Source organism: Crinia signifera, chromosome 7, assembly GCF_055691185.1.
Source record: "Crinia signifera chromosome 7, ASM5569118v1, whole genome shotgun sequence".
Classification (NCBI taxonomy): domain Eukaryota; kingdom Metazoa; phylum Chordata; class Amphibia; order Anura; family Myobatrachidae; genus Crinia; species Crinia signifera.
Window position 1 is genome coordinate 40,862,944 of NC_139223.1, and position 144,179 is coordinate 41,007,122.

The window sequence follows — 144,179 nt, forward strand, 5'->3', positions numbered from 1 at the left end:
ATGTCTGATTTAAAAAAAAAAAATTGGTGAAACCCCTGGGGGTTTGAAATGTACACTATACCCCTAGATGAATTCCCTGAGGGGTGTACTTTGCAAAATGGGGTGACTTGTGGGGGGTTCCACTGTATTGGTGCAACATAGCACCCAGCATTCATTCCACCAAAATCTGTGCTGCAAAATCCAAAAATCACTCCTTCCCTTCTGAGTCCTGCCATGCACCCAACTGGTATTTTTTGGTCACATGTGAGGCATTGCCGTACTCGGGAGAAATTGGGGCACAGATTTTGGGGTGCTTTGTCTCCTTCATTCCTTGTGAAAATGAAAAATTTTGAGCCAGAACTGCATTTTTGTGTAAAAAAATGTAATTTTTCATTTTCACTGCCCAGTTGTATCAAAATTGGTGAAACCCCTGGGGGTTTGAAATGTGCACTATACCCCTAGATGAATTCCCTGAGGGGTGTACTTTGCAAAATGGGGTGACTTGTGGTGGGGTTCCACTGTATTGGTGCTTTGGGAGTCTTGCTAATGCAACATGGCACCCACCATTCATTCCACCAAAATCTGTGCTGCCAAATCCAAAAATCACTCCTTCCCTTCTGAGTCCTGCCATGCGCCCAACTGGTATTTTTTGGTCACATGTTAGGCATTGCCGTACTCGGGAGAAATTGGGGCACAGATTTTGGGGTGCTTTGTCTCCTTCATTCCTTGTGAAAATGAAAAATTTTGAGCCAGAACTGCATTTTTGTGTAAAAAAATGTAATTTTTCATTTTCACTGCCCAGTTGTATCAAAATTGGTGAAACCCCTGGGGGTTTGAAATGTGCACTATACCCCTAGATGAATTCCCTGAGGGGTGTACTTTGCAAAATGGGGTGACTTGTGGGGGGGTTCCACTGTATTGGTGCTTTGGGAGTCTTGCTAATGCAACATGGCACCCACCATTCATTCCACCAAAATCTGTGCTGCCAAATCCAAAAATCACTCCTTCCCTTCTGAGTCCTGCCATGCGCCCAACTGGTATTTTTTGGTCACATGTGAGGCATTGCCGTACTCGGGAGAAATTGGGGCACAGATTTTGGGGTGCTTTGTCTCCTTCATTCCTTGTGAAAATGAAAAATTTGGAGCCAGAACTGCATGTTTGTGTAAAAAAATGTAATTTTCCATTTTCACATCCCAGTTGTACCAAAATTGGTGAAACCCAATTTTAACGGACCCTTAATACGAGCCAACTGCAAAATAGTGTCCCGGTCCTTATAATGCAAACAGCGTGCAATCATGGTTCTAGCAGGTGAACCTGGAGGGAGCAAGCGAGCTGGGAGCCTATGGGCTCGCTCTATTGAGAATTGCGATGTAAATGCAGTTTTCCCGAACAGCTTAATTAACCAATTCTCAATAAAAAGTTCTGGAGTAGTTCCTTCCGCTTTCTCTGGGATCCCAATAAATCTGACATTATTACGTCTTAATCGCCCCTCTATATCAGCGATCTTAACTTGCATATTCGTTATCTGTACAGACATTTCAGTTACTTTCTTTTGCATGGGGGACGTAACATCTTCCAGTGTTGAGATACGATGCTCAGTCTCGCTTACCCTATCCCTAATTTTCTGCAAGTCCTGTCTCAACAGGGAGACATCCACCTGTACCTGAGCTATTTTATCTGTAACTCTTTGCTCCGAGGAGGTTATGGCCTGCAGTATCTGCTGAGTAGATTGTGCTGCCTCCACAGTTTTAATGCTTTCTTCTACCACCACCGATGTTGATAAACTGGTGTCTCCCTGTTTAGTAGAACCTGGTGTTTGTCGGGTATATTTCTCTAGTTTTGCTGCAGCTGCCGCTGCTGCTGCTGCGCCCTTCACCATTTTCAGTATTTAATATTTAATATGGGGTTAGGACTGCGTAGGATAATTTTCAGTTATCACACCCCAAAGGGAGAAGTAACCAAATAGATCAAAGCAATTTATCTCTTTAACTGAGTTATCTTTATGGGATATATATAACCCGGTCAGCTGGTGGATTTTATATTCAGTGGAGCAGATAGTCCATTACTTCACAGTAAAAGGGGGGGAGGGGGGTCTTGCAGTATACAAAGTCAATTTTTCCTCAAAAATTTATCAGACACCCTCAAACCCTCCAAAAAGAGAAGCCACTGAACTTAGCAAATGTCACCTCCAATCTATACCAAACCGGTATTTGACCCTTTTATCCAACAATAATCAGTCTCTCTTCAGGGTTATAATCATAGCAGTTTCCTTAAATTCAATAATTCATATATATTTAACTTCAGCTTCCAGGAGCATTAATACAGTCAGCATTATTACCTGCCTTCCAAGGCTCGCTCTTTCCAGCATGTACCAGCAACTGGGTTTAAACAATTTTTTCCCCCTATCATACGGCGTCCTCTCTCACAGGAGCCGGTGATAGTCTCTTGCTTAGAAGGGTCAATCACGATCTCACCCAGCCGTCACTTGCTCTCTGCTCCCCTGCGTCCTTTCTCACAGGCGCCGGTATTAGTTGTTGCCTGGAGGAGGGCAGCCGCACTTCCACCCGGCCGTATCTCGCTCTCTACTCCTCAGCGTCCTCTCTCACAGGCGCCGGTATTAATCGTTGCCTGGGGGGAGGCAGCCGCACTTCCACCCGGCCGTCTCTTGCTCTCTGCTCCCCCAGCGTCCTCTCTCAAAGGATACACTGGGCGCCGCAAGAGACTAGCAACACGCCGGTCAGTCACTCACTGCTTTAGGCAGCGCAGCACATATCGGGGATCCAGCAACACCGGGGTTTCTAGAGGGATGCCTCCATCAAAACTCTCATCGCATCACGGTATGTCAGAGCTCAGGATAATGCTATGGAAGTAAGAGAGGAGCTACAGCCCGTGGCTGCTTACTCCATGCTGACCCAAGCCACTCCCCCCCAATTGGATGGACAGAATGTGCTTGTCTTCCCAGATTTCGCACAGGAAGTACAGAAAAATCGCTCTCAGTTTATACAAGTGAAGAAAAAACTGCGGGATCGCAACATACAGTACTCTATGCTGTTCCCAGCCAGATTAAGAGTGATCTTTAATAATACGACATATTCTTTCACATCCCCGAAAGAAGCCGAGGACTGGCTGGAGAAACAGCTGTAGGCTACATTGAGTAACTTTGCAATGTATACTGGTGATGAATAATTAATGTTGTAGGGATATAATTCAGGAAAATAATATTGAGGATGTGAAGGGATCGGGTGGGATGGGGTTTATATTTTTTATTTTATTTTTTTTATTTTTTTTTTTTTCTCCATCCGACTCTGCCTTGCTCCTTTTAATCTTACTCATAACTCTCCGCAGTGGGGGATGTTAGGGCCAAAAATTACGTTTTTGTTAGGAGAGGAGATCCTGTTGAAGAGAGTGTAGTGGTTTTGTATACCACTATCCCCCGTCGGAACATGTTTTTTTTTTCTTATTTGTCTTTTTGTAAGGTTTTTTCTTTTTTTTCTTGGGGTACGGGTATACCTTAAATCTAAAGGCTATACAGGGAGGGTAAGGGAGGTTTTTTCTTTTTTTTTGATTGTACAATTTTCACTTATAAGCGAGTCTATGATAATCTTGAACGATGAAAGATACATAGGAGGATTTTTTGTTCTTTATTATTTTATATTTTCTCTTCTTAAATGAGTACTGGAGTAGGTGAAACTCACTTTCTTGGTTGGAATGTAAGGGGCTTAAGCGGTAGAATCAAGAGGTCATTGGTACTGTCGCAGGTAAAGAAGTACAAGGCAGATGTGATATGTTTGTTTGAAACTCACATGGTTGGTAATAAAGTGTTATCACTGAAAAAGCCTTGGATTGGGCATATATTTCATTCTACCTTTGCTAGTAATGCAAGAGGAGTTTGTGTTATGATTAGGAAGTCGGTACAATTCCAGTTGGAGCAGAGTGAAATAGATACATTAGGTAGATATGTTTTTCTGCGGGCATACATTAACCGTAAATTAATGCATATATTGGCTATATATATTCCTCCTCCGTATTCAAATGATGTTTTGCGGCAAGCAGCTAAGTTTATTGCTAACTCGCCCACAACCCCTATAATATGTATAGGAGATTTCAATAATGTAATGAATGCAGACATAGATAGATGGAGAGAAATAGATAAAGATGGAATAATATCCTCCCCTACTGCATTTGCACGTTTAGTGACAGAGATGGGTTTGGTGGATGTGTGGAGACAACGTAATACAGATGTTAGAAAATTCTCCTGTCATTCAGCATCATTTCATACTCTTTCGAGAATAGACCTAGCCTTAATTTCCCCAGAATTAATCCCAGATGTAGTATTAATAGATTATTTATCAAGAGGAATCTCGGACCACTCTCCAATATCCCTTAGCATTAGAACACATCCAGAACAGGGGATGAAATTATGGAAGCTTAATCCATTTTGGTTGACTCTTATGGGAGAGGGGCTAGACTTGGTATCATCATGGGAGGTATTTCAAATAGATAATTTGCCATATTCTGACCTTAGTATAAAACACGATGCCTTTAAGGCATATATGAGAGGTTCATTTATCAAACGTATATCCCAGATTAAGACTGCTAGTAGAAGGGAAGAGGAGAGATTGGAAAGAGTGAGTAAGCAGCTGGAAGCTCAATATATAATAACACAACTACCTGCAGATAGAATAGTATGGCAGGAGACACAAAGAGAATGGGTGGACTGCTTATATGAAAAATCAAGACGCCGGCTGCTTTTTTCAGGACATGAGAAATATTTGCATGCCGAGATAAACGGTAGCTATTTGGCATACCTGGCTCGCACGGATATTGCCAATAATAATATAATTCGAGAAATAAAGAAACCGGATGGACAATTATGTTACTCAGGGGTGGAGGTGGCAGGGGTCTTTCGGGACTTTTATGCCTCCTTGTATGTATCTAGGGCTACATACTCTGATATTCAGTTGGAGAATTACTTGGAGACAATGAAACTTCCACGTTTATCAAATGTGGAGGCTGAGGCTCTGGATGCTCCATTTACAATGCAGGAAATAGAGACTGCTATAGCATCACTTCCCGCCTCAAAAGCCCCTGGGTGTGATGGGTTCCCAGCGGAGATGTATAAATTATTTAGGAAATTTTTCGCTCCATATTTATTGAATTTATTTAATACACTTCTAGATGGGGGATGCCTCCCAGCATCCATGGCGGAGGCAAATATTATTGCAATATTAAAACCAGGAAAGGAACCCACAGCTCCCGAATCATATCGTCCGATTTCGCTGTTGACTACAGATATAAAAATATTGGCAAAAATATTGGCGGCTAGATTAAGTACAGTTATCGAGTCTATAATTCATCAAGACCAAACTGGTTTTATGCCAGGCAAATCCACCAGCCAGAACTTGCGGAAATTATTCTGTCATCTTCAGAGAGGGAACTCGGCAGAGTCAGGGGCAGTGGTGGTGTCACTTGACGCTGCCAAGGCCTTTGACTCTGTCGAGTGGAGGTATTTATGGGGTGTTCTTAGAAAGTTCGCATTTGGGCCAAGATTTATAAATTTTGTACAATTATTATACTCTAATCCCAGGGCCAGAGTGACTATAAATGGCTATACATCGGATACATTCCCATTGGAAAGAGGGACTAGACAGGGATGTCCCCTCTCCCCTGCATTATTTGCCATTGCTAATGAGCCTCTTGCATGTCTACTAAGAGAAGCAGAAGGGGTCAGGGGGATTAGAATAGGAGGAATAGTTGAGGTGGTGGCTTTATATGCGGATGATGCATTACTTTTTTTAAAAGATGTAGAAGGCTCGCTTAGAACAGCATTTCAGATAATAAAAGAATTCGGAAAATATTCTGGAATATTGACTAATTGGGAAAAGTCACATATATTCCCAATATCCGGTCGGATCCCTGAAATCGAACCCATAGTTCAAGATTTAAAATGGACGACTAGCTTTAAATACTTAGGGGTGTGGATTACACCCAAGGCTACTCAGTATATAACACAGAATATAGATCCCATAATAGCAAACTTTAGGGATAGAGCTATCGCTTGGAGGAAATTACCACTCTCGGTTCTAGGCCGTATTAATCTATTTAAAATGGTTATACAACCAAAATTTATATATGTGCTTCAAAATTCCCCAATATATATACCAAAATATGTATTTAATAAAATCGAAAAGGTATTATTGTCGTTTATCTGGAATAATGGTAGAGCTAAAGTTTCAATTAAAACATTATACAAATCACAGACAATGGGAGGGCTGGGTTTATCTAACTTGCGATTATATTATGTGGCTTCACAGTTAGCATACATGTCGGAATGGGTAAAGGGTAGGGCGGAATCAACACTAATAAATTTTTTAGCTGAACAGGTGGAGTGCTCCCCTAATTTTTCTTTTTCACCTTTACAATTTTTACTTTCTGGCTTGACATGTACTAAGCTTCCGCACATATTACGTCAAGCTATAATGATTTGGCGATTTGCCCATACGCTGTATGAATGGACAGCACAAGACAAACGCACCCCATTGTGGTTTAATAGCTCGTATCCAGAATTAGCTAAAATCTCTAAAGATAATCTTTGGGTTGTCCATGGTTTACTGGACATAGGCCAGATATATGGGGACGATGGATTCATAACCTTTCAACAACTCAAAAATACTCTGGGAATTCCAAATACTGCCTTATTCCAATATTTTCAGCTACGACACGCGGTAATAGCCCAGTTCTCCCAGGGCTCCCCGATATTAGTAGATTCCCCTGTAAAAAGAATGCTATTAAACGTGGGGCAGAAGGGGAAAATGTCCACTATATATGCAAGTATAAATGATAAAGGTATCCCGGATCAAATACTTAATCTTAGAGAGAAGTGGGAAAAGGATCTTGGCCTTTTTACTGATGAGCAGTGGAATCAGCTACTGGGTTCAATGAAACATACCACGCCATGTATTAGATATAGACAATTTTTTTTTTATATTTTACATAGAGTATATTGGACCCCAGCATCTCTTCAGAAGGCAGGTCTTAAAGATAATGCAATTTGCCCAAGGTGCCAGAAGGACAATGCAGATTTTTGGCACATGATATGGGAATGTCCAATTGTTTATGACTTTTGGAAGGCTGTTTGGAGGGATATTCGCTCCACAGCCCCGATGCTATCAGAAATAGATCCTCGGATATCTTTATTTTGTATAGATTTAGAAGAATTATACTCGAGCTGCATCTATAGATACGTTTTATGTCTTAGTACGATGGCAAAGGTAATAATATCAAGAGTTTGGCTCTCTCCAGATCCCCCTAGTATATATAAGTGGAGATCATTGGTGAATGAAGTGGTACGCCACGAGAAGTATATGTTTAAAACAAGAGGGACCCCATCTGGATTCTCTGAAAAATGGGATAGATGGTGTACATCGGGAATAGGTAGAGAGGAATGAGCATATATAAATGACCTATACCATAAAATTCTGATGTATAAGGTTAGAATTAAAAGATAACACTGGAAATTGCGGAAAAAAGGTGGAAAGGTAGCCATGTGGGTTTTAAAGGATTAGAAAGGAAGGGAAGAAAAGAAGGGAATATAGATATATTTGATGGAAGTGTATATAGACTGCATAAGTGATATAGGTAGTATAATATGAAATAATTGTATTTTGGTTTTTGGAAATTTTTTTTTTTTTTTTTGTTTGTTTTGTTGTTTTTTTTTTTTTTTTCTATGTACAGGGGTGGTTTTTGTCTCCTGAGCAATACCTCATCGGTAAACTATTAATTATTAGTTAGAAATGGAAAATTGATAGGTATGGGGTTCCCCCCCTCTGTATTGAATATCCATATTGATATTTATTTGTTGTGGATGTGTGTGTGTGTGTGTTGGTGGCATGGGGGCTTGGGGTTGGGGGGGAGGGAGAACATGGGAAGCTTTGTTATTACTAAAAATATTTTTTTTTTTTTTTTTTTTTTTCACGTCGGTAAACTATTTTCACATAGAAATACATCATAAGATCATGTTGAGTCACATAGTAACTTAGTACACAAAACACAGTATAGGCACAGTAAGTAATTATTTAATCATTTAAAATTTTTTTTTTTTTTTTTTTTTCTCCCAACACAATGGCAAATGCCCCTATACAGCAGTATATTATATTGCTGTCCTATACACATTAAGGGGAATTAAAGAGGTCACATAGTAGGTAGGTACATTAAACACTTAAAAATGCGAGATAGGTACACGAGATAGATACACGTAAAGGGTAGGTAAAAGTATAGACAAAAATATTTTTTTTTATTTTTTTTTTTCCTCTTCCCCTGTCTCTTCCTTCTCCTTTCCCTCTGCCACCCCCTCCTACATGCATATATGCAGAAGTAAGGGGATCATTATGAGAAAAAAAAAAAGGAACTAAGTAGATTAGATTGGTAAAGATTATTTGGATATTGTCTCAGACGGGTAAAAGCCATCCCTAGAAAGATTTATACAGTGTATACATTGTTATATACATTATGTTTAATTGTTTGTAAGTGTTGTGTTGTTAAAAAAAAAAAAGATGCAATAAAGAAATGTCTGATTTAAAAAAAAAAAATTGGTGAAACCCCTGGGGGTTTGAAATGTACACTATACCCCTAGATGAATTCCCTGAGGGGTGTACTTTGCAAAATGGGGTGACTTGTGGGGGGTTCCACTGTATTGGTGCAACATAGCACCCAGCATTCATTCCACCAAAATCTGTGCTGCAAAATCCAAAAATCACTCCTTCCCTTCTGAGTCCTGCCATGCACCCAACTGGTATTTTTTGGTCACATGTGAGGCATTGCCGTACTCGGGAGAAATTGGGGCACAGATTTTGGGGTGCTTTGTCTCCTTCATTCCTTGTGAAAATGAAAAATTTTGAGCCAGAACTGCATTTTTGTGTAAAAAAATGTAATTTTTCATTTTCACTGCCCAGTTGTATCAAAATTGGTGAAACCCCTGGGGGTTTGAAATGTGCACTATACCCCTAGATGAATTCCCTGAGGGGTGTACTTTGCAAAATGGGGTGACTTGTGGTGGGGTTCCACTGTATTGGTGCTTTGGGAGTCTTGCTAATGCAACATGGCACCCACCATTCATTCCACCAAAATCTGTGCTGCCAAATCCAAAAATCACTCCTTCCCTTCTGAGTCCTGCCATGCGCCCAACTGGTATTTTTTGGTCACATGTGAGGCATTGCCGTACTCGGGAGAAATTGGGGCACAGATTTTGGGGTGCTTTGTCTCCTTCATTCCTTGTGAAAATGAAAAATTTTGAGCCAGAACTGCATTTTTGTGTAAAAAAATGTAATTTTTCATTTTCACTGCCCAGTTGTATCAAAATTGGTGAAACCCCTGGGGGTTTGAAATGTGCACTATACCCCTAGATGAATTCCCTGAGGGGTGTACTTTGCAAAATGGGGTGACTTGTGGGGGGGTTCCACTGTATTGGTGCTTTGGGAGTCTTGCTAATGCAACATGGCACCCACCATTCATTCCACCAAAATCTGTGCTGCCAAATCCAAAAATCACTCCTTCCCTTCTGAGTCCTGCCATGCGCCCAACTGGTATTTTTTGGTCACATGTGAGGCATTGCCGTACTCGGGAGAAATTGGGGCACAGATTTTGGGGTGCTTTGTCTCCTTCATTACTTGTGAAAATGAAAAATTTTGAGCCAGAACTGCATTTTTGTGTAAAAAAATGTAATTTTTCATTTTCACTGCCCAGTTGTATCAAAATTGGTGAAACCCCTGGGGGTTTGAAATGTGCACTATACCCCTAGATGAATTCCCTGAGGGGTGTACTTTGCAAAATGGGGTGACTTGTGGGGGGGTTCCACTGTATTGGTGCTTTGGGAGTCTTGCTAATGCAACATGGCACCCACCATTCATTCCACCAAAATCTGTGCTGCCAAATCCAAAAATCACTCCTTCCCTTCTGAGTCCTGCCATGTGCCCAACTGGTATTTTTTGGTCACATGTGAGGCATTGCCGTACTCGGGAGAAATTGGGGCACAGATTTTGGGGTGCTTTGTCTCCTTCATTCCTTGTGAAAATGAAAAATTTTGAGCCAGAACTGCATTTTTGTGTAAAAAAAAGTAATTTTTCATTTTCACTGCCCAGTTGTATCAAAATAGGTGAAACCCCTGGGGGTTTGAAATGTGCACTATACCCCTAGATGAATTCCCTGAGGGGTGTACTTTGCAAAATGGGGTGACTTGTGGGGGGGTTCCACTGTATTGGTGCTTTGGGAGTCTTGCTAATGCAACATGGCACCCACCATTCATTCCACCAAAATCTGTGCTGCCAAATCCAAAAATCACTCCTTCCCTTCTGAGTCCTGCCATGCGCCCAACTGGTATTTTTTGGTCACATGTGAGGCATTGCCGTACTCGGGAGAAATTGGGGCACAGATTTTGGGGTGCTTTGTCTCCTTCATTCCTTGTGAAAATGAAAAATTTGGAGCCAGAACTGCATGTTTGTGTAAAAAAATGTAATTTTCCATTTTCACATCCCAGTTGTACCAAAATTGGTGAAACCCCTGGGGGTTTGAAATGTACACTATACCCCTAGATGAATTCCCTGAGGGGTGTACTTTGCAAAATGGGGTGACTTGTGGGGGGGTTCCACTGTATTGGTGCAACATAGCACCCACCATTCATTCCACCAAAATCTGTGCTGCAAAATCCAAAAATCACTCCTTCCCTTCTGAGTCCTGCCATGCACCCAACTGGTATTTTTTGGTCACATGTGAGGCATTGCCGTACTCGGGAGAAATTGGGGCACAGATTTTGGGGTGCTTTGTCTCCTTTATTCCTTGTGAAAATGAAAAATTTTGAGCCAGAACTGCATGTTTGTGTAAAAAAATGTAATTTTCCATTTTCACATCCCAGTTGTACCAAAATTGGTGAAACCCCTGGGGGTTTGAAATGTACACTATACCCCTAGATGAATTCCCTGAGGGGTGTAGATTGCAAAATGGGGTGACTTGTGGGGAAGGTTCCTAACTTTTAGCACTTATGGTGCCTAGAAACCTACATGGTGCCTAAAAAAAAATCTCATAAAAAGGAGGCTCCAAAATCAAGTAGGTGCTCCTTCTATTATGAAGCCTGTGGTTTGGTCAACGTGCACACTAGGGCCACATATAGGATATTTTTGAAAACACAAGAATTGGGGGAATCAATTTTTAGTCACATTTCTCTAGTAAAATCTACTGTATTTGTTAGAAAAATGTATTAAAATTGAAACTCTGCAAAAAAAAAGAAATTTTGAAATTTCACCTACACTTTGTTTTAATTCCTGTGAAACACCTAAAGGGTTAACAAACTTCCAAAATGCTGTTTTGAATACTGTGAGGGGTGCAGTTTTTGAAATGGCATCATTTATGGGGGTGTCTCACATACAAGTCCCTCAAAGTCACATCAGAACTGAACTGGTCCCTAAAAAAATCAGTGTTTGAAATTTTCTTGAAAATTTGAGAATTTGCTAGTCATATTTGAAGCCTCCTAGTGTCCAAAAAAATGAAAAGGGGGTTGAAATAATGATTGCAACATAAAGTAGACATATGGTCTTTGTTAGTTATTAACTATTTTGAGTGGTATGATTATTTGTCTCACAAGCAGAAAATGTGACATTTTGCATATTGCTAAATTCTCCATTTTTTCACGATATTTTGGTATTTTTCACAAAAAAACACAGACTGTATCGACCAAAATTTACCACTAACTTGAAGTACAATGTGTCACGAGAAAACAATCTCAAAATCACTGGGGATAAGTAAAAGCAAAAAAAAGTTATCCCCACTTAAGTGAGACATGTCAGATTTGAAAAAAAGGGCTCTGTCATGAAGGCACAAACTGGCTCTGTCATGAAGGGGTTAAGACTTGACCAAAACAAAACACTCTCCACAGCTGGCTAGTCATTGGGCCCAATGCTATAGAAACAGCAGATCAATACCTCCCAACAGGGGCAGATTGGGATAGAAATCCAGCCCGGGAACAGGGAGGGGGGGTGTTGACTCTACAGCCCAGGGTTCAGACTCACCATGCACTGACGCGCTTCCGTTGTCATCAGACAGCGACCAGCGGCCACTGCTGGTCACAAAGTGCAGCATAGCCCAATACAAATATGGCCGTCGCATATGTGCATATAATATATGCATATATGTGGCGGCCATATTTGATTTGGGCAATGCTGCCGTTTGTGGCCTGGCTGCGGCCGCTTGGTTACGGCAGCCCTGGAACCAAGGTAGGCGGCCCAGCCGGAGGGATATCTAGTCCGGCCCACCGGGAAATGGCCCGGTTTCCCAGTGGGCCAATCTGCCTCTGCCTCCCAACATGACCCAATCCGAGAGGGACAAGCTTGCTATGTTCCTGGGCTTCCATGCAAGTGGCATTTGCAGAGTTGCAGGGCAGCAGCACAGTCCAAAATTAAGATAGGGGAGCCCCAACAACTGCCACCCCAAACACCACAGTCTGGGACTCACTGGCAGGTGTGGCTCCCCTATTTGAAGTGTGGATAGTGGTACAGTCTTGTCACAACCCAAGGTGACAGTTGACACCCAATGTTTATAAATAGTTATCCTTAAAAATATATATATATATAATTATAATTTATTGGTTGTGTTATGGCAGAGCACTTACAGATCAGCAGTGGTTGGGCATGGCTGCCTCCCAACACAGAGATTATGGGTTCAACCTTAACCAGGCCCCTATGTGCAGGGTTTGTATGTTCTTCAATCTTTCCGACCACAATTCGAAACTATACGGGAATGATAACAGATTTCTGAGTCACCGTCTGCTGTAAATAAAATATAATAACCAAGCCTCTGATGTTTTTCAGACTCATGCCCTCTCATTACAATAGAAGTCGTGTTTGTCATGGGGCTGGATGCATCAAGCAGAGCATTTTGCTTGCAATGCATCCCACATTTAGTAATACCGTATGCCTGAAGAAAAATCCCACGCATTGGAAATTGGGTTAGTGCCATTCCTACTGATGGTGACAACCGGTGCTTCTTCGTTTGGGGTCAAGGGGTGTGGCCTCGTGCGTGGGGTCCGGGGGATTCAGGCTGCCCTGGGGACCAGTCTTTCGGCAGTACTGACACCTATACTATGGCAGGTTCCACAAGGCAGCACCTGGCTCCTATCAATGACCAGGAGTGCAGCAGCCAATCAGCTCCTAACTGTTAAGTTACAGACTGGGTTTGAAAAATGACAGCTAGGAGTCGGTTGGCTGCTGCATTATAACCTTCAATTGTATCTCTTATCCAGGCATAATACATCTGCTCCAATTTGTACTGCCTCCTTTACTCATTGCATTAGTAGAAGTGTTGTGATGGTAGCGATATACCACCTCTTGCCCTGGTGCTGTCAGGTGCTATTCTATAATATAATAACTGAACAAGGGAACATGGGTTACTGTAAAAAATGTCAAAGAGAAACCACCAGCCAATCAGCTCCTATCTGCCATGTCACAGACTGTGTTTAAAAAATGTCAGGCAGCAGCTGGTTGGCTGGTGGTTTAACACTCTCTATTTTATCATTTTTCTAGCTTAGTGCATCTGTCCCACGGAGAGGTGGCAAGAATGAGATGGGGCCCAGTAACAAGGTTAGATTTTCATCTTCATGTAGTTCTACAGGCTACAGTACTCATCTATGTACCCTCGAAAATAACTCCATCTCAACATGGGCAGAATACAGCAGGCTTTAAAATTGTACTTTTATTTTTCCATTCACTATGGAGAACCCCAACCTGCCCGATATGTCAACTTATTATCACCACTGTAAGAAGGGCACAAGAAACTAAGGAAGGTTCATTAATAGGGACAAGCAATATAAATTGGGCTCAAATATGAACATAATTCAGTGTAAGCAAACGTGCATGATATGCGGCATTCAATATTAAGTTAACAGCAAACTGATTTTCTCTTTTAGTTGGCCCCCATGCAAGGGCGTAACTACCATAGGTGCAAAGGGTGCAGCTGCTATGGGGCCCAGAGCTGAAGGGGGCCCATCTTTGCTGTCTAGTAATATGTTTTACATACATTTATCACCATCAGTTGCTAAATAGGGGGCCCTTACAAATATATAGGTACGCCTCTGCTCCCATGGCTGCCTCCAACAATGACATCAGCACCCATTTTACAGAATATGCTTTCATTTCTGTATAAAGATATTCCTATGAATTATTAAATATATTTATTGCAATGAATACATTTTATGTTTAATACTTTAGATCCAACACAATTAGCAACATAGCGTAACATGTTTTTGTGTTCCTGCAGTAAGCAGCGGTTCCCATTGGTCCATTGAGCTGATGTGATGTTATTCGGGATCTCACTTGCCTCTCATTTCTCTCCATTTGTCTCATAAGGACGCTGAATATATTGTTCTCATCTACTCATAAATATTTTCATTCTATGGGTCACATTATTCACGAGTTTCCCCGGTTTCATTAAATTTATTATATTATTCAACTTTAGTCTGGCTCTTTTATAGGCCGCATATCAAATATTTATTCATGTTACACACATTACTTATATTACTATTATTATTTTTTTATATACTTTCTCATATGGACTTATTTGGGAACCTGAATCTATGCAAACTAATTGGGAAGAAGGCTATGAATCCAGAAACATAAGATAGAGATGGTGCACCGCTAAGACTTTCATCTTATCCTTAAAACCATAAGAAATCATGGTACTTATATGTTAGTTGGGCGCCCACTAAGCTATTTGCTTAGTGGGCTATTCTGCGTACAGATGGGGCCGGGCTCATCTTTCCAGGGGATGGCGATGGCGACGCCATTCGCCATTCCCTGCTCCGGCGCCATCTGTGTGTCGGAAGGGGACGCGCGCGCACGAGGTGCGCGCGCGTCCCCTTCCGACGGTGCTGCCGTCCCATTCCGACGGGCGCCCGGTGCCCACACCGGGCGCCCGCACCCCCCCACAGCCGCCTCGGGTCCCCCCAGCCCCCCTCGAGCGGGAGGCGGACAGTATTGCGTCCGCCTCGCCCGCCAGCCGCCCGGATACTGAGACGCACGTGCGTGGGGGACGCACGCGCGTCTCAGTCAGATGGCGCGCCGTGTTGCTGGCGGATCGCCAGCGGCATGCTGCTGGCGATTCGCCAGCAAGCATAAGGCTTGCCCCATCTGTAAGTAATCGCATCGCATGTCCAGTGTGTTACAGGATGCAATGTGATATTAATAATTAATATAGTCAGTGCAATTTTCCAGGTCTCATCGCATCGCATTGTACCTCATGCATGCAATGCGATGCGATTTTACACTGTCCTGCCAATTGTACGTACCCCCCCCCTAATACTCACAGCACCTAATAGCTACCCCCCCCCCACTATACCCCCACTATCCACACCACCCTATAGCGTTGCAAGTGCAGTGTTGCCCCACTATCCAAGCCATCCCGAAGCGTGGCGAGCGCAGCGAGCCCCGTAAGGGGCGACAGAACGTGTCCTCCCAACCTTTTTATACCTCCACTATCCACGTCGGCGCGGCGTTGATTTTATATAGTGTGGCGAGTGCAGCGAGCCACTGAGCCCGAAGCGTGGCGAGCGTAGCGAGCCCCACGAGGGGACACGTAAAACATGTAAAGTAATACGCGTCCCCTCGCGGGGCTCGCTACGCTACGCTCGCCACACTATATCAAATCAACTCAACGCCAAGGTGGATAGTGGGGGTATGAAAAGGTCGGGAGGACGTGTTCCGCTGCACTCGCCATGCTTCGGGATGGTGTGGATAGTGGTGTGGTGCTTAAGTGTATTCACAAAACATAGTTACGCTACTTTAAATGCATACATCAGTACTATATGCATATAAAGTACTGTGATCGCATCGCACTAAAACGGGCCATGCGATGCGATTTCCTTCCGCAAGCGTACACAGGTAATTTGGGTGCCCAGCTAACATTAAAGAACAGAAATAACTTTGACAAAATAGCGTTGGGATCATTGGGTTGACCAAAAGTTGATTGACAGTCATTAGGTCGTCACGTTGGGTTCGACGTCCATGGATACTTGTTACCTCAAAACATACTAGATTTTATTGTATTCATTTGCTTTTGGCCAATACAGTTTGATTGACACCCACTAGGATCAGGTGCGTAGTTTCACCCCCCCACCCCCACACACACACACACCCAAACACACACACAACCCGTGGCTCCAGCTTGAACATATGCTGACATCCCAATGACTTGCCAATGGCACATCTGGGAGAATAAAGATTTATTACGGCAGTTACTGTAGTTGTAGCAATAAGGACATAGAGCACTGGGGGGCTCTATCAAAGCTAGAGAGATACTATTGCAAGATATAAAGTACTAATCAATCAGCTTCTGCCTTACATTTATCAGACACATTCCAATACTCTATAGCGGAAGGGGGCTGCAAATGGTGTTTATGAAGTTGGACAGCAGTCAGCAGTGACAAATCACTATGAAATGAGTGGAGAGACATCTGTTGTAGTTCAGCAGCCTGTTTTTCTGTTTTTTCTTGGTGCTGCTGTGACAGCTGGAGCCCAGTGGGCAGAGCCTCCAATGTCTCTGGGAGTTATGACATTGACTTGCATGTACACAAATATATACTGAGGGCTCCCTTTTTGGGCACATGGGGTGTCATTAGATGAACAAAACATGTGAAAGAAGAAAAATTGGGTAAATTTTGGAAAAGAAGGGGCAGTGAAAAGAAGAGTACTGTAAGGAGACTACAGTAGAATGAGGGTAAATGGAGAAAACTACAGTAAATAGAAGGACCAGTTAGGCAAGTCTGTTTCTAGGGTCTTTGGCTGGGGCTGTGACAGTGTCAAGAGGACAAGAGGGTTGGGGTGCTATATATTACATACAGAGGTACGAGCGTGCAGAAAAGGTTTACCCTTGTCATCCCTGTGATGTCACGAACAATGTCACCAATGCATGCTCCCCTGCTTTCAAGTGGCACACACCAAAGTTCTGTGTAGGACTTGGGGGCAGAGCCAGTCTAGAACCCATGGCCTTAGCACCAAAGTCTACCCAACATTTCCCTGGCACATGCTATCTGAGACTGTTTGCTTTACTTGTGTGCTTTACTCTGTATAATAACTTTAGAATTAAGCTTTTTTAACTATGCCATACTAATGAAATTAACTAATGGAAATCAATGTAAACATTGGCAAAAAGAAATGTTTAGCAAATCCTACCGAACTCTGCATCAATGTAATCTTGAACTGCATAAATTAAATTTCACATTTTTTTTTTACATGATCCATCAATCTCTGAGTCATCTCCTAGGAAAATGTTATAAGATAATGCCCTTCTGATGGTCTGTCGTTACAACTAGAGGGTTTGGTAAACAGCTTGGTCACAGAAAAATGGGGCTCTTAGCATTGTGTACTCTGTCATTTTTCCACAATTAACCAATCAGATTGCTTGAATTCATGGAGAGAAAGCATCTGTTGTATAATTCCATTAGCAATTTCTTGCTCCCTAATCTTGTTATCCCAAAGCAGGAGTTGGCTTTTCGCTGCTTAATTTCTACATTAAGGACCTTTCAGAAATAAGCTTTCTTCTGTGTTGTTCGATGATTAAAACTGAAAAAAAAAAAGAAGAAAAAAAAGACCATGAAATAAAGCAACAGAAGAATTATTTAAAATGTTTGTGAAAAAAGCATGCGCTCCATCCATGATGGTGAATACTGTACAATGTATGGTCCTGAAACACAGAAAATGTAATGTGACAGCAACGGACTTTGGGACTGATTCAGCATTTTTAGCAAAGAAAAAAGCTCACAACTGGGCAAAACCATGCTGCACTGCAGGTGGGGCAAATGTAACATGTGCAGAGAGAGAAAGATTTGGGTGAGGTGTGCTCCAACTGAAATTTAAATAACAGTTTAAAAATAAAACAGCCAGTATTTATCCTGCACAGAAAAAAAAATAACTCACTATCCACGTCACCCCGAAGCGTGGCGAGCGGACGCAGTACGCGCCCTTTCGACCTTTCCATACCCCCACTATCCATGTCGGCATGGAGTTTATTTTATAAAGTGTGGCAAGCGTAGCGAGCCACCGAGCATGAAGTGTGGCGAGCCCCACGAGCGGCCGTGGAAAACGGCCGTGGCAAGCGGCCGTTGAAAACAGGTCAAGTAATCTGCGGCCACTCGCCACGCTTCGGTCTCTTTTTACGCGGCCCCTCGTGGGGCTTGCTACGCTCGCCACAGTTCGGGCTCGGTGTCTAGATGCACTCGACACACTTTATAAAATCAACTCCACGCTGACGTGGATGTGAACAGGTCGGGAGGATGCTTCGGGGTGACGTGGATATTGGGGGTGTGCTAAATCGCATTGCATCGCACACGATAAAATAGCATGTGATCGTGTTGCGTTGCTATGCGATCTGCGATCTACTTTTTAAGGAAGGGGCTTATATAAAACTACGTGGAGGCAGAACAATCATACACAGAACTTCTGACAGTATAGAATATGGTGTATTGGATTGCAGTGCAGCACACCACACACCACAATGAAAAAAAAATACACTGACTGACAGCCTCTGACCTCTGCGCACTGACACAGCCTGCCCAACGCACAACACCCCTCTGAGTCTGCACAGACCCCTTTGCAACAGACCTGCAAAGACTGCACTGCAGTCTCTGCAGACCACTGCCAGCCCATTACACCCCCAACTGACTCAGACCCCTGCCAGGCAAGTAACACACCCCACAGAGACTGACTACACTGCAGAGCTGTGCGCAGCTTGGAAACGTGCAACTAAATGGCACCGAATTCTCCAGACGCCAAGCCTTTAAAGACTCTCTTCTTGCCAGAATCCAATGCGAGACTTCGCCGTTCGGGCGCGCTCAGATTTCTGAGCTAAGCCAGAAACTCTCGAGCGTGGCTCACCGCGGTCTCAGGGGGCAGTGTTCGGAGCGGTTCGGATTCCACGGAATCCGAACATTTCATCTCTAGTAATTGGGTGCGATATTTAGTCATATTTTAAAATCGCATTAAATCGCATGCTACAAAATTGCACATTTTGTGAAAAACTCGCAAATGTAATAGGGTGCTTTTTTTAGACAAAGTTGGAATTCGCATGCGATTTTGTGTGATTTTTAGTAAGGAAAAGTGCAGTTTTGGTAATGAAAAAGTGCAATTTTTTAGACATGTGTGTTTTTTTTACATGAAAGTGTGCAGTATTTAGCCAAAAAAAAAAAGCATGGTGTCCCCCCCACCTGAGCATAACCAGCCCCGGGCTCATTGAGACGGACCTGGTTCCAAAAATACTGGGGACAAAAAGCGTAGGGGTCCCCCATATGTCTGAAATCAGCCCGGACTCTCGATCAGTCCTGGTTCCGAAAATACGGGGGGACAAAAAACTAAGGGTCCCCCATATTTTGAAACCAGCACCGGGCTCCAACAGCCCACGGTGTCATGCAACTTTTTACATAAGTCCCCTAGCCATACCATGCGCACCATGGCTGGTCAGTCCTGGACTGGACCTGTGGGAGTGGGTAACCCCCCAATAAAGGGATCCCCCCAGGCTTCAGCCATCCAAAGCATGGTTTTGTCAAATTCATAGCATACAAAATCAGAGTAATTAATCACATATATACATATAACTCTGTAAATGTCAGAGAGCGCCACACATCTGGAAATTCAAAATTAAAAGAGTGCTTTTATTAGCTTGATCTAGTTAAAAATATAGCCTTAAAACAAAATTACATGAGGACTCAATATCGCATACAAGTCAACAATACAATATAATATATAACAGCTCCTCAATATATAAATAGAATAGGCAGATTGATGTTAAACTGCTCTAAACAACTCCGGAGTGGTACCACTTTAAGTAAATTCGTGCAAAAAGTCTCACAGATAAGGAAAGAATGTATATATCGGATTCAATCAATTGTAGGAAAAGGTGATGATAATAATGGGCAATTCTTAAAGTCTCAATCATTTGGAGGAGATTTTTAGAGATACCAATTCAGCAGTAGGTGAACTCACTTAATTTTAGTGGATAACTTGTGTAAAGAATAATGGCAGTGCCTTCAATTGGAATGTGACCGGATTGTTGGAGCAGCCACCTGATGGTATGACGCACGCGGTTCGAGCTACACCCGCTCAGCGGTCGGCTGTGTGTCGGCAGGCCGCTGTTAGATGATTCGGCAGGGAGCGAGCCGCGTACACCTGGACAAGGTTGCAGATTCTGTGGCTCCAAGCTGAAGCCGGTAGACGGTGCGTGCTGACAATCCACAATTAGTGATGAAGGGTGCCGTGAATTAGTGAAGAAGTGGTAGGATGTCCGGGCAAGTAGTATTGGGAGGTTAGGTGCCTCAAATCTTATCCTTGACGCGTTTCTCCGCTAAAAGTGCGTTGCGGTTTCATCAGAAGGGAAATTCTGTCAAATTTCTGTCAAATTCGCCTGTCAGAACAAGGTCTATTTTTTTGGGTGATTTTGGTAACGTTTAAAAAAAATCGCACCTTATATCATTTGCGAGTTGTATATTTTATAATGGGAGAACATCTGAATGCAAATTGAAGTGTGACCAAAAATTGCCAGGTCAAAATGTGCGATTTTCGCAGTAAAAAGTGGGAAAACTTGCAAATTCGGCTATCTTTTACCAAAAATTGCACATGTCTAGAAAATCACACCCTATTACATTTTCCCCAAAATGTCTTACCACCCCTCCCCCCCCCCCCCCTATCATTAAAATGTGTGTTTTGGAATGCACGCTCTGTTGCCAACAAATTGACATCCATCCACGACCTTTTCATTTAAAATAACTTCAACCTGCTGGCTATAACAGAAACATGGCTCATGCAATCAGACACTGCTTCACCTGCAACCCTGTCACACGGTGGCCTCCACTTCACACATACCTCCAGGCCTGGTAAAAGTAAAGAAGGTGGGGTTGGAATATTACTATCCCAATCCTTTACATACACAGTTCTTCCATAGGTTCTATAACTCACAATTACATCATTTGAAGTACATTTTATCAGAACGTACACTGCTTTCTCTTTGCATATTGCAGCTATCTATCTCCCACCTGGGCAACCCACACAATTTCTGGAAGATTTTTATGCCTGGCTCCCTCACTTCCTTTCCTCTGACATCTCAATTATCATCATGGGTGACTTCAACATTGCTATTGATAACCCAAAATCTGCTGCTCATGCCTCCAAACTACTCTCTCTAATCTCCTCTCTCGGCCTCTCCCAATGGACTGACTCATTTATTCATTGGGAGGCCACTGCCTTGATCTTGTATTCACTAAACTATACTCAGTCTCGGAATTCACCAATACTCCTTTCCCTCTCTCAGTTCACAACCATATCACCTGCATGCTATACTCTATTACTTCTACCTCAAAGACACTGAAATCCCTCAATCCATCTCAAGCCCACAGAAATCTTAATTATATTCATTTTCAAGAAACCTCCTCCTCTCTGCAAAAACAGCTTGCACCTACTCCTGAGTTGGCGGTATCACACATGAACCTAACTCTTAAAACAGCCCTTAATGAAGTTGCTCCAGTTACCCACCACACATAGCCGTAGACGCCAGCCATGGCACACTAAATTAACAAAACACCTACAAAATCTCTCAAGGAAAGTTGAACATACTGTTGCACGCCGCCGTCTGGGCTGCGATGCACCCGGACGGATGGCGGATGCGGCACGGAGTGACGTGGCCAGGGACGTTGCAGCGTCCCAAGCCTCACTCTGACACGGAGAGTCGGGACGTTGCTAGGCAACGTCCTCGAGCGTCCGCCCGGCAGCCGCAGATGCGCGCACCTGACGTCAGTCAGATGGCGCGAAAATTAAATAAATAGCCGGCGTCTGCTGGGCACAGACGCCGGTTATAGCGTTAGCCTTCCATAGCTAATTGCTTTCTGCCCAGTTTGCAGACAGCACTGCTTTCCGGTCCCCTTGGCTTCCCAGTCCACAGCCCTGTGTCCTGCTCCTGGTTCCTTCAGTGTCTGCTTCTCCCAGCCTTCCCTGGAGTGTCCTGTCAGTATCCTGCTTCAGCCAGAAGACCTGCTTCAGCCTGAGCCTGCGTTTGGCCCACTGTCTCCACCTTCTCGTGGGTCACGTAAGTGCTCCAGTGGAGCCTTGGTCTTTCTTTCTTTCTCCAGTGGCCCGCCGTGGCCGTGCCCCTCCGTGTGTTCATTCTATTCTCTTTACATCCATCTCCAGTGGCCCGTCGTGGCCGTGCCCCTCCGTGGGTTCAGTATTCTCTTTCCATTCACCTCCTGTGGTCCGCCATGGCCATGCCCTTCAGTGGGTTCATTCTTTCATCTTCTTTATTGTATCCTTCTTGTCTTTTTTAGCATCTTTCAGGCAGGGAGTGTCCTCTAGTGCTATCCTAGTTTTGAGGAGTCGCCGTTCCTGGGGCGTAGCCTGCTGGGGACTCCTCTTCCCATTTATTTGTGTCTGCGACTTGGTCGCATCCCGGTTTGGCCTGGTGCCGGCAGTCAGGGGTCAACTCCCAGCTAGGCCCTGTAGTTAGCGGTCCTCTTGGGTACCCTGTGGTGATCGTTTACCCCTTGTCAATACATAAGACCTGGCTGCATCGGGGTCGGAGCAGGCCTAACTCGCTCCTTCGGACGCGGTGGCCACAGGTGAAGCCTAGCTCTGCAGGGGTTTACCATCTGCCTCAGGGACTCAACAGAGTTAGAGTAGTATCCGCTGTGGCCGTCCTAACCGGCGGTCCCAGCTACGGGCTCGCACCTGACCACCTGTCTACATCCGCCAACCGTTGCTCCTTGTGCCACAGTAGGCACCGTAACACATACATGGCGTAAATCTCGCAGTCCAATGGACTTTGTCACATGTAAGACTATCTACCAGTCCTATAGTTATGCCCTGGAAACTGCCAAACAAACATATTTCCAAACTCTACTTTCTGCTCAAGCTTCTAACCAAAAACATATTTTTAATACATTGAAATCAATTTTCTACCCTTCCTCACCCAAGCCACCAGCCACTATACATGCACAAGATCTTGCTTCCAATTTCAGGGACAAGATTAACATGGTCCGAGATGAATTGGTATGCTTCGACTCAGTAGGTGATCTGCTCAATTCCCTACCTCAACCCTCTGACAAATTTACTTCATTTAATCACACAAATGAAGATGAAGTACAGTATCTGCACTTTTCTCTTCCTCAAAATCTACTATCTCTCCTCTTGAGCCTATACCCTCACAAATAAGTAAATCTCTGTCTCCTGTGCTCATCCCAACCTTAACTTATATGTAACCTCTCTTTCTCTACTGGTATCTGTCCTTCATTGTTCAAACATGCAGTTATTACTCTGATTCTAAAAAAACACAATTCTGACCCATGCTCTCTCTCCAACTACCATCCCATCTCCCAGCTGCCATGCACCTCCAACCTGCATGCCTATACTCGCCTGACACACTTTCTTAACTCACACAACTTATTGGACCCACTTTAGTCAGGCTTTCATTGCCAACATTCCACATAGACAGCACTGACTAAAGTTGTGAATGATCTGGTCACTGCAAAGTCTAAAGAACACTACTCCCTACTTATTCTTCTAGATATCTGTGCTGCTTTTGGCACTGTTGACTATGTACTTCCCATACAAACACTACAATCCCTAGGTCTTAAAGCCAAAGCCCTTTCTTGGGTCTCATCCTATCTGTCTAACTGCTCCTTCAGTGTTCGTTTCTCTGATTCCACCTCCTCTTCTCTACCTTTTATTTGGAGTACCTCAGGGTTCAGTCTTTGGTCCTCTGCTTTTTCTCAATCTATACCTCATCTCTTGGCAAACTAATCAGCTATTTTGGATTTCAGTATCATCTGTACCATCTGCCTATTCTCCCCGTACCTGCCTCCATCTGTATTGGGCCATGTCTCTGAATGCCTTTCTGCTGTTACATCTTGGATGTCAAAACCAGAATTAATTATATTTCCACCAATAAATAGTAGTTACCAACCAGATATCGCTATGGCTCCTACCACTCAGTCTCACTCCCTAGGTATCATCCGTTACTCTGAACTTTCCTTTGTTCCTCACCTTCAACCTGTCTTGAAATCATGCCACATATTCAAAATTCATGGATTATAGTTTTAGCAGTGTCTTGTATAAGGTAAGGACTTTACACAGCCACTGCTACTGTAAAACTAACCCATGATCTCATCATCTCACACATTGATTATTGCAATAGTTTCCTTATTGGCCATCCCCAATACAGACTCACCACTACAATCCATCATGAATGCAGCTGCGAGGCTAATCTTCCTAGCCATACGTTTATCTTCTGCAAAGCTACTCTGTCATTCACTTCATTGGTTTCCTGTATTCTACCGCATTCAATACAAAATACTTTTCTTACACACAAGGCCATAAACCAAACTACACCAACATACATCTCTTCTCTTATCTCAAAATATCTTCCAACCTCTTTGCTCCTCACAAGATCTACGTCTCTCATCCACACTCATTACTCACGCCCACTCCCGATTGCAAGCCTTTCTTCGGGCTGCACCCACTCTGTGGAATGCTCTCCCATGCACAATAAGACTCTCCTCCAGTCTCCAAATCTACAAGCGCTCCCTGAAAACTCACCTCTTCAGGCAAGATTATCAAATTCCAGAACCAGCCACTTACCTTCATATACCATTCCTATTAAATCACATCCCCACTGTACAGGCCACACATATCCTCTCTCTTTCTTTTTCACATTTTCCATCCCACTGATCCTTGGGCAAACTGCTGGGTCACCGTATCATACAGCACACCAGGAACCTTTGCATTCTGGTGGATTTTCTGCAATAAAGAATATCTATCATTGTGTATCAATGCCTATTTCCCTATAGATTGTAAGCTTGCGAGCAGAGTCCTCATACCTTTCACTGTCTGTAAATACCCAGTTTGTTGTATCACGGTCTCCTACTGTAAAGCGCAATGGAATATGCTGCACTATATAAGAAACTGTTAATAAATGAAAATGAATAAAATATGCACGCCATGCACTCACTTCTATGGAGAATTGACTTTATTGACTCCAAACTAGTGCCCTGGGGCCCTATTATTACTCCAACCTGGCACTCAATTACCACCTGGGACCTCTTTTTTATTCTGACCTGGAGCCTAAATACCACCTTGGGCCTTTTTCTGACAGTGACCTGGTACCCAAATACCACTTGGGAAATTTGTTTGACACCGACCTATAGGCCAAAAACCACCTTTTTTATATATCGACCTGGCACCCATAAACATAAATGGCATATGCACGCACCCACACGATCCAAATATCCAGTTACATCCAACTCGCTTGGGGCATGCGGGCAATCACACCAGGGCTGACAGACATTTCAAATGTGGAGCTGGTCAACAGCCAATTAAAGCTTGTGGAATCAGCAGTTAGCGATTGGCCGATGGACCACAAGCTTCGATTGGCTCACAAGCCAGTGCCATATTTGGAAGCAATGAAATTAGATTTCAGATGTTTCAGTGAGCAGTAGATGATATATGTAGCAGTAAGAGAACACAATGATCCAGATATGAAGGGTATCTGAGAGTAGAATGAGTTCTCCATCTGTTTTCCTCCTGTTCTTCTGATTAATTCCAGCTTTGATATACAAATTCTAATAACGCTTTGAAATGAGCACTTTGAATCTCAGCTATGTAGCCTGAAAATTACTATAGGCATCGCTGCAACCAGGTGTCCGCATTGGTCCACACAACTTCCTAAATCCCAGCTTGTTTGGTCTCTTGTTTACCTCTAGTTTAGAAGTATTCAAGATAATTGGGTGATTATGACATTACTGAATGAGATTACATATTTCAATTTGTAATCTGCATAATAATTCCTGGTCAGAAACAGCACATAATATTTACTTGATATTATGCATTAGATAGAGGTAATTATTAATGAATAATTACATATTTTATTTTTTTTAGGATTTCTGGCACTGTGCTTGTTAGCTGCTTTTGTGATTGTTTTTAAATACACATTAGCCAATTTTTACAGAATTAATTGTCTATAAAATTGCTTTTTATGGAAACCCCTTATTATCTGTACTGATTCATTGCCTTTCTCATACCCACTGTGGTTTACGTTACCTGACGTCTCATTTACAGGAAATCATATCACAATGCAGTGGCAAATGCAGGATTTTTAGAGGGGGGTTTCCAGATGTAATCTAAAATCTCCCAGTCTGCAGCGTACGTACAAGAGTAACTACAAGAGTAAGTACAAGAGTCTGGGGGAGCGGTAAAAGCCCTGAAAACTGGTCTTTATTATACACTGGACACTGTATGAAATACAGTATTAATATTTAAAAGTATAGATGGTCTATAGTTTAGCCTCTTTCAAACATTTAAATAAGATAAGTGGTCAGTAAAGGGTTAAACATATAATAAATAAATAAATGCACAAACATAGAACCTCTACGGCATTTTCTAAGCTCACAATCTCCAACTTTATGGTAAGGCTCCTGTCTGTTCCTCCTGGCAGCTGCTCTCTGGTCCATTGCTATGTTTGAGGGCTCAAAACCACACATACAGTAAATGTGGTAGAAGAAGCTGGTACACTGGGCATGTGCAGCAGCTCTGCTCTGTTCCTTACACTGTATGGAGTGGTGGCAGCTCTATTGATCTTTATCATATTATATACCAGTGCTATTGTCATAATTTAAGGCACTTGTCAAGAGGAGGTGGTTTCCGGGCAACCAGAAAACCCCCTGCGTTTGCCTATGCAATGGTTGCACACAGTAAACCAAACACCATAGAATGCATTGGAACTCAGTAATGTGCAACAGTAACTGTCCTAAGAACTGTTCTGGACCATTTCAAAGCTCAGGGGGGGGGGGTGGGGGGTGTGATTCAGGTTGGTTTACATTTCCCATACACCACCTATTTTGTTATGATCAGTGATCAATATTCACATTTTATACGGTTTTCATTTTACCACAAAGCAATTGGGGGGCTGTCGGCATAAATGCAGCTGTGCTTTAAAAAAGTTCATACTTATCCGGAGTGAACAAGAAGCAAAAAAATTCCACCTGTTTTAATGGCACAGAGCTGTGAAAGGAGTAACGTTGCAATATTTATTAATTTTCTGGCTGCTACCTATCCATCAAATAAGTTTTTAATTAGTGTAAAAAAGAGTAAAGACCCAGCTAAATATGGTGGTGGGTGCTTAGTGGCTCTGCATTCTGCCGCCACCTCAATGCTGACACTTGTCCCATTCTCTCACATTATAGGCACTTCCCTCCTCAACCAGACACAACTCTGCTCCTCTGCATCTTCTGACTCCAGCTGTGCAAGTCACACCACCAATACACTGTTCTCCTGCCTGAATGTCTCACCTGTTCTCCACAGCACCACCATGAGTGCACCTCCAGTACTACAAGCCTGCAAGCCTGCAATTGCCATCTTTTAATGGTGAACTGGAATGTGAACTTTTAAATAAAGTTGTTGTTTTTTTCAATTTGGTGTGAAAAAATCAGGAATTGTATTATGTGAAGGGGCATGCTATTTTTATTCATGTGCTCACAGCACATGAATATATATATATATTTTTTTTCTAGAGAGCCGCTCATTACATATTCATATATTCACTTCACACTGCTCCTGATCATTACATATGCACGAGCGAGAGCAGTGCAAGCGGCTCCCTACCCGCGTCCCCTGCCAGCTCTCCGGAGGGGGCAGCTTCTGCTGCCTGTGTCCCCGGGAGCCCTGCTTCTGCCCCACAGTGTCCGACGCAGGCAGGGAGGCTTCCATCTCCCTGCCTGCCGCCGCCCCCTGGCTATCTGCGGCAGGGGTTAAGAATCACCGTCAGGGGCAGCGAGCCCTGCGGCATTGAATACGGTGACAGGGAGTGCTGGCAGAGAATGCTCCAGCCCTCCGGAACACGGCGACAGTGCAGCCAATCCTAAACAGGATTGGCTGCACATGCCGAGTATTTTCATTGAATACTGCCCATACAGTATTATGTATTAGTATTATTTATAAGTTATAACTATAAATCTAACTAGAGCCAAAAATGTGACATTATTGCTGCGTAATTAAAACTTTGTGCAATATTTGGGTGTATATATACAAGTGATGCCTTTTTTGCAACTTAACCCTTTGAGTGCCAACCCAAAAAAAGAACAGTCGCTGTGAGCGACGTTTAGCAGATATTTTGAGGATCTCTCACAGCAGTGTTGGCTTCTAAACGGTTAATGAAAACATAACTGAATTTGGGACTGTGCCGCAATGAATTGTGTATCCAGTTCGTCCATGCAAGCCTATCAAAAAGTGAAGTCGGTAACCTTAAACACAAGACCTCTATCATTCATGGATCAGTACTACCATTTGAAACAAAGTTTTTCTTTCCAGTCTTTCTCTTCTGATGCGTCTTAAGTAAGAATAACCTCTAAATAACGAGCAATAAAAGTTTCTTATTAAACTCCTTCATTACATCCCATTCAGTTTTTAAGCGGTTACAGTAACAGAGTGTGACAAGGGCTTTGTCTGGGTCAAGATCTGTTTCCCTCGACATGCCCATGGGCAACTAGTGCGCGGCATTTGTTTAACGCGCATTGATTTGCCTCCATCCACCCACTGTGATTTGTGGAGAGTTCTTTCCTCGGTTTAAACTTGGGAAGATATTGTTCAAGGACGCAGCTTGATGTTTCACTAACTGACAGCTTTATGGAGCAATAGATGTTGATATGATGTATGTGTTCTGATAATAAGACCTTTCTATACAGTGTTTGTTCCCATAAAAATGATTGGTTTTAAGTTGTTATTGTAATATTGCTATGATTGTAACATTGAATGCAGCGTTCTATAGCTAGATGGCTATCACAAAACTGATTAATGGAATTCAGTGTTTTTTCTCAGCCAGACTCCGTGTCTGTAATCAAACGTTCTTTCAGGAACCATAAAATTCCCTCATAAGGCAGGAAATATATCTGTATTTAAATGTGTGCAGATAACATTGGCTGGCTTCAGCCCGTACTTATTTAAATCTGGCCCCTGGCTAACCGCTATTAGCGCACAATGTAAGTGAACACTGCTTAGTGTAATTAGAATGAAATGGCCTATATACAGTATAGCAACCAATAATCTGCTAATTAGGGGCCTGATTCAGCCCTGCTTGCTAGGCTGTGTGTAATCGTACCTGAAGAAACAGGTAGACGCTGCCCGACGCCCAACCAAATTCCCACAACCCCACCCACCTGTACACGAACACATCCCTGACTATCGAATGTTGTTTCACCCCTTCGGCCATAAAAGTCAGTCTACACTGACTCACCTTGTGGCCGTCATCCGCTGAACTCGGGGTGGCTGGCTGATGTCAGCATGGCCACACCTGTGTTCTCAAGGGAATGCGCAGTGGATATTATGGGGGCATTCCCTTGATGCCCCCCCTTCCCAGAGAGAGCAGCATGGCCAGTGTAAAACTCATCAAAGCTGCCCGCTCTCGAGGTTTGCACACGCGCATAATCGCACACTTGCATGCATAAACCCTGAACATCACGGGCAGCATGGGCGCCGGAACGGGGGGGGCGAGGGGGCAGTTTGCCCCCCCCCAAAATTACTGAGGCGCTAAAGTACCGTGGGCCCGTCTGTGTCTTGATGTATGTGTGAGGTCTTTTCTACACTCACATATCCTGCAGTGCTATGCGCGCTGGCGCCGCTGTGCCGGGTCTCTCCATCCGTCCTCCCTGTCAGACTCAGTCCCCTCCCTGCCGGCCGCCCTGCCCAGCGGTATTTGATTGACACTTACAGTGTCCGACGCCGCGGCCGCCCGCCCCCTGCTGCTTCAGCGACGAGCGTCGCATGGGCATGGCATCCAGCATCCAGGTCCCCAGCGCGCTCCAACCCCATCCTGCTGCGGCCAGCGTGTCTGCCCTGCTGTGTATGGGAGGGATCCAGGCAGCAAAACAAAAAAAGTAAGTTGAGGAGATCTCTAAACTTGCTCACAATTTGAGTTAATGTACATTGGGGATGTATTAAGTTATGGGGAGTGTGTGAACAATTGATATTCTGGGCATATGAGTGATGTGGGGACATGTGCTGGACATATGAGGGATGTGGGGGCATGTGCTGGACATATGAGGGTTATAGGGACATGTGCTGGACATATGAGGGATGTGGGGGCATGTGCTGGACATATGAGGGTTATAGGGACATGTGCTGGACATATGAGGGATGTGGGGGCATGTGCTGGACATATGAGGGTTATAGGGACATGTGCTGGACATATGAGGGATGTGGGGACATGTGCTGGACATATGAGGGATGTGGGGGCATGTGCTGGACATATGAGGGATGTGGGGGCATGTGCTGGACATATGAGGGTTATAGGGACATGTGCTGGACATATGAGGGATGTGGGGGCATGTGCTGGACATATGAGGGATGTGGGGGCATGTGCTGGACATATGAGGGATGTGGGGACATGTGCTGGATAAATGTTATTTTGTTACTAATAAAACTATAGTGTTTTTCTGTTACTCTATTACTATTGATGAAAACATATTTAATTAACTATCAGGGGGTAACATATAGCAATTTAGGGGGCGCCAAAATGAGATTATATCTTGCCCCCCCCAACCTAAAAACGCTCCAGCGCCACTGACGGGCAGGGATGAATTCGGCCAGTTACATATCATGTCCCCAGTAGTGCCAGTTACATAACATGTCCCCAGTAGTGCCAGTTGCATATCATGTTCCCAGTAGTGCTAGTTACATATCATGTCCCCAGTAGTACCAGTTACATATCATGTTCCCAGTAGTGCTAGTTACATATCATGTCCCCAGTAGTGCCAGTTACATATCATGTCCCCAGTAGTGCCAGTTACATAACATGTCCCCAGTAGTGCCAGTTACATAACATGTCACCAGTAGTACCAATTACTTAACATGTCCCCAGAAGTGCCAGTTACATATCATGTCCCCAGTAGTGCCAGTTACATAACATTTCCCCAGTAGTGCCAGTTACATATCTGTCCCCAGTAGTGCCAGTTACATATCATGTCCCCATAAGTGCCAGTTACATAACATGTCCCCAGTAGTGCCAGTTACATAACATTTCCCCAGCAGTGTCAGTTACATATCATGTCCCCATTAGTGCCAGTTACATATCATGTCCCCAGTAGTACCAGTTACATATCATGTCCTTAGTAGTGCCAGTTACATAGCATGTCCCCAGTAGTGCCAGTTACATATCATGTCCCCAGTAGTGCCAGTTACATATCATGTCCCCAGTATTGCCTGTTACATAACATGTCCTCAGTAGTACCAGTTACATATCATGCCCCTAGTAGTACCAATTAATTAACATGTCCCCAGAAGTGACAGTTATATATCATGTTTCCACTAGTGCCAGTTACATATCATGTCCTCAGTAGTGCCAGTTACAGTACATAACATGTCCCCAGTAGTGCCAGTTACATAGCATGTCCCCAGTAGTTCCAGTTACATAACATGTCCCCAGTAGTGCCAGTTACATAATATATCCCCAGTAGTGCCAGTTACATAACATGTCCCCTGTAGTACCAATTACTTAACATGTCCCCAGAAGTGCCAGTTACATACCATGTCCCCAGTAGTGCCAGTTACATAACATGTCCCCAGTAGTGCCAGTTACATAACATGTCCCCAGTAGTGCCAGTTACATACCATGTCCCCAGTAGTTCCAGTTACATAATATGTCCCCAGTAGTGCCAGTCCCCAGTAGTGCCAGTTACATAATATGTCATCAGTAGTGCCAGTTACATAACATGTCCCCAGTAGTGCCAGTTACATAGCATGTCCCCAGTAGTTCCAGTTACATAACATGTCCCCAGTAGTGCCAGTTACATATCATGTCCCCAGTAGTGCCAGTTACATATCATGTCCCCAGTAGTGCCAGTAACATAATATGTCCCCAGTAGTGCCAGTCCCCAGTAGTGCCAGTTACATAATATGTCATCAGTAGTGCCAGTTACATAACATGTCCCCAGTAGTGCCAGTTACATAGCATGTCCCCAGTAGTTCCAGTTACATAACATGTCCCCAGTAGTATCAGTTACATATCATGTCCCCAGTAGTGCCATTTACATATCATGTCCCCAGTAGTGTTAGTTACATATCATGTCCCCAGTAGTGCCAGTTACATAACATGTCCCCAGGAGTACCAGTTACATATCATGACCCCAGTAGTGCCAGTTACATATCATGTCCCCAGTAGTGCCAGTTACATATCATGTCCCCAGTAGTGCCAGTTACATAACATGTCCCCATTAGTGCCATATCAGGTCCCCAGTAGCAGGGGCTGGCTGGTAACTTTCAGCCTGGAGGGCAACACAAGCAAGTGGTCCCGGCTTTTCTACTAGTACACATATATACAGAGGTACGGTAGCTCTGTGCACCCTTTTGGCCTAAAAACAATATTGTGAGCTGTGAGGTGGCCAGAATAGACCGGAAATGAGTGCAAATAAAAAATACCTGAATTCTGTCATTTTAGCTTTTTTATGATTTCTTTAAAAAAATAAAGATCTAAAACCTAAACCAGGAAGGGTGGTTTTGGCAAAACCAATCCAGATACAAAACACAAAAGCTGGAATATGTCCACTTCACACCCCTACATGTTACTATTAAAGCGAGCAGCAATAGAAAGACTGGAAAAGACTTACTATGAATCGTATTAGAATTTTACAGCTTAAATAAATCACTTTTAAACTTTTAAGCCAACTTAATTTATGGCATCAGAGGTTTCCCGTGGTCCCACAAAGTAGTCTGATTTTGATATACATTACTCCCCCCTCCCCCACAATCCCATTCCTTCTCAGCTCTCAGTGATACTAGAAGGTCTGTTGTGACAAATTAGTCCAAGCTAAGGTTGTTCAAATGGATCGGCCTACACTATTTTCTTTTTATTTCAAAGGTCAGCGGTTCCTGCTACATGTTGAACATGCTTAATAGAATTCATACTGTCTTTAAGTATATTTTAGAGATATGAGGTAGTTTTTTTAAGAAATGTAGGGTGTCCGAGTCAAACAGAATCCCAGCTTTGATCCTTTTAACTTCCCTCGGTTCGGAACTCAGATATAAAATAGGAATCTTGCATTTTGGATTGCTCCTTCATTATTTCAGGAGCCATGCCATTTAGGAGTGTGTGGTTAACTGACGGGAAATTATGTTATTGAAGTTAATAAGGTCCGATTTACATGATTGTAGAAATGCAAAATAAAAACTAAGTGAAATAATCTAAACAAAAACATTTGAGGGTGTTTTTGCCAAAACTGAAAAACATTTATGGGCAGATTGTTCACAAGATGTGAATGTGATAAAATTGCCCCCCACCCCCCCTCCCCAATCCACAATGCCATAACTGAAAACTTTGCAAGGATTTATCAATTAGTATGTGTTACGATTGTGCCTGCTACCCCTCCCCCATCACAACTATATCCCTCCCCTCTCCCGTTGCCATGACCCACCCCCACCACTGCTTGTACTCGCTGTGATTGGAAGGCTGCGGGTCATAGTATTGTTAAGTAACCTGCTGATTTGTAGCATTTGCAACAGGAGTAACACAGCAGCCCAGGAAGATCACACTGGTCAAGTCCATGCACAGCTTTCTCTGTTAGCCGGCATGGAAATCTATGCAGGGGAGGCATATTGCAGTTAGCCCTGTGATCATGTTGAAGCCTGCGTTATTATCACTGTTCTGTTTTTTTTATTAATTTAATTTTGCAGATCGCATTTCCTATTACAAGTATGGGAAATGCGATCTGGTTGCGAACAAAAATATTTAATTAAAGAGTTCGGAGCAGTTTTTCACGAATAGTGTGAAAACTCCACTTTTCACATTGCTATAGTAAGTCATTCCAGTGGGTGGTTTCGGCAAAACCAATTTACAAGACTCCAAAGAAACCTAAAAACACATTTACTAACACTTAGAAATTTTAAAAAAGTCTGTCCGTAAATGTGTGTTGTAGCCCCTGAACTCTGATTAAGATCGATTTGGATCAATTTAAAATTGAATCAAATCATAACAAAATGATGATAATAGATCTCTACTAAATATACCCCTGAGTGTTGCTTTTTATCTTAGATCATGGGTTCTCAAACTATTTCTCAAACTGGGAATGATTAAAATCACAATATGGCTATCTAAGAGCCTTCCTCAGGTGGAACAGGAGTTTGCTTAGATGACCATGTGGGATCCTTGATGTATGATGTGTCTGCTGACTAACTTTTGGATGGTGTTACCCAGGTATTAACATCCACCACCCAGAAATACGATCACAAATGCCTTATAATATAAGGCGCCATACGGTAACCAAGGAATAAGGACAGGGACCCTGCCTGTTTCTGGTCCTAAAAAGAACGTGATCAAGCCAGGCCTAGGAGAGGCCCCCTTCCAGTACGCAGTTGCACAAATTTGGTCTGTTTCCATGTATAAAGAAGTATACATTGGTAATGCACTATGAGCGTTGTTTCATTTTATATTTTTGGGGAAAAACAAAACCACCAAAAATATATGAATAAGGAGACATTCTGAAGAAAAATCATTGAAAGAATACTACTTTTGACTGACGGGGGATTGATCCAGGCCTAAAAGAAGACCATCTCTGGACCAGGACAAACCTTGACGTCAATACATGATATAATTCAGAGACTAAAAGGACCATATAGTGATTTTAATAATTCCCAATTAGGAGCGCTGGTTCCAATACTTCTATTCTGTCATTTATTGCACCTATTTTTTGAAGCGCCCGATAAAAATTATTTTTTTTATTTCTCAATCTATTTTGTTCTGGCACCCCGTCAGGAGGACCCCAGCAAGTTATTGCAGAATGTGTGGTCAGCAGACGGCACAAGCACAGTAGCATTGCAGAGGCACAAAACAAGTGAAGTGACAGCTAATGTGATGAGGAGATGGTGCGCAATGGCGGATGGAAGAGGGTGCATGGGGGATGGAAGAAGGAGGCATTGGGTAATGGGGGGGATGGAAAAGGTATTTACTTAAATGACACCCGACTCCCATATACTGCATTTACTTACAAGAGGTTCTTAACAGATTCAGGTCCAGATGTACTAAGCTTGAAAAGTGATAAAATGGAGAGTGATAAACCACCAGCCAATCAGCTCCTACCTGCCATGTCACAGGCTGAGCTTGAAAAATAACAGGTAGAAGCTGATTGGTTTGCGGTTTATCACTCTCCATTTTATCACTTTTCAAGGCTTAGTACATCTCGGCCCAGAGTTCTGCTTAAGGAGAGCTGGCTCCTCTATGTCTGACAGCAAGCTGATAGTTTTACCTTAAAGTTTCCTACACCTCAGAAACCTGAAAGAGTTCTCACTGCCAGCAGTGTGCCCCCTGTGGATATCTGCATGAGGGAGCCAGGAATGCAGCTTGCTGGTGGCAGTGGCAGCAGTACCTGTTCCAGGGCTATACAGAAGAGGAGGAGCACTGAAGTGGGGGCGGAGCTGCCTGATGACAGTGATACAAATAGGCTGAAGTAACAGACAATTTATTTAACTCATTTTTCAGACTCTTTGAATCCCTGGCTGAAAGATCAGAGGAGTCATTGGCCTAACTGTCAACAACATGGAGACGCAAGCCCATGCTGAAATGGTTGATCCCAACATTGTGGTCGTTGCCCAAAGTTTGAGAACCGCTGATATAGATTGCTGCATTCTTAAGTGTGTTATTTGTTGCTAACTTAGGAGGCAATAGAAGTAACAATTGGGAATCATATAATCACCAATTGGGGAAAATTAGGTAATGAAACTCGTTAATAATATTACATCAATGTGAACTTAATTTTTAAGACCTTTCCTTCCGATGCTACAATCTGCAGCATCCAGAGACAGCTCCCATGGTATTATATAACTGCAGTGAGGTGTCAACACACGGCGAATGAAAAAATATATATACTGTGCAGTAAGCCGACTTGACCCAGGTCGCTCAACAAAACAAGTCTTTGTTTGGAAAAGGCCTAGAACTCGGTTTAGTTAAGGGGATAAATTGTACTGTAGGTATAACTATGGAAACAAATTGGTTCCTTTATATAAAAAAATGTCATAACCATGGTAACCGGTGAAGAATAAGCTAGTTTTTAATTTATTTTTTGAAAGAAAATATTGTACTTTTATTCTAGAGTTTCACCCAAAGAATAGAAGAATGTGTAAAATAACTTCACGTTATAATAGCAACATATGTAACCACTTGTGGTCAAGGACATGATTTCAGCAGGATTTTTGTTAAAATGGTCTATAATAACACAATGTACAGTACATGTACTAATAGGCCTTCTGCTACAAGGTTTTGCAGCTACTGTATGTCCTGCCAGAAATACGCTTCTCCCATAGCAAAGAGTAAGGGCAGGATGTATTAAAGTAAAAATGCACCCAATTTAGGGTGTTTTATCGCATTTTCATATGCACTAAAGCCCGCATGCCGGGGCACTGTTGCGGAGGCAATTGCTAGCAAAAGCTGGAATTACCCTATAAAAGCCTATGGGCTTCTTTCCACATCACTTTTTGAGGGATCCTTCACAGATCCCTTCCAGCATGCCCTGCGGACAGTGCCGTCGCTCTGTGCATGTACCTGCCCCCTGAGCAGCAGCAGTACCAGCCCATTGGCTGTGTCCCCTTGTGCTCCCTGTCCCCTTGTGTGGGCGTTTCCAGCATCCCTGATAGTGCGTCCAGTGAGAAGCAAACAGCACGCCCTTCTGTGTGTCAGCCCGCCTTCCTGTCAGTCGGCGTGCCCAGTGTGAGGATACAGCGTGCCTGCAGAGTGTATGGCTCGCGCTGAGTCTGATAGGAGTGTGCGCAGGATTGCGCCATTATAGTAGAGTAGCACGTCCTGAGCCCCCGACAGTCCTGCTATCCCCGCCGGGTCCTGGGCTGTCAATCTCCGCCAGCCGGGAAAGTTCCTGCATATAGCGCCGAATTGCTAGCCCCGCTGTTGCGCTCACAGACTGCAGTTCCAAGTTGCATGGCTGTGCAAGACGTCTTCTACAGCACAGAGAGAACTCCATCATCCTCCTGCTGCTACACTGTGTACATTTGCCTGTTATATGTGCTACACCATATATATATATATATATATATATATATATATATATATATATATATATATATATGCAGGTTAACCCTTGACTACCCTGTTAAATCTGTGTTCACTATAATAAACCTACATGCCTGGTTAAGCCTCCAAGAGTGTGCCATCTAACAACACAACAAGCACCGCTATATACACTGCTAACACTCCTGACACTTTTAAGAATGTAATTTAATTTTTAATAAATCAACCCACAGTCTTATGTAAGGATCAACTTCAAATTAACAGCATTGTAGGCCCTGGGCAAAAATAAATTTTAACCCGGCGTCATTGTGGTGGAAAGCTGTTACACAAACGTTGCAGTGGTTCATTATGACCTGGGTATATTGTATGCCTGATTTTGATATTTTCAAGATGAAGATTATTAGTATATTTGGAATAATGAACTAATGAATAATGTGTTTTGATAAACCAAAGCGTTCTAGACAATAGAGAAGGAACTTTTTTATTTCCACGTACAGTAGTCTTCGAAGAAAATTTTTTTGAGAACTCCAATATTATTGCAAATATCGTAATATCGTTTCATTGGTTATATATAAGATACTAGTGACCAGGGCTGCCAAGAGAAATCCTGGGCCCGAGTAAACTGTACCTGCCCCCCCCCCCCCCCCCCCCCTTCGGCAGCCCTGCTAGTGAGCCGCCCCGGCTTCGCGCGGGAAGCACTAATTATCTATAGCCAGATGACTTCTGACCAATGTGACTGTAAACTCTTTCATGTCTCCCTACATTGTACTGATAACCAATTCTATGTATTTTATATGTATATCACTTTTACTGTACGTAAACCTTTAATTATTATTTTTCTAGCAAGCCACAACTGAGGAGGAGGAAATCAAATTTGCTTCTATGTGGCCACATAAACGGTTGGGATGGTAAATTGCTCTAGATGGTAAATGCATATATTTTTCAAGATGAGACAACAATAAAAAAAAATGACATTATTATTATTGCTTTTGTTGTTTTATTATTCTGCTGATAAAAGTAACCATCGCTGTGCGTCTGTACTGCAAATCTTTAACGCTCGGTATAGAGACTCCCACACAGGCTGTCAAAAACCAGGCGGATCAGCACAGACTACAAACCAATATGTTGCGACTGTCCCTGTGCACGTTATAAAGCTGCTCTACATTAATATTGCTCCCTAATCACACATGGCACCCATAGGCAAATCTAGGGGGTGGTCCGGGGGTGCACCGGACCACCCATTAGACTGCCCGGCATCTGTAGCTTTAAATAGTTAGTCACCGCCACTGCCCGGATTTTAAAACATATCTACGGGACTCGGAAGGGTTGCGCGCATGCCCAACTGCACGCAGCTCCTCCGAGTCCCATGGTCCTTTGCGGAGCGTGCCACCTGACCTTGGGCGGCTCCCTCCGTGTCCTCCTCCTCCGTCCTCCCTCCTGTGCTGCTGCTGCGGCGTCGGCTAGCGCGCACGCATGTGTGTGTTTGTGTGTGCGCGCAGCAGCCAGCCATCGGGTCACGCGGCGGTGGGGACTGACAGTCACGTCTGGGAGAGACTGTCACTGCTCCTAGGCTGAGTCCTGATTTGTCGCCTCTCCCTGGGGCCGGTAAGCTCACTGACAATGACACTGAGAGTGAGTCAATGAGTGTCACTGTGATTTTTTATGCAAATTGACTTGCCCTGCCTGCTGTGCCCCCAGTGCCCTCAATGGCTCTTATAAAAAAAAACGCTGGCCTGTAATCTTTCCCAGTGCCCTGCCCAGTGCCCTGCAATGACCTTTAAAAAAAAAACACGGTAATCTGTGTCCCGGAGCCATTCACTCACAGGGTTTGCTCTTGTACACATTCACACATGCGCAGACACCAAACATCGGGGAAGGGCCCGAATTTGGGCGAGTCTGAATCAGACCCATAATACCATAACTATGGTATGCAGAATGTGCCACCAATGCCACATTTTGGGCGGGATGTGCTAACCTCTGCCGCCAGTTACCGCCCCCCTCCACCGGCTACCGCAACAAGACTAATTGCATATGCGTTAACATATGCGATTAGTATAGCAACGCTTGTGATAAGAGCTGCCCGATGCGAAGCAGCCGGCGGAGGGTGAGCGGGTCCCCAGTGGCGACCCCTCCCTCCCTTACCTAGCTTCTGGCTACTGCAGGTGGGCTCCGCCTTCTCCTCCCTGCACGGTACATCCTCTGCCGGGTGCAGGGAGGAGTTGGAGGGAGGTCACTGGTCTGGGCAGCACAGCACTGTGCTGCCCAGACACAGGTGAGGGGGTCAGCAGGGGTTGGTGTGGGGCAGCAGGGGTCCATGTGGGGCGGCACTGGGTCGCATTAAGAAGCAAATAGCTCTTGCTGGCTATACCACCCACAGTGAAAACCCAGCTTGCAGGTGTTTCTGCATATCAAAATGTGGTAAAACCCTGATAACTAGTACTGTATAATAATGTAATAGTTAAGGTAAAATGAAGAAATACATTTACAGCACTGTAGCTAATGGGGATGTAGGAGTTCTCAAAACATGCCCACTTTGTTGATGGAGAATATGACGTGGATACTGGGTTGGAAATCTAGGTGCAATAAATATACAGAATTCCAGGCTTCTCACACATTTTGTGTCATAGACACATTTATCAAATGATAGACAACCTCCTGCCAACAGTGGTATATGTGTTACAAGTGGGATATTTAGGACCTTATTCTATTTCACATGCAGGGCACTCTTCCAGCCGCCTGTCCTTGAAGGAGGAATTTGAAAGTTGTAGGTTGAGTTGGATCACGGTTGCCTACCCTCCCGGCCCCCCGGAAAGGTGGGCAACCCTCCCGGATGGGTGCCGGATGGGGTACACCCGACGTCGGGATCCCAACTGTCAAAACACAGATAGCCGGGTTCCGACGGCCACCTGCTATCTTCCCTCGTGGGGGTCCACGACCCCCATAGAGGGAGAATAGAACAGGTGCCCGCAGCATGGCGAGCGCAGCGAGCCCGCAAGGGGCTTAGTTGCGCTCACCATGCTGTCTGGGTCTGGCCAGTTGGGATCCCTACGTCGGGATAATGACTGTCGGGATCCCGACTGTCGGACCCCTATACCACACCCCTCCCGGATACCGGCGGACCCCCGCAATTCCCCAGTGGCAGTGTTTTAAATTGCCGTGATTCGTGGCTTTTCGACAGAGGAAGCGGGGCTAAATATGCAAATTGTGTTTATTTAGCCCTGCCCCCCAAATTGCGGGATTTGCATTACTGGGTGTAGAGACTAATGATGTCTCCATCAGCCCTGCCCCCAGAAGTGCTGCTGACAGTCTCCTCTCCAGGGTTCTCCCAGAGAGAAGACTGTGAAAGTTGGCAACCCTGAGTTGGATATAAAGGTGCCCATACACTGAGCAGATTTGGTCCGATTTTGTCCGCTACACGGTCCGGTGTGCATCGGACCTGTCCAGGTGGTCAGATTGGCTTGCTGTCCAACCACCTGTTCTGGGACCTCCCTCCTGGTGGCGAGGCGGGTGGGAAGCAGGGACGCATGCGATCCTTCACAACAGATCGCATGCGTCCTTGTCGCCGGGAAGGTCCCGGCAGCTTGCAGGCTGTCAGGTGTCCGTACACTGCTGCGAGACATCACAGCAGTGTATGGGCACCTTAAGTGTATCTGCTATAAGTCTGATGTACACCTGACGCATGTGCTATTGTTACAGACCTGGACACATCCGACTAATCACATACAGTACAGTACATGGAAATTGATTTTTTTACATTCCTCTTTTACTGTATTTTTTGTGGCATATGTATCCAAGCCAGCAGGAACCCCTCATGCGCATTTCAGTTGGAACTGTGTTCTGTTATGATTCCCTCAAGTATGATTCCCTGCCACCAGGGTCACCAGGTTTCTTGTTTTGTAAGCTGCAGTTCTAGAATCTACCAGAGTTGGTGCTCTTCCAGACTTGTTCCTAAGCCAGGTGTCAGGTAAATGCTTAACCCAGGGGTTCCCAATCTTTTTCGAATCACGGCACCCAAGAGTCTCAACATTTTTCCATGGCAGCCCTAGGCCAAAAAACAGTATTGGTTTGTCCATAATTGATTGATCATAAATAATTTGTATTGGTCCTGTACCACCAACCCGTGGCAAACCTGCAAGTGTCCTAAGGCACCCCAGGCAGCCGCGTCACACCCCCCCCCCTCCCATCAACCCCCCACTCACCCCCTCAGCACTGCACCTTCCGCCACGCTGACAATCCGTTATGGTTACGGCTTCCTGGACCTGCTGTCAGTCCCGGCGATTCTTCTCTTTTTGTTAGAATGTCACATACAATGCCTTAGAGCAGACCATTATTTAGGATGCAAGAGGATATCGTCGCCTCCTCTAGCATCCTTAATAACTGTGTGCTGTGAAGGGGCGGCCATTTTACAAATTACATTCTAACAGGAGGAGCAGCAGGAGCACCGGGACTCAGACTGCAGAGATTCGGCGGCGGCGGCCCCATTAACAAGAGCTTCCACAGACCACGAGAGCCCAAACTTACCTAGCACCTCCAAGCGACCGCAGGGCCTGCGGAGCTATTGTTACACCACTGATTACATGATGCAAGTGTTTCTGCATTGCCAAAATTTCTATACTGACTTCCATTACCCGGTAATCCTGCCTTTGTTATAAGAACAAATATCATCTTGTTTGTACAGTATATTATCAAGCTTTCAGACTTCCATCTTTCCTGCACCTAGAAGGTTCATGACTCCCTTGCAGCCTAATGGTAGTAATTGAATGTTCGCACATAAGACAACTGTTCAATGGCCATGGAGTCAGAATTGCAGGTCTTCAGAGATGAGTGCATCCAACTGATTTCTCTTGGACCATGGGTAGGGCTGATGCAATTATCAACTAGTTGTTACATCCAAGTGAATGTATATGGCAGCATGCGAGTAATGTATCCGCATTTAGGGGCCGATTCAGACAAGCGGACCGAATTCGGGCCTCTTCCCCTATGTTTGGGGTTTGCACATGTGAATTTATGTGCATGTGCAAACCCCGGGAACGAATGGCTTTGACGAGCTTCACTTGTGCCAGGCCAGGCCGCTCACTCCAGAGGGGGCAGGTGGGGGTGATCAGGGGGCTGGAGCAAGGGAACTCCCAGCATTTTTATGAGCAACCCCATGAACGCTGGGCATTCCCTCGTGAACGCAGACGTTGCAATGCCTACTCGGGGCCGACGGCTGGCATCACATGACGTAAATCCCCGCCCCCTTTTTTATTGATCAGCAGCGGAAATATAAGTCAGATTAGACTGACAGCGGAGAAAAATCATTCGATTGTCACTAGGATCCGAGTATCTGCAGCCTTGGGAAAAGGTGTGAATCAGGCAAGGCAGCTGCAGTTGTGGCAGAAACAGCCCATAAGTAAGGTTCCATAAAGTTGACACAATGAACAATGAAATACAGAATAATTGCGTTTATTTTAAATTTTAGGGTACAGTTCATGTACTTGACTAAAGGCCCCCATACCCATATCCGATTTGGGACTATTTTGCCCGATTCCGACGGATCAGGCCGAGAAATCGGTCCATATCGGATGTGTTTGACACCTCACCTGACCCGATGCGCTGTCCAGTGATTATTGGGTCAGAACATACAGATCTGTTGGATCGGACCCATCAGCGACATATCGCGGCTGCTTTTTTAGCACCTGCGATGTACCAGTCCAATTTCAAGATGTGTGCCAGCGGTACTGCACCGCTGGCACACACTTTTCTGTGTGTTCTACCTCTGGGCGGCGGTTGCTGAGCGGCAGAGGGTGGTGAGGAGCAGTGGGACGAGGCGGTGATCAGTGGGACAGGCACACCAGGCAGCAGCGAGTATTAGAATAAAAAAAAAAGTGTGGCCTCTGATTGGCTGAGACCTCCTCACCCCCACTGCAGATCAGCAACCGCCCCACCACTCCTCACCACCCGCTGCAGCTCCCCGGTTACATGTGATAAACAGCATGCAATTTATCACATGTTAAAAAGTGCAAATCAAGTTCCAAAACGTACAGTATGTGAGCCTGCCGGGGAGCTGCCGGGCGGCTCACAGGAGAATTGGGTCTGACTTGTCCTTAGGACAAGTCGGCCTAATGCATGGGGGACTAAAAATCTGTATATTTCTAATAAACACAATATATAGCTTTAACAGATATCAAATATAGCAATTTCCTTCCTACACACATGCCTGTTTTGGTACTTGTGTAGTTTCACGGCGCCAGTATGGCGCCATGCGTCTGAGTCCCCTATCGGGGCTCGGTGGCTCGCTACGCTCGCCACGCTATTTAAAATCAATTCCATGCCAACATGGATAGTGGGGGTATGAACTATCCATGTTGGCATGGAGTTAAGTTACTTTTTTTTACATATTTCGTGGCGAGCGTACACCCGGAAGTAGCACGCCATGCTGGCGCTGTGAAACTACACATGTACCCCTGTTTTTTGGAAAATACTGTATAGTTTGCCTTATGGATATTTCTTTAGAGATACAACAATAATATTGTCAGAAATAAATTGTTAAAACATTTCTAAAATGTAGTATAAATATATTGCGGGGAACCGGAGGAAAAAAGTTAATTTATAAATGAATCCCTGGACTTCTAATTTCCGCTGCTTTAGCCATCAGATGAGATAGAATCTGGTTATATTTCAGGGCAGACATCTGATTATCCAGAACATAAATCATTTCTTTCAAAGTGAAAACCAATTTGAAAGCAAACCTTAACTCAACAATAAATGATGTATTAAATCTTGTTAAAAAACAGACTGTTCCTCACCTTAGATCTCTTTTAATTAGCGTAGTGGAGGAAGAAGGCTTACCAGGGCAAGAATGCAGAGTCGCTTTATAGAGATGAAAGTAACGTCTCCACTTACAGTACAAATTATTAAAACGGGGGTGTTATACAGAGCAGAGACACGCTATGAACTGTGAATCTGTATTCTGTAGGGTGGAAGCCGCGGGTTCACTTGCTAACATGATGGATAAATAGGGCAGCGCCGTAACAAGGGGTATTTAAGAGATGCCTCTGAACAGAATGCAGGGGGGCATCGACTCTGTCTTACAGTACCAGTATCTGCCTAGCAGCAATCTCTGCTGCCGCGCCAAGAGGAGGTGGGAGTCCTTTTTACCTGGGCCCGGGTCTGATGGAGGGACCCAGGCATTGGGAGAGAGAGGGGACAGCACAGCCTCTCTCCCCAGCCCAGCACACTCTGCTCAGTGCTGTACGCTGGGCTGGGAAGAGAGGTAGCTACAGCGGCAGTCTGTCCTCTCTCTCCCTGTTCTGCTGTGTGATCCAATCCACAGCCCGCCGCACCTGCTCTGTTTTTTTTACATGGGCGTGTTTATGTCCCCTCCCATTGGTCACACCCTCTCATTTCATAGGGCCTGGCGTGGTTACGTCCCCTCCCATTGGTCGCACCCTCTCATTTCATAGGGCCTGGCAGAACTGTCGATGGACCTTTCAGTGCTACCCGGCACTATGTATATGTTGTGGAAGCACAAGTTCCAGCGATCCTTGGTAGCCATTGACAAAATAAAAATTCCCAGATTTTTTTTCTTTATTTAAAATAAGTAATTTTTTTTCCAAAATATAGTTATTGAAGTCACTCGTAAAATAAGTGCAAGTAACTCTTAGAGAAGTTGTACCAAGAGTATACAAAGAAAAATAGGACTAGAGACAGAGATCTATCTGCACATAACAGTGTTACATACCTCCTAACTGTCCCGCTTATCGCGGGAACATCCCATTTTTGGGGGATGTTCCCTCATCCCTCCCACAGCTAGCAGTGTCCCGAGGTGGGGGGGGCAGTTGAGAGTCACAGCGTCTATTCCTTCTGCCGAAGGGGCTGGGGGTATAGCTAGCAGCTTACGAAGCTACTGGGCATGCCCCCACAGTGGCGAAGAGAGGCGTGGCCTCTTAGGGGAGCTCCGTGTATAGGTCACGCTCCCAAAATTAGGCCACACCCTCTTATGTCTGCCTTTTTACTGTCAACCCTCCCATTCTCAAGTTAATGCTTGTGTCGACCTTCTGACTCTGTCAACCTCAGCCATGTCGGCCTATTTCAGGTGTTGACTTAAGGCCTGTCGACCTTCAGTGGTCAAGCCAATGCATGTCTACCTTAATAGAGTCGACCAATTGACCGCATCCTGTTAGGTCAATGAGGGAAAATTAACCCAGGACTTCAGTGAGGTCAGTAAAGTATTCTTATCATGCAGACATTTCAACAGTGTTCATATGGTAAATTTCATCATGGTCAACTTCGACATGGCCAGTGGGCACATCGACATTGCAACCATGTTGACATTCTCACATCGACCAAAGAATGCCGGCAAATATGCATAGCCACGGACCAGATCTTGGGCCACATGCACTAAGCTTCAACAGTGACAAAATGGAGAGTGATCAACAGCTAGCCAATCAGCTCCTACCTGCTATGTCACAGACTGTGTTTGAAAAATGTCAGGCAGGAGCTGATTGGCTGGCTGTTTATCACTCTCCATTTTATCACTATTGAAGCTTGGTGCATCTGGCCCCTTACGCTTGCTTTATTCTACTAACAAGATTCCTTATTAAACATTCAGTGCGCCAAATCAGCTGTCAGATTGCTAAACTAGTCATGTTTTTTGATGATTTCATTTTACCTACCTGAACCAGTCAACGACGCAATGTGCAGAACGGTGTTGCCCATATGTTTTATTAAACATTTATGAAGCTAAATTAACACTGACTTATATAAATAAGATATTGTTTTTGTCCTTTACCTGAAAACTTTTCTAACTGAAAACTTCATAAGACACCGACAATAACATGTGATTTATTTATTGTATTACATTCCCTTTGTTCAGTATTATCCATTTCAAATAGCCACAAAAGTATCTTGGTGCAGTCTGCACAAACGGAGTCATACTGTACTGTGCTGTGCAAGGCTGATGCAAATACGGGATGAGGAGGGAGAGGATAATGATGACATATGGTAATATGAAGGCATCGATCCTTATTGGATGATTGAAAGATCTCCGACACAGCTGACAGCACTGCTTGCACTAAGCACACCTATATCGGCTGACTGAATGATTGCTTATTTGTGGCCGTATTGGCAGTGAGAGGATTCTGACAGCTAAGCAAATGTTTTTTAATTTGTTCCTACACAGTCATTCATTACACATACATGTCTCGCTGGCTGAGTGATTGTCCACAAAGAGTCATTCTAAGCCAATTTCATTCCTATTTTATCTAGCAAGACATGATTAATTTATACTAGTAATTATGTTCATTTATACTAGTAATTATGCTTATTGAGGTATAGGTTATGCTTTATTGATTCCATTCAATATGCTTTGTAGTATTTAAAATTACAATTTGATGTTCCTAAGCAATGATATATATATATATATATATATATATATATATATATATATGTGTTTCAATAACAAACATTCATTCATCGTTATAATGAGTGTTAATCACTTTTAGAAAAGCAGGTTTGTTATGTTTAGCAATTGTTAGTATATTTGTGTATGCCCGCCCCCTCTACCCGCCCACCTCGGTAGGGATGACATCATTGTACAGCGCCCACCCGGGTACCGGGGTGGGGTAAGGAAAGGTATATAGATGCATGTTTATTGTATTCACATTGTCTTCTGCACCTTGATAAAGAAGCCGCACTGGCTTGGAAACGTTGGTGATTTATCCAGTCTCCTGGTCTCAAGTTATTTGTTGAGTGCTGCTGCCATCCCTTGCCTCCTGGGAGTGCCGCTTTTCAAAAGAATATATATATATATATATATATATATATATATATGTCAATCATAGGCATCACTCTGGGTCTTGTGCAAAAATTTTTACTTTACTTGTGCTAACGGTAACACAAGTAAAGTTAATTTTTTTTGCACGAGAACCGGAGTGACGCCTATGATTGACCTGTATACAGTTGGTGGAAACTCCCACAGAGGAAGGCACTCGGGCAAGTTGGCAATAGATTGCGGGGATTGCCGGACCCATATTGGAATATATATATATATATATATATATATATATATATATATATATATATATAAACTATATACACAAACAGTTGTGGAATGGTGCCTTATACAGTTATGCAGTCTCCCATTTGGTTCCTGTTGCATATTTCTATTGTTGTTTTAATAGACATATAAAACTGAAGTCCATAAAATTATTTTTATTAAAAATTTTCTTTTTTTCAGAATTTCACAATTCAGTGCAGGTGCCTCAATGCAAATTTGAAGTTAGCAAGTGTCACCCAACGCATTTAGTCTCAGACAAGACTTCATCAGGGGTTAACTTCATAATTATACATAGACAATAATTATTAGATTAATATATACATATACAGATGTGGACTGGAAGGATGACAGCACCAATAGTGTAAAAGGGAAGAGGAAGGAGCGGACTGAAGTTATGTAATCGCAGATGGAATCTATGATGGAGATGTAGTGCAAAGGAGCAAAAGTAGGATTATTTATCTGGTGAGTACAAGAAAGCTAGGATTGGGAAGGGGACCGCTGAGGCTGGATTAACTACTGTGGCAGTAGTGAAGGCATGGCCAATTAGGGAACACTCTGTCACTGCTGCTCTGGATAGAGCTGCGGTGGATAAATGCCATGAATTTATAGCCTGGAGAGGCTGGGAACAGCCCAGCAGCTGCCAGAGCGTTTGGCCCGCCCCCAGTGTGATGTGAAATGTGGGCAATACCCACAAAACATCACAGCATAGAGGGATAGCCTAGCGGACAAGATGCCACACCCCCTTCCGCACATGCAAGATGCCCTTACCGCAGGATTCAAATACATAAATAAAAGCTATTACTTGGAGCACCACGCGCTGAGTCTGTGTACTTATATTGGGTTTCGGACCTGAGCTTAGTTGTTGCCTAAATTGGTCATGAAGCGTTCTCCAATCCATCAAACAAAACAATAAGCAGCTTATGAATCTCACTAACAGAACATGCAATCCTGTGCTTTCACAAATCTGTATTATAAATTCCGTAGGGTTAAATGTTAATTGAAAGTAAAATTATTACCCTGACTAATGTATGTTAATTGAAGACGGGTAATCAAGATCAAGTTATGTTTTATGGAGCAGAAAGAACAATAGCTCAATTTCTTGAACATTTTATCTGTATTTACTGCAGACTCCTCCGCAACAAATTATTCTAAGCATTCCATCAACAAACCGCAGTGAAAGGACAGAGAAATGCAAGCATTTATTTTGTCTCACCGTGCTCTGATATATCTCAGTAATTTCACTGGCCTGTGATGACATTCGCTCTGCTTTCCTATAACTTTATATAAACCCAATGCAAAATTTATCTCTTAAAGGATGTCTCTTGGCCAGAACGTATTTTGAGGCATTAAAAATGTATCCGCCACAATAGCAAAATCAGCACTTTTGGGCATCTGTGATATGTTTACAGTTATATTAGCCACTGATTAAGGCGGTCATTGCTTTTTACAGGCTAGCAATTTTTTTATGGTCCTATTTATCAAAGTTTATTTTAAAACAAAGGGTTGAATTTCAAATGAAGCACGTTTATTTAGCAGTGATACTTTTAGAATTTTTCTAATGCTTATATTTTTGGAGATAACTTGTTATATTTAATCGATGGATATTGGCTTTCGTCATTAGCAGAAGGAAAGAGTTAATCATGCCACTGTATATGTAATCGGTATGGCATTGTCTAGAGTACTGTGTCCAGTTCTGGAGGCCATATCTCCAGAAGGATATAAATACATTAGAGACTGTACAAAGAAGGGAAACTAAAATGGTGCATGGCCTACATCACAAAACGTACCTGGAAAGACTAAAAGATATGTATAGTTTGGAACAGAGAATGGAAAGGGGGACACGATGGAGACTTTTAAATATATCGAGGGTTTAACAAGGTCCTGGTGGAACATTTTTTTAAATAAAGACAAGTATTAGAACAGGAGGACATGCACTGGAGAGAGGGATGCTCAGGGGGTATCTGAGGAAAAGTGGAATACAATAGCCTTCCATAAAAGGTGGTAGAGACTAGGTCAGTGGTTCCCAAAATGTGTGGCTTGGCTCCCTGGGTTGCCTCGAGACACTTGTCTGGGGTGCCTTGGATTGGTGGTCCAGGACCAATTCAAATTATTTATGATCAATGTAAAAGGCAAAAAAATAGCTGGTGGGCTGCCAATAATAAAATATGTGGACATACAGAAGCTAATCCTGTCCCTCACCCATAATTAAACCTATGTATGACATATAAAACAATTTACTTAATTTCGGAATAAGAAACTTTTGGCCTTGGGGTGCCATGAAAAAAAATGCTGATGCTCTAGGGTGCTTTAAAAAGTTTGGGAACCGCTTGGCTAGGTAAAGTAGATCAATTTAAACATGCAGGACAGAATATCATGCTCTATATCAGTGTTTATCAACCCCTGGGGGTACAGTGCAGGCCGGTTGGGGGAACTTGAAAATAATATTGGTAATGGTGGAAGAAGTCTCCCATTGGCAGAACCGGGAGTCTCACTTCTGGTTCCGTCTGCAGCGTCATCAGCGTCTCCACATGCTTTTGTCTGACCGGCAATCCACTGGGAGCTACCCGCGCGGCTCTCAGACATCAGCGATCATCTGCCCTGCAAGCAGTGGCATTAATCCTACAGACATTAGCAGGAACCCCAGGAGACAGTACACAGCCAGCAGCTAGACACAGAGGGAGCCAATTCCTGGCTGCACACTACTTCTCAGCTACTCCCAGTGGCGAAAGTTCATCCCAGTTGCCCGGAGGCAAGATAAGTATTGGTGCCCCCCCCCCCCAAATAGCTCAATCAGTAAGGTGCCTGTCTCCAGGAAGGTCATGGAATCTATCTAATACAGGGTGTAACACTTGCAAAAATGCTGTTAGAAGGTGGAGTCAGCCACATTAGCATTATCAACTGCTTTCAATTAACTGATTCAAACTTGAAGGGGAGGAGAGGTGCCCCCTTGGGAGCAGGAGCCCAGCGACTGATGACTCCATTGCCTCCCAGAGATCTGCCTCTGGCTACTCCTTAATATAAAGACACCCACAAGGACACTCATACCCCTCACTTCCACTCCACTCTTAAGTACTGCGGATATTTCAAATTGAGGGGAGGGGGTACTCATAAATTAAAAGCCTAATCAAGTAGTATGGGAAAGAAAAAGGTAAAATGTTGCGAACCGGTGATCTACTGTATATGCAGAATACTTGTTCACTGGCAATAAACAAATTGGAAAGATAATATTTATCAATACTTATTCCCTACACATAGGAAAAGAAGAATAGGATACTTATTTATAAATGTCCACATTTGTGCCTGGTTAAGCCACGTCTGTTATCACCACTATTCGCAGCGATAACAGATGACTTGATGGAACCATTTATTATTAAAAAATTCTAAATTATTTGGCTGTGTACTTAAAAAGTCCCATGTCTAAGAACCTTTCCATACAATAAATAAAATGTATGATTCCAAAAACATGAGCATGAATTAAAAAATACACTACATGCGTTAAATAACCATAAGCTAGCAACTGGTGGCAATCTCAAATAAAAGGCGAAATGTAATAGGGTTAAAATTTTTAGTTAAAGTCAGAAATCATTTGCGATTTCTAGTGATTTTTTTAGTAACGGGAATGTGCGATTTTTTCTTAAGTAACGGTAGTGTGCATTTTTTCGTAAATAACTGGGACTCCTCAATCAAGCAGGAATGAGTTTAGCCCTGATTAGATGTAGCCATCTCCATGGAAATGGCTACATCCAATCAGGCGGGAAACTCCCCTGGAGGTCAGCCCTGATTGGGTGAGGGGAATCCCAGTTCCCGATGGAGACCCTGGATTTAATTTTGTGGTTAATGCTGTTACGAGACAACATTAGACGTGAAGTGGTTTGAGCTGCAAATAAACTTATTACGTGAGTTCTGAGAGATTAAAGTGATTATAGAGTTGTGTCTCTCAACAAATAAATGTTCCTCTAATTTTCTTCAATCAAAATAAACTAGTGATCATTATTTTCCTCAGTAGCAACTGTGCATCAGTCCCATGTTGCATCTACATAACATTTATTTTCCTGTTATCCAAAGTCCTTGTTCCGGGAAGTGAAGAACTGGATCTTAAAATAGGCGATGGCATCCCTTTCATGTTCAAATGACAAACAGGGAAAACAAGGCATGACCATGCATCACTGGGGCGTGGTCATGCACCATTGGGGTGTGCCTCAAGCCACAGCAGAGTGGTCTCATGGTACACCCGATCTAAGCATGCCAGCTAAGCAGTGCACCAAGAAGTAGAGCTGCTTGGCCTGGCCAAACCATCCCATCAGGTAGGTATGGTAATTGGTGCGGTCGCCATCAATGGTTGCCATATATAGAAATAGTGTAACCGACCATCGATGGTAACAGACTATGTGACGGATGTCCAAGATGGTTTTACCTATCGATGGTCATCCATTTTCTTTAACTGACTGGTCCATGGGCCAATCAGAACCAGGCTGTGGGGCTTCATGAGTGTCTTGGCACCTTTGGAAAAATAAAGAAATATAAGTATTCAGTTCTGCTGCACTTTCGATGGAGGAAGACCTTGTGGTTCCCTCCATCGATGGCAAAACTATTCCACATTGGCCATAAACCATCAAAAATGATGAATTATCGATGGTTTATGAATGGTCGATTATGAATTATCAATAATTGATGCCCATCTCAACTATCAGGTCATAGGCCCTTCTGGTACCCGTTAGGTCATGGTGAAGGTCACATCTTTCGTGATATACAGAATCGATATACAGATGTGTCCACGTACATCTTGGTTTTACTGCACCATGTATGGCGCAATATGGCACACCTTAGACTCTGTAAAAGTCACGCTTTGTGATTTTTCAAGAAATTTGCTTCTCTAATCTATTACTTTATACAAATTCTACTGCTTTAGAATTTTTTAGAATCTATCTACTTGCTACATTTGGAAAAACAGCTAAGCTGTGTTTTACATGTTGTGACAAATTGAGAAAAAAAGCCAAGATGTATGTGGACTCATCTGTATACATACTGTATATGGAATATTGGAGCACATAACCTAAAGCATTCGGTATTTGTAGCCAAACAGTACACATCCATTTACACTGTAGCCATACACATTCAGCCATATCCCCTTCAGCATTACATCTACAGACTTATACCACTTTCACACCAGCCTAATTTCCCAGGTTGGGCCCCGGAACAATCCACGACAAGCGCTGGTGTGTAAGGTTCCCGGGCCAAATCCCGGCAAAAATTGCTGGGATTTCAACCCTGCTATGGAGCAGGGTTGTTCCCGGGTTCAACTCGGCGACCTGGCCGGTGTGAAAGGTATAGGGGGTACTTACCCACTTTGCCAGTCCTCGATGTGCTGTCAGGCTGGGGATCCACACAGGCGGCGGGCACAAATGACAGGACAGGCAGTGGATGAAGATGATGCAGCTCTCCCACCCGCCGCCTGTGTGGATCCCCGTCCTGCACCGAGGACCAGCAACCGGGGTGAGTACTCGCCGCCATCAAGCCGCCTGCCCGTATATTCCCCGCCTCCTGACAGCATCCTCCCGCCTCCTTCCCGCCCCTTTCACACACCAGAAAATGCATGGACTTTTCTGGTGTGAAAGGGGCCAACCCGCCCGGGAATGGCCCGGCGTGATCCCTGGGCAATATTCCCGGGTCGGTCCCTGCATTTTCTGGTGTGAAAGGGGTATTAGAGGGCAGGGGGGGGGATGCCACTTCAACTCTGGTGAGGATGGGCACCCTGGAGGAGTAAAGTGAGAGAGAGAGAAAGAGAGAGAGAGAGTATATTACTCTATTTAAGTAAGGCAGAATCTGGTGGGTCCATCTTTTAGATATCCTGGCAGCAGCAGCAGCACAATTCAACCTTGTGATTATAAAATAACTACAATTATTACTGTCATTGTTGCTTATAAAAAGATGTATAAGTGAATATATATATATGTATATATATACATATATATATATATATATATATATATACTGTATATGTGTGTGTGTGTGTGTGTGTGTGTGTGTGTGTGTGTGTGTGTGTATTTGGTGTATTTCGCTTCCTATTGTGTAAGAATGTCTTTAACGAGAACATTCCTGTTAATGATCTATAATTATGGACATGTCAGCACTCAGATAGTCCCAGAACTGAGCTACAATGTACAATGACAAATGAATCGTTATCCGCGCCCATTATCCTAATAGTTTATAGCTCACTAATGTTGCTTATGAAAGGTTAATACTCAATATTAACTTATATTGCTAGGGGTGTGTTGTAGCAATTAGCACAACGTAAGCATTATGTCACATCCCATAACTTACAGCAGTTTCCAGAGCTTCCAATATGTAACCCTCTAAACCTCCTGCCTTTCATATTTTGGATTATTGACGTCTTCACCGGGTCTAGTAGATAACGCTCTTAGACCCTTATTTATGAGACAATGATTTTATCTCTGCATACTGTATATACCTTGGTGTACTGTTCTCAAATGTTCCTAGATAGGGGTTATAGTGCTCTACTGCAAAAGCTCGTGTAATAAGGATTTGGTTCATCTAAAGATATCCAGCGTTTAGCTCTAAGAATAAACCAGCGAAACTGTGGGAACTTTTATTTCTCTTCAGTTTCAAGAATGTGTTGTACAGTAGGTTATGGCTTATGCTGGCGGAAATATTGTCCTACAGAACTCTTATTCACTCAATACTAGGTCGACACCACTAGGTCAACAGGCAGGTAGGTCGACATGACTTTAGGTCGATATGACTTTAGGTCAACATGCAGGAAAGTCGACAGGATCATTAGGTCAACATGGTCATTAGGTCGACAGGGTCATTAGGTCGACATGAGGAAGGTCGACAGTCAAAAGGTCGACATTGGTTGTTTTTTTTACTGTTTTTTAAACTGACATGTCCGACAGGCGGTATTTCATACTCTACCATCCACTAGGGCATGGTGGGAGAATAAAAAAGAGTGCCGGAAGCATGGCGCACGCAACTAGCCATGCAAAGGGACGCGGTGGTACATTTCGGTGCCTATGTCGACACGACTCTGCCAGCGCAGGGGATCTGGGGGTTACCGGCGCTGTGTGAGAGGCGCTCACTAGGCTTGCCATGGACAACGGGGACAGAGCCATGGACGCCGGGGACTGAGCTATGGACCCCAGGGACTGAACCATGGATGTCGGGGACAGAGCTGGGCTGCCATGGTGTCACTACGCTAAGTACGCTAACTATGCTAGGGAGCCGTTGGGCTGCCGTGGAGTCACTACGCTAACTACGCTAGGCAGCCATGGGACTACACTGATAGCGTAGCTTAGCCTACGCTGAAAACGTAGCGTAGCCCGGTGCCATGCTATTGCACAAGTACCCTAAAACTACTACTCGCTCCCCCAAGCGGCAGCAGGGGCTGCCTTACTGTAGTTACACCACTGACTTAGATTATTTGCTAGGGGGTGACAGAAGGAGGGGGACAGGGGCAGCAGTGGGCCCCTCATGCATTTGCCAGATGGCCAGTCCGGCCAGGATCAGATGTATTTTCAGTTACTGAGCCATGGTTTTGCTGGAAATAATTTTTTTTCTTTTCTATCCGAACAAATTTTATATACTTTTTTTTCTGACAGTTAGAAGAATCTGTTTCAACTTATTTTTTATTTCTTATCCATTAGCTATGAAAAAGACTGCGGTAAAGAAAAAAAATCTCTAACGTACATACTTCTCCATAATTGTCCCTCCGTTGTTTTACATATTCAGAGCAATCTAAGAAAATTACTTTGGAATGTATTTTTCTAGTCTCAGAATACAGATAAGAAACAAAAGTAAAAGTTAAAGTTTTAAAGAACCATTGGGAAAGAAACAGGATTAATTATTTTTTACTTATTTCTTATTACTTTTTTCCCACTATGTTATACTGTTGTCTGTAGTAAGTGCGATAAGCCGCATATTTGTTATGTAGTAGGTGTTGTCTTCTGTGTGTACATTTGGGATGCTGTCAAAATCCCGCCGGTCGGAATCCCAGTGGTAGAAATAACAATGCCGGAATCCCGACCGCCGCAATGCCGGCCACGACACCCACAGAAGGAGAATAAAATAGTGTGCCGAGGGTAGCGAGGCACCGGGCCCGCTGTATGGGCCCTTTTTGGCATTGTGGCGGTCGGGATTCCGCCGTCGGTATTTTGACCGTCAGGGTTCAGAACGCCGGGATTTCATACTGATCCCGTACATTTGATACTGTTTGTTACCAGTGTTGATGTACATTTAACATTAGAGGCCAGAAACATGATGGATTTAGTTCACCTCCAATGTTTCCAGATCTGCGCATGCGCAGGATCTATACTGTGCATCTACCCTCTAAGCCACAGCATGATTGACGATTGCCGATGGGGAGCATTCCCGAAAAAGTATGTTGCCCACTTTTTTGGGGTTCCTTAAAGCCAGTTGCTGCTTCCTTGTATGCAGCTTCATTGGCCTCTGCTGTGTCATGATTTTGGATTTTTTGGATCCAGTTGTGACCGTCGTGGGCTCTGATGGATCCTGAAAGGTCCTGTGATGACATCTTAGTAAAGCAAGGTAAGCTGGAGACCAAGTGGTCAGGAATTGGCTGGGCAGATGCAGTGCCAGCACATATGCTGGATAACATGGGAGATGACTTAACTCATGAACAGAGGCGCGGAGTTTAACTACCCAACAGTGTTCTCCAGGGATCTCCGTAAGGAGGTTTGACTTCGCTGTGCCTGGGCAGCAGGTCGAGGCTGTGGGGAGCTACTCCAAAAATTGTGAGCCTCCCACAGCCTCCAAGAGGGTTGGCAAGTATGCATAAGAACCTTTTATCATTTTATTTTTTTTAATTTTAGCAATTGGACAAAAGCCGCAAGGGAGCCATGAAAATGATCTCTCTATTCCGCTGTGACATTACGCCCCTATTTTTACACAGTAATGTCCAGTTTTATGAGTAGTGACATGAGTCCAGTAGAGTATGTCTTCTTCTTATGTTGAGATGAGTTGGCCAGACATTGTCAGAAGGTAGGAAGAGCACAAATCAAGCGCTGGGGGTTTGGTATCATTGCAGCTGCTAGCAAAACACGGGATCACTCGCTCCCAAATAGAAACAAGACAAAACACGGTGAAGGCAGCGCTGGGAGTGACACAATTAGAAACCAGTCAAGAAAAATTCATAAATAACAATATATTTCATTACTAAAAATATACAATTCAATACATATACATGAAAATAAAAACTGCAAATATAAATATAAAAAGATTAACAACAAATTTGATGGTTCAATATAGTATGTGTACCGGCCGATACAGTAAAAGGAGAAAAAAGGAAAAATTACGTTTTGGTTAAAAAAGGATATAATTCATCCACTGATATTTGACTGGTCCTTGTTAATATTATTAATACAGTCGCAATGTTCCTTAGTATGTGCCAACCAGTTACTGAGATTGGGTTAATGGATTATTGTAACAATTAATAAGTATACTGTACCGGCAAAAAAGTCACAGTCTTGTTGAGATTTAAAACAGCATTTGAACCTCCAGTAAAGATGTAGGCGGGGAAACGCATCAGTCCAACCAAACTTGAGCCACACCGTTCTACCAAACCGGAGCCACACCAACAACTGCTGTCCGGCACATACTGAGGAATCCACTTAAGGTAGCAAATAGCTAATTTTCACTAATCTGCAGAATCACCTTACAGTGTGAATGGCGAGCTGAAAGCCAGTAAGCTGTGTACTACCAGTTCAAATGCTGTTTTAAATCTCAACAACTGACTTGCTTTATTTATTTTTCCTTTTTTCTTCTTTTGCTGTATCGGCCGGTACATACTATATTGAATCATCAAATTTGTTGTTAATCTTTTTATATTTGTATTTGCAGTTTTTTATTGTCAGGTTGAGTTGTTCAATTCAAGTAATTCAAACAGGAAATACAACTAAATGTTTCAATAGATGCCTCCACGTACCAAAAATAGGCATCTGCTGACCCTTTTAGATGGGCGAAGCCAATGTTATTATGTTCATCTAGGTCCAAGAGGTAACGTTGACTAAATTCCAGCGGTTTATTTTAATGAGATTCCTTTCCCAACAAACAAGCACAGTGTAAATGGAGCACATGAACCAATATAAAAATGTACCAGGACAAGATATTTGGCAATCCAATATAGTGGCGCTTCAGGTTTTAAATTGCATCATATTACAGACATAGCCAGATTAACAGGGGAAACATAGGGGATGCTGTACCCTGGCTCCCCTCTGTCAGGGTTTGCCCCAGACAAAGCATAGTGACATCACTAGCTCTCCTGATTCCTGACCCAGTAGTACAGAGGCAGCTGCTATTCTTGTATGTGACAATATAGATGATACAGTAGATTTTTATTTTTGTATGTGTATTTTAAGGTTGTTTAAATTGTCTTTGTTCCACTACAAGAATATTTTATAAGATAGCTGTCTCTCAATTAAATGGAGCTACGGTGTAAACAGTACCCACAAATGATTAAACTTTTAGTTTAGATTGATTATACTCCAATGTTTTATATGTAATATACTGTACACCATATTCTAATTTAATCTGGCCCTGAGGGTAAGTACTTTTATGGATGGAAATGTTTTCCTCTGCACGGATCCATCCAACTCAATTTTAATCTGGCCCTAAAGGGGTAAGTACTTTATGGCTGGAAATGTTTTCCTCTGAACGGCTCTATCTGACCCAATTTTAAACTCACCCTGATGGTAAATCTTTTATAGTTGGGAGTGTTTTCCATTGCACAACTCCATCCACCCCATTTTTAATCTGGCCCTGAGGGTAAGCACTTTATGGCTTGAAATGTTTTCCACTGCATGGCTCCATCTGCCCCATTTTTAAACTGGCCCTGATGGTACTGTAAGTCTTTTATAGTTGGAAGGTTTTTTTTCCACTGCACAACTCCATCCACCCCATTTTTAATCTGGCCCTGAGGGAAAGCACTTTATGGCTGGAAACGTTTTCCACTGCATGGCTCCATCCGCTTCATTTTTAATCTGGCGCTGAGGGTAAGTACTTTATGGCTTGAAATGTTTTCCACTGCGCAGCTCTATCCACCCCATTTTTAAACTAGCCATGATGGTAAGTACTTTATGGTTGGAATCATTTTCCACTGCACGGCTCCATCCGCCCCATTTTAATCTGACCCAGAGAGTAAGTACTTTATGGCTGAAAATGTTTTCCACTGCTCGGTTCCATCCGCTCCATTGTTAATCTGACCCTGAGGGTAAGTACTTTATGGCTGGAAATGTTTTCCACTGAACAGCTTTGAAAGCACTTTTCTAAAAACAACCCTTACATCACACGTGCTAAACTCCTGTAAGTGTGGTTCAATTTAATTTAAACCCCAAGACTGACACCCAACGTGACATGGGCTGGAATGCACCATCTATTACAACGAGGAGTGCTCATTTGTATGTGGGTCTATTCCTAGGTGTCTCTGATAAGCCTTGACCTTTGATTTGAGGATTTTATTCTTTAATTAACACTAGAGAGCAATTCATTTTCCAGCCAAGTAAATGCCTTTCTTGTGAGGTTTATTTACAAACCACTTCTTGTGTTTCAACACATTGATTTAATACAAGATCTAAAGCTATATAATTACAAGTTATTACTCTTTGTTTTATATTTTATTAATAGTTTCTGAGTGATTCACTTTTCTTATTTTGATCGCTGTGGAAATGGCGTGTAGGAGTTGTAATTAGCTTATCTGTTTGTTGATTTTCAGCTTTATTGGTTGGCTGCCAGTGAACCCTATAATCAAACTATTAAATCAAATTTCCCAGTGACAGGAATTGTAAAGAAGTCGGTTTTAAAAGCTTTCCATTTAGCACAGAAATTATGTTTTAGCTATATTACATATATTCCTTTCTCAATGTAAAACCATTGGCAGGAGTACAGTGTATACAGCGCACAATGCAGATCAAGGGCAAAATGCAGCCAGAACTGACAGCTGCCTTGTGTTCAATCAAGTTTGGGGGCACAGGTCCAATACCGGGCACTGGAAAAGTCACAGTTAGAGAGCAGTGTCATAAATCAGGTGTCAACTAGAAGGATATACGTGTTGATGGAGTGGCTTCAAGTTATATTCACTAAGCTGCACCTAATGGGGGCAATGCTATAATAATAATTTGGTACTCTTTACCTAGCACGGCGCCCGCGATTACAATCGCGGGCGTCGGGGGTAAAAAATCGCGGGCATCGTGGGTAAATCAAAAACGGGTGCGACGCGATGCCCGCGATTTTCCCATAGGGATCAATGTTAAAAGTCAGATTGGTCGCGATTTTAGCGTTAATTGGCTCAATGCCCGCGATTTTTACATAGGAAACAATGTTAAATGGGCCACAGAGCCCTAATAGTCCCCCTGAAGTGTGAAATGGCCCCCACAATTTTTAACGCCACCCCACGATCAACGTGAACCCGAAGTGTGGCGAGCGCAGCGAGCCCGCGAGGGGCGGCGGTACGCGTCCTCCGACCTTTTCATACCCCCACTATCCACGTCGGCGTGGAGTTGAGAATAGAATAGTGTGGCGAGCGCAGCGAGCCACCGAGCCCGAAGCGTGGCGAGCGCAGCGAGCCCCGCGAGGGGACGCGGATACCTTCACAGGTAAACGCGTCCCCTCGCGGGCTTCACAGGTGTCCGCGTCGCCGCGGACACCTGTGAAGCCCGTGAGGGGACGCGTATAACTGTGAAGGTATCCGCGTCCCCTCGCGGGGCTCGCTGCGCTTGCCACGCTTCGGGCTCGGTGGCTCGCTGCGCTCGCCACACTATTCTATTCTCAACTCCACGCCGACGTGGATAGTGGGGGTATGAAAAGGTCGGAGGACGCGTACCGCCGCCCCTCGCGGGCTCGCTGCGCTCGCCACGCTTCGGGTTCACGTTGATCGTGGGGTGGCGTTAAAAATTGTGGGGGCCATTTCACACTTCAGGGGGACTATTAGGGCTCTGTGGCCCATTTAACATTGATTCCTATGTAAAAATCGCGACCAATCTGACTTTTAACACTAAAATCGCGACCAATCTGATTTTTAACATTGGTCCCTATGGGAAATCGCGGCCATCGCGGGCATCGCATCGCACCCGTTTTTTAGTGCATGCGATGGTCGCGATGGGCGCCGTGCTAGGTAAAGAGTACCAATAATTTTATTTATAAAGCGCTCTTTCTCCAACAGGATTTAAGTCGCTTAACAGATATAATCAATGTAATACAGTACAGGAACAATAAAGTACAGAAAAGCTTTTCATAAACTATACTTAAGGGAATTACAGAAATGCTTGAGTAAACAGGAAAGTCTTTAGTCTGTTTTTGAAGGATTCTAGAGAGGGGCCTCTCGAACTGAAATGAGTTCCATAGATTCAGAGCTGCATGGCTAAACACTCAACCCCCAGATGAATTACAGGAGATTCGAGGTACTGCTAAAAGTCCTTCATCTACAGACGGCAGTAATCGGCTGGGACAGTATGAAATCAGAAGCTGCTTCAGATACCTTGGGCCTTGGTCATGTAGGGCTTTGAAACTCAGTAAGTTAATATTGAAGATGATTTGCCATTTTATGGGCAGCCAGTGAAGGATGTAGAGAACGGGAGTTATGTGGATAGTACGGGGCTGGTTGGGTAACAGCCTGGCAGCTGTGTTTTGTACCGGCTGTAATTGGCTCAGTTCTTTTGCTGGGAGACCAAGGTAGACGGCATTGGAGTAATCTAATTGAGACCATAAAAATGCATGTATGACTTCTGGCAGATCTTCAGATGGCATAGAGGGGAAAATTTAATAGGATGAGAGATTCAGAAAGTGAGAGATTTGGTAAGAAATCTCCAGTTTTTTTAAAGCGGCAATCATTTACAGATGGGGCAGGTCCCATCTTGGCTGGGGATGGTGACGCCAGCCGCCATCCCCCGCCAGCGCCATCTGCATAGTGAGAAGGGGACGCGCGCGCACGAGAGGCGCTCGCGTCCCCTTCTGACGGCGCTTCCAGACGCTCCCCCGGGCCGGCTAGTCGGCGGTAACCCGGGGTCCCGCCACCTGCCCGCACCTCCCCCTAACCCTGTCCGTCTTCCTGAGGCAGAGACGGACAGGGTTCCCGTTGCCCCGCCAACGGAGATTGAGACGCGCGTGCGCGTGAGACGCACGCGCGTCTTAGTCAGATGGTGAGGCAGGCCGCTGGCGGATCGCCAGCGCTGACGTTCTGGCAATTCGCCAGCAAGGAAGAGGCCTGCCCCATCTGTACATTGCAAAACCAGCTTGATTTTGCAGTGCAGATGATTGCAGCTTTAAAAAAACAACTGGAGATTTCTTACCAAATCTCTCACTTTCTGATTCTCTCATCCTAGTAAATTTCACCCTGTTTGATTCTGGTTATGTTCCTCAGGTGAAAGAATAATTGGTACTTATGTATTATCTGGGCTCCCATGTTAAATGCACCCCATTTTTTCATACCCCTACTATCCAACTACGCATGGAGTCGATTTTATATAGTGTGGCGAGCGCAGCGAGCCACCGTGCCCGAAGCGTGGCGAGCGCAGCGAGCCCCGCGAGGGGGCGCGGTCTCATAAGAAAAACGGAAGCCCAGATATTACATAAGTGCCGAATAATTTGATAAAAGAGATCAGAGAATGACATTTTTAAATCTCAAAGAGGAATAGGAAAATTGGGCAACATCTTTAGTTAACATAGGTCTTTATCTCTTAGAAGAAATCCCTGGCTTATTTATATGATCATGCGTGTGTGTTATACAGTATATAAAAAAAAAAAAAAAAAAAAGAACGTGCCAGACCAAAAGTAGAGATACTGGGTGGGAATGACTGAAGGTCAACATGGGGTTAGGGCTACAGGGTCATTAGGTTGACACAAGCATTAGGTTTTTAACTATGTGCTGACAGGTGGTATTTTATGCCATACCACCCACTAGGGTGGCATAGTGTGCTGAGCTTTGTGAGGCACCATGCATGAAGCATGGCGAGCCAAGCGAGGGGACGCGGTGCACTTTTTTAGTGTCCATATGAACGGTGTCTACTACATTCAGTGGGAAAAAAAAGAAAAACCTCATTTTGACCTTTTGACTGTCGACCTAATGCTTGTGTTGACCTAACCCCATGTCATGCATGTCGACCTAGAGGTGTCTATCCAATGATTTATACCCATGTAGCAGTTAAACTGGATACACACTATAAGATTATGTTTCAATCTGGCTGGATTGCAATGAAAATTTGGTCATAAGAAGGGGGGGGGTTAGTGTGGGTAATTCTAAATCTATAACCAAATGTAGATAAGAAAGGGGGGGTGTAAAAATGTTAAATTTTAAATTTTTGTGAAAATATTTTTTATTTATTTTGTTTGTTCCAGTTTGCTGTTTGTGATTGGATTTACATTTTAACATTTTATCTTATGGACTTTGTGTGAAGCCTATTTTGTATATTGTGGGCCCCCTATTCCTTGCATGGAAAAGGGATCCCCCCCCCCCCTTTTTTTTTTACAATTAAAATATTTGGTACTTGTTACCTAGAATGGCGCCTATTGCGGGCATCGCATGTACATCGCATGCCATTATAATGGCATGCGATTCGACCGGTGCGATGCCCGCAATTTCACATAGAAATCAATGATAAAAGGTAAATCGCATCGGTTGCATTGCATGCGGCCAAAAAAACGCATGCGATGCGACCGACGCGATTACCGCGATTTACATAGGGAACAATGTTAAATGGCCCAATTGACCCGATTTCACATAGGGAACAATGTTAAATGGCCCACAGACCCCAAATAGCCACCCTGAAGTGTGAAATGGCCCCCCCAATTGTTAACACCACCCCACGATCAACGTCAACCAGAAGTGTGGCAAGCGCAGCGAGCCCGCGAGGGGCGGCGGTACGCGTCCCCCGACCTTTTCACACCCCCACTATCCACGTCGGCGTGGAGTTGAGAATAGAAAGTGTGGCGAGCGCAGCGAGCCACCGAGCCCGAAGCGTGGCGAGCGCAGCGAGCACCGGGAGGGGACGTGGATACCTGTGAAGCCCGCGAGGGGACGTTGATACCTTTGAAGGTATCCGCGTCCGCTCGCCACGCTTCGGGCTCGGTGGCTCGCTGCGCTCACCACACTTTCTATTCTCAACTCAACATCAAATCAACAGAAGATGTCACCATGCTTCAAAATGATCTTGCAATTCTAGATGAGTGGGCAAAAAAATGGAAGATAAGGTTCAATGTAGATAAATGTAAGGTTATGCACCTTGGGAGACACAACCAGTGTGCAAGTTACAACCTTAGCGGAGAGGAACTGGGTAATTCCATACTTGAAAAGGATCTAGGAGTCCAAATAGACAGCAATTTGGGATGTAGTGCCCATTGTAATGTAGCTACAAAAAAGGCCAACAAAATTCTGGCATGTATTAAGAGGGGAATGGAAACTAGGGACTCAAGGGTAATTATGCCACTATATAAAGCATTGGTGAGACCTCACCTCGAGTACGGAGTACAGTTCTGGGCCCCACACTATAAAAAGGACATCATAGAATTAGAAAAAGTCCAAAGGCGAGCAAAAAAGCTTATTAGGGGAATGGAGAATTTAAGCTACGGGGAGAGATTAAGCAATTTGGGACTATTTACATTAGAAAAGAGATGTTTAAGGGGGGACATGCTCAACATGTACAAGTATATCAAGGGCCAATATAAGGAAATGTCACACACCCTCTTTTCTACTAGAAAGGAATCTAGGACACGAGGGCATGAGTATAGATTAGAAGAAAAAATATTTCATTCAGCTAGTAGAAAGAATTTCTTTACGGTCAGAACAGTCAAACTCTGGAACTCTCTTCCCAGAGAGGTGGTAACGGCTGGCTCATTAAATGCGTTCAAGGCAAAGTTGGACAAACATTTACTGGAGAAAAACATCCATGGGTACAAATAAGAAATATAATTTGTCTGTAAAATACCAGAACCTACCAAATCAGCAATGGATATCTATACCAGGTTGAACTAGATGGACGCAAGTCTTTTTTCAGCCTTACCTACTATGTAACTATGTAACTCCACGCCGACGTGGATAGTGGGGGTATGAAAAGGTCGGAGGACGCATACCGCCGCCCCTCGCGGGCTCGCTGCGCTCGCCATGCTTCAGGTTCACTTTGATCGTGGGGTGGCATTAACAATTGGGGGGGGCCATTTCACACTTCAGGGTGGCTATTTGGGGTCTGTGGGCCATTTAACATTGTTCCCTATGTGAAATCGGGTCAATTGGGCCATTTAACATTGTTCCCTATGTAAAATCGCGGTAATCGCGTCGGTCGCATTGCATGCGATTTTTTGGCCGCATGCGATGCGACCGATGCGATTTTTTCCCAATGCCTAGGATCAAAATCGTCGGCGCCGTTCTAGGTAACAAGTACCAAATATTTATTTTGAATCCACGGTGCATCAGGAACTTTTTAAGAAAGATTACTGTTGCAGTTACAAAGAAACCTTGATGCGCTTAAAAACAACTTCATCCTGAGTGAGTATATGGTACGCTGAATACCTATTGATAAGCATCTGTATATAAGAAGTGTGAAGCATTAAAGAAACTGCTATATGTGTTAATCTCCTATCGGCCTCAGTAAGTGTAGCCACCACCAGTAAGCCACCCTATTTTGATTTCTAGTAAGGGGATTGAAGGATAAAGAAAACCGTTATAAGTTTTGATTATACACAGTTTCCCATAAGGGGGGTACGCCACCCTATTTAATCTTATCGCTCCTAAAAGATACCTTTATATGTTTAATGCTCCCCATATTGAGGTGAGCAAGGTATGCTAACAGTGACCTACCAACTTATCAGTATAAAGAAACCTTTATGTGTATGGTTGAACCCTCTATCCATGTGAGTGGGGTACACTACTCAAATACCACATCAACAATATAGCACGGCATGCTTCTCAGCCCCTCCTATAGAGGTGGATGAGAGACATACAAGAACATTTGAATAAAATTCATTTAACAATTCATTAAACAAATACTAGGACACAGACTTATTTACATAACTGTTTTATTTATATTTTTCCACATATTTTGAGCACTGACCACTTGTCACCACATGGATCACTTACCTGGAAATCTGGAATACCACAGGATTTTCTGTGATCACCAAGATTGAAACACTCACAAGAAGGACGTTTATTCGGATTTATATTGATGGTTTTTGAGTGTGTACACTATATACACTATTTACATAATCTTTGCGCCACTAGATAACGTTGACTCCACCTCCTTTCTTTCAAAATCTGGTCATGTCTGGGAACAAATTACAATCAACCATTTGCTCTCAAAAGATGGAAAATTGACTAAAATATTTGCATAAATTGGTTAAATCAAAAGAATTTAACGAATTTGTCTGAATGGCCATTTTTGTCTATTTTCGGTGATTGGAAGCAAATGTAGACAATTGTCATCTGCTCCCAGAATTTACTAGATTTTAATTTCAACTAATCCATTTGGAAAGATAATCTTATAGTGTGTATCCAGCTTAACTTTAGATGGGTGAATTGCAAAGGCCACGAAATGTAGCGACTTAACCAAAAACAGGCAACATTTTATATTTCTGTTTTAACCAAAGCTGGGTACACACTGGCCAATATTTGTGAGCCTACTGGCGGGTGTGTACAACCGATATGTCTGTGAACAATGATGTTCACAGACGCACCGCGTCTGGTGTGCAGCACAGCCAATGTCCAATATCGTATATCTTCTTATATTTATCGTGCCATCTGGCTGTGTGTGTGCAGGGTCCGCCAGTGATTGACATTTCAACTGGGCGGGGACATTTAAATGCCTGCCCAGTTGTAACATCAGGCACGACACATCGGACAACTGCCAAGTGTGCATGCACTTACCAATTATCAGATAGGTCTGCTGATCTCTGTTTCATAGGTGTGTACCCAGCATTAGACCATTGACCATCAATTGGTTCAATGTAGTGAACTGGGCCAAGAATCCCAATAACGATGGGAGCAAGGCATTATAACACAATGGAGCACAATGGAGCGGAGCATTCTGATTTTTTTCAAATATTTTCATGGGTACATTCCGGCATTGCCTATTTTTATAGTCTTTCTGCCAGTATGGTTTAGAGCAGAGAGTCCCAAACTCCAGGTTTTAAAGATAGCCATGCTTGAGCACAGATTACTTAATTAGTACCTCTCTCAATTTGAGTTAACCATCTGGACTCAAGCATGGACTGTACTGGTGGAGTTTGAGAAACTATGGTTTAGTGCATTTGTATGTGATTTGGAATCAGTGGAAAAATATTTTCTAAAGTAAATAACTCATCTCAAAGTACAGCCTATCATCACACTTGGGTTATACATGACTACCCTGCCAGAAAATCACAAAAACTAAGTGGTACTCTATGCCCCCCCTGAAATGTGGGCAAATATAATCCTTTCCATTCAACTCCCTGCAACAACCAGCATCCGGCCGTTCACAACCGAGTAGTGGGTGGTCCAAGGGAGGATCCGATGACATGATTTGCACTGAAAAATTTCATCATAATCCCGCCCTACCTATACAATAACTTAATTGTATAGCGAGAGGTGGAGCCACTCTGATACAATTGTACAGCCACGCCCCTGGCCAGCCCACCTTCCCGCCCAGTCAGGCTCGATATCTGTATACTGCGTAGGTAAGTATGCATTTGGGCCAACTCCATAATTATCATAATTCATTTTTTTCTAAAAGTAATGTTATTTTTACTCTTAGCATTGTATTTTTAGATCAAACTATCCTTATTGGATTCAAATGGGTACATTTACAAAGATGGGAGTTCTATTGAAGATGGGACGTTGCTATAGGCAACCAATCCGATTCTACTTCTTATTTATATAGCACCTTCTAGAAGATAATAGATATGATCTCATTGTTATGGGCAACTTACCATGTTTAATAGACCTCAAATCTTTTTTTAAACATTTTCAAAAACTTTGTTTAATAAAATCGAATAGAGTAACCTCAGCATTACAGTATATGGCAGATAGTGAAATTAAGAGCTGGATTTATTCCAAGTGTCAAAATCAGTTTAGTTTATTTTTTTTTAAACTAGACTGCATTAGCTGCAGAAACAATTCTACTTCTTCTTGCAAAATGTATACAGAAATGGAACAACCTGTGGAGCCTGGCAGGACCTGCATCACACCAGATGTCACCCGGCCTGGTCAGGATGAACATTGGGGCCCCGGCACGACCCAGAGGCCAGCAGGATCACACCCCCTCATTGACTCCCCCAGCCTCATTGACTCTACCCCCCACCCCCTCCACGCTACCCACGCTGGCCCACCCTACAGGAAGATGGCGCCGCAAGTGGCTGCCTAGGAACTGTTCACTTAGCCATATGTAACCCTGTATCTCCCGTGTGATAACTGTACTGTCTCTGCTATAACTGCGATGTGTCTGTTACCTACCTGGTTGCGGAAATGACCAGTGGCGCCGCTGATGGCTGCCTAGGCGCTGCGCAGCTCGGCGGGTATGTGTCCCCTGTGTGCCACTATACTGTCCCTGCTTATATTGTCACCACCTGGCTGCTGCAATGACCAGTGGCACCGCTAATGGCTGCCTAGGCGCTGTGCAGCTTGGCGGTATATGTTCTCCGTGTGACACTATACTGTCCCTGCTTATATTGCAATGACCAGTGGCGCCGCTGATGGCTGCCTAGGCGTTGTGCAGTTTGGCGGGAATGTGTTTTCTGTGTGATAAACTGTACTGTCCCTGCTTATATTATCACCTGCCTGGCTGCTGCAACAACCAATGGTGCCCCTGATGGCTGCCTAGGCGCTGCACAGCTTGGCGGGTATATTTTCCCTGTGTGATAACTGTATTGTCCCTTCTTATATTGTTACCTACCTGACTGCTGCAATGACCAGTGGCGCCACTGATGGCTGCCTAGGCGCTGTGCAGTTCGGCGGGCACGTGTTCCCTGCATGTAATATCTTAATGAAATGTATGTAATGCCCCCCCCCCTCTCAACCCTGCTCGAAGCTGCACTGTAATCCACAAAAAAATCCTAGCGTGCACAAGAACACATGGTGAATAAAGTTGATTCTATTCTGTGTGAATTATCACCACATCCAAGAGGTTCTGTTTAAGGCCCATACACACTGGGCGACTTTGAGCTGAAAGCTGCTCAAAACAGCAGGTTTCAGCTCAAAGCCGCCCAGTGTGTATGGCCCTGTGATGAATGGTGAGCGCTGCTGCGCGCTCCCGCATCAATTTTGGGAAAGCCGTTCATCTGCTGGTAATACTTTGGCTTTGAGAGCAGCTTTACATAGCGCTGCACTATGCAAAGCCCTGCTGACAGCGCCGGGCAGGGGGAAAGCCGCTCAGTGTGTATACACTGAGCGGCTTTCCCCCCAGCAATGATCGCGATCACCACTGTTTATACACACTGGGCATAATCGCCCAGTGTGTATGGACCTTTAGAACAACCAAAATAGTTTCTAATAATTAAAAATGAGAAAGATAAGATTAAGATTACACTAATTTAATAAATAACCTACTGTAGATAGCATAAATGACTAAATTGGGGCAACACCTGGGTGTCCCTGTTTACATGCTTGATAAAACCCTTACTTTTGCAGGTTTAAATGACCTTTACAGGCACACAAAGTTGCACCGGGAAAGTAATCTGTAACTTGCAGGGTGTGTGTATAAGGAAAGACAGATTATCCTGGTAGATATTGATTCGAAAATTCACTTAATTTAAAAAGTCAATTTGCTGGAAATTCCCCAGGGACAAGTGCCCCATGTCTGTGACAGATAGTAATGTTCTGGAACATTCTCCAATTGGCAATTTCCTTCATGTGAGAATGTATAGTGGTCCGCCTGTATGGAGCTCTGCAGCGGCAACATCTGTATTATATGGGTTTTATGTCTTGATGTGAAGTTGTGATTCGGAATTTAAAATAAAAAATGTTCAATTATTTTAAAAACTAAAGAATTGATCACAACTTGTTTCAATGTCATCATTTTATTTATACAGGTCGGGTCTCCCTTATCCATGTATTTTCAGAATATATATATTATTTTTTTCCCCCACCCCTTTTTTTCATACTTACCTCGTCCTCCGATGTCCACGGCAGCCTCTGGGATCCTCTTCAGCTGCACCGGAGATGCAGCTGAAGAGGATTTTAAAGGCTGCTGTGGACGCCGGGGGACACCGTAGATGTCTAGGATCGGGGCACCACCAGCGGACCAGGTAAGTATGTAAAAAAATATATATATATTCCAGAATCCCAAAAAATTTCAAATAAGGGATACTCAACCTGTGTGTGTATATATATATATATATATATATATATATATATATAACACTGTCCAAGAAACAGGCAGAGGCACTCGGGAGGACTTGTAAAAACTTTAAATCACAAAAAAGTGGTTTCCAACGTTTCGGGGTTCACTAACCCCTTTGTCAAGGTGTTCACTAACCCCTTTGTCACACCTTGACAAAGGGGTTTGTGAACCCCGAAATGTTGGAAACCACTCTTTTGTGATTTGAAGTTTTTACAAGTCCTCCCGAGTGCCTCTGCCTGTTTATTGGACAGTGTTATGTGTATTTACCGAGAGGGCACCAGGGCAGCTGTCATATTTTAGGAAGAGTGCCGGGCTGAAATATACTCATATATATATATATATATATATATATATATATATATATATATATATAGTACCCCAGGTTGGGAACTGCTGATCTACAGTAATGATTATTGTCAGGCCAGTGACAATACAAACTGTGGAACATGAAGTAAAGCATTGGCCATGTACAGAATAGAAGACTTGAACTACTGTACATTTTATTATTGGTACGATAACTGTATCGCACCTCATTTTACTACTGTACTGTATGCCACTCAGTGCATGCAGAAGGTACAGCCACTACAGTAAGTTTGGCAGTACCGTAAAATGTAGCCACATAGAACATATTAATATCACATCTGGTCCCACTTTTTAATTGATCTAATTATTCCTTTCTTGGCCCAAATTCCTATAATTTCACAGTCAATTATATATTTTATTACTTTTGGCAGCAATTTTCCTGATTTATAGTACCATAACTATATATATATATATATATATCTATTGCCACTAGTGCAGTCAGTGATTCACAGACACTAAGGTTAAAGGACATTAATAGTTAGTATTTTGCAGGAAATCTGGAAACAGCAGATATCAGATGATTCCTGCAGAAAGGGACAATTCTGAGTCAGACACTATGTCATCTGTGTCTGCTTCTTCTCGTACGTCTGCCACTTTATGCAAATACCATGTCAAGCCGTGGAGGGCAGATGTGTATCTAAGGGTGCGAGGACAGAGACGCCAACTTTGAGCATCTTCAGACTCCTGCTTGGGGCATTTTTAGGCCCAATCATTGGGACACCAAGCTGGGTGCAGATTGTTCTGCAGGGTATTGGCTCCAATAGGAGGGATTATGTATCAGAGTTCCTAATCACTTGACTGGCAAGCCCATAACACATCTATAAAACTTATCATCTCTAGGCATCTTCACAGTCACCGGCCAATTCCTTTTCTAAGACATATCTGTTACCATTTCTTAATCTCAACTGCGACTCTGAGTATATACTCTGGGTTCAATGCTCTGTGGAAAGAAAACACTCAACTGAGTATGATATCTGCTGCAGTCCATCTATCTGCGATAGCAAAAGCACCTTGACCCCCGACAGCTACTATAATCTGTAGATGCCAACATTTCACTGAATTGTTTAGAGAGGGATCCAAAATTCAGACTGGTTTAGAGCCCTGAAATAGAGCAGGGGTGGTAATACTTTAGCATACTAATAGCCCAACCCATTGCGGTCTCTCCGCCCCTCTAACTGAGGATGTGCCAGGTTTTCCTATAGCCTATATTTAACAAAAGAGCTCAGATCTGCCAGTCCCTCATTAATGGGGATGTCAGCGGTCAAAATACTCAAGCCGGCATGCTGATGCATTAAATCTTGGCAGGGATCCTGTAAGTATACTAACCTTTTCCCTGCCCTCCCCTAACTCTTCCCCCCCTACAGTATAACACCATATGCCCCCCCCCCCCAACCTAACCCTCCTTGCTAGTGCCTAACCTTCCTACCCCGCTGCATAAACGTAATATTCCCTTCACACACATAACCCTAAGACCCTTCTAAGTGTCTAACCCAGATCCCCCTCCCCACAGTCTATACCTAACCGTCCCTCCTGCAGCCTAACCCTAAATCCCCCACTTGTGCCTAAACATACACTACATGCCACTCCGGCCTATTGCTAACCCGCCCTTCATACTTATGATCAGGATTTTGGCATGGGATTCCATGTCAGCTTCCTCATCGATGTTGAGATTCCGGCACTGGTTTATGGCCCCCAGTTGGAATTCCGGCATCTGTATTCTGACTGCCGGCATCCCATATGCCAGGATGTTATCCACATCCCTGGCCTATAGGTACAGTAACTGCATATTTTCCTACTATCCAAGGACTTATACCAATACTATATACTACTATACCAATAAGACATTTATAAAGTTGCGACACTGAATACGGACAGGTCAACATTGATGTGATTTCCCCCACCACCACCACCACCACCTCACCGATTTGCCATTTCCCGGTAAGTCGGTTAGTGTGAATTTCTGCTAAATAACGGTGTTGCGAGATTTGCTAGAAAGTGCAATTTCTTATAACTCTCCATAAAGCCATTTTCTCCCTATGCCCCAGACCTCCAAACAAATGAAATCACATACTCTCTTGGACATATCATTTGTACCTCAAAAATGTATGTTTGCACCACTTCATAAAATTGTACGTATTATCCGACAAATGGCGGGAAAGTGGAGATTACTACAGACATGCAGAGACAATCCCAAAGCAATTCGTCTTACTTGTAGGACATAACTCAGGTTCTACTATCACAAGACAATGCTACAGCGTACCCTGCTGTTCCACATCAAAGCAGCCGCAGTGTCCTAACAGCACGCTAAATACAATTGCCATTGCACAGAAGTAACCTTTTGCATTAATGATCGCGGGATCATTACTTTCCAATCTGTGCTCTGTAACCACCTATGAACCTCTTGTTTCATTAGTACACTGAATAATAAATGAAGACAGTTAAATAATAAAACCATCTGAAATATATTTCACGACGTGTTCCGAACCCGTTCAAAGCCGAGAAGAATTAAATAGAAGCTTGCAAGGGTGGCACATTTCCTATTTTCCTGACAGCTTATTTCATGGATCAAAGGGACTAAAATACAGCTGCTTATCCAAGAGAACACAGAATGAATCCATTTTTGTTCCTTAATACTCTATATAGCCAATTGTCTCCCGGTGTATTCATTTTATGGTGCTACAGTTTTTATTGGGTGCCGGTCTGGGCAGGGAGTAGAAATTTCAACTAATGACAAAATGCCCTACCCAACATCTCCCTCCAGCTGAACAACTTCTCGGCACATAATAACTCCAAATGAAAGATATTAGATATCACGGTTTGAATAAAATAGATGAACTCATTCTTTATATCAATTGAAAGGACATTTACCGGGGTGCTTCATTTCTAGCACTCCTGTTAAAAGAGCTTATGAAAGTCTAATATCATTGTCTCCGCTAATATCTTCATTTCGGTCTAGTCACATTTTCTATTTTTGATACTGTCAGGCAATGATTTTATTTTTAATATGCCAGCTGCTGTCAGGAGGAATCCTGCCAATGGCTTGGTGGGAGTAGGCTGTTCTGCTTTGAGCAAATGTAGGCATTACCATATTGATGTGACACGTTATAGAGAGAGAATATTGCCATGGGATGTTCAGCATCGAAATTTAAAAAATAAAAATCTAAAAATTGTTCATGTTAAAATGTATTTAAAGGTAGAACAAGTCAGATGTAATAACTGTACTTATTATAAAGGTGCGCTTGACACCTCAGTCTTCCTGAAGCAGTTTGAAAGGATTCTCCAGAGGGACTCTGGGATAGATTTATGACGCGGAAGCTTCTTGGCAGGTTTGACCTGGAAATTTAAAGTGGCAATAGTATTAAGTATTTTTTTGTGCTATTTTGCTGCTGCTTTAAATTTTTAGGTCAAGCTGGTCAAGAAGTAGGGCCGGTGTAAGGCTTCTCGACACCCTAGGCAATAATTTAAACTACTGTTCCCTTACCCACTCACCTCACACTTCCACCAATACCCACTGTCCTACCCTTCAAATGTGGAGGTGGCATCTTATAAGTTGCACAGCTGTCACCTGCATTAAGTATAAGGATATCTTCCCAAAATACAGCCTTAATTTGTGATTGGCAGACTCATCTATTGTCAAGAAGTTATGGGTTGGAATAGCCGTCACTTCATCAATCTTGCCCTCTTTGTCTTCCTTTATATAACTGTTAGTCTGGTGCTTTGTCCTTGCAGCTTCCCATTAGCTGTGGCCTTGCTACTCTTCACGCCTAACCCATAACCTCTTTCTATCCCTCCCCCTGTCAACCTAGTTTAAAATCTTCAACCTTCTAACCTTCCTATCCCTCTGCACAGCCGGTTCTTCAATGTTCAGGTGCAATCCCTCCTGACAGTAGAGTTGGCCTCTGACTGAGAAGTCCCTTTAGGTGCTCTAGCAACCTGAACCCTTTTACCAATCTTTAAGCCACGCATTTACCTCCCTAAGCTCTCTGCCTTAAGTTTATGGCCTAAATCCTTGAAATCCTCTCTAAGGACACCCCACCTACCTTTAGCTCTGTCTTTGATGCCACCGTGCACTAAGACCACTGGGTCTTTCCCAGCCCTTCCCAATAATCTATCTACCCAGTAGGGGATGTCACATCCCAAGCAACCGGGAGACAACTCAATGAACGTCGTTCACCGTCCTGGTAGAACGTTGCCCTATCTGATTGAATCCCCTGCTTGGGGCAGGTAGCTGACATTACATGACTTCAGCGCCTGCCCCGTCTTAGGCAAAGATCAAAGGAAATAAAGTCATTATAGACTGACTTTTATTACCGAAGGAGAGAGAAATCATCTGATGGTCAGTGACCATCGAATGATCTCTTTCTTCTTTGGCCACATATGATGGGATGTGTTCGCGTTCACATTCCCTCGCATGTACCGAGGGGATTCACCAGCGGGGGTGGCGGGCATTCAGCCGGGCTGCGGGGGACATTTATGGGCTCGCTAGGCAGCAAATGTACACTGCCTAGCGAGTCAACCTGAATCAGGCCCAAAGTGACAGTAGATCAGGGGGTGATATTCAATTGATGCTTTACATTGAACTGATCATGTTCATAAGGGTCGGATCTAGCTGCGTAAAACAGCTAAATATGACTAAACTAATGGGCTTGACATGAAAAGTCACTTTTCACTGAGGGCAGATTGACACTTCCGGGTGGTGTGGGCCGTAATGCAGGCAGTGGCAGACTACCAAATATCTCTGTTGGACGCTATCTGTTGGCTACCGATGCGCTAACAATTGAATAGCTCACAGGTCACATGAAGAAGACTCCTTTGGGAATTCTTGAGGAGTACACATTTACTATAAGTCAGTCCTAAGTCTGATTGTAGATTTTAAAAAGTTAAACCCCAAGGTCGTTGGAACCGTGAAACAATGAAACCTTAGGCTATATCTTATATTTATATTATAGATAATAATACTAGTTGTTAGCCAATAGTTGTAGATGGGCGGAGTTGTTTTTATTGTCATTGTCTTGCTTTAGTGGCAGAGAGTACGGCTGTATAGTTGTTATTTTATTGTATATTAGATGGGTTAGCTCTTCCCAGTAATTGTAAATAGTCCAGTTACCTCTGTTGGGAAATGGTGCCGTACAACGTGTGGGATGACTGTGTTTTGTTTTGACTTTTGTCTCTTCTGTTGCCCATGACACCTTCCCACTTTCACTTGAGGGACTGGAAAGTGGGTATTGGTGGCTGTGTTAGGTAGGGGGGAGTAGGTTGAAGTTTTGCCTAGGGTATCAGCACTTTCAATGGAGGTTATTCTGGTTAATTTGCTCGGATGCGAATTTGCATCCTTACAAGTCAACCAGATCCTGCCTTGCAAATGGTGGTGCGCCGGCCCATCATTCGCACAGCATGCAAATGGATGTCGCAAATGGATGTCGATAAACATCCATGAGTAGCCTGCGGGGGAACATCCACATCAATCGATGGTTGCCAACCATCGAATTATGTGGAACTTCCATGCAGATTTAAGGTTGCTCAGATCAACCTCAGATCTGCACGCACATTCTCAGGGAATAAAGCGGGCAGCTGACATCGCTGCCCACCCCCCGCACCCACATCATCTGCCCATTAGCATGAGAATGCCCAGCATTCTCATGGGAATGCCCAAGAACCGCTGCCACCCCACACACACACACACACCAGCCGCAAGGTTGGGTGCATGCACCCGGAGAGCATTCTGTTCGCATTCCTTAAAGCATTCCATGCAAACTGCCATGAATAAGGTCCTATATGTATATATTCTAGATATGCTTTTCTAGGTTTATTCTAGGTGAATAAAACTAGACTCAGCATAAAATAAATCAACAGCAAGAAAGCATTTATATATGTATTACTATGTATCAAAGAGCAACCTCAATCTTCTCACTCCACCGCAAGACCAACATGTCATTTTTGGCTATTAGGAAATGTGTATTCTAATGTAATACAATATCTCAGCAAGGAGCAGCCTTATTCATTTATTGTGTGAATTCACAAAACTATTTCGTGCTTGAGGGACAGGACAAAATATCAAAAGATTTAGCTCTTATTTAAAGAACACATTGATTTCCAGAACACTGTAAGTGACACAGTACATTGTGTATTTGTCCATCAATTTAGGAGGACTAAAATTGCTATGAAAAGGTTAACTTTTGTGACTGGAAATATGTCAGTAAATAAGAATTTTGCTACAAAAGCTGGAATTACTTTTTGCAGAGAGATGTGTATAGAAAGTTCAGTATTTTCATTGTTAGAATACGATAAGGCACAAGGAATCTTCTGTTTGGGTAAAATAACAGACACCCCAATAAAACACATCTGTATTTATCAGCCTGCTCTTCTCTATGACTTAAAATCCTGTGTCTGCCTTATGGACCCTTTGTTAGATTGGGGGGGGGGGGGGGGGGTAACTGCACCTCTGAGTCAACCTCAGCCTGGATTTCCAGAAGGCCAAAAAAAAAAAAAAAATGATGTGCAAATAGATTACGAAGAGATTGCTACAGCAATGCTACAGAAGATAGCCCATGAATTTGACATCTTAGTTGTACTGTTGGACACACACACACACAGCTAAATTAACCAGAGACACAGTCAGAGCACAGTTATCACAGTTCTTAGAACACATGACTTGTGAGTCAAATTCTTGGACTACTACATTGTTGACAAATAGTGAGTTCAAGTGCTACAGTGTAATTGGCACAAGATAGATCATGACATATTTGAGTGTAAGCAAATGAATGTGAATGTTACAGATGTTTATCCATCCTGAATGCATCCCATCTCGGTGCTCCGTTCACCGAGAATGGGTTGTGCATGCATGGGAGACTTTCCCATGCCCCATTCGTGGCAATGGGACGCTTGTGAGTGTGAGATACTCACGCGTCCCTGTCTCCGCAAACAGCGCGCCAAGACGGGTCACTCTGGTCCACTGGAGGGATAGATAAGCGCGGCCCTATCTGTATACAGAGAAGGAAATGTAATGCCAAAAATTAATCAGATCTGTTACAGATAGTCACGGAATATTGATTCAGCAAGGCATTTCAGCTGCCATCAGGACTGGTTTACAACAAAACCGGTTTACTAACCAAATGTGACCCGATAATAATCAAAAAGATTGTCAACAAGTACAAACAGCTAAAAAAAATTGGAACAATTATAGCCTACATGAGAGTTGGAACAAAGACAGAGAAAACCAAGCAATTTTCTCCATGTACCAAAGATGGGGCCAAATAGGTCATCATGGCAACATGTACAGTAGTTGCCAGACAGGGCAACCAGGACTGCAGTGCGGGGAGCTGTATGACATAGGAAGCAGTGGCCGCTAAGATTAACAGCATTGTAAAGCAGAGAGCGTGACTACAATAATGCATTTCAGAGCAAAACAAAAACGCAACATCAGGCGCAGACACCCCCCCCCCCTACCCCCGCCCACACTTGATCAGCCGCAAGACACCTCAGTAATGCCAAACAGGGGTGTTGCCAAGGGTATGTCAACATGCTCCCATTATTGTGGACCCACCCCCGCTACAAAATGCCAAATCACGTCTTTGGGCCCGGGAGACTTGTCCACTCTGCCAGGTTGGTGGGAGTGCCACCTGATATTTGTGAGCTTCCCACCCGTTCTGGAAGAGTAGGCAAATACGCTTCAGCACTCATTAGGAAAACATGTATTACAAGGAATAAAATACTCTCTACTGTAGATAATTATGAATATACTGTAACTGTACTGTAGCAGCTGCGGGTTTTATCCTGCAACCTATGGTCATAGGAACTTTAGTAACCTCTAATATCTTTAGATTTTGCAGTAGGAGGCAGATTTTGCCATGTGTTAATAGTACTTATGAAATTATTATACAGACTAAGTACAGATTATTGAGAAATTCAAAGACTAAATAACTATTTTGACTTTTTCATACCAACAAGCATTCCATAAAATGCGGTATTATCAGCAGTGTACAAATCTATACAGGTGGGATTAAAACTTCTCTTAACATTCAATTGATTGCACCATGTTGTTTAGAGAATACAGCCAATTATACGAAGGCTTACACCTTAAGCACCTTCCCTATAAATATAAACATCCCTGTGAGGAAGCGCACCTGCCTTCTGAACCAGAAAATGTGAGTTCACTAGTAGAGCCACCTCAAAGCAGTCAGGGCAAGTTCCCCATTGCTTCTACTTAACCTTGACCCACCCGATACATTCATCCAGACTGCTACAGAAACGAACAAGTAATTACACAACAATACAAAACCAGATCACAGTTACCAGAAGAGAGAGGTGGCGAAAAAAAAAATTATGTTTCTAACATCTAGAACAGGCCACAGTAAATATATTTCTTCACCACTGAATTATTTGCAGCTTTGAGAGCTATCCGTAAGAAAAATGATAAAGGGTGGCGAGAAAAATCAGTGGGGCCTCTGTATTTTCCATACAAAGTATTGTTAATGCTTCCGGACAGCACAGTGTGTCACTGTGTCCTATTCACGAGACACTGAAAGCTGCTTCGAGCGCTGACATTTGCACAATACAGCCCCAGCACGTACACACTCTTTTATTTGTTAGCAGGACAGAAAAGTAGAGCACAGTAAAAAAACAAACACCACAGCCGTCTAAAAATGATTGTTCGGTGCCGGTCACAAAGTTCTTGCGACGCAACAGTCAGGAAGCGTAATAAGAACGTCATAATGCTGGTGATGGGTTGTGTATAGTTTGTTCAAGAACAGCATCACAATGTACTGTGTAAGAATGAACACCTGGACATAATCGTGAGGATTTGATTTTTTTTTTTTTTTTTTTTTGGGAGTCTACGCTTAGCTCTGTAGGCTTGGGGGGTATTCAATGTTTGAGTTCAACTGTTGGAACGTTTCTGCCAGTCAGAAACATGGCCAATCCGACATCAAGTTGACCGTCAGTATTCAATGTTCTGACAGTCGGAAGCATTTTAAAAAGGCGGAATATGTGTGGATTGTCGAAATCCATGTGTATTTGGTCAAAAATGGCCCCTTTGGCCAGGGCCCAGCAGGTCCAAAATTGCCCCATAAAGATATCCGGATCTTCCAAAACGTTCCCAGAAGAGCATTGCGCGACTACCAAGTGACATCATGACATCACATGGACTTGTGCACACTCACAAAGTTCATTTGGGCACACAACATGGTTCCATACACTGTATGTGGGCAGTAAGGTTACTTTAAATGTGACACAGGTAGTAAGCCTACTTCCATACAGCTGATTCAGATTTGTGTATAACACCGATGTTCACACAGCTGAACATTTATTGGTAGACTGTGTACGTGACAAGGTACTGTGTCAATGTTGCCTGCAATTAGCAGCAAAAATACAGTGCTGTGGATTGGTTGAGAATGGCCCCAAACAAGTATCTTGCCTAGGGCCACATGAAGTCTAAATGAGCCTTTGCTCCACTGTGTATGAATCAGCCAATCTACACAATGCAATTATACCAAGCTGACAGTCACTGTTGGCGCTGCGGAATGAGCTACAAGGTTCTGATGTCACAAAACAGAGCTTATTCAGTTAGGTACAAGAAGAAACCTAGGCCCCATTCTGATTTGATCGGAACGGGTGGATTCGGCCCATTCCAATGTTTGTGGCTCTGCACAGAGGCAGAACTCTGGGAGGCAATGGAGTCATCTGCCGCCGGGCTCCTGCTCTCAAGGGGGCACCTCTCCACCACTGCCCGTTTAAATCAATTAATTGAAAGCCATCAAAATCGCTTCTGTGGCTGAGTTCTAAAAATATATGTGTTCTTTCTCTCTCTCTCTCTCTCTCTCTCTCTATCTCTCTCTCTCTCTCTCTACCTGTGTATATATATATATATATATATATATATATATACATATATATATATATACAGTATATAATATATATTTCATAAAAGACTATGTATATATTTTGAATAACGTGTGTGTGTGTGTGTGTGTGTGTGTGTGAGGGGGGGGGGGGCAATTTTCATCTTGCCTCCGGGCAACTGGGGCGAACTTACGCCACTGGCTCCGCACATGTGCATTGTTTATTATGCGCATGTGCAGGCCTCCTTTGCGAATGGCTTCGGTGACTTGCATAGTCGCCGAGCCATTTGCATAAAAATCGGGGTGGGCCAGGGATGGACGGCGGCGGGGACCGCGGTCGCCAATGGAAACCCCCAGCATTTTATGGTCATCCCTAAGGAAAGACTGGGCATTCCCATGGCTATGCGAGTGGGCTGATGCCTGCCAGGTGGAGGTGGCTGACCTCACAGGACATCAGCCGTCAGTCCCGTCTTCGGGCAGGCACACGCAAATATAAGTCAGTTCAGACTGGCTTTTATTTGCAAAGCCAGGAGAAATCATTCGATGGTCAGCAACCATCAAATGATTTCTGCTGCAGTGGAGGCATGCGGGGGGATGTGTGCTCGTTACACATGCCCTCGCATGGTACTGAGGCGATTCCGTGGCGGTGGGGATGCGGGGGCGGCGCCTCTGGTGCTCGGTACGCTGCGAGCTTACCGAGCAAACCAGAGTCACCATGTGACATATATTAATGCCAAACAGATAATTTAACTCTACTGAGTCCTATGTACAATACATGTATATGATTATTATTATTTTTTGGATGCCTTATTAGCCCTCATTATGAGTCAAGCCCCTACAGAAAGCACCGCAGTACATCTGCCGGAATATTATACATTATTAATCTGCCCTGAAGCCGTTAGCATATTTTATTTAGAAAGAAGATGAAGAGGCCTGATCAAAGTCATACAGATCTAAAAAACATGTCAGCTTGCACTCTTGTCTCGCCCAATCATTGTGTGCAATCCTTCATTGCATTCACCTTTGTCGCCTTTGCGGGAGGGACGTGGTTGCTATTACTGTACATATCCACAATTCCTATGCATGTAGAATACCGCAAATGTTTTTTTTTTTTTTTTTAAGGCGTTCCATTTTTTAAACACACTTGAGTTATTATTGCACCCTAAAAAGGGCAATTTTGGGCCTAATTCAGACCTTTTCGCTAAACTGTGTGCATTCGCAACATAGCCATCAAGTAAATGCCACCCGGTCAAACGTGTAATCCCCCCCCACCGCCGTGCGAATCCCTGTATTTGCATGCACGTTGATGTGTACGCTCACCATCAAATGATTTTTCCTCCGTATGTAATGAATAGTAAGACAGGACTTAAGTTTCATGCGAATTCTTGCCAGGCACTGACGTCATATGGCGTCAGCCAGGCACCGGCATGCCTTTGTCTTCTTTGGGGGGGCACACGCATTAAACGCTGGGTGTTCCCCTGCTACTGTGCCAATCCCACTATAGAGCGAACACCCCCGGAGGCACTCACTATGGGCAATGCATGTGCAATTCCGCACTATCGACCAGGGGAGCAAATTTGTTTCCGCTACAAGCGGGTCTGAATCAGGCCCAATATCCCCTTGCTAGAATTTGCTTAGGTTTCCCCCCCCCCCCTTCCCGAACATTATGATCTGCAGTACTTTAGCACTTACATCCCCGAACATGCTTGCACAGTAGCACAGTAGGCTAGGACTCTGATTTTGCCAAGGAGAACCAGTGGTGATACAAATATCTTCTTACCTCTGGCAGCAGAGATTAGGTGTCCCCAGTGGGAGGAACGACTGTGAGAATTACTTCATTATGGCGAATTGCATCTTCATGGAAAGGGGACAAGGCTATGAAGACAAAGTTCATTGAAAACTGTTGGGGTGGGGGGGGGAGGGGTGTCATGTTCTCCTGGGAGTCTGAGGGACATCACAAAGTTTAAGAGCCTCCTGGACATACCAAGAGAGTACGCAAGAGAACAGAATAACTAAATGCTGATGTTGGCCCAGTTGAGCGATTATTTGCTGCAGTGCATGAGCACATTTTGGGGGGGCATGCGTTACCCAAACAATACATATATGGTATCGCTGGTATCAGAATTGGAGTAGTCAAGAGATGGGCATTCCTGGTGGTGATTGGGAGGTGGCCCAAAGTGTATGCAAATATAGCCACCATGTAGGTGTATTAGGGTTCGGTAATATAGATCGCCATGGTTATGGTCGATAGTCAATAGCCAATAGAATGAAGTGCATTAAGTTGACTGGTACAAAACATCAAATATAGTCGATCGGAAGGTGGTGGTGCCATGACCAGTCGGCCCTGAATGGACAAATTTTTGTTTTTTTAGGCCAAATGTTGTGTACTTCATATCATATTACCACCGTGAGTACAAACATAGACAACCTCGCAGTCTCACTTCGCTCACCATGCTTTTGGCAAAGTGACTAATCCCAATAGATAACCATGTGGATAAACTTTGAAACAAATGGTAGGAAAACATGTGCAAAACCCCCCAAAAATCTCTCTTTTTGAGTGTCGACCATTGTCATGTTAAACTTTGAACATGTTGACCTTGTGTAACTATCCTAAGGTGTTGACATTTTGACTGTCGACCAGTGCATTGTCCATCTATTAACCGGATACAGGTGTGTCTTCAGCATGTCAGTGAAAACGGGCCGCTTCTACAGAGGCCGCGTTCCAATAAAGACACTGCATCTGTCCCATGCTGGTACAAGTGCCAATGGTGGATGTGATGACGCACCAATGGGGGACTATCTGGAGCCATTTTTCAACCCCAGGATTCCTGGGATCCAGGGATTGGCATCCCTAAAAACCCACACCCCATTTCCCCCACATTGGCTGCCCTGCAGATTTACTTACATGGGTGGGTGGCCAGCAGTGGGGCAGAGAGCAGCAGTGCTGGGGTGCCCGAAACCCCCTGGTGGGTGGCAACAGAAGCAGAGCGGGAGGTTAGGCAGGGAGGGCGGATGTGACGGTGCGGCCAGGATCCGGATGTGCAGCATGACAGTCAGAGGTCACGCTGTGCAGGCCATATGCAGGGATCAGGAACAAGGGACCTGCTCAGACGCTGCCCGGCATTAGACTGTGCACACACAATCTAATCCTAAAATCCCGGGATTGGATCATCCAATTTAAGGCAATTGGGGGCGAAATCTTGGAATCCTGCCGATACTTATCCCAGGATTGGCCACCCTAGAAGGGATTAAAGCTAGCTTTCTCGTGTTATCATACCCATGACTCCACCAACAGATACTAGAGCAGACACAGCAGCGCCCATCTCGGAATATGACCCATTCATCTGAACACATGCATAAAACTACATGTATCACTATGAAGATGAGAACTTGTATCTGCATTAGCGACATGGTGACGCTACACAATTGAGCTACAGTATGGGTTATTAAGAGCTAGCTTACAATTGTACTGTAATTATAGCTCGTGCCACCTCCTCGCTTTTGAAGCTGTCTCCTGTCACATCACACATAACATCTACACAGATTGCTTCCATTGTCTGCTTCTCTTGTCCTTCAGACAACAAACACTCTTCCAACGTCATCTTCCCTCTGTCAGCCGCGAGCTCACACTGGCAGCCTCTTTGTTGGGTGTGATTAAAGCCTACGTAGCCTTCCACTCTTTTGCCAACTGAGCTCTCTAACATACAATCACATATCAAATAAATGCACATAGTGGCAATGTTATGGCTAAAACAAACTGACGTGAAAGCGGGCTGCATTCTCCGATGCACAGCCGCTTCCACAGAGACCACGTTAGTAAATAATAATAATAAAGGGACCAGGTGGGTAAATAATATTAGACCGATTTTCTACCCAAGCTTGTGTATAGAAAGCCAAACATATGCATCCAGTAAGAACAGCTTGAATTGATAACAATAATTATAGCTAAAACCAGCAATAAAGAATAGAAAAAAGGGCTTAGAGAAAGCAGAAATAATGTATAATAATGCAGATTATTGGCTTGTTTATATATACCCTCAATTCATTGAGCAGAGCACAGACTGTCACTATAACAGATGGACGTTACTTTCATCCAAGGCCAGTGTAAGGCTTCTTGGCACCCTGGGCAAAACTTTAATCTTCTGCCAGCAAAAGGAGCCTTCACTAAGGCAGCAGTTGGCAATAGAAGAAAGCATCATGGGAAAAGATCAGCTACTTTCACTGTCCAGGATAGAACAGTGCTCCACACTACAGCCTCTTCCAGCTTACCATTGGGCGGCCTTGGCCACTTCTCTGTAAATCACCAGGTGTCATCATTAGGGTTGTGGGTACATTCGAGTCTCAGGCCTGTGGGGCATGCAGATTGCCCATGCCACAAGTAAAAGCAACTCTCTGCATTAGGCCCAGGTCACTTAATTTACCTTAAGGTAGGCAGACAATAGCCTGAAGCCATGAGGAGTGTCTGTGTATTAGGAGCAGTCCACTCTTTGGGTAACAGATAGGTAAAGTAGTACCCTACTGTGCAGCATAATATGTATAAGAGGCACTATGTGGTATAATATGTATAAGGGGTACTACCGTGTGGCATATTATGTAAAAGGAATATTACTGTGTGGCAAAACTTAAGTAAAGGGCTGTTTATGCTGTCCATAATGTGTAGTGTAATGTATAAAAAGTTCTATAGTGCGTGGTCTATAAGGGGTAGAGATATGTGTGGACCCCCATGTTTTGGTTTTGTTTCTAATTCATCACTGTGTATTGGTTTTGGCAAAGCCACCTTCAAGAGTTTTGAATTAAATTAAATGTTTGGTGCAGGTAAAAATCAGTTTAAAAAAAATCAATAAAAGCAGCTAATATTAAGTATTTTTTGCAATCCAAAACTTGAAATTTGTATTTACAATCTGAATAGCGAACACAAGAAGTTCTGAACTGGGAATTGAATCTCATCGGGAGATCTCTAAAGGGTTTTGGTGAGGTCCAGTTCTCTAAAAAGGTGTACTACTGTCTAGCATAATGTGTATAAAGGCTACTTCTGTGTGGTACAATGTGTATAAGGGGCTTCACTGTGTGGCATAATGTGTATAAGGGGCTCTACTGTGTGACACAATGTTACTTCTGTTTGCCGTAATGTAAATAAGGGTAAATATAAAAATTTTGGGCGCCGTTTTGTCGCTGTGAGGGCATGGCCAGTGCTGTGTGAACTGCTGGCCATGCCCTCAGCCTCCCTGCCTGCCTAATTAGACGCATGCAGTGTCTAATTCCCGCAGGACCGTCCCAAAAAAATGGGATGTCACACAAAAGTTGATACACACTGACTATGCCACACCACATTGCCCCCCACAGTAAGGCTTCTAATAAATTATAAATTACCTGCTTGTTGCCAAGGGGGTTAATGTCCGTTGCCAAGGTGGTTAATGTCCATTGCCAAGGGAGGTTAATGTCCGTTGCCAGGGGTTCTTGCTTGTTGCCAAGGGGGGGTTAATGTGCGTTGCCAGGGGTTCTTGCTCGTTGCCAAGGGGGGGTTAATGTGCGTTGCCAGGGATTCTTGCTCGTTGCCAAGGGATTAATATGCATTGCCAGGGGTTATTGCTTGTTGCCAACGGGTTTATATTTGTTCCCAGGGGTTAATGCTCATTGCCAAGGGGGGTTAATGTCCGTTTCCAGGGGTTCTTGCTCGTTGCCAAGGGGGGGTTTATTGTCCATTGCCAGGGGTTCTTGCTCATTGCCAAGGGGTTAATATGCGTTGCCAGGGGTTATTGGATGTTGCCAGGGGGTTAATATTTTTTGCCAGGGGTTAATGCTCGTTGCCAAGGGGGATTTTCGTTGCCAGGGGTTCTAGCTCGTTGCCAAGGGGTTAACATGTGCCCGTTTGTCCTGCCACCAGCCCATCAGCTGCTGCTGCCCCTGCCTTCCGCTGCACACAGACGCCTGTTACAGGCTGGGTTTAAAAAGGGACAGCTAGGTGCTGATGGGCCATCAGCACCTAGCTGTCCCTTTTTAAACCCAGCCTGTAACAGTCAGGAGCTGATTGGCCAATAGTACCTGGCACTTTGTCATTTCTCCTCCCTCCCTTATCACTGAGTTCCCTTATTCATGAGTTCCTGCTGGATCCTGCTGAAAATATGTGACAGCCTACCCCAGTCACTATTGAGATTATATTAGTAGTGTAAGTTGTAGATAGAGAAGTTTATTAATTTAGACACTGTATGATAATATTGCTGTGCCGAATACTGAGACTACGGTTCTGTTATTAAACTTGTACCCTAATGTGGTTGCATAACGATGGAGCCGTGTATGTGTCTGCACGGACTCAATAAAGATATTTGGAGCGCGCTGAACAGGCTGAACGGAGGCTGAGCACGGGGACAGAGGGGATAAAAAGCACTAGCAGTAACGGCTGAGGGGAAGTCGTTGGGAAGGATTGAGAAGGGAGAGGAGCTGCGTCTGAAGGACCGAGCGGATATCTCGAGAGATCGTGACGGTACTTACCGGTTGCCGGTGGTGATCCCGGGGGTCCAGATCCCGACAGAGGCGAAGGTGGTCAGCAAGGTGAACTCCGTGTAGCGGAGAATAGCCGGAGTTGGTGACGGGGTATCGAGTGAGAGATCCCCGCTGCGTCATCGAGGAGGCCGGATTTCACCGCGTCACTGCCTATGGGAGAGAAGATAGAAGTGGTGAGTCCGTATTTTTACCCGCCCACACTAGGTTTGCCAGCATCAGTTCCCCCATATCCCTGTCACTCAAGGTGACTGCAGCCGGGGAAGGGCGAAACCCGACCAATCGGGTCAGGGGAGGCCTTAGGGGAGGCATTACCTCAGTATCGTGGTACACATATATGTAGCTACGCAGCAACAGTAACTAAGGAGTCCAAGGGCTAAACCCGATGGTAAAAGCATCAGGGGACGCCCTCTATTGAACAGTGTAAAATATACAGAGCTGCCAGAAATAGACCAGCACTTGCAGGAGGCATAACAATAATATAGCTAGCCAGCTAATTAAGGGTGAAACCCGGTACCATACCAGGGGAAGCCCAGGATTACTTATTCATCAGCAGCGAGACGGCGAGTCAGTGTGGACAGTACTACAGCCATTGATATCCGTGCAACCTTAACCCCGTGTCATCCAAGAACACCTTAGCCACGTGTAACACAATAAAGATTTCCCCTTAATGAACTGCTACACCCCGTGAGATTCACAAGACTATTTCGGGACAGATAGGACGTTGGGGACTTCCGGGAAGGGCCGTGACTCTTTGGGAACTGGGTCAGAACTACGGGTATACACAGTAAGGTATTTTGTATCAGTTGTCATTGTTACCTTTTAGCCTAATATGGCTGCCATGTTCAGTGAAGATAGCTTTAGTTGTCATTGATGTAACGTCTAAAATAATTATAAGATACAAAACAGGAAAGTTAGTTATCCACATAACCCCATTATTGCGCAATAATAGCACAGTAAGTTTACATAGACTGTGGTGGGGAATTAATTATTTATGCATGTTATGGTAGTAACGTAAATACAGTTATTAATTATAATAAGAAAACACTCAGGTAAGGTTGAGCTATGGTAGCCGCAGAGGAACAGACGTGGCGAGAGGGAGCAGCGCACGTTCCGGCATAATAAAAATCCTGAGTGTGTTTGTTTTAAGAATTAATTTATTGTTGGCCTGCGTGCCACTGGTTGATGAATTGGGATCAGCTGTGATCCAGTGAACCTGTCTAATAAATTTAAAAAATATCTATTTCGTCTGACCGCTCTTATATTAAGAAGAATCACAACGCTGAGTTCAACGGAGGTATTGCCACTCGGTGCACATAACCCCATTGTGACATTTGGCGTCATCCGAACAGGATTAAGACAAAGCGTCAACTATGTCTTCAGAGGAACAAGAGGAAGTGCTGGAGAATCCAGGGAACGGAGTGTCCTCGAGTGTACAGACGGAAGCCACAGAAACGGGCTCGAACCCGATAACTCTACCGTATTATTTCGGGGCACCATGGCTCCCCATGTACTCGGGGGAAGAAAAAGACGGCGATGGAAGTGTGTTTAAGGCGTTCAGAAAGAGAATTCGATCCATGTTCAAGTTGTACAAACCAGGAAGTGAACAACAGATAGAAATATTGTTGGGACAATTAAAAGGGGCAGCTGCAAGAGAAGTAGCCTCGTGGCCATCCAGACAAAAGCAGACGGCGGATCAAATTTTTCAAAAATTAGCTACAATATTCGACACTAGTACCCTGCCGGAGCGAAAAAGTAGATTCTATAGTAGGAAACAGAAGGCCGGAGAGACGCTCCGGGATTTCGCACTCGGTCTACAAGAAGCCTTACGGGACATTGAGGGAGAGAGTTATGTTGAGGGAAGGGTGGAAGACGATGACACCTTAATTACTCAATTTATGGAGGGAGCGTATCATGAAGGTATCAAGATACAGTTAAAAATGCTAAAACTACAGAACGGACCCAAAACCTTCGAAGAGTTTAAAGAAATAGCTATTAAAGTTCTGGGCAAGGTCAAAACCAAGGAAGTAACCTTCGCAGAATGTAGCGGTTATGCTGAGGAAAGCAGTAGCGAAATGGAGGGAATGTTGCCAGGAGAAGAGATCCAATTAAGGCCAGCTATTGCCCAAGGGGTACAGACACCCGCTGCAGAGGTCAACTATACTTTAAAAGAACAAGTGGAAGATCTGGCCGTCAGTGTGAATCAAATTAAAAGAGATCTACAGAGACTGGCTCAAAGAAATTCCTCTCCCCCTGGGGGAAATGGGCGAAGGATGCATGATAGACAGGGAAGGAGTGACTGGCGGGATAGTTCGTCCGGACGAGGACGCCGCTCTACGGACCGATTCGACCCACAGGGACGTCCGATCTGCCGGAGATGTGGGCAGTGTGGGCATGTCGAGAGGTTCTGCAGGAGTGAGCCGGCGTTAAACCAACGACCCCCGAGGACGGAGACCGATCCTCGGGGGAACTAGGTAATCAAGGTCCGGCGCCAGAAGAATGGTCTCCACAATATATTGGGAACTGCCCCGTTATAACCATTACGATTGAGGGACAAGATGTACCTGCTTTACTCGACACTGGGTCGCCTGTAACCACCATCCAACAGGGACTGTTTAATCGTTACTGGAGCTACAAAGAACCTCTTTTAACTCCTCCAGCTTGGTTAAAATTGCTAGCCAGCAATGGGCAAGACATTATATGTGTGGGCTATTGTGATATGGACCTACAAGTGGGGCAAGCAAAGATGCCCAAACAGGGTTGCTTGATTACTACCGTCAATGACCCCCTGGTGCCTGCCGTCATTGTGGGAATGAACATTCTAAAATATTGCCCTGAGGAACTGATTACCGCCCTAAAAATTGAACTGATGAATAACTCCCCTATGGTCCAAAGTGCTTTATGCAAAACCATCAAAGTCATTCAAGGACAACAGCAACTGATGAATACCGGTGGACCTGTGGGTAGAGTAAAAGTGATGGATCGCCGGCCAATTGAAGTGGCCCCGAATTCGGAGATTATTATCTGGGGAAAAACCAAGTGTGGCATCCAAGGAAAACCATACGATGCCGTAGTAGAGGCTTATATTCATCGAGTGAGGAAAGATGTTTTAATAGCCCGTGCGTTGGTTACTGTCCAAAATGGTCGAGTACCCCTCCGAGTCATGAACCCACATGAATATCCCATCACGCTATATCGGAACCAGGTGATAGCTACCCTAGTCTGGGTCCCTATCATGAATGACAGCTGCGGAGTGGGAGGAGCAGAAGGCACCGAACAAATTGAGCAGAAGGAAGGAAAATTGACCGATAAGAAGGAGTGGTGGGCAGATATAAAGATCGGTGAGGACAATACCCCCGAAGAGTTAAAGGCCGGAGTCCTTCGGGTGGTACGGGAGAATGCCGAGACCTTCAGTCAAGGAGCTCTTGATATCGGAAGAGTTTCTCGGATTCAACACCGAATTGTAACCGGGAATGCCCCGCCTATAAAACAGAGGCACCGGCCACTGGCGCCTAGCTTATACCAACCAGTACGAGATATGCTAGAGGAGATGGAGGCTGCGGGCGTAGTGAGGAAGAGTTATAGCCCGTGGGCTTCCCCCATCGTACTGGTTAAAAAGAAAGACGGCACACTCAGGTTCTGTGTGGATTACAGACGCTTAAATCAAGTGACACACCGGGATGCTTATCCCCTCCCGAGGATAGAAGAGTCCCTCACCGCTTTACGCCAGGCTACCTACTTCTCCACTCTCGACCTCACCAGTGGATACTGGCAGGTACAAGTCGATCCGGCGGACCAGGAGAAGACCGCTTTCACTACGCCGATGGGCTTGTACGAGTGGGAGAGAATGCCCTTCGGATTGACAAACGCCCCGGCTACTTTCCAACGTGCCATGGAGCATTGTCTGGGCGATAAAAACTTTCATATTGTTCTACTATACCTAGATGACATAATTGTCTATTCGCAGACTTATCACGGGCATTTAGAACATTTAAACGAAGTTTTCAAAAGACTAGCCGCCTATGGACTTAAAGTTAAGCCCTCGAAATGCCACCTCCTGAAGACACAAGTAAAATACCTCGGACATATCGTGGGAGCGGAAGGAGTGCTCCCAGATCCAGAGAAGACATCGGCGGTACAAGATTGGCCTACTCCGACGAATGTGACCGAAATTCGGAAATTTTTAGGCTTTGTCGGTTATCACAGACGTTTTATTAAGAACTTTGCCCAACTGGCTACCCCATTACATGAGACTCTTAGAGGGATTTCCAAATCCAATATGAAGAAAAACATACCCATCGGATGGACTGAGAGTCAACAGCAATCCTTTGAAATTCTGAAACAGTCCCTTCTTCAGGCCCCTATACTGGCATACCCAGATTATGACTGTCCTTTCATACTATATACCGATGCTAGTTATCAAGGTTTGGGGGCGGTACTTTCCCAACAACAACAAGGGACCGAACGGGTCATTGCTTACGCCAGCCAAAGCCTAAGGAAATCAGAACGTAACGACTCGAATTATAGCTCGTTCAAACTAGAATTTCTGGCACTGGTGTGGGCTATTACCGAACGATTCAAGCACTATTTACTGGGACATCCGTTTGTGGCTTATACAGACAATAATCCGTTGGCTCACTTGGACACGGCGCAGTTAGGTGCTCTTGAGCAACGGTGGGCGTCCAGGCTGGCGAACTTCACTTTTCAAATCAAGTACCGTAGCGGAAAAACCAACCTTAACGCTGATGCCTTGTCCAGGAGACCAGCGCTGGACGAACAATGTGAAGAAGAAGCCGATGATTGGGAAGAGGTGGAGATGCCGACCTTTCAGGCCATGTTCGCAAGGCGGTCTGAACAGGCCAAGAACCGACCCGTGCCTTATGATAAGGTGAGCCAAACCACTCAGCAGTTAGTGGAACAGGAGCCAGAAAACAAATGGAGACAGATTCAGTCAGAGAATTCAGTTATGGCCAATCTGAAAGACTTGTTAGTGGCCAATAAGATACTTACCAAGGAGGAACGGGCACAAGCCCCGCCTGAACTGATTAAGTTGCTCCGTCAGAAACCAAAACTAAGAATCCAGAAAGGATTGCTAGTGCGTTGCAGCACGAACCCGCAAACTCACAGCCCGATCACACAGATTGTGGTACCTAGGGGTCACCAGCATGGTCTTTTGGAAGCCTATCATAACGATTCGGGACACTTTGGGGTGCAGAGAACGCAGGCCTTTTTGAAAAGACATTTCTATTGGATAGGCATGTTGGCCGATATTGAAGAATGGTGCTCGCGGTGTTGTAGCTGTGCCATGAAAGCTCCACCAACGTCTCAGCAGCGGGCTCCATTACATTCCATTGTAACCACGCGACCCCTGGAATTAATAACGATGGACCATGTGAAATTAGAATCCAGCAGCTCGGGTCATCAATATGCCCTTACTATAGTCGACCACTTTTCAAAGTTCATGGTGGCTTCGGCCGTTAAAGACGTCTCTGCACGAGTGGCCGCTGAAACATTATGGAGAATGTTCATTCGGCCATACGGGTTCCCAGAACGAATACTCACGGATCAGGGTTCCGCCTTCGAATCTGGACTCTTTCAAGAACTTTGTAGCTTATATAAATGTAAGAAAATGAGGACCACTACTTATCATCCACAATGCAATGGACTCTGCGAACGAGCCAATCAGACTCTCATCCGGATGCTCCGAGCACTCCCGTCGACTGATCGAAATGGATGGCCAGCTGTACTACCGGAACTTACCTACCTGTACAATAACTCTGTTCACAGTTCCACCGGGTTTACTCCCTTCTATCTCATGTTCGGACGGGAGGGGAGACTACCAGCTGACATTCAGGTAGAGATTCCCGGAGATATGATGACGGGGAAGATAGGCCAAAGCCCATGGGTGCAGGAACACCAGGAGAGATTACAAGTGGCTTATCGGGCTGTACGGGACAATATGAAGCAGGCTCAACAGCGACAAACGGAACAATATAATGCTGACGCTAAAGCTGAACCCTTACAGGTAGGGGACTTTGTCTGGAGACGAAAGAACCGCCGACAGACCAAATTGGAACCCTTCTGGGAGAAGGAACCGTACCGAGTCGTTAGCATTCCCTTTCCGGAGGTGGATACCTATGAGATATCCCGACCCGGGCAGCCAGGAGCCTGGATAGTACATCGCAGTCAGCTAAAAAAATATTACGGGTGCCTGACCCCGATGGGAGCCATACCTTTGACTGCAGAAAGTACAGAGGAACAGGCAACCACTATGTCGGAGGCCCTACAGCAACCATGGGCCACGTTTGATCATATGTTGGCATTATTTTGGCCCATGCGAAGTGGAGTTCATCCGATCAAGAACTCCGATTCAGCTATGGTGAATCCAAGAGAAGAAGAGGAGGTTCTGACTCGAACATCGGGAAGCTGTCCGACGGGGACTGGAATGTCTGCTATAGAGTCCGGTCTACAAAGAGAACCTGAACTCCGCCGCTCAGAAAGGAGTACTCAGGGAGTCTCACCTGTTAGGTACCGGGATTAAAAGTACCGTGCTTTTAAAAGTGTAAAGCGGGTAGTCTTGCATGAGGACATGCTCAGCTTAAGAGGGGAAGAATGTGACAGCCTACCCCAGTCACTATTGAGATTATATTAGTAGTGTAAGTTGTAGATAGAGAAGTTTATTAATTTAGACACTGTATGATAATATTGCTGTGCCGAATACTGAGACTACGGTTCTGTTATTAAACTTGTACCCTAATGTGGTTGCATAACGATGGAGCCGTGTATGTGTCTGCATGGACTCAATAAAGATATTTGGAGCGCGCTGAACAGGCTGAACGGAGGCTGAGCACGGGGACAGAGGGGATAAAAAGCACTAGCAGTAACGGCTGAGGGGAAGTCGTTGGGAAGGATTGAGAAGGGAGAGGAGCTGCGTCTGAAGGACCGAGCGGATATCTCGAGAGATCGTGACGGTACTTACCGGTTGCCGGTGGTGATCCCGGGGGTCCAGATCCCGACAGAGGCGAAGGTGGTCAGCAAGGTGAACTCCGTGTAGCGGAGAATAGCCGGAGTTGGTGACGGGGTATCGAGTGAGAGATCCCCGCTGCGTCATCGAGGAGGCCGGATTTCACCGCGTCACTGCCTATGGGAGAGAAGATAGAAGTGGTGAGTCCGTATACTTACCCGCCCACACTAGGTTTGCCAGCATCAGTTCCCCCATATCCCTGTCACTCAAGGTGACTGCAGCCGGGGAAGGGCGAAACCCGACCAATCGGGTCAGGGGAGGCCTTAGGGGAGGCATTACCTCAGTATCGTGGTACACATATATGTAGCTACGCAGCAACAGTAACTAAGGAGTCCAAGGGCTAAACCCGATGGTAAAAGCATCAGGGGACGCCCTCTATTGAACAGTGTAAAATATACAGAGCTGCCAGAAATAGACCAGCACTTGCAGGAGGCATAACAATATTATAGCTAGCCAGCTAATTAAGGGTGAAACCCGGTACCATACCAGGGGAAGCCCAGGATTACTTATTCATCAGCAGCGAGACGGCGAGTCAGTGTGGACAGTACTACAGCCATTGATATCCGTGCAACCTTAACCCCGTGTCATCCAAGAACACCTTAGCCACGTGTAACACAATAAAGATTTCCCCTTAATGAACTGCTACACCCCGTGAGATTCACGAGACAATTTCGGGACAGATAGGACGTTGGGGACTTCCGGGAAGGGCCGTGACTCTTTGGGAACTGGGTCAGAACTACGGGTATACACAGTAAGGTATTTTGTATCAGTTGTCATTGTTACCTTTTAGCCTAATATGGCTGCCATGTTCAGTGAAGATAGCTTTAGTTGTCATTGATGTAACGTCTAAAATAATTATAAGATACAAAACAGGAAAGTTAGTTATCCACATAACCCCATTATTGCGCAATAATAGCACAGTAAGTTTACATAGACTGTGGTGGGGAATTAATTATTTATGCATGTTATGGTAGTAACGTAAATACAGTTATTAATTATAATAAGAAAACACTCAGGTAAGGTTGAGCTATGGTAGCCGCAGAGGAACAGACGTGGCGAGAGGGAGCAGCGCACGTTCCGGCATAATAAAAATCCTGAGTGTGTTTGTTTTAAGAATTAATTTATTGTTGGCCTGCGTGCCACTGGTTGATGAATTGGGATCAGCTGTGATCCAGTGAACCTGTCTAATAAATTTTAAAAATATCTATTTCATCTGACCGCTCTTATATTAAGAAGAATCACAACGCTGAGTTCAACGGAGGTATTGCCACTCGGTGCACATAACCCCATTGTGACAAATAGCACTGCTTACACCCATCGTATATAAAAATCTTCTGTAAAGCATAATGGTCCTGATTCAATACGTTGTCCATGTCAACCTACGCCAACGCAGATATTAAAAAAAGCATGAAACCTATTCCCAAGTTGACCTTTTTCATATCCATATTTTTCTTTTGTGTCGACCTTTTCACCATGTGGACCTAATACACGTCGACCTTTATCGTGTATCAACCAATAGTGTCGATCTATACCTGTTGAGCTAATGACCAATGCCAAAATATCTTTCCTCTATCTATTATATCTGCTACGGCCCATCCATTTCCAACAGCATTCGCAGCCCCCATGGGTTTATAAAGAACTGTCATATTTACCAAGCATATGAAGATGGCATTAACGGCTGTAGTCTATGGGCTGCAAATTGCAAAATTTTCCAGGAGAGGGTTCTTGGAGGAACCCTTCCCAGCAGTAGCCACTGTACATGTCTGGTCAGTAGACCGTTCATATATACTAATACATCCGAGAGAATACTCATTTCTTAAGATGCCCCTACACTTGTCTGATTTGGGCTGATTTTGCCCGATTCCGACAGATTGGGCAGAGAAATCAGCACAAATCGGATGCGTTTGACATCCCCTCTGTACCAATGCGCATCGGGTCGGAGTGGGGAGGTCGGACGGGCTGCCCATTAAATTTATCAGATTGGATCCAAGACTGGCACCTCGCAGGTGCTGTTTAGCACCCACAATGTTTTGGGTCCAATCCTAGGTGTGTGCCAGCGGTAAAGCACCACTGGCACACACCAATGTGCAGCGGCGGGGTCCGTGGGGTGGGCAGTGGGTCCTTGCGGCAGCTGGGAACTAGAAGCGCTATTTGCCTTGACCTTGAAGCTGCTGAGGGCAGCGAAACGCGTAGGTGCACACACAACAGTGACCTTAGATCACCCCACAGATTTACAACAACGGTTTCCAGCTTCTTTTGGACTCCACCAAAGAAACCAAGAAATTTCTTCTCTCCAGCGGGGCATTGCACTTTTCAGGTAAAGCCAAATACCACCATCAGGAGAAGCAACCTGGTCCTTCACTCCTATCCGAGGCATAAGAGATATTTGGAGGCACGCCACCCCCTAAAAACGGCCCGGCAACAATCAGTGAAGGTGTTTCCAGCGCTTCCCACCAGCAGGTTTACTTGCTCCATCAAGTTGGCAAACTATTACTTTTCACAGAAAGAGACTCTCCCCTGAGATTAAGTGAATTGGCCCCCCACTTTCTTTCTGAGGTACACCAACCCCCTTCCTCCTGGAGACTATCCCATTCCCAATTCCCCATCTTGGGATACAAACACCATTTGTGGAGTAACCTCCAATCCAGTCCCTAAACAACGAATTACAAAGCCAGAATTACAATCGGGAAGATTCTACTGGACTGGACATTTTAAGAACCCAAGGGTGACTATGGGCGAGATTCTCTATTACAGAAATGCGGTAAAAACCCCGTTATCTGGGTTTTTACCGCATTTCTGTATTCTCTAACCTCCCTCCGCTGTGTCACCGCTGCGGAGGGAATCGCCAGCAAAAGCTGGCGGTTCCCTGCAGAAGCCTATGGGCTTCTTACCGCAGCAGTGTGTGAGGGATCCGTCACGGATCCCTCCCAGCATGCCCTGCAGCCGGCGCGTCTGTCTGCGCATGCGCAGACGGACTCCCGGGTCATAGACCCGGAAGTCCAGCAACGGCGCCGCATCGCAAGGGACAGCTCTTACCGCAAGAGCTGTCCCTTGCGTTAATGACCGCATATTTTAGAGAATATGCGGTCAATAGAAATGCGGTGGCCGGCGAAGAGGGCTGCGGATTTTAGAGAATCCCGCCCTATGAATCTAAGTGTCATTTTTGTTTCTTTTATATTATCTAATTGTGTTTTTATAATAAATTGTTACTTTTTTACCATACACCTGACCTTTATAACATCCTTGTTATCTATAGTAACAAATTTTAGCGCAGTCGTCCACTCTTTTTCTATTGTATTGGGGCCGACTCCCCCTTTTTTAGATTGCTGCTTACCAGCCAAGCACACTCATACTGAAGCGCCTTAAGTGGATATATTTTTATATCCCCCTTTTTTCTTTTTCCTCTAATTGATCCACCTGTATTGCATGCATAAACTCTACAATACTAAATAGGAGTTAATTTAAACGTACAGTCTTGAATAAGGGGGGGGGGGGGGGGAGAATGTGATGTCTTTTATCCGACCTACCCAACAAAGTCATTCTTAAGCCCAGCAAGAATACAATACCATTTAGATGTAGTTTCCAAAACGAAAAAAAAAATCAGTAAATGCTTTCAGAGGTATTTGCTTGTTAAAACTCTCAGCAAAAGGTCATATAGAGTCTCTGGCTGATTCTTCTAATAAAACCTTTGAAGAGAGAAAATTCTGCCGGCATCGAGGAGAAGATGGGACCAGGAAAAGTAAGACGTGGAAGCTTTGCAGGGATTTCAAATGAAAGTTCAACTCCTTGACAAAAGTTTTCAAATGTAGATCTCATTTGGACAGGCGAGACGTTCCGCGTAAGCGAAATAAAAGCTTCCACCTTTAATGCAATGCATGACACCAATTACGCGGGGTTGAGTGTATTGCTCACTGAATACATAACACACATCTTTTATTAGAAACATTTTTCTAATTAGAACCTGGCAGCTTTAAGTGTTGTGTTTGGCCTCTCATTAGTAGAACGGTAACACATAGACAAGAGAGAGTGAGAACTTCAAGACAATCACTGTTGCAGGATAGAAGCAGAAGGTGACAGATCGAATTAAAGCCATCTACAATTGAATGTGCTGTTAGATGAACCGTATCAATATTTGTGCATCATCAACTAGGCATTTTTTTAATTAGCATCCCTATAGAAAAGGTGTCCAATTATAGTTACACTCTATATACAGTGATCACCAGCAAATCGGACTAATTGATGCCTAGAAACAATGTTTGTGGGATCAATACAATAAAAATAAGGTTTAGAATAAACATAAAGAGACATCTTATCCACGTAGACATAAGTGTTTATGCTTATTGGTTATTAGTGACAAAACACTGACATATTTATGGTAGGTAGAGTGCACAACTATCGCTTAGTCTCTAGTATGCAGGGGTTAAAGTGGAGGAGAACAGGATGGAACCAAGTTCCACCACTCTTACTGGTGAAAAAACAACAAGAAAGATAAGCAGCACTGGGTACTCCTAGAAAACCTTGGATTAAAAATATGTGACAATTGGATGGACTTCACAATATTTTATATGATGTATGATTACACATAATATAAAAAAAAAAATATATAAAAACCTGGTGAGAATACTTCAATAGCAGGCAATAATCCACCCGCCCTACCAATATGGGAACAATAGAGTGGTAGTCCGTTCCTAGTGATACCCTGTTATGGAGATAATGAATGGAGATGGTATAGTTACCGCCCCTGTGTACTCTCGGCAGAGAATGAACATCCCTTTTAATGTCCACATGGTTGGCCCGTGTTAGGAAAATAAATCAATGACCACTGGATTTAAAGCTGTGGGAGATAAATAGAATCTCTTGCTCCAGAGCAGATGACCATGGGGGGGTGTGAATGATGGTATCCGTGGCTGTGAATATTGCAGTTCTGGAGTCTCCTGTAGGGTTAGTTTGAACTGCTATCCCAATGAGTCAGGATGGAGGGTGGGTGTAGCAGCAAAACACTGACGCGTTTCGCTACGCCAGGTAGCTTTTTCATAGGTGGAACTTGTACTGGTGATTTGAAACTAGTTCAATCTCCACCTTGGCCCAGTACAGTAATTCTAACAGAAAAGCATTGTAGTATGCAGGGGGGGGGGGGGTGCATAAAACCCTACCACTGGCCCTGGCTCTGCCTAATAAGGGGAGGGGGAGGAATTAGGTGGCATAGGGAAATTAGCTCCACCACCTCCCCAGGACCACTTTTAGCCCTGCTAGTAAAGCTACCATTCACGGTTATTGGTTCGGGACCTTGTATTTCTTGGACTGGACATGATCTAGATGTATAGATGAGTGTGTATCGGAGACTGTAATCACACCGTGAACAGCAGCTGAGCACTGTATACTGATGATTAGCATTCCTACCCTAATCCTGACCCTAACCACAAATGGCACCTTTACCCTAACCTCTGTCTAACCCTAGTATCCTAACGCCTAACTCAAACCGCTAAACCCCACACAAGCCTGATATCCTATCCCTAATACCCTAACCCAAACCCTTAAACTAACCCTGATCCCTAATGCTAAACCCAACACCAACTCTATACCCTACCTATAATACTCAAACCTATACACTAACTCTAATTGCCTTACCCAAAGCACTACCCCAGCCCTAATGGCCTATTAATGATATCTTACCCTAATGCCTCTTTTTTTGGTCTCTCACCCGGTTACTCTATACATACAGCCCACAAGCCTAACCTGAAAGAGTATTAGGGATAACAAGGTTGCTGCAAGGTGGCAAGTGGGGGCTGTGGTGTGGACAAAATCTGAGTTCTATTTTGCTATGGGCAACCAATCAGAATCTAGTTCTTATTTATTTTGCCCCTTCTTGAAGATAATAGTATCTGATTGGTGTCACGCTCAGGAAGCTTACCTCTGCTGTGGGTTAGCATCTAGTGGGTTGTAAGTGGCAGCAGATGGTATTGCAGACTTGGGCTGGCAGGGTGCCATCTTTGGACAGGGCGGCAGGCAGGTGGTCTGGTGCGGTGATAGCCACCATCTTGCTGAAGCTTCTGTGTAGACATTGGAGCTGGACACTGGGGGGCTGGGTGCTGATAACTCCAGATCCAGCAGGTGTCCTCTTCACAGGGGGTGCCATGTTGGAGATTGGACTAAGCCATCTCTCCCTGATTCCCCCACTCTAATGGTTTTGTCCTCTCCCTTACAAGGGATCAGGTTTTCAGCCTCAGTGCCAGTACTTCTTGTTACTTACTTGTGTAAGTGCTTTCATCCTGAGCTCCTGAGATTAACCCTCGCTACGCCTGTCCAATTGCTGTCACTTGTGCCTTCCTGTGTCCGTCCTCCAGTTACTTTGCATTTATGATCCATACACAAATTCTGTTGCTTTTTGGTCCTGTGCATGTGTGCTACAATCCACTCGCATTCGGTAAACGCTCGATCTGCAAATTCGCTGATTAGTGATCAACTATGAATCAGTCCCTAAATCAGTAGGTTGTATGAAACTGATAAACAGAGCATGGAAAAACCATCTGGGGAAAAAAAGGAAAATTCTCTTCATACCTGTAGATAAAACAAGATAGCACGTTGTCAGCTGCAATGCCTGCAGGCGCGGGCCTCATGCGCTGGTATCAGCAGTGCGTTTTCTGATCCAACTCTTCAAAAAAAAAAAAAAAAACGAAATACTGTGATCTACTATGTACAAGCCAGAATTATGAGCAATGCAAGAACATATCGATTGCAGCATATATCTCTATATACATCTGCCACATAAAACCTCAATAAGTTGACCTTTAAGATAATTCTGATCAAGATCCAGTGGTAGACATTTGCACTGGTTGAGCTGCACTGCAGGTATTGTTTTACAGAGCTATCCCTTTGCTTTTATACCTTTCTGCTAAAGAATGTTAACTCTCTATGCTACACATTCACTTTCAAAGGTAGGTGCATTTTTATATGTTGCAGTTATAGTCAGGGGTGACAGATCGGCCGGGCCCAGGTGAACCCCTGTGGAAAAAAACATGCGGTATGGCGGCACTGAGCAGCATGGGCCATACTTGCCTACTTTTGAAAACTAGTTTCAGGGAGATTATATTTGGTAACAGAATTCTGCACAGCACCCTACTGAGGGGGCGTGTCATGCTCCTTTCAAAGGCCGTGTCTAGTTCCATATATGGAGAGATTGTGAATGTGGCACCTAGAAACATGGGTGTGTACTGCTACATCTGAGAGGAATCTTTTAAAAGGACTTATATCCAAATGTAGATGAGCCCCAAAGCAGTTAGTAAGAGCTACTATACTTGGTAAATTGCTGGGAAATGGTGCTTATGATTCAATGTAAATTGATCTATCTCTAATTCCTTTTTTCACCAAAAATGTAACAGTGTAATGTGGTCTAGATAAAATGAGGGAGATTGCTAGACTAATGAGGGAGAGAGGGAGATTGCTGTTATTTCAGGGAGTCTCCTGCAGAATGCAGGAGGGTAGGCAGCTATGGCATGGGCTGAGCTGGGGAAAGAGGCTGTGCTGCGGCTACCTGCAACAGGGGAGAAAGGAGCGGGACCCAGGCCTCTCCAGCAATCCAGGGCCAGGTAAAAATTATACCCCCCCCCCCCCCTCGACGTCACTGGTTATAGTACACAATAGTCCTAAACGTATGATGTCTTGCCAGCAGCAAATCATTGGTTAAGTGTTTCTTTTCAATCATATCTGCCACAATTAGCGCTGTGTGCGAGTCTCCTGACAGCTGCCGACAGACCTTTAATACTGTACTGCTTTCTTATTTGCATGCAAGAAATGTCTTTAGTGTTTTGAGTTTTGCAATTACGCGTGATTCAGTTATGCTTTAGTGTTTTCTTGTCACTATAGTGGGTGAAGCAATTTTTGCTTGAGCGAAACCTCCCATCTACTAGTATAAATGTCAATAACAGTGTATTTAACTCTGCTTCATTGCCACATTTACTAGAACAATATTTACTGCTGGGGCTTCCTACGGTACCTCAGCTGTGTGTAATTTCTCTATTGTTGAAGCTATTGCATATAAATTTACAATGTTGCTTAGTGATTATCAACCGCCCGTAGTCACCAATGTTAGACAAATAAGCATACAATAAAATTGGAAATTGATTTAAACCTAGTATAATTGTAGACATCAGAAGCGTCACTGGTCTCAAGCCGGTTGCTGGGGGTCTGCCCTGCACCCTTGTGTCACCCCCGGAGGGGCAGTTACTAAAGTGCCAGCTCTTCTGCAGCAACAGTAGCAGGGTTGCGCCATGTGATAAGGCCCATACACACGGGGTGATTTTGAGTTGAAAGCAGCTCAGTTTTGTCGTTTGAGCTCAAAAGTCGCCCAGTGTGTACGGGGCAGCGATGAGCTGTGAGCGCTGATGCAGATTCTGACGCCACCTGCAGGCACCTGCCTGATGCTGTTGTCGCCAATCCCTAGTCATTCTTATTATCTACAGTATTATTTATATGGCCCCATGATGTCCGCAGCGCCTTACAAAGTACAGAAACAGCATGGACAAAACAAAGAAAGTGATTTATAATACAGAACAGCGCAGAACATGGACATTGCTTATAAACAATGCTACCACAGAGATCATAATTCCCCAAAAAAGCAGCAGGGCAGCAGAACCCACAGGTTGTGTCCCATAGAAGGTAGTGGAGGAAAGAGGGCCCTGCTTGAGAGAGATTACGGTTTAAAGGGGAGAGGCAAACATACAGGGGTGACAGTGTGAGAGACAGTGAGACAGGACAGGGTTCTAAGATAATAGCTAGAAGTCTTTGATAAAGAAGTGGCTTTAAGAGCCTGTTTTTAATTTTGTAGAGGTGTAGAGTCTGATAGGGAGAGAGTTCCAGAGGTAAGGAGCTGCACGGACAAATTATTGAAGGTGAGAGAGAGGGATACAATAATTAGTTGGCAGGTGTCGGACATTATTGATATACAGTCAGTAACTGGATTGGGTGAGGACTTTGTGAGTGTGAGAAGTAGAAATTGAGTATTATTTTTTTTATTAACAGGTATTTAAATAGCACACACATACTGTATACCCCCAGCACATTACAGGGAATATTTGAACATTCACATCAGTCCCTGCCCTAGTGGAGCTTACAATCTATATTCGTAACACATGGACACGCACATACAGACATTCTTTGGGAGCCAATTAGCCTACCAGTATATTTTTGGATTGTGGGAGGAAACCGGAGTACCCAGAGGAAACCCACGCGAGTACAGGGAGAATATACAAACTCCGCACAGTTAGGGCCATGGTGGGAATCAAACCCATGACCTCAGCGCTGTGAGGCAGTAATGCTAATCATTACACCATCCGTACTGCCTTAACAGTGGTGTAAATTCGTCAAAGTTGCCCGGAGGCAAGATATATATTGCCCCCCCCCCCCCCCCACACACACACACACACACACACACACATACAACCTTATATAATATGTGTCTTCTGAAATATGTGTTTTATACACACACACACACACACACATATATAGAGAGAGTGAGAGAACAAATATATATTTCAGAACTCAGCTACAGAAGGGATATCAATGGCTTTCAATTAACTGATTTTAACGTGCAGGGGAGGAGAGGTGCCCCCTTGAGAGCAGGAGCCCAGCGGCAGATGACTCCATTGCCTCCCAAACTTCTGCCCCTGTGCCTTAATACTACAATATAACAATAAAACTTCTCATGTCACCCACTTCTATCATTACTAAACCTGATTGACTAAGCTTTAAATTGATGGGTTTATATACCATTAGAAAATAGAAATGCACAGCGTTCAGGCCATTATTTCTCTAATTAATTTGTAAAGTGTTTGGTACAATGAGTAGAGCCTATCAACATATTACGCTTTACCATTGTGCTTTTCATAAGCAATATTCCTGTCCTTCAGGGCCTATGGAGCGTTTAGCAGACTGCCTGTGGATCTTTTATTTACCATAATAAATGCTCTAGAGGCCGCTGGGGATAAACACTTTCTGCCATGAACTGGTAGATTATAAATTTTCTAAGAAAAAATGTTGGACGCTACAGTTGTAAACAAATTATAAGACACCTTAAATTATCCTTAATGTTTTATCGGTAACAAGAAAAGCAAATAAACACAGACTCCCCCAGAGGGGAACCTGAATTATGCCACACTGACATTAATGAATGAATGTATTATATTTTATGACAGCTACAATGGTTTAATAAATAAAGAAATGTTTTCCTTAAATGTTGCACAGCATATTGTTATGCATTTGCTAATATTACCGATAAATAAATGTTTTCCCTTGACGTAACCATTTTATTTTTTTGCATTTGCATTTAAAAAGTGCTGGCCAATGGAATGTCAAGTAATAATGATTTGAGAGAAATGCATATGAAGGATTGGGTTAAAGTGTACCCATTGTTTATCTACCAGTTGCGTAACAGTAGGACCCCACAGTGGTTTGAGGGATGCTGGGGGACTGCAGGGGCTATTGCTATGCCACTAATTGGACCTGCAGTGCCAGATTTACCACTAGGCATGTGAGGCATGTGCCTAGGGGTGTCACCTGCTGGTGGGGCATGACAACTTGATGCAGGGAGAAAGGCCACTGGAATGGGTCAATGCATGGGTTCTTAAGGCAGTGTGGATTTCCAATTCTCACTTAGGGCCAGTTTCTCTAAGCTTCAAAATGGAGTGATAAACAGCCAGCCAATCAGCTCCTGCCTGACATTTTTTCAAACACAGTCTGTGACATGGCAGGTAGGAGCTGATTGGCTGGCTGTTTATCACTCTCCATTTTATCACTTTTGAAGCTTAGAGAATCTGGCCCTTTAGGAGGAGGAGGCTCATTATATTCTATAATACGGGGAGGTGAGGCACAAAATATTCTTTAATACGGGGAGGGGAGGCACAAACTATTCTATACTATAAGGAGGCACATTCTATTCTATAGGGGGCACAAAGACAAAAAATTATTAGTATTTTTGAGGGGGTGGGGCAGCTAATAATGTTGTGCCTACAGGCAGTCAGACTCCTAAATCCGCCTATGCTTGCAGATACTTGTCCGCAGTCACGTTGCTCATGTCCCATTGAAAATGTCCCTTCCAAAATGGCTGCTACATCAGTTAATAACGATGCTAGTGGAGGCAACATCCATTTTGGGAGGGATATTTTTCATGGGGAAGGAGCAACAGTCCCGCATCTGTGGTGTATACTTAGTGCTCACCCTTGTGTGGTCATGTTTGATATGGATCAATAAAGAGATGAAGCAATGTTTGACTAAAATTGTAAATTTAATAATACTATAAAGTGATATGCAAATGTGTAGTCCTGGCTATCTCACAGGAATAAGGCCAGCGAGGTATCACTCTGCGTGACTTTAGTGCGGGGCTTAAGGGTATCTTTTGGGGAACCCTTTAAACCATAGGTCCCTAACCTGGGACCCATGTCTAATCGCAGGTGACTGCAGCGGTCTCTGGTGGGGATGGGAGATGGGGGTGTGAGCTTCTGTGGCGCTCAAACGTGATGAATGTGTAAAAAAATTACAGGAGCAGTATGGGGGATAAGTAGTTCAGATAACGGTGAATGGCGAGCAAAGTCCAGATAAATCAATGTAAGTGGTAAGCAGTGAGTGGCGTCCCGCTGACTGCTGCTTACCCTCCTTGAAGTCTGTGTCGCCGCATCTGGTCAGTCCTTCTGTCATATAGATCAGCATCGCCCGGCTCCACAGACCCTGTGTGAGCACGACTTCCGGGTTGCCGTTCTCGTGAGAGTTCAGCTGGCCGGAGTCAGCGCTGTGTGTGGTGGGTCTGTGCGCTCAACTCCCGGCTGGGAGGAGACTGTGATGTGGTGATGTTCTGCTGTTGGTATTGGCTTGAGTAGGTGTGAACCAACACGTTTCAGCCGATAGGCCTTTTTCCAGGGTTAACAGATGGTTTCCCTCCATCGATGGAATAACAAATCAATCTTTTGCTTTTTTTTTTTTTTTCAAAGTGCCGGGACACGGAGCATAGCTCCGCCCCCCAACACAGACCAATCATTCAAACACAATGGATGACCATTGATGTGTAAAAATATCAATGGTCATCCATTGCATAGTTAAGCACTATCGATGGCCAGTTGCAGAATTGCCATTGATGGCAATGGCAACGATGGCCATCACTAGCCCCATGTATAATCCGCCACTGAATTCCCTCCATAACGTTTACATAGTGGTTTGGTCTAATGTTTATTCATATGAATTTGGATGAGAAGCTGTCATCAGCTGACAGAGCTTTCATAAAAACTGAAAGAGACGGTTGTAGTAACGCATTGCTTCTTCCATACTGACACCATGAGACACTCGATTAAAAGTAATTTAATGATGGAAGGTTTGGCTTCCATCTATTGAGAACCCTGGTCAGTTCACTCCATCGGAGAGTACACATGATCATGTCGGAATACATTTAACCACTAAAAAGTTAGTACTAAGATGTAATCTCATTTTGTTTTCAATAGACCGAAGCATAATTAATTATTCATCAGGATATTTTCCTAAAGTAGTGTCTTAGCCTTAATTTCCAATTGCTTTAATGCGGTAAGGATTTGTGCTGGCAAGCTATCAATAATTCATGGAGTTAAAACAATATTTGTTTTACATACGATAAATTCCTAAGGGGGAGCATTAAATCTTCTTAAATATTCTCTGTTAGCGTTTTCACTTCAAAACCGAAGAGATATGAGAACAGTACAACGCCAGCCTATCATGTGTGGGGTTTTATTCTCCCAAGTTAGTTAAAGACTACTTAAATTTGCCGTATACATACGTTGACTTAAGAAACCTTTGTTCTAATGCTGGACATACTGTATACTAAAGGCTATATGTAATGATTGTGACTAGATAAATGCAAAGATAAACTTTAGAGAACTCTACTGTACTGATGGAGCCCCTCTCTTTCTTTGCTGGTGCTCGCCAGAACCTGGTAGAATCTAGTAGAGAGGGACTCCATCAGACTGGGAGGCACGTGTGTCTCACACTCATGTGCGTCCCAGTCACTCGGCGGCTGGGCAGCGTGACCCTAGGGATGGACATCGATGGTCGATGTTTCGGAAACATCGATGTTTTTCTTTCGATGTTAGTGTTTTTACCATTTAATGGTGACCTTCCGATGTTTGTCACCATCGAATGCTAATCATTCGATGGTGTACCGATGGTGGCTTATTTTTTGTAATTCCCAAAAGCTATGCCTCCCCTGGCTGCTGTGTCTGTGTCAGGGAAACTTCCTAGGTTCGTTGGAGGCTGTCTGACTTTCTCTCTGCTTCCCTCCCTCTCCCTCTCTATGGTTGCTGTAGCTGCTAGGCAACAGGGCCCACTGCTAGTTCTGATTGGCTCTCCCTGACTCAGAGAGCCAATCAGAGCACAAACCTCACCCTGCAGCACCAGTCACTCAAACAGCAGCAAATTTCACAGACACACTGAGCTCTGGAGGATTCAGAGAGGAGGAGACAGTGACGTCAGTGAATGTTATACCAGCTCAGGCAAGCTACAATAATAATAATAATAGGTACACAATACAACTAGCTACAGATATTTGTGAATGTCAGTCACATACAACACTCATTAATATACTGCATTAGTATTACCAGGCAGCAACCACTATATGATCATCAGTGAAGTGTTGGTCAGAGATTGTCTGTTTCTGTGAATATAGTGAGATAGTGAGGAACAATATACACAGTCCTGGGGTACCAGTGGAATGAACCAAGATAAAGGTGCCCATACACTGCTGTGATGCCTCGCAGCAGTGTACGGACACAGGACAGCCTGCAGGCTGCAGGGACCTTCCCGGCGGCAGGAACGCATGCGATCCGTTGTGATAGATTGCATGCATCCCTGCTTCCCACCCGCCTCACCGCCAGGAGGAACGGGTGGCTGCCTGCCGGTCTGAGCACCTGGTCGGGTCCGATGCGCATGGGACCCAACAGCATGTCAGGGAGAGGCGATTTGGTCCGATTGAAGGGGTCGATTGGTCGCAATTGGCCACAATCGGACCAAATCGCCTCAGTGTAGGGGCACCTTAACTGTTTTTATATATAGTGAACTATTTTTTATATTACGTGACCTTGTCGCTAGCGATTGGTCGCTCAGTGACCGAATTGCTGGTTATCAGTATTTTACTGGGGACCAGTGATTCTAGCAAGTTCCTGCGACCAGCGACCGTCGCTGGGCTGCGGTGGGAGCGCACACACGGCGAAGGTCGCTAGGTATCACCGGCAATATGGTCACTGAGCGACGATATAGCTGACGATGGAAGCTAGAATCGCCTAGTGTGTAGCATTATAGTGGTGCCCCCACAGATCCTGGCACCCTAGGCAGCTGCCTAATGGTAGAGCCAGCCCTGCTCATTGCAATATTTATCTCACCATATAAATGATGTGATGACCACTATACCGTCATCTCCCTTATTTGTGTGTGTGTGTGTAGTTACACTTGCCTTAATAAATAGACATTTTCCTATCTGGAAAAATAGTGAAACCTAAAACGAGTTAGTTTACAATTTATCTAATTTTATTACATTTTGATTACTTGCTGTTAAAGTGTTAATAATGTGTACAAAATTATTATACTACTTCATCATTGGGCATTGTGTGAATATTATATATGTATATTATACACACAATGTCCAATGATAAAGTAATATGTTGCTCAGAGCCTGGGCCCTGCCACCAAACTCAATTACTACCTTACAAATGGCAATACAGGCTTTTGCGCATGCACTAGTCATATAACTAGTTTTCACCATCGAATACTTTTGATTCGATGGTTAGTTACCATCGCATCGAAAGTTTCAATGGTGGAAGCACTGCCATCATTTGATGGTTGGCTTCCGATGTCCATCCCTACCGGTGACCCTGCCTGTCTCTGCTTCAGGGAGACGGGCATGGTTAGGGGGGGTTGGGTGGGGACCGCCAATGGGGACCAGGGAGGCGGTGGACGGCGGCGGGGAGCTCCGTCGGAACGGGGCGCAAGAGCGTCTTGTGCGCGCACGCCCCCTTCCGACGGCTGGCAGGGCCTGGGAGCTGGTGGGGGCTGGCAATGGAATCGCAAGCCCCTGCAAGCATGACGCCGGCTCCATCTGTTTGCACATTTTAGATATCAAGCTGATACCACAATGGGTTTAAACACATTTTGTGTTCTTCACAATCAAAGCAGCCAGACAGCAATCGCTACTAGCCTCAGAAGAAACTCAAGAGGCACCAGCAAATCCCTGCTCAAAGGCCTGTGTGAAATGTGAGGCCCTAGGGCAGCTGCCCAGTAAGCCCCTACGTTACGATGTCCCTGCTGTCACCTGCACCTCAGTATAAAAGAGATCACGCATCTACTGTAACTTGCTTTTATCTCTGGATTCTGCAGTCCATAGTGGAGCATTCAAAATATTCTCTTAGAAAAGGAACATGACGAGAGCCAAGGAACATCTGTCAGATCTCTTATGTGACAGACATAGCGTGTGCTGCCTCCGCTAGTGGAATTTAATTTAAACCCACAAGGTTTTCACACAAGTCCATTAATGGAACCTATGAGGTCAGTTTATAGATAGCAATCATAATGAAGGTTAATTACTGTATATATATGCAGACTTTTTTCCGCTAGCTATCTACATCATGCATATTTAATTAAATATTGAAAAATACAACTGGTTCACTTAAAATGTTAAAAGAACATTATTGTAAAAATGTATGTTTATAATTAATTTGCGGCTGAACCATTCTTCAAACTTTAATTAAATACTGCATAACACAGACACGGGAAATACAGTATAAAGGTATCTAAGTGCCTGTTTCATCTCTGGCACTATCTGTCTAAGCCTCAGCTATTCATTTTGTAATCAGTTCCATCCACTTTATATTAAAGATTTGCGGTTCGGTTCTTCAGAAATCCAAACCTGGTCCAGATCTCCCGAGGCAATCTGATCTAAACTCTTGGTTTGGAAGTTACTGCAGCTCGGAATTAGGATTTTATTATTCAATAAACCAAAAAGCGAATCCGAACCGAAAAATTTGAACCAAAACACCCATCTGTTTTTTGTATATATTAACTTTCACGTGAATGCCAACCCTACTCGTTTCCTTTTTAATGTATATTTATTACCAGTTATTTATATAGCGCACACATATTCCACAGCGCTTTAGAGTATACAGTAGTTGAACATTCACTACAGTACCTGCAACAGTGGAGCTTACAATCTATATTCCCTACCACATGTACAGGCACACACAGACATTCTAGGGTTAATTTTGTTGGAAGCCAATTAACCTACCAGTATATTTTTGGATTGTAGGAGGAAACCGGAGTACCAGGAGGAAACCCACGCAAGTAAGGGGAGAATATACAAACTCTACACAGTTAGATTAATGGTGGAGATGGAACCCATGACCTCAGTGCTGTGAGGCAGTGATACTAACCAGTGAAGCTCCTGTGTCCTTTGCCTTCAATGCAATCATATAGCATTGTGAATATCTCACAAAAATTATTAGAATATGATTGAAATTTACATGAAAATGTTTGTAATTGATTAACAAATGTATATGAATGATTAAAAGTGTTTTTTAAATTATTATTAATAATAATAATAATAATAATAATAATAATGATACAGGTTGAGTATCCCTTATCCAAAATGCTCGGGACCAGAAGAATTTTGGGTACTTGTGTAGTTTCACAGCGGCACTTCCGTAGTCAGCGTAGTTTCCTTGTCAGCATCGCAGCCATTGTAGTCAACGTCCGTAGTCAGCTTGTATCTGCAACTGTGTGTACGTTCGCGGCTAACCGGAGCTTACGTAATTAGCATAGTGTGTCAGCGTTACGCAGTTAGTGTAGTCAGTCAGCGTTACGCAGTTAGCGTAGTCAGTCAGCGTTATGCAGTTAGCGTAGTCAGTCAGCGTTATGCAGTTAGCGTAGTCAGTCAGCGTTACGCAGTTAGCATGGTCAGTCAGCGTTACGCAGTTAGCGTAGTCAGTCAGCGTTACGCAGTTAGCGTGGTCAGTCAGTGTTACGCAGTTAGCGTAGTCAGTCAGCGTTACGCAGTTAGTGTAGTCAGTCAGCGTTACGCAGTTAGCGTAGTCAGTCAGCGTTATGCAGTTAGCGTAGTCAGTCAGCGTTATGCAGTTAGCGTAGTCAGTCAGCGTTACGCAGTTAGCATGGTCAGTCAGCGTTACGCAGTTAGCGTAGTCAGTCAGCGTTACGCAGTTAGCGTAGTCAGTCAGCGTTACGCAGTTAGTGTAGTCAGTCAGCGTTACGCAGTTAGCATGGTCAGTCAGCGTTACGCAGTTAGCGTAGTCAGTCAGCGCTACGCAGTTAGCGTAGTCAGTCAGCGTTACGCAGTTAGTGTAGTTAGTCAGCGTTACGCAGTTAGCGTAGTCAGTCAGCGTTACGCAGTTAGCGTAGTCAGTCAGCATTGTGTCACCGCTTATTACATTGTGTGGGTTATGGCTGCCGAACCATTGTCCATTTTCAACCTGCTGCAGACGGAGGAGTCGGTGGAGTTTTTCCAATGGCACCACTTGCTTCCAGAGACACAGACCTGTGTCAATGGGCATCCTATGAGACTCAACATAAAGGAGCGTATGTGGCGCTGCCACATAAGAATCTGTGGGAAGAAGGTCAGTCTCTGGGCTGCACAATGGTTTCGCAGATGTCACCTGACCTTTCTGATACTTCTGCGATTCATATTTTCGTGGGCAGAGGAGCTGATAAGCACTCAGTTTTGTGAGCGCCACCTCAAGATTTCTAACAAAACCGCCGTTATATATAAAACAATCTGATGCGGGAGGCGTGTACCCTCAATCTGATGTCCCAGCCCCAACGCCAGATTGGCGGACCTGGCAAAATCGTTGAGGTGGACGAAAGTCTGTTTGTCCAGCGTAAGAGCCACGTTGGACGCGTCCTACCACAACAGTGGCTCTTCGGTGGGATATCGCGTGAACCCAGTGAATGCTTCATCACACCAGTGGCCAGCCGTGACGCCAGGACCCTGATGTCTGCCATCCAGACACACATCAAGCCAGGTACCACCAATATCGAGAGGTTCTGGGGCTCCTGGAGGAATAAGAGGCAGGAATTCATGTTGCGCAAAACCCTAGGGGCGGAGGACGCTTTACATGCACTGACTCTTGTCCCAACTGCCGACAAAGCAGCCGACGCAAAGGATGATGCAGCTGCATCGACATCAGCTGCATCAACATCAGCTGTATCTGGAGTGGCTGCTGTCAGGTAAGAATAAATGTTTTTGACCTTTCTGGGATTTGTTGCTTTGGTACTTGTTTCCTAGCACGGCGCCCGTAGGGTCCCATCGCATACCTTAACTTAAGGTATGCGATGGGACCCGACCAACCCGATTTTCGGGCTTTAAACACGTTTTTAAAGCACTTTGAAAATCGGTCGCATCGCATGCCATTATAATGGCATGCGATGCGACCGACTGTGGCGAGCGCAGCGAGCCACCGAGCCCGAAGCATGGCGAGCGCAGCGAGCCCCGCGAGGGGACGCTTAATACGTTTGAAGCTCGCCACGCTTAATACGTTTGAAGCTCGCCACGCTTCGGACTCGGTGGCTCGCTACACTGTATGAAATCAACTCCACACCGACGTTGATAGTGGGGATATGAAAAGGTCGTAGGGCGCATACCGCCGCCCCTCGCGGGCTCGCTGCGCTCGCCACTCTTCGGGTTGACGTCGATCGTGGCATGGCGTTAACAATGGGGGGGGGGCATACCATGGAAAATGGGGTCTGGGGGGCATTTAACATTGGGGCCAATGTAAAATCGGGTCTCAGGGACCATTTAACATTGGTTCCAATGTAAAAATCGGGTCGGTCGGGTCAATCGCATCGCAAGCGATTTGGTTGCATGCAATGCGATTGACCCGATTTTTGCAACCTGATTTCATACAATTAAAATTGGTGGCGCCGTGCTAGGAAACAAGTACCGTTGCTTTTATTTAACATTGATCATTGTTTTTCTTCTTTCTTCTTTATGTCATTAAAATCCATTTGACAGTTAACACGTGTCATCATTATTGTTTCAGATGGTCGTCGTGGAGTTGATGTTATAAAGTATGGCGAGCGCATCGAGCCACCGAGCCTGAATCGAGGGGCCACGAGGGGCCGCGGAAAACAAGCCCGATGCGTGCTGAGCGCAGTGAGCCCCACGATTACTTGACGTGTATTCTACGTGCGCTTGCGATGCTTCGGGCTTGTTTTCCGGGTGGCTCGCTTTGCTCGCCACACTTTATAACTTCAACTCTCGTGCGTCCCAGGCAGATGGAGCCCCTCTCTGCCGGCACCCGCATGATTGCCTCTCCGCCGGCGTCTGCCAGCGCAGGGGATCTGGTGGTTACCGACGCTGTGTGAGAGGCGCTCACTAGGCTTGCCAGGGATGCTGGGGACAGAGCTGCAGCTCATGAGGACAGTACAGGGACTACGCTGCCTGATGGGGACACTACGCTGACTACGCAGGGCTCCCGCGGGGACACTACGCTGACTACGCAGGGCTGCCGCGGGGACACTACGCTGATTACACTGACAACGTAGCGTAGCGTGCCACCATGAAACTACACAAGTACCGAATTTTGGATTACGGATTTTTCCGTATTTCAGAATATTTTTATGTTTCAATGATGTTTCTTGAGTTATCTTGCATTTATGTTGTATAAACACATCAAACACATGAAATACACACAAATCTATTTTATTTGTGCATAAAACAAGGTTTCAAAACATGAAACAAAGTTTGTGTAATATCTCAGATACTGAATTTGAATGCCAAGCAATCATTTTCTTGCACATACAGTATTTAGCGCCAGTTACATATCATGTCCTCAGTAGCGCTGTTATAGATGTCCCTAGTAATGGGGAATGTATGGTTTTCGGAATAATTTGGATAATGGATATTTGGATAAGGGATACTCAACCTGTACTAATATTAATTATGTATTTATTTTTGTATTTGTGAGTGGTTGTTCAGAATATAAACCTAGTTACTGTATTTATTAATTTTATAAATAATTGATTTTGTATTCCAGATTTTTTTTATAATAGGTTCATAACGGTATATTTACTAATCTCTTAATCAATGTTTGACTTCCAGGGCTAAAGCACACATTTGCTAACCTTTAAAAATGAATAGAAAAAAAATCATCTGTCAGTAAATGTGTGTTTCATCCCTGAAAGTCTACCATTGATAAGAATGCTTTTTGGATTAATTAACATCATTAAAAAAAAACACACACACATTGGGCCAAATGTAATAGGGTGTGAAAATTGGAGATTTTGGGAGAGCTTTCACATTTTTTAATGCAGCAATCATCTACACTGAAAAAACAGTAATACCCCGTTCTCACTGTAGGCAAATTCCAGGGTCTATCATGTCGACCTGGAAATTTGCCTTTTAACACGGGTTTTTCTGCAGTTTGAACGGGTCGCATACCCGGATCTCATACAGAGGTAAAACCCTTCTTTTTACCCGTGTTTGAGATCTGGGTATGCAGACACGGGTTGACCCGTTCACACTGCAGTGTTAAAAGGCAAATTACCGGGTAGAACTTCTTCACCCGGGAATTTGCCTTGCAGTGAGAACGGGGGTCCGTCCCTGCAGTCGCCGGGGAAAAGCTGTGTATTTCTCACTGGCAGTGAGAACACGGTATAATTTCTCACTTTTTGGATCTGACACCTTTTATATTTGGCCCATTGGGTCTAAAACTTGACCGATTTAATTTACTCGCAGGCATAAATGCAGGATTTCTGGGAGGGCGGGGGGGGGGGGGGGGTACAAAATAATAAATTTAGACTTAAGGGGTGAATTATCACAGCTAATGGAAGCACCAGGGATGATTGGTCTGACTTGGTGGAAAACAAGCTTTAATTAAATTGCCTGATAATGAATATCAGTAACAAATCAGCCTGATTTTTAACTCATTACGCTTCTCCCCGAAAATGAAGGGAATCCCAGTGATGTCAGTCACTGAGACTCCCCTCAGCCAATCAGGGCCGAGCTCCAGCTGTTGGGCAAATTTGCAGAATGGGAACACTGCAAATGGCTAAACAAATAAATAAAATGTGTTTATTCAAAGCAAATACTCTACACAGTATATCACTGAAGTAAAAATAAAAAGTTGCGGTCGTGTTACATGCAAATTTGTCATGTCACAATTGCCATCCAAAGTTTCCTTTGTTTGCCAAATAGGGTGATCCTATATCCTCTATATGAAGAAATTAGCAATAGCATTAAAATTATGTTGGTAAAGGAAAAGGTTCTTCTTGGGATAACTGAGCCAAATCAGAAACCTATGTGTAAAATACAGACACTTACATACTGCAATTTACAACCCCCTGAGAAAATCCTGTCTGGCAATAATATTATAAGATTTTATTACGTACAGTAAAAAATAATCCTGTCAAGGTCTGGACACTGGTTACAATTTGTTTAAAAAAAAATCCACGTTCACGTCCTTTAATTAGACTATAACTCACATCTGACTCTTGATTGCAGTGTGTTCACATATACAGCGCTTTAGGTCATTATAATATCATTTAAAAAAGTCAACCATTAGCTCATCCCAATTGCATACCTATTTATTATTATGATGCACCACAGATCACCTCTTCAGCTAGTTACTTATCATCCATACATATTTTATTCACTAATGAACTTTAATGGTGTGTACACACGGTTCGATGTGCCTTAAGATGCGATCCACGATCCGATCGGATCGGGATCGGATCGCAAGGCACATCCGATTTGCATACAATCTTGGCTATATAGTGCAGATTTGCACTATATAGTCAAGGCAGCCAAGACTTTCTGGCTTGCGATACGTGAACGCGCATCGGGATCAGATCGGGTTTTAACCCTTGCGATCTGCATCCGATTCTGATCCGATGCCGATTCGACTATATCGTCAACATCGGAAAGGAAATGTACACACTATAACACTAATCACATTACATATTAATAAACTACTAACTAACTCCATTGTGACATTTTACTTTATTTTTATTCTTATTATATCACAATGATGACTTTTGACAGTTTCAAACAATAAGGTTCTTACTAAAAATACTGTCTGAATCCCCTTCTTATAATGTTTATGATAACATTTATACAGATTGGCTTTTTATACAATTTGGAATTATGCCTGCAACAACAGCAAAGTACAAACAAGCTTATACTGTAAATTATTTTTGTGGAGGGGTTGTAGCGCTCACCTCCAAGGGACTCTATTGAGACTATGGGCAGTATTCAATGTGAAAAATTCTCCGTGCATGGCGAGAGATTTTTTCTCTGGCCATGCACTCGCCCTGTTCCGGAGGGCTCGCTGCCACTCCTGCTCCCACTATTCAATGTGGTTAAGACTCGCCGCCACTCGCGGCGAGTCTTAACCCCTGCAGCGGACGAGCGTCCGCGGCAGGGAGCTGGCAGGGTGCCGGGGGACGGTGGCAGCCAGGGAGATTAAAGTCTCCCTGGCTGCCCCAGAACATATGTGGAGGGGGAGGAGGGCTCCCCGGGACCCAGGCAGCACAAGCTGCCCCCCCCCCCCTCCTATAGCCAGCGGGGGACCCAGTATTCACTGCACCCGATCGTGCATATGTAATGATCGGATGCAGTGAATATATGAATATCTAATGAGCGGCTCAAGATCTCCGGCCCCCTGCTGGCTGCTCTGTGTAAAAAAAAATATATATATTTTTTTAAAATTAAATATATATTCATGTGCTATAAAATAAAATGCCCCTTCACAGAAAAAAAATCCTGATTTTTTTACACCAAAATTAAAAAAAAAACTTTTAGTTTAAAAGTTCACATTCCAGTTCTCCATGAAAAGATGGAGAATTGCTACACGGAGAGAGACGGAGAGACACTGCGAAAATCACTTAGAAAGACGGCGAATATTTCACATTGAATAGGGTGGTTCACTTTTGGAGAGCAAAATGCTCCTTCCAACGCGAAAACAGCACAAACCTCGCCATAAAACAAGGCGAATTTTTCTCATTGAATACTGGCCTCTGAAGCTGCTGGTCTCCCAAGAGGGGCCCACCCTCTAGAAAATAGAATTGCAAAAGGGATGAGGGGAACTGCGCTAATATAGTCTCTAATAAGTGATGAGCTACTGTATTGTACCTTATGACAAATAAGATGAGACAGGTGTGTGCTGCAAACAATCAGTATGGTTTATTGCACGTATCTAGTCAATCACTAATAGATGCATACATACGAAATTGCTTAGTGGGGCTTGTGCAGGGTGGGAACGGGTTATCCAGGTAACCAGGCTCAGTCCTGGTTGTGGGTGGGCAAAGTCACGTGGCAAACGGGGGTGGGGGTATGAGAAATGCCGGATAGTCTCTCGGTGTATATGGCAGAGATACACTGCTGGGGTCACGTAGTAGTGTGTTAATCCAATGTCTGTGAGTGGCTGGCGGGGTGGGCAGGTGTGGGTAGGCACAGGCTGGTGGTGCGGGGGGCTGGCGTCCCGTCCCCTCCGCAGTACACCTCTCACCTGTGCTTCCCGCTGGTTCTTCTTCTGGTCCTCCGTCTGTCCCTCGGCGTCTTAAAGGAATCCAAGCCGCAGCTTGATCGTGCAAGCGCTGCACAGATCAGCCGGGCTCAACAGGGATGTATAAACACCGCGACTTCCGGGTGCTGGTCACAGTCTCTCCTGCAGGCTCTACTCCCAGCCGGGAGGAGACTTAAGGTGGTCGGTGATGCAGTTGTAGATGGGCTGAATGTAGCTTCAATGTAGCTCCTTATACTGTAAGTTGTCCTTATTCAAACCCTGCCTCATGTCAACACATATACATATATAAATAGAGGGGCCCCCCTCCACAGCACCCAAGGGCCAGGGCTGAAGCCTTGGCTATCCATGACACGCCAAGTTGATAGCATTATATAATTGATAGCAAATATAATAAATATTGTGTTTTTCCTGTGAAAGTACAGGTCCCAGCAAAGCTCTCCCACATGTTGGTACTTGGAGAACCACAAGTATCAGCACGCAGGGCATTAAAGTGCACACTGGTACCTGTAGATCTACAAATTACAATAAGCACACACATACATTGAAAATAAAATTTTATTAAACATAAATGCACTGACATACTTACCAACATCCTAAGCCTACCTTTGGTCCTCTTGTCCAGTAGAATCCATAGGATGTACCTGTAACAAAATAATTCATATTAGAATTCACCTATCCCAAGGGGTTAAAAATAAAAAAAATGTAAACACAAATGGAACAGTTTAGGCTGAGTAGCAGCATGCTGCTCCTCCATACAAATGATAAGGTTCCAGGTGACTTCTGTCAATGGGAAACCCCTGAGCCAATCCTCTTAGAGCACTGCCTCTCTGATTGGTTCTTCGCTTCTCATAGAACTCAATGTTCTGAAAATAACATTAAGCTCTATGATGCAAACCATCATTTGTGGCTAACCGCAAAGTGAATTGTATTCAACCGCAAGTGTGACCCACTGACCTGTATTCAAATTAATTAGTGTGTCTTGAGACAACACCATTGGTCCCAGGTGCAGTTTGTTCATCCCAGTATTGCCTCCTAAGTGATCAATCATCTGTGTATAAAACTGCTTTCAGCTAAACACCCACAACACTCCCTCTCACAGACCAGGAAGACCCGCAACATACAACTGCAGAGATGACAGGAACACTTATAGATGCTGGTGCAGTAACCGAAAATATCTCCAATACTGACAACATCGGCTGCGTGTACATCTCTGAATAACCCCCTAGTGTTCTGTGTATAAAACCAAAAATCAGAATAAGGATTGCATGACTAAATGGACATTAATGTACATCCGGTCCTGCTGGTTTCAGTTCTATATTTATGGATAACTAGGTGATTCATCGCGCCCTTTGGGCGCTCTTCACACCAACGTCAGGGGCTCCGCCCCCATAACCTGTGAACGCGTGTATTACGTGAAATATGGTTTGTTATGGAGGGGTGGTTGTGGTATACTGCGCCCCCTTAACCTGTGAACACCTTTATTGTGTGAAATATGGTTTGTGTGGGAGGGACAGGTGGTGAAATACTATGGATGCGGGAGGGGTGGGTGTGGTGTTTTTACATGTGGAGGCGATGTGGGTGGTGGAGTGTCGATGGCGTGGGTGGGTGAGGGTCGGTTGTATCGGTGTGGCTTTTGTGATGGAGTTGTGGGTGTGTGAGGGTCAGGTGCATGTGATCTGCATGTGGATGTGGGCGTACCACGTGCACAGTAGGTGCAGTTGCGGGGTTGGCGTGGGTGGGAGGAGTGTTCGCACAGGCTGGGGAGTAGTGGGTGTGAAGCGGGTTTGTGCAGGTGCGCTGTGGGTGGGTGAGTGGTGGGTGCAGGGGTACTGCAGCTGTGTTTGGCTTAGGTGTGAAGTAGGCGTTGGTGGGGGGAGAAGCACGTGTGAGTGTGCTGCGGGTGGGGGAGAGGTGGATGCGGTGCTGCTAGGGGTGCAGAAGGGTGTCCGGAGGAGCTATTAGTGAGCTGGGCTATGTGCACGGTGTGCAGGCCACTACTTACTGCGCAAATCCTGTGGTCCAGGGCAGCCACTTTTTTTTTTAAGAATGAAGATGGGTTTGGGGATGTGGTTGGCGGAGCACTCAATCTGGTCCTGCAAACAGTCCCAGGAAGTGTGTTCTGACATAAGGGAGCCTCATAGGCAAATGGGAGGCGCTGGCATGGTCAGAGGTGGAGCTGCCAGCTATGATTCCTCCCATGAAATTGGGCACAGCAAATTGTACCCGAGTGAGTCAGTGGCGTAACTACAAATATGGCTCCCCCTTGCAAATAAAAGTTAGTAGTGTCCCATGCACCTCTAATATCCTGCAGTTTTTCACTAACGTTTTAAACCTTTACTTTCCAGAGTGGCATTTTCTTGTACCTCATTGTTGGGGTCCTGCAGTGCTGTAATGTACATGATGTAGGCTACTTCATGCCCCCCCCCCCCTCCCCTGCCCGCAGACCCCATCAGCGCTGGCTCCTATAATCCACTGTGGGGCATAGACTGGAGTGGGCATATTACAGCGGGCGGCAGGCAGCCGTGAGAAGCTGCGGTGGCTGTGGTCACTAAGCTCCCTCATCCTGGTCCGTCATATTAGCAGCACTACTGAGCCTGCTGTGCTGTCTCCGGTAAAGGCAGCTGCAGGCGCATGGCTGGTGCCTGGGCCAGCGAGGCCACACTGACAAACAGACGCACAGGAAGTAGCAGGGCAGTGCTACAGCGTGCAGACGGCTCTGCCCCCTGGGTTGGAGCCTGTCCACGGAGCAGCCTAAGTGATGAGGGCACAAAGGAGATTGGGGACCGCTGTGTGCTGCTGCCTGCAGGTGTGCTGGCATTGCAATTGGTGGGCGAGGAGGGGGCGGATCGCGTCTGGACCCTTCATTTGTGCAGGCATCATCTGCCTGACGGTGTTTGGCTCAGGCTGCCGTAGAGCCTGGCCTGTGTAGAGAGAGGCTGTGGGGGGCGGCCGCGGTCGCGGTGTGTAGAGCGGGCATGGCTAGTGGTGGGACAGGAGGGGGCGGATCGCGGGGATGAGGCTGTTAGACGCAGTGTGGTCTGGCAAGAGAGAGAGGCTGTGGGGGGGGGCGGTATGTATCAGTGGGGCGGTCCTGGGAGTGGCGGCCGAGGAGGGGGCGGATGAGCTTGTGAGTAGGACGGATGGTGTGGGGGGTGCGGTGTGTAGCCATGGGGCGGGGTTTGGACGTGTATGGGCGGTGGTGGTGTGTAGGACAGAGCTGGCGTGTAGAACCTTACAGCCCTTGGTTTGCAGTGTGGATAACGGTGGACGGGCCTGTCAATCACCCGTGGAACCCCGCCCACCGTTCCCTACACTGCTTTGAGTGACGGATCTGGCTAAATATATAAGAGATATCCTCCAATGCCACTAAGAGCAGATTATCATTTGGATCAGTGCTGGTCTGGCTTTAAAGCCTGGCAAACAGAGAGCCAATGGTTGGCTGCAATGCCTCACCTTTTGCCACTCTGTCCAGCATATAGAAACACAGGAGTCTGCTGTGAAGCCACACCCCATTGAGCCTTGGCCACACCTCTTTGTTACACAAACTGCCTCTGGAATGTCAGGGCTCTTTTAAAGCCCCAGTCCATCTCTGATTTGGATTGCCACTTTGAATTTACTCCACTAATCTGTGCACTAATGCTATGTGCTCATTATTTCCATAACTGCAGATGGGATGCGGTCATTTGGTCTACTGCATTATGGTCGACAGTCATTAGGTCGAATCCATTAGGTCGACATGCTAAAAGGTCGACATGACTCTAGGTCGACATGGGAAAAGGTTGACGTGATTCTAGTTCGAAAGGTCATTAGTTCGACAGGTCATTAGTTCGACAAGGTCATTAGTTCGACATTGTCTATGTCGACATTCACAAGGTCGACATGGAGTTTTTCACTGTTTTTTGAGCCAACATGTGCCGACAGGTGGTATTTCATGCCCTACCATCCACTAGGGCGTGGTGGGAGAATAAAATAGTGTGCCGAGCGTAGCGAGGCACTGTGCCCGACGCATAGCGAGCGCAGCGAGCGATGCGAGGGGATGCAGTGCACTTTAAACTGTGTCCATGTCGACTGTGTTGACATTCAGGTAAAAAACAGTGAAAAACCCCATGTCGACCTTGTGAATGTCGACATAGACAATGTCGAACTAATGACCTTGTCGAACTAATGACCTGTCGAACTAATGACCTTTCGACCTAGAATCATGTCGACCTTTTCCCATGTCGACCTTTTAGCATGTCGACCTAATGGATTCGACCTAATGACTTTCGACCATAATGCAATAGACCAAATGATCCCAACCCCATAATACTATCTGACTCGTGTCAGTCAATCACTACAAAATGTAGGTGTTTCTCTTTTGTCCAGGACCCAATAAACTTACTAGTTACATTACGATTAGTTTATTGGGCAGCACCGTTGCTGTAATGGCTAGTGTTACTGCCCCAAAACGCTAAGGTCTTGTGGTAAATTCCCACCAGGCCCCTAATTATGGGGAATTTCTAAATTCTCCCCATGCATTACTGGGTTTCTGCTTGGTGCTCCGGTTTCCTCCCGCGATCCAGAAATATAGTGGAAGGTTAATAGGCTCATGACCAAAAATAACTGTAGTGTCAGAGGCGTAACTCTGGGAGGCAATGGAGTCATCGGTACTTGTTTCCTAAAATGGTGCCCACTAAGCAATTTGCTTAGTGGGCTATTCTGCGTAGGGAAATCGCAGTGCATCGCATGAGCCATTTTACTGCCATGCGATGTGCGATGCGATGTGAATTTCCTGTGTAATTTATTCACTGCTCTCTCAGCCCCGGGCCATCCCATCGCATCTGCCACAAAATCCCATGCGATTTTATAGAGTGTGCAATGCCATGACATTAGGTATACAATAATATGATTGTATGTCCCAAAAATAGGTTTAACACACCCCACCCCCCCACTATCCACGCCACCCCGAAGCGTGGCGAGCGCAGAAAGCCCCGCGAGGGGCGGCGGATTGCGTCCTCCGACTTTTTCATTACCCCACTATCCACGTCGGTGTGGAGCTGATTTTATATAGTGTGGCGAGCGCAGCAAGCCCCGCAAGGAGATGCGGAATATATGTAAAGTAATCTACGGCCCCTCGTGGAGACACAGTGCAGCTTCTGCCAGTGGGTGAGGGTCCAGCGTGGCAGTACAGGGGTACAGGATGGTGGCCCTGAGTCAGTGTTTCCTCCTACTGGGTGGGAGTTAGGGTGCATGAGAGCAGGAGGCTGGGCTATGAGGCATGATAGGGGTATGTGGGCAACACAGCGTCAGCGACTCCCCAGTGGTGGAAGTTATGGTTCAGGAGAGCAGGAAGCTGGGTAGTGATAGGGGTGTGTGGGCAGGGGCGCGGGGGGGTGCCGTGAATTGCCGTGAATTGAGGGAGGGGGCAAAATTGCGGGAGGGGGGGCGCAGGTGTCGGTGAATCTCGGGAGGGGGCGGGGGTCCGCAAAGCGCAGGAGTGGGGCGTGAATCGCGCAAGGGGGGATTGCGAATTGCGGGAGGGGGGTCGCGGGGGTGCCGTGAATTGCGGATGGGGGGTAGCGGGGGTTGGGGGGGGCACGAATCGCGGGAGGGGGGGCGCGGGGGTTGCAGCGAATTGCAGGAGGGGGGGTCGCGGGGGCAAGGGGGTTGCCGCGAATCGCAGGAGGGAGGGCGCGGGGGGTTGCCGCGAATCGCGGGAGGGGTGTGTCGTGGGGGTTGCCGCGAATCGTGGGAGAGGGGGTTGGCGGCGAATTGCGGGAGGGGGGGTCACAGGGGGGGTGCCGTGAATCGCGGGAGGGGTCGCGAGGGGGGTGCCGCGAATCGCCACAAGAAAAAATCAACACAGAAAGGTCAACACATGTAAATGTTGACATAAGTGTGGCATTTCATTGGTGTCCATGTCGACACATGAGAATGAATATGAGAACATTCAAAAAATGAAAAATAAATCTAAAAATCTCATGTCAACCTTTTTCATTGTCGACCATAGCCATGGGGAGGGGGGGAGTTTGCCGCGAATCGCGGGAGGGGGGGGTCGCGGGGGTGGCGTGAATTGCGGGGGGGTTGCCGCGAACCGCGGGAGGGGGGGTGCCGCGAATCGCGGGAGGGGGGGCGTGGGGGGGTGTTTTGCCGCAAATCGCTGGAGGGGGGGTCACAGGGGGGGGCGCGAATCGTGGGTGGGGCGGCAGGTGGGCGCGCACCTGGTGCAGTGTCTTTGCTGGGCAACATGGGGAGGCAGAGGATGTCTGGCACTGTGGGCTCACTGGGCTGGTTCTCTGTCATGTGAGTCAGTCACATACCTCCCAACATGACCCTCTCCAGGAGGGACACATTGCTCTGTTTCTGGACTTCCCTCATAATATATGATTGCCATCACCTGTTTCACACATGTTATTAATTGATTAGAAAGGTGCTTCAACACAGGTGCTGGCAATCATTAATTAAGGGAGAAGTCCAGAAACAGAGCAATGTACTTATGCCACTGTGTAGTGTATACATGTAGTAGGGTACAGTATATAGATTGTAAGCTCCACTGGGACTGGGACTGATGTGAATGACCAAATATTCTCTGTAACTAAATAACCGTTACTAAATACATATTTGATGCTGGTTATAATATACTACATTTATAGCACGTCCAGCGGTGTAGCTAGGTGCCATGGTGCCTGGAGCAAGGGCATGTTTTGCGCTCCCTCCCCCCCACCTCCCCACCACCACCAATTTGTGTTGTGCAAATAAAACTCCATAAGTCAGCAATACTATGAGAGTTGTTGCCTCTGTATCCCCATGACATTATCAACAACCCCGAGACGAGGCTGACCTGACTTTGACCAGCGGACACCTGTCCGGTGACTAAGACGTGCAGGCCTACTAACACCCTGAGGGATATTCAAAGGATCCACTGTAATTCTATATCATCTCTAATGTTGGGTACGAGCAATAATATTTTCCTCCCATCAATAATATCTAAATCATTGCACTAGAAGGCGCTGTTCACTCTTTTCTAGCACATTACCCAATCGGACAGTACAACAACAGTCCATAAGGAGAACAATAGCTGTCACCCATTAAGACAGGGGGCGGGATTCTCACAGTAACGCTGCGGTAAGGAGCCCATAGGCTTCTGCAGGGAATCGCCAGTTTTTGCAGGGGATTCCCTCCGCAGCGTTGACACTGCGGAGAGGGGTTACTGCATACAGAAATGCGGTAAAAACCCCGATAACAGGGTTTTACCGCATTTCTGCTTTAGAGAATCCTGCCATGTGAGTGTTATCAGAATAACTGGATGACTAACAGACTTCTAAAGGCCCCCATATACTATGTGATTTGGGCCCGATTTCACCCGATTCAGATGGACCAGGCCGTGAAATCGTCCCAAAACGCATGTGCACATTAAATTTATTGTATCGGACCCATCACTGGCTTTTTAGCACCCGCGATGTAATGGGTCCAAACCCAGGTGTATGTGCAGCAGTGGGTCGATGCGGTGGCTGGGGAGGCAGCAGGGTCCGTGCAGTGCTGGGGAGGCAGCGGTGTCCCTGCGGCGCTGGGCAGTCAGCGGCAGGGTCCCTGCGGCAGATGGGCAGTCAGCAGCGGGGTCCCTGCGGCGGATGAGAACTAGTAGCGCTATTGGTGGGGTGGGAAGCGGTTGCTGAATGTAAAACTATATTTTGAAAAGACTGGCCAGCCGTTTATTGGCTGAGAGAATTCTCTCAGCCAATCAGTGGCCTCTCATCTTTTCAAAATATGGTTTTACATTCAGCAGCCGCTTCTTGCGCCGCCAATATCGCAACTAGTTCCCATCCGCTGACTGCCCAGCCACCACAGGGACCCCCTGCCTGCCCCACATGGACCCCGCTGCCCACCCCTGCCAGCTCCCCATGGATTTAAATGCAATAAATCACATGCAAATCAAGTGCCAAATTGTAAGTGAGCCTCCCGGGGAGCTGCCGAGGGCTCTCAAGGGCAAACTTGTCCTTAGGACAAGTCGGACTAGTCCAAGGACATCTATTTTCACGGAAGCCATATAAGTACTTTTTTTTAAAAAAAAATGTATTTCTATACGTCTATTAAACATGATATGAAAAAAAAAAAAAACAAGGAACAATTCAAAAATAACAAGCCTGATTATTTGATAGTCAGATTTGCAGAATGATGTAGGACGCTATATCTCTGAGAAGAGTAAATTCATACTTCATGTATATATCATAGGCGCAGTGTATACAAAGACAGGGAGGACATTATTTCAGGCTCTCTGAGAGATTACGCTCCTTCTCATTGACAGACAGAAACAATGAATTAGAGCATCGATGCATTCGACGGAGCGAGGGACGATGAAATGTCTGCTGGTAGTAGGAAAAACCTGCATTGTTGGAGAATAAATTCGGATATTAGCTCGGTACATCTCTGCAAAACAATGGCATTCCTGCAAGGCAAGATATCCCTCAATGATACCCTACAGTATGTAGAATATATTATCCGCAAGCACAATGGAATATACAACATTTGTCTACGATGCTCAGCAAAAACCATCAATTATTCACAATTCAAGAGTCTAAGTGGTGCTGAGAAATGTAGGAAGTATTTTTACACGGCAATCAGGGATTTCTTTTGAGTAACAAAATAATTAAAAGATTTAGAGAAAAAAAAATGTTATTGGTCTATTCTGTATGTGGATAATGGAAAAATAACTTAGGGACCGATTCAAACCGGATCGCACGGGCGTGAATTCGCAGCGCACAGCGTTTAGATAAGATGTTGCCCCGCTAGAATTAACCCCTTCAGTGGCAGTCCCGGAAATTTTCCGGCCCACCCTGCGGTGCCGCAGCGGGCAGTCCTGGAAAATTTCCTGCCATGCCACAAACCTACAGGTGTGCGCCAGTGGTGCATCACCTCACCGGCGACCCCCACCAGACAGCTCCCTCCCCACCTCCACTGTTGTTATAAAAAAAACCTCTCACCCTCGGTCTGGCGATCGTACGCCGGAGCTCCCTGCCTTTGAGAGAGACGACGGCAGGCTCAGGTATGTTCTGCACGGCTTGGGGAACTCGGGATCCCTCGAGTGTTCGGGCGCCCGAGTCCTTCCGAGCCGCCCCGAACATCCCCGAGCCTGCCGCCTGCTGCCGGTCAGTGTGCTTGTATGATTGGCAGCAGGCACAGCGGCAGGGGAGCTCTGCTAAAGACCGCTGGAGTGGAGGGGCTGGGGTTCACAGGAGGGGAGGGGAGCGCTGGGAACCACCTACCCCATCAGTGGACAGTTTTTTTGGGACAGGAAAAACCTGTCCTAGTTAGGTACTCCTGCCCCAGAAAAACCCACCACTGAAGGGGTTAATGTGCTCGCTGGGGGGTAAATGTATGAAGCTTGGAGAAGTGCTATCTATCCCAATAAAGAACATTATGTGCGAGGTGATAATGCTCCAGCCAATCAGCTCCAGGGCTCGCAAATATAAGACTGAATTATATTTCCTGGCTCTGGACCAAAGACGGGCGGGTGGCTGACATCATGTGACGACAGTGCAGGTGGGCGAGGGTGCCCGCACAGAAACCCCTGCGCATGCGCATAACTGACTATGCTTATACGCAGGGCACAACCATCGGTCCCCTGTGCGGACGTGCGGGGGACCGAATGGATTAGAATCAGGGGAGGGCCTACTGTACATGTATGCTGTAAAAACACCTCTGAAGAGGTCACAGTCACACTGGGGTCACCAAACAAAGCTGTCCGCAAGCCCCCCAATTTTCTTTTGTTACTCACTCCATGAATTATATAACTATATTTTGTTCAAGCTACTGTATGCTTCTTAATACATATTAGTGCATTGTTCAGCAGTTGCTTAGAAACCACTATGTATACTGTATATTTATTTATTATATATATATAAAAAAAAAAAATTATACCACATTTACACGCACACACAGACATTCTAGGGTTCATTTTTGTTAGCGGTCGCTTAAACTACTAGTATATTTTTGGATTGTGGGAGGAAACCGGAGTACCAGGAGGAAACCCACACAAGCACGGGGAGAATATACAAACTCCACACAGTTAGGGCCATGGTGGGGATCGAACCCATGACCTCAGTGCTGCGAGGCAGTAATGCTAACCATTACACCATCCATATGGTCTGTATATACACACAGGGGTGTAGCCAAAACTTTGAGCGATCTTTTGCAACATTAGCCAATGACCAAGAGACACCTCTCCACAAGAGCTGTTCATTTCATGCCTCATCATAGTGCCCTAGTACATTTTCTGAACCACAGTAGTGCCCTAGTTTGTTATGTCACACCATTCGCAGGTCTTCTAGGAGGGGCGGGGCTAAATTGCACGATTTGCTTCTTTAGCCCCTCTCCCTCCCCCAAAAATCCGCAAATCGCAGGAAATTAATGCTGCTGCGGGGAAGTTTCTGGGGGAGGGGCGTTGGTGTCTGGGAGGATTGCTGACCTTTCCGGGGGCCAGGAGAGGGACACTATGTTGAAGCCATTCCATTCATTAAGGGCCAAATTTGTCCCCAAACGAACTGGGAATTCCCTGGCGGACACAGGCGCCACATGACGTCAGCGCCCAACCAGAATTCAGAGTACAGCGGGCACTAGAAAAAGTCAGTCCAGGCTGACTTTTCTCAACGAAGGCCAGAGAAATTATTCGGTGGTGACGATTCACAATTTAATCCGTGCAGAAGTGACAGGCCTGTTGATGATAATGGCTATAAAGTACATGAAAGGTAATTATGGTAAAATACTGTTTTCTTCATGACAAATATAAATATAACATATCCTTTTACCTATAGTATTACAATTCCGAGAGACGTTTATTGGCATCATGCTTGCGCAAATGGCATGCAGCCTGGTAAATGATTACACAGACAACCTGAATACTCCTCTTTTCCATTACCTTTCATTTGATTAAGGTATAAGTGATCACGGAACACCAGCTTTTCAGCTCAGAGAAGGAAATTGCCTTTGTCTTCTGGAAAAACGGTCACAAAAGCTAAGTATCAATACAATAGAAATGCTTATATTACTGTTCATTCCAGACAACTGTTTTGTGATGAAAGAGTGCTACCCGTTCCTGTGTAACTCAAGCGGAATATTTATATTTTAAGTAGTTCATTAAATAAATGGGGTGCAAATAAAAGCAGTTTCTGCAGTGGAATTATCTGGCCCAGTGGTTCCTGAACTTTCTTGAGTCACAGCACTCTAGACCAAGGGGGCGGCCAACCTGTCTACCAACGGTTCATGTATCTCAGGCAACCTGTGGATCTATAGTAGGAATGATTGCAGCAGGTTTGACAATGTAACAGTAATGACTAGAGCTGTGCACCAGCTAGGTGGTCTGGAAAATGTGGACCATTGGGAGATCTCTAGGACCGGTTTTGGAACCTCTGCTCTAGAGTATCAGTACTTTTTTCCGGGCACACCTAGGATAAAAGTTAAGCCACTTATGCTTAGCTTAGGGTATTTTATGTGGTTGTGTACAGGTGTGCTGTTGATTGTCCACAACACTGGTTTTGCCTATCACTTTGAACACAAATAATATGATTTGGTCCTTGACAACCAACCCGAGGCACCCCTGCAACAGCCTTATGCAGGGGCAAATTGAGGAGTCAGGCTGCCCTAGGCATATTATTGTCCGCTCTCATCCCCCATCATGTCACTGCTCCCTTTATTTTGGGGGAAGTTCAGATGCCTAGAGACCCCCCCCCTTAAGTAACCTCAACTTCACCCCACTATCACCTCAAGGACCACAATTTGCTGCCCACTGTTCCACTCCCGTCAGGGTGTGGTTTACTAGATCTACAGTCAAAAGATAGACAGTCAATAGGTCAGCCCCAAATGGTTGACATGCAAATATTTGACAGGGTCAAAAGGTCAAGGTCAACCGGGTCAAAAGGTCAACATGCTCCAGACAAAGCACCTCACTCCGCTACCTCTGTGCTCTGTATACTGTAGGTTACTATTCGGGACTGTATATCTTTTTTACTGTAGATCTATCAACCGGACACCCTTGTGAAATATGTACATATTGCTAATCATAGTTTGGCCTGCCAAGGTAAGAAGACAGCTGATAAAGGGGTCTATGTACTAAGCCTTGGACAGCGAAAAAGTGGGTGGAGATAAAGTACCAGCCAATCAGCTCCTGTAATTTTTCAAACACATCCTGTAACATGGCATTTAGGAAATGATTGGTTGGTAGTCTATAGGCCCATACACACTGGGCGACGTTGAGCTGAAAGCCGCTCAAAACAGCAAGTTTGAGAGGCTTTCAGCTCAAAGCCGGCCAGTGTGTATGCCACGGCGATGAGCGGTGAGCGCTGCTGCCCGCTCCTGCATTATCGCCAGGAAAGCCGTCCATCTGCTGGTATTAATGTTTTCCCCCTGCCCGGCGCTGACATCACCAGGCAGGGGGAAAGCGGCTCAGTGTGTATGCACATCTTCCTAATGGTTGAATTAGGTATATGATACATTCTTTAAACTGTGAGGTATTTTGCTATCTTGTATGCCATATTTATATCAAGAAATTAAGATGATTATCCAAAGCACAAAAGATCACCCAGGAAGATGTCTGATATTAGACCTCCAACCCTGAAGAAGAAACATTATGCAGGTCAGCAAAAGGGGCAGATTGTATCTTATCTTATTCTGTGTATATCTTTCTGAACACTCATAAGATATTTGATTATGCTGAACGCATTACATACATTATATATACAGTATATAGCAGAGGTGTATAATGCATTCCATTGTATTATAGAGCTTGGTTGGTTAGTGGCACAATATATTATACTACTGTATCTGTCTTTGTTTAGCATGGACTGTACAGTATGTTTGTAGCATTTCAAAAATGTTGTCTTAGTCATTTGTGTGTTAAATGTATATTATTCTATACTTGCGACTCGCCCCGGCTTCACATGGGAAGCACTAATTATCTATAGCCAGATGACATGGATGGGGGCGGTCATGTGACGAAGTTTTAGCAGATATCTATAGGTACGGTGCCTTGCTACGCCCAAGAAAAAAAAAAAACATATATTTAAGGCAAATGTGAAATTATATTTATTTTATTACGGATAGACAATGTTTTTTTATTTTTTTTATTTGGAGTAAATACTTATACATTTTTCGTTGTGCCAACTCGGGAGCAAGCCACATACAACTGGGCGTGTGAAAAACATGAATTCTCAAAATTTAAGCCAGCACTAGTCAACAATTGGCCTTGTGCTTTGTTGATGGTAATAGCAAACGCAAGACGCAAAGGGAACTGGAGCTGCTTGAATTTAAATGGTAAATTGTTGGAAATCATCGGTATGCGTGGAATCAGTACGTCTTTGCCTTTGAATTTGCCACCAACGATTGTTGCCTCGATTCAATTTGGTGACAATGTTTTGATGGTCAATCTGGTTCCGTTGCACAACTTTGGTGAAAATTGCCCAAAAAAATAATAATAATAATTCTGTTGATCCAATCACTATCAAACTTCACAGGATCACCCGCTGGGCTAATCTGAAGATTGCATGAAAATTTCATCAAAATCGGTCGCGCCATTTTGGAGTCCATAGGGAACCCATTGCACAACTTTGGTGAAAATTACTAAGAAAAAAATAAAAAAATTCTGTTGATCTGATCGATTTTGAGATATATATATATATATATATATATATATATATATATATATATATATATATATATATATATATATATAGATGCACTAATTATATGCAAATAAAGCGAGCTGAAATGACGGACTATAACTAAAACAAGCAAAGATGAGTATCTGCGTTAATGAATAAGGTGAAATGGCTCGTAGAATGGGAATGTAGAATCATGCCTTAATGACCAGAAAAATTGAGAAAGATCCTATTAGATTCCATAAGGTTAAGTTAAGTTCAACTCTGATATGAGATAATTGTGTAATTACCAATACAGGAATACAGGAATGTGTTCTGTGACAGCTGTTTCCGCATCTACCATTAGGCAGCAGGATCTGGGGGGGTTTCCAGCATGTCTGCCTATCGTAAAGTTAAGGATCTCTATGAGGAAGACCTCCTTGTTTTACTTAACGCAGGTGGTGGCTGTGGAACTCCTAAGACACCGCCACACTTTCACTTGGGGGTCTGGAAAGTGGATATCGGTAGTGTGGGGTAGGGAGGGTGAGGGGCTGTATGTTGAAGCTTAGCCCAAGGTCCTGAGAACTCTCCATGATGGTTTTCTTGGATCCAAGACTTTTTCCCTTTGGGTTTTGCTATTCAATGAGGGATAGAAAGTGGAACGCAGTGTATAAGTATACAGATATCACTGTGCTTATTTTCTCGCACCTCCAGGACAAGTCTGATCTCAGTACTTGTGTATTTTCACGGCGCCCGATATATCAGATATGATATTGGCCGATATATCGTATGCGATATCAGGCGATATATCGGATGTGATATCGGCCGATATAAATCGATGCGATCCGTACCGATTTTTGACGTGTTCATAATGATTTTTTTATAGTGTGGCAGTAATCCGCAGCCGCTCGCCACGCTTCGGGCTCGGTGGCTCGCTGCGCTCGCCACAGTATATAAAATCTACTCCATGCGTAGTGGATAGTGGGGTTATGAACAGGTCAAAAATCGGTTAGAATCGCAACGATATATCGGCGGATATCACATCCGATATATCAGTCGATATTGCATACGATATATCGGGCGCAGTGAAAATGCACAAGTACCCTGATCTATCCTGAAATTGTTCATTTTGCGGAAAATCATTGGGACTTCCTCTGGGACCATGAAGCATCTACCTGAGGACTAATTAAGCAATTGGTAGTTTCCAATTAGCTTACTTAGTCGGTTATTACTCACCTACGCAAGAGGTGTCTTCTTTATTCGGTGTCAGAAGCCATAAGTACTGTATGTGTGTGTGTGTGAGCCCACTGTACAGTATGTGTGACACCCCAATGTGTAGTGCCATCCCCCACAGAGACAACCACTGGAAAAACTATATCTCCCATCAGCTCTCTACCCAGGAGCGGTGGAGACCACCAGAGAGATGAGATCATTTTTATATTGTATTTTTCTAACACACTGCAGGGTTCTGAACTCTCAAAACTTCAAAACCATTTTTTTAATTGGATACTGTTGCTATCGGGAGTGCAGATATCCATTGTAATCCCAAACTGGGAGCGAGGTATGCAAAAACCTCACACAAAAAGAAAAAAAGATGCAGATTATTATTATTCAAACGTTCTAATTGTATTACATTGTAATGTATTACATTTTGCAATAATCTTGGCTTGGGTTATAGACTTACCCACCATGTCCAGGTAGCCTCATTGGGTAAGTCCCTAACGCTCTAAGGGTTCAAGCCTAGAGCATGGGACAACCAAAAAACAGCCCTTCCAAACCACTCAAAACTCATCGCACTGAGCAAGTGAAATGTTAGAGTGTTACATAAACTCCACACAGACATAGGCATTCATCCACACTCACACTACTTATCTAAGAAATAAAGACGCGTACAACTGAATGGGCTTAAAGGGGACGGCTTATTTATTTTGAGCAGGGGCGGCCTATTTGAATCTAACTAAAATTTATGTCCCTGCTCTAACTAAGGTGGCGGGCAAAGAACGGCATGCAAGATAAATAACATTGCTGAAAAATAACAAAGTAATAAAAATAACAAACTCCGGATCTAAGGGCCTCCTGCCCTAAATTGCCAAGGACCGGCCACCTGCCAGCGTCCAAGACAACGGCTCAATTATGAAGCGGACTTTTCAAAAGGGGCCACTTGCCCTTAAGGTCAGGGGGTTGACCTTCTGCCCCTGACCTCGCAATATCACTAAGGCAGAGCTCACCACTCTGCCCGAGTCATCAAAAAATTGGGCCACCTGCCCTAAACTACAAATGTCCGCAACAATTTACGCTATCCGAAGTAGATGATCGTTAAGGTCCAGATGTGGGCCCACCTGGATCGGTGATGCCCACATCTCGACATCAACCACCAGCTAAGTGTAAATACAGCTCTAATTTAACTACCGTTCTTTCCGCCATATCAGTTCAACTTGAACTGACCCGCCACCAACCTAATTACAAATACTCCCTCAACTAAACCTCTAGACTTCTCAATGCATCTATCAGATTCTGAAAAAACAAATCCATCCCGACTAAAGAGAGATGCACCCCATCCGGCCTGTACAGGGTCTCGTTTCTAAAGGATATGGCCTCGTGCCTGACGACCACTCCGCCCTCCGTTACTATAGCCCTGCTGACTACGGAATTGATCCGCCTGCGTACCAAATCGATGGCACCCGGATTAAGTGCATCTCTCCAAACCCTCCTAGGTATAATCTCTGACCAGAAGAAACGGCAAAATCTCCATTCTCTGATCAGGTCCAGCAATAAATTCCTAATCTCAAATCGAATATTGAGACCGGAATTATGCGTGAGGTCGTTGCCCCCCAAGTGAATGATGACGAAGAGTGGGTACCCAAACAACCTAACCGACTCATCCAAAAGACCCCTCAACGCGGACCACCTCATACCTCTACGCCCCAGCCAACGGATAAATCGCGTCTCAGGGAAACGTTCCGTATCCGTGGTTACCTGGGACAGGGACAACCAATAAATAAATGAATGCCCCACCATCCAAATCATATTGGTGTCCAAGCGTTGACCTGTAAGTCGAAATGATAGATAATGTTAGAAAGATTGAAATAAAGGCAAACATATGGCAAAATTTTAACGGGCCCGGGAGATTCCCTTAAAGGTGATTTTGGAGATCTATATTAAATTGTTGATAACTAATAGGACTGTGATTTGGGTGATCTATTTAAGACTAATTGATTATTTGACCCACTTAAATTATTTATAATGCCTACTTGTTGTTTCTTATTTTGTGGGGTGTGGGGGGGGGGGGGGGGGGGGGTCACCCGATTTGACTTAAGGCAAAAAACACAAATCTTCCACCAGTTGGCTAGAGCCTAATTTAAGACTGGTGATAACACAAAAAATTCCTCAAGGCCCCCCAAACACTAAAGCGCGTTTGGGCGAGCGGCTACTCCTCAAATGGGCTCACTGGACTATGTCGGCCTGATGTATCGCTTAAATGCACCAGACCGCCATCTTCCGAGTGCTCGTATGTCGACCTGAGACCAACCCGCCGCAGCGGCTGCCGCAGCGGCTGCCGAAGCGGCGCCGATACGGAAAGAGTGTGTCCCAAAGTCGGCTGGAGAAAGACCCTGATGCAATATACAGCGCCTGAAAACCGACCTAAACTGGAAGTTAGTAAGGGGGGACCCGTCGATGTGCATCAGCCAGGCCCCGGGCAATTGGGGCCGCAACTCCACGTAAGCCAGAGCCGCCGCCACCGGACAGATCCGGCGATCGCCACTCCGACCCAAATGGACCCACTGACCCCTGCCCGCTACATCGGTCTTTGAGCGCTGTATCTTGCACCATAAACCGTCGTGGTGCACGTCGACATGGCCGAACAGCATAGGCGAGGAAGATGCCCTGGTTGCGGACACCAGTTCGCCTACTCTGAACGCCCCATGGAAAGCCATGGCAAAGGCCAGCCTGAAAAGTCGAACCTCGTAATCGTCTGAGCAAATTACTCTAAGGGACCTCGAGATCCGACGCAACAGACCGGCATCAATCGGCCTGCGCCTGTCGGGCAAAACCGGCCTGGTTCTGGCCCATCCCTTTAGCATCCTTGAAAGGATGAAAGACTTGGTAATGTCTCTCTTCCCGCCAAGACGCAAAAAGAATGATATGCCTGCCAGAGCGCGTCCAACAAAACTTCTGGACTTACCCTCCGTGAACAGGTTCCATACATAGGCAATAATAAGACGCTTAGAGCTCTTACCTGTGCCACCCTGTTCAAGCATGAACTCGCTCCAGCGCTCCCATGAGGCCAGATAAGCTCTAAAGGTAGCCGGCGCTAGGGACCGCAGGGCCAGCTCCTCTACCCCTCCATAGGCACCTGCCATAAAAAAGATGGACATTGTTCACCATACTTCTGGGCTAAAGGCACAAGTTGCCCGAATCTTACCCATTCGAAACGGGACAATGCATCCGCTACTTCATTAAGTACGCCTGGGACGTGCTTGGCTCGCAACGTAATGTTGTTCGCCAGGCACATCATCACTATCCGTGCCAAAATACGCAAAACTGGGAGAGAGGTTGACCTTAGTTGCGTAATGGATTGGACCACCCCTAGGTTATCACACCAAAAGACAACCTCCCTGTTTCCCAATTCTGCGCCCCAGAGCTCTAAGGCGACCATTATTGGAAATATTTCCAATAATAGCATATTCTTGGTCATGCCGTCTCGTGCCCAAGATTCGGGCCAGGCATCTGCGCACCAACGTCCCGCATAAAATGCGCCGAATCCGGAAGATCCTGCAGCATCTGTATATAATTCCAACTCCGCATTTGCAACGGCTGGAGCTTGCCATATGCATATGCCGTTGAAATTATCGAGAAACATTTCCCACACTTTCAGATCCCTCTTCATTTCTGAAGATAGACGTAGAAAATGGTGGGGTTTGCGAATCCCGACGGTCGCTCGCTGAAGTTTTCTACAAAATATTTTGCCCATGGGTATAACTCTACATGCGAAATTAAACAGGAACAATAAAGATTGAGCCTGTCTAAGTGTTAACTTAGCAGCCGCGATGGCATAAAGTATTTCGTCATGTAGCCGGCGTACTTTATCTAGAGGAAGTTTACACAGACCTAGCTCGGAATCAATTTCGATTCCAAGGTACACCAAATTAGTAGTAGGTCCCTCGGTTTTTTCCCCTGCCACGGGAACCCCGAAATCTCTAAATAAATCAAGCGCTGTTTCTAGTAACCTAAGGCACAGGTCAGAACTTGGAGGACCCACTAAAAGAAAGTCATCCAAATAATGAGTAATGCTGTCAGCTCCCGTCACTTCCTGTAAGCACCACTGCAAAAATGTGCTAAAGCGCTCAAAATAAGCACATGAAATGGAGCAACCCATGGGCAAACATTTATCTATGTAAAAACCCCCATTCAATTTAAATCCCATGTACTGAAATGCGTTCTTATGTAAAGGTAATAGTCTAAAAGCTGACTCAACATCCAATTTGCACATGAGGGCACCAGGACCAATTTTTCTAATGATGCCAATAGCATCCTCAAATAAAAAATAATTAACTGTGCACAAATCGTCATTGATGGCTTCATTAACAGACGACCCTCTAGGACAAGAAAGATGCTGAATCAGCCTGAACTTCCCTTTAACTTTTTTGGGAACCACCCCAATAGGGGACAAAATTAGTCCCTCAACTGGTGGTGTTGAAAACGGGCCTGCCATGCGACCTAGTTTTACCTCGGCTTCAACTTTTTGCAATATTATGCCAGGATATTCCATGGCGGAGCGTAAGTTTCCCCTAGTTCCCGTATTAATTGGAGCGGAAACAGGTAATTGGAAACCTTCTGAAAATCCGAACTGCAAAAATTTTGCTCCATCTCTGTCCGGATACCGTTCCAGCCATGGTAACATCCTGACTAATACTATTGGAGTTGGGGCTCTATCCAACGACAGGTGCCGCTGGACCGCGGCTTTGTTTTGTCGTGGACTGAGCCCCACCTCCCCCCCCAGTTGGTGGTTTTGTGCAATCCTTGATTGCGTGTGGGCCTCCGCATCTGAGACAAAGGTGCCGAAAATGACACCGGTTTCCCAGGCTGCATTGCCCATTATTAAATGAGTAGCACTTACCATGGCCAGGCTTAGTATTACCTCCCTTATTAATGTTATTGTAAGGCCTACTCCCATACTGCCTTACCCACCCCTTATTCTCAGCAGCCCTTATAGGTGTAGCTGATTCGGCAACCTCGCCGTATAACTCTACGTCTTTTTTACCAAAATCGTACACCTCCCGGCCGTGCTGCTTCCTCCTAAACTCTTCGTCGTAAACCCGCCAACCGGGACCGACGTAAGAGGTGTAGAGTTTATGAATAAGGAACTGGTATCTCACCAGGTTCACATATTCATCTGGATGTGTCTCTAAATAACAGGCCGCAAAAATAAGTATGCCTCTAACCCAGTTATTATAAGTTCGAAAGGCATCCTCGCTAGCGGGTCCTTTCTTCCTTGCGGCTAGGAGGGCCCACCTATCTTTGCTTGTTAAAGCAAAGATATCTACATAGCGCCCTTTTCTAATCCTATCCCTAGCCCTAGGGCGCAAACCCCGCTTAACAGCGGTGTTCGCGCACTGTACTGCATCGGACTCGACCGATACATTAGAGGATCCTGAGCTATGGGACCTATATTCTCTACGCCTCTTCCGCCTTCGTCTCCTCGCGACGCCGTCCGAAGATGACTTATCTTCGGAAGACGTTGATGCCAACGAGGAATCCGAGGTTTCATTTCTGCGCTGTCTCTTCCGAGACTTTGCAGATCTTTTCCGCCTAGATTTCTTCTCTACGGATGAATCCTCAGACCCACCACTGCTAGCCCCGGTATTCATCATTTGTCCAGTCAGGATCATTCGTGGACTCACCCGTATCAGATGATGCTGCCCTCCTTCTTCCACGCACACCCCTTCCTTGACTTGACGATGGTCCTTCCATGGCTTGCTCCGCGGAATCTTGACCTGTCAATAGAGGTTCATTAACAACCCCCATCACAGTTGGGACATTCGGCGATACCCTTTCAGCAGAGGAAATGGCATTTCCCCCTCTCGCCGCAGTAATAGTTGGAGCTATCGCTTTGGCTATGAGGTCAGATACTGACTCCAGAGTTGCCGAAGGGGCAGTGTCCCCCTGCCCACCTGGCCCGGTGGTTAACAGAGGAGCCACTGCCGACACCACTGCTGCGCATATAGATGTAAGCGCCGATGTGTCTAATGACACGGTGTTACCCTCTGAGTTTCTCCCTGCAACCGCGTCCGCATATGAGCGACCCGGTTGCCTCCTGGCCCCTTGTGGCACCCTATTGGTCTCCTTAGCCTTCTCTGCGACCAACATCCTCCTCGCTGCCCGTCTAGATCTGGCGTTAGAATTTCTAACCCCCTCTACCGGATTCATTTCTGAATCACTTTGTTGGTCCCTGTCACTACCCCCACCTTCTTCGTTTGCACCAGCAAAGGAGCCTTGCTCTTGCGGATCGGATTCGCTGCTCAGCGAACCCACTTCACCTGATTCGCTGCCCGTGGACCCGGATTCAGCGGAACCCTCACTATTATCCCGCCACATAGCTACGGCCGATTTGAGCATGGCAAATTCGGCCTCAGTGAGCTTATGTCTCATATCCTCAATGAATTGACCCCTGGGGTTGCTATCAGGCCTAACTCCACCAGATGGCGCTGCACTCATATTTACTTTTTTCCCTTTAGCCTGTGACCTCCTGCCATTCCCCCTTCTTACAGCAGAGGGCGCTCCAGGCACAGAAGTGCCTGCAACACCCTCAGCAAGGTGAGCTGCACAACCCCTGCTGCCATTTTTTTCCCTGGCAGCCATTACACTCCCAGTGCTCATAGGCACTGCACCCCCCTTTTTTGTTTTTGGGCGCGCTCCGGTCCCCCGACGGTCGCGCCGTGCCCTCACACTTCTTTCTTAATTTACTGTGGATGCGGGCACGGAGTGTCTCCCTGCGCCCGCATCCCTTCCTACTGCTCCCGCGGCGGATGCTTCAGGCCTAGTGCCTGAGCTCCGCCGAGTGCTTGCGTTAGACCCGGCGGGGACAGACGCCGGCTCTGACGCCCTAGTCCCCGCCGCTCGCCCCCGTGTGCCCGCCTTACACCTGCGGCTAGCCGGAGGCATTCCTGAACCTCCGGCAGCACCGCTATTAAGCGCCACCATACCTCTGGTAACCGCCGGAGCGGGCGGTCCCGCCTGCGCTCCGGCAGCCCTCCGACGAGGAGAGGGGGATAGCCCCCGCTCGTCGCCCCTGCAGGGAGGCCTGGCTCTGGCCCTAAAAGACACTGGAGCTTCGCCTAGCGCGGCATATCTGGCGGGAGCCCCCGCAGCGCGCTTAGGCCTAGCAGACATCTCCACAGGTTAAGATAGTTTAAGGGGATATAGAAAAGGAGGATAGATATTGTAGAATATAGATTAAAGGAATGGGATTATAGTTTAGCAGTAAGGGAGAAAGAAATAGGGTGAGAAAGAAGAGCGATAGGGAGAGAAAATATACAGAAATAACAGATCTCTAACACAGGCTAATAATTGTCTGTACTCAACAGTCCAACGTTTCCTGAAGCAAGAGGCAGAATCTTCTGGAAGCAAGAACATCACCCCATCAATCTCCACCTCTGACCTCAACCAGCCTATCCTGAACCGTCATTCAAATCAGCCAACCCGTCAATCAAGATAAGCCGAACCCCCGGGCCCAGATCCAGTGTGTGAGCTAAAGATTCCTGCCAATAGCCAGGTGAGTTTATGCTGTTTTCAGCCAGACAAGCTGGCTTCTACAGTCTTACTCATACCTCCCAAGTGTCCCGCTTTCTGCAGGAACAGTTGCTTTTTGGGGACATTCCCGCATCCTGCCCAGGGCTGGCAGTGTCCCACGGTGGGGGAGGGGGGGTAGTTGGGCGTCCCCCTGTAATCCGGTGAATAGACACTGCGCACATCATCTATTCTGCAGCAGAGGGGCTGAGGACTGGCCAGCAGCTTACAGAACTGCTGGTCAGGCCCCCACAGCAGCAAAAACAGGGCATGGCCTCGCGGGAATGACGCGGATTGTAGGCCACGCCCCCTTGTCGCTAGCGAGCCTACAGCGTGGCGATGCACTCACCTCACCTGTTGGAGTACCGTCAGTTGGGATTCCCTTGTTTTTCCTACTGACCGTAGGAATGCCGACTGCCACACCCACTAAAAAAAAAGTGTATTGTGATGATACTGAAGCAGCTCATCCAGAGCATTTCAGGAGGGACCACACCCAAATAAATTACCCCACAGGTATTTAACCTACAGTAGGTTCCAACTGAATTCCCCCCTTGAAGCCCGGTTGGTTTTACGAAGCCTGACCACTACAATATTCTATCTCCCTAGCCCAAGCAAGTTTATGGAATCCACACACACACGCATCTTTTGTTGGGATCCTTTGGTGAAAATTAGTTTACCCAAACGTAATCCTCAAGGCAAACTAACAATACAGTTCTAAGGATATCCCTGTTTTGGCACAGATATTTAAATAAAATTGATTGAGGCACTAATTAAGCCACCTGTGTGCTGAAGCATGGATATCCTTAATCCCTGGACTTTTAATGTGCCCTGAGGACCAGATTTGGGAACCACAGCATTGGACATTGTTATAGCGTTGAGTGTGTGGCATTAACCTTAACGTCTCTGCAAATGATTCACTGTTTAGGATAATGGTCATTCCTAATGGTAGCCGCCTTTACTCATGGGCCCTTATTCTGGTTCATTCGCTCAGATGCGAATTCGCACCCTTGTAGGTGAACCAGATCCTGCCTTGCGAATGGTGGTACACCGGCCAACCATTTGCAATGTGCGTACGTTCACACTGGCTGCGAATGGATTTTTACATAAACATCCATTCGTAGCCTGTGGGGTAACACCCACATAATTCCATGGCCGCCAAGATAACCTGGTTTGTTTGACCCAAAAGGTGTAACACTGTATCCAGATAAATGATATAAAGATGGTGCCGGAAAACAGTTCACTTTATCGTCTCCTTATTCCGTTCCTATAGACTACAATAAATGACAGTTCCCATTATCATGTGCTGCACATTCTATTTGCACCAAGCAGAGAATGAATACATTTAAGCCGTGCGTATAAACACATTTACTCATTTACTTTGCTATAAAATATGATATACACGCACTATAATATTTTAATTAGTAATTACACTGTAGTAATTCTAATGCTGAAACGGTTTCTCTCTGTGTACGGGTTTATTGTCTGACTACATCACAGAGGAGCACAATAGGAAGGGGATAGAACACATGACTTCACTGACAACTCATACAGCAAAGGGCACAAACCTCTAACCATAATACAAATCACCGTTATAAAACAGGTTCCTCTATGTGTGACCTACGTAGCGCCCCAGAGGTCTGATTTTGGGACAGAGTGCAACTAGTGCAATAGGCAGCTCTACTCAGAAATGATGAGCAAAAGAGGAGAGATAGAGTGGCAGACTCACAGTAGGGATGGCCATCGACCCTTGATGATTTTAAATCATTGATGGCCTATGACTAATGTTAACTACACACCCCCACAAGAGAGTGAAAGAAAGGGAGGGAGAGAGAGAAAAAGGGAGGGAGAAAAAAGCAGAGAGAGAGAGGAAGTTCAGAGACAGAAAGAGAGGTTGTGTGGAGTGGAAGCGCAGAGATAGGGAGCGCAGAGAGAGAGAGGGAGCACACTTCCCCTCCCACAAGTTGCGGCCCCACCCTCCACAATTCACAGCCCCTGTGATACCCGTCCATCATTTCGCGGCTACCTTACCATTCCCCTTCCCGCGATTTGCAACCCCCTCCTCCGGGACTCCTCCTCTGGCAAATTAACTTGCCACCCCCCCCAGCAGGTGCCGCCACTAGGCCCGTGCCCATGGCCATGGTAGCAGGGCACTCTTCCCTGCTGTTCCCAAAGCCCTCTTCTCTCACACTTCAGTTACAGCTCTCTCAAACTCAGCGACTTTCTATGCTCGCATCTCTTCTCCCTTGTAATAATTTATCTCTTCCTACGACAACCTGCCCATAGACAGGTCCCCTGCTTCCCGACATCTCAGCTGTATTGTCTGCTGCGAGTAGTTCTGTTTTAGTTTTTCAGTTACTGTGATGTTTAGTTCTGTGTATCCTGTATTGTTCTAATGTGTGACGTACATATGGTGATGTGAACCATTTGTGGCACCTTATAAATAAATAATAATATTAATAATAATTGTTATCCATCAAAGGTACCCACCTATGTTCATCCCTAATTTCATCACTATGAGATAAAAATAAATTACCATACTTGCCTACCCTCCCGGAATGGCCAGGAGGCTCCTGAAAATCGGGTCCCCCGTCCTCCCCTGCCCAGCCTCCCGGGAAGGTGGGTAAGTCTCCCACATGATGCCAAAGCCCCGAAACCCCCCAGAGAAATGCCGAATTTCCTGGTCCACGGGAGGGGGTGGGACTAAAATGTCGCAAATTGTGTCATTTTAGCTCGCCCCCCCACACCACAACCCGCGAATCCTGGGTTTTTCTGTGGATTGAGGGTGGGGCTATGAGAGTGAGCCTTGTGCCCCCCCCATATGCAGATTTGGTTGTCCTCGCTGGGATTCTCCCAACCTCAAAGTTAGGGAAGTATTACCCAGAAGCCTTACTACTAATTTGGCACAGTCTACTATACTGTGCTATGGGGAGTATTCCCTTTAGGACTTTGGTGCAACCAGCGGCAACAGCCTGGTACCATCCTTTACCCTTCCAGTTGTTCCTTCTTCATCCATCCTCTCAGATGCATTGCTCAATAACACTAGTGGCTATTGGCTGATATTCAGTGAAAGCTGTCAAATTATGCCGTGTAATGACCAAACAATAAAAATGATGCTATAGCTGCAGCCACTTATAAAATGTCATCCCATTGAGTAACATTACTCTAGTCCATGCCCCTCCCCCCACGCCTACAAAAGAGGATGAATAGAAAATGACATTATTTCTATTGTTCCTGGAGAATACAAAAGCTGTTGCAGTCACCTTGTTGACTGTTGCAGTGTTGCCAATAGTTTCAGGAATGAATACTGAATATGGCACATAAATGGTTACTACGATCCTGTATCAGAAGCAATAGTTTTTGTATTTCTCTTGAGTTACTTTATAGTGGTTGAAACAGTTGCAGTTTTTTTAGAATAAACAACAATTCTCCACAATCTGAGGACGAAGAAAGACAATTTTATTAGAAAATCTGTTTAACTATACTGCCCTCTGCTGGATTTTAGAAACATTTGTTGAACAATTCATTTTAGTTAAACTTCAACTATTCTGTGTTGTGTCATATCAGAATCAGAATCAACTTTATTGGCCATGTATACTCGCATATACTAGGAATTTTTTGCGGATTTCATTGCAGCTACAAGCAGGGAACACAAGGGGAGGCGTGACATACAAAGACATTTCAACTGTTTTGCATACATACAGTGGATGTTTTACATTTCAGTGGTGAGCATGGTAAGACGATTGCATGTTGCGGATAGATCATGAATTTACGGTAAGCATAGCTAGGCGACTCAGGCATTAGTTTGCAGTGCATTGTTCAATTGGTGGATAGCTATCGGAAAGAAGCTTCTCACGGTTCTGGGTGACATGGCAGTGATCGCGCTGAAGCGTCTACGCGATGGGAGAATGTCAAAAAGAAAGTGTCCAGGGTGAAGCTTGTCCGTCGCGATCTTCACTGCACGTTTCTTGACCCTGGCTGAGTACAGTTCCTGTACAGGGGGGAGGTCAGCCCCAATGGTCTTCTCTGCCATCCTCACCACCCTTTGCAGCCGGACTCGTGTGCCCCTACATACCAAATTTTGATCGAGGAGCATAGAACGGATTCCACAATTGCTGTGTAGAAGATAAGCATCAGGATGTTGAATTTCCTAAATTGTCTCAGAAAGAATAGCCGCTGCTGGGCCTTTTTGACGGTAGTGTTTATGTTTCGGCCTCATTTAAGGTTGCGGGATATTCTTGTCCCAAGGAATTTGTATGTCTCAACCTGTGGAACCTCGTAGTTGGAGATGATTAGTGGGAACGAGGCGTTTGGTTTTCTTCTAAAGTCTACCACCATTTCAAAGAAAACAAGGGTATGGTGGACACCGTGTGGGGGTGTCTTCCAGAAGGCGCGAAATATGGGTTGTTTCAAATGACAGCAGCTGCACTTACGGGCTAGTTGCACCCGATGGAAGAAACAATGGAAAAGGGGTAGGAGCACAAGGCTTCGTAGCAGCGCTTGAGCTATAAAAAATATTTTCAATTACAAAGATTGGATGATCTTTACAAATGGGTTATTAATAAAACATACTGTATACTGTGTAAAATAAAAAAAAGGGAGGGGGGGTTTACATAAGTTTCATATGAAATATCAATTAATAATAAATGTTAAAACACTCTGCATGCCTGGCCTGTTTTGTATCATGTGTAGTTGGATCACAATTAGAGTAAATAATGTACTTGTTGTATAATTACCACTCCATGTATGGATGTAGGTGCTGGTAGCACTGAGTCCTCCTGCCAACACTCAGATTAAACTGGACAATATCCCAAAGTTCTCCAATGGAATCAAGAGGACAATGATGGGCTCTAATGGATGAGGGGTTGTAGATTCTCAGGCACCAAAGGTTTGGGTGGGAGGGTCCTCTCTAGTAGGTGACTCGGAAATGGATGGAATGTTCCGTGGTCACTGGAGGTGCTTTTCCATGTGCTGTCCCCTGATGGACGGGGTTGGTATGGCAATGGTCTGTCCAGTGGTGTAGGGCAGGCAATTCTCCCAGATATTGAGGGGACTCGATGTTGAGCCCCAATGTGTTTTGGGGAGGATGACTCCTGGCGAGGGAATGAGTCCTCTCTAGTAGGTGGCC

The 144,179-nt window shown here is 44.9% G+C and overlaps 1 long non-coding RNA gene across 1 annotated transcript; it reads right to left on the reverse strand.

Moving 5' to 3' along the window:
* Positions 1–16,222: 16,222 nt before the first annotated feature.
* LOC146019426 (uncharacterized) lies at positions 16,223–104,907 on the reverse strand. Its single transcript, XR_014450539.1, has 2 exons — positions 104,772–104,907; positions 16,223–17,576 (listed from the first exon to the last, which is right to left on the reverse strand). It is a non-coding gene; the product is annotated as an uncharacterized LOC146019426 (long non-coding RNA).
* Between the last annotated feature and the right edge of the window lie 39,272 nt (positions 104,908–144,179).